General features: G+C 46.1%; 4 protein-coding genes and 1 long non-coding RNA gene across 6 annotated transcripts; 1 reads left to right on the top strand and 4 right to left on the bottom strand.

Annotated features, from left to right (window-relative positions):
• Positions 1-24,174: 24,174 nt before the first annotated feature.
• LOC117853510 (oleosin 16.4 kDa) lies at positions 24,175-25,056 on the bottom strand. Its single transcript, XM_034735849.2, has one exon. It carries the CDS (start codon positions 24,931-24,933, stop codon positions 24,322-24,324), a length of 612 nt encoding a protein of 203 aa, XP_034591740.1. The 5' UTR covers positions 24,934-25,056; the 3' UTR covers positions 24,175-24,321.
• Positions 25,057-32,583: 7,527 nt separating this feature from the next.
• LOC117853508 (uncharacterized) lies at positions 32,584-33,756 on the bottom strand. The gene is made up of 2 exons (XM_034735848.1): positions 33,253-33,756; positions 32,584-33,132 (listed from the first exon to the last, which is right to left on the bottom strand). Exons 1-2 carry the CDS (start codon positions 33,754-33,756, stop codon positions 32,584-32,586), a joined length of 1,053 nt encoding a protein of 350 aa, XP_034591739.1.
• Positions 33,757-65,019: 31,263 nt separating this feature from the next.
• Positions 65,020-65,983, bottom strand: LOC140222498 (uncharacterized). Its single transcript, XR_011898029.1, has 3 exons — positions 65,774-65,983; positions 65,629-65,684; positions 65,020-65,190 (listed from the first exon to the last, which is right to left on the bottom strand). It is a non-coding gene; the product is annotated as an uncharacterized lncRNA (long non-coding RNA).
• Positions 65,984-66,149: 166 nt separating this feature from the next.
• LOC117851742 (peroxidase 5) lies at positions 66,150-68,362 on the top strand. The gene is made up of 2 exons (XM_034733629.2): positions 66,150-67,070; positions 67,166-68,362. Exons 1-2 carry the CDS (start codon positions 66,855-66,857, stop codon positions 68,093-68,095), a joined length of 1,146 nt encoding a protein of 381 aa, XP_034589520.1. The 5' UTR covers positions 66,150-66,854; the 3' UTR covers positions 68,096-68,362.
• Positions 68,363-69,084: 722 nt separating this feature from the next.
• On the bottom strand, positions 69,085-73,526 carry LOC117851741 (protein POOR HOMOLOGOUS SYNAPSIS 1). 2 transcript variants are annotated; one of them, XM_034733622.2, is made up of 10 exons: positions 73,156-73,526; positions 71,667-71,783; positions 71,417-71,476; positions 70,413-70,516; positions 70,146-70,339; positions 69,999-70,048; positions 69,893-69,920; positions 69,711-69,826; positions 69,596-69,623; positions 69,085-69,415 (listed from the first exon to the last, which is right to left on the bottom strand). In XM_034733622.2, the coding sequence occupies exons 1-10, from the start codon at positions 73,459-73,461 to the stop codon at positions 69,357-69,359; spliced, it is 1,062 nt and encodes a 353-aa protein (XP_034589513.1). In that variant the 5' UTR covers positions 73,462-73,526; the 3' UTR covers positions 69,085-69,356. The 2 variants fall into 2 exon arrangements, with proteins under 2 accessions (XP_034589513.1, XP_034589516.1); XM_034733625.1 differs by having other exon boundaries at positions 69,711-69,805.
• Positions 73,527-144,179: the final 70,653 nt, after the last annotated feature.

Raw genomic sequence — 144,179 nt, 5'->3', positions numbered from 1 at the left:
TAATGAGGGGAGACATATGCTATGTTGTGGATCGTAGCAGTCTCTAACCGTGAAGTGTATCTGTCAGGAAGACTGACGCTTCGCCAATTACTGGCCATAACCATCTCCATTCCTGGAGTAAAAACAGTCCACAGGTAATTGTTCATACAGCCATCCCATATATTGGGCTAAGTGAAACGCCGCACACCGTTTTAATCTGATGTATGCTCGCTCGTCACACGAAGTGGTAACAGGTAGAAGTCAATGATCTCAAACGTGCTCACCATAGGACGTGGTGGCAGGGTGATTAGCAAATTGAAGGCCAATGTTTACTTGATTGCACGACAACGGTGCGTCTAGCAAAAGGGAGGCATGTTTGCTTTGCGGTCAGGTATACGTACCCGTGTGTCTCATTGATCAATGCTGGGCCTCTTGTATGCGAGTTAATTACTCGTGTTATCGAGAAGGTATTTGCATCTCGTGTAATCCTGTCTTAAGAATTTGATGATAATTTCCACTATACATGGAAATATGAATTACACTAGAATTGTTATTTTTTTCAGTATTGTTGAATGAGAAGCTGAGCTTACCTTCAGAGGTTGATTGCCTAGCGCAGTTCGCAGTACAAAGGCTATCGTGATTCTAAAAGGCAATGCTGATCGGTGCATGAACGATTGGAGTATTCATCATCAAAGCAATGTCAGGCAGCCAAGGAATCCGATGAATAAGAGGGTGTTCAATCAGTACATGAATGGTTGAGTTATCAACCAAGACACAAGCTTGTCGTCATCAAGTTCGATGAGGAGCACATTAGCCGACAGGAGAAGATGGTTCCTGGAGAGTGTTGGTGTCCGGAAGGGTTAACCAAGATTCAAAGGAGAAGGGTCCAATGCCTGCACTTCAAGGAGCAGAACCAAGAGTGGCACATCAAACGAGCCAATAAAGGCAAAGAGGTATCTACATAAATTCATATGGTTTTCATTTTGCCTGTTGATTTTGGAATCTGCCACAACGATAAAGAAGAGATTGCCCAGTTGATCCTATAGGCTCAGCAAGCTATGTTCGAGAAGCCGGAAGAGGAGAAGCATCGTCACCTTAAGCCTTTGTACATGAAGGGGCATGTTGATGATCGGCCGATGTCTAAGATGCTAGTTGATGGTGGTGCTGTTGTGAACATAATGCCTTATGCTACCTACTGCAAGATTGGAAAGACTCCGGACGAACTTATCAAAACTAACATGATTTTGAAAGACTTTGAAGGGAAGAGATCGGAAGCTAAAGGGATCCTGAACGTCGAATTGACGATTGGTAGCAAGAACTTACCTACAACTTTTTTCATCGTCGATGGGAAAGGATCGTACAGTCTACTCCTTGGTCGTGACTGGATTCATGCTAACTGTTGCATCCCTTCTACTATGCATCAATTACTTATTCAATGGGATGGAGATCTAGTGGAGATCATGCCAGCTGATCAAACCGCCAATGTCGCTACAGCCGATGTACCCCTCTGGGAATCCGATGAAGTGCGCTGCTTATCTGGCAGAGCCTAGGAAGAGGATGAGTTCATAGATGCTACAAAATACCTGCTCCAGCTGATTCAAGCAACCAACGTGTCAAAAGAGTTCTGAAGCTGGATAAGCATCGGCTGACCTATTTAGAGAGATGAATAAATTTAAGGAGTAGGTCAGAGCCGACGAGTTGTAAAAGCTGAATATTTACTCACTGCCTTTAGATAGCTAATATCTGTTGATATCGCATTGAGAATAAATATATATAAAAAATAAAGATTAATAAAGTTCTTATTTGGAGAAAAGTATTGCCTATGAGGTTTAAGCATCACAGAAAGGCTTTATTGTTGGATTACAAAAGGCCGATGGTTGCATCCATCGTCTCTAGATAGCTAATATCTGTCGATATCGCCTTTAGAATAAAACATAAAAGGAAAATACAAGAGGAAGTGCAAGATTGATGAGAGGGAGAGTCTTTCTATCACGGCATCTTCGAGGAGCTCGCTGGAGATGGCAATGGAGGTACGTCACGAGGATTCTTCTTGCATCGTGACCTCCATGTTTTACCGATGATGCTATGAAGGGAAGGAGCATCCTATTCTATTTCATGAGAATTCTTCTAGCATCTAGGGAGTGAGGATCTTCTATAAGCATCAAATACTACAAGCTTCCAATCTATGAGTTCTATTCTTTGGGCCATAATCTTTAGCAATGGGGATTGCTAGCGTCTGATGTCCTATTTATAGCAAGATTAGGAGAATACAACTAAGGCAAGGAGCAGAGGGCTTGTGAGACGTAATAATAGGAATCTTTCAGGCTTTGCAACTCACTAAAAGGAATAGTATTCTTGTGATGCTTGGTTTGGCCTGAAGTAGTAAAGAGGATTTGTTTGGTCAGGTCAAGAAAAGTAAAGACAACATTGAAGGGTCATTTTCAAGAGTAGAATGGGTGTTCGCGAGTTATAAACAAATTAAAGGGATTAGTTGTTCTTTACAAGGCTCTGTCAATGGCCTGCACCGCACGCAGATGGGTCTGATCGACATTGGCTATTAGTTGAAGGTCTTCTTCATTGGACCCCTGGGACCTTGCTAGTTTTCTGGTGCTGACGGCGCACTTGGTTGATTAAAGCAGCCAGTTCTTCTTCTTATCTTGGATTGCAGTGTGATACTTGTTACCTTGACTTTTCACAACTAGAATATCCTAGTTGACCTGGTCCAATTCTTGCATCGGCCAATCCCGCCTAGCTTCCAATTTTTTTAGACTATGCTCTGTGGCAAGGCAAGAGGCAACCAACTCATCAACTTGTTGTTTGAGTTCTTTAGAATTTAGCTGAACGGTTTCCAATTGGGTTGTAGCCTGTTGATTAGTTTGCCGATCGGCTATGCGCTTTCTTGCTTCATGGACCTAGAGGCAATATGACTCGATAAAAGCTGTAGGAGTCAGTGCTGCTGCCAAGTCTTCAGACAATTGGGTCCTAATTTGCTTGTACAACTTATGGATCAGCTCGGCATCTTCTAGCAGGATTTTTTATCTTGATGAAGTAATTGCAGGATAGCCAATAGCTGGTCCTTTATATCTGGTTGATCTTGTGGTGGATGGCTTGAGCTGATTTCTTCCTCATTGCGTATTCTTCGATGTTGAATGAGAAGAGAGCTGATGCTGATGGATTGATAGCCTGCACAAAGGATTGGTTGAATCACAAGTTTATTGTATTATCAACAAAGTACAAAGGATTGCGTACATGGACATGAGCCTTTTGCTGCTGGATTTCAGCTTGGGGGTGTCCCTCATCGGCTGTGGTCCTTGGATGTGGTGTCTCCGTGGCCGATGAGGTTATCTCGAGCTTAGTTGGTTCTTCTTCAGCCGATGGTTCTCCCCACATAATGTTATAAATTGGTATATATTGATTCCAAGGCCCAATTTTTCTTAATTAAAGCGGATGTTACTAGAGTGTTTTCTTGGCACGGCAACAGTTGTTGGTTTGGTGTGGGGATGTCTTTTAAGCCTTCTGTGTTCAAGGGTGGAGCTGATGTTGATGTTAATGCCGATGCCAACACTGGTGCTCCCAATTCCAACTGAACAAGTTGCAATAGTAAATATAATGCGAGCATGGTAATTGGATTAAGTCAGTGGAGTTGTACCTCTGTGACCAATCTCTTCAGCAGGATATGCGTTTCCTCTTGAGTTCGCGCTGTTACTGGTTGTTATTCTCCTGATGCTTCATTGGCCAATGGTACTTGAGTTTGTGAGATTGGGGAACTTCTCTGCATCGTCCAATCAGGTGAAAATGTTAATAAAAAGAAAGTACATAAATAATAGAAAGTTGGGGGTTATCAATGTATTACTAAAGCCGATAGAGACCCAGTCTATGGAGGTGTGCTCGATCAGGCAAAGGTCTTTCTTTTCTTCTTGCCTAGTTGCTTGGATGGTGGTTTACCCTTATCCATTGAGTGACCTTTAAGCAAATCAGAGACTTGGGAGGCATCGGATCCCGGGTCTAGATGTGGAGTAGGAGGGCTATAAGCAATCGGCTGGCCACTCAAACTTATGAGAGGAACTTCAGAGTCACCCTCCTATTGAAATATAAAATGTTATAATAAGGTGAGCAATAAATGGGATGGTGTGTGAAGTGATTATCTCTTTGTCGGATGGTACGTAGTCTGGAAAAAAACCTTTTGCAATAATGTGCTACTACTCAGTTTGCCAAGTGTTTTTTCCATTCATTCCACCATCGGTCAAAACATTCAGATGACACCTCAGTACCAGTCCAATTTTGCAGTTCAAAGGGAGGAAGTAATGAGGTTACAGTAGTTAAACGATCATATTCTGAGTTGGTGGTGACTATATCTCTTGCCTTCACTTTATCAACAAAGAATAAGGCAATTGGGACTTGGCCGAACCCAAGTTAATGGGCAAAGATTGAAGGATGGTAAAACTCATAAGAAGGTTTGTGGGATCAGCCGTTAGCAAAACCAACTGGGAGAATATGGGGAATAGCTGCTAATTCGAAAATTGATTTACTTGGCTCTTCTATATCAACCTTTGAAAAATTGAAATCCTTTGGAACTCAAACTGATACACATCGGCATAGGCACACCAAGTGGTGATGTTCTCTACAAAGCCATAATAAAAGCTCTTAAATAGATGTGATGTTTTTGATGCTGATGAGGAGCAGCCAACAACACCTGATGATGCTTCTCCATAAGATGTACAGCGATGTCAGGATGCTTCTTCTTCCTCTGCATAGTCGTCAGGGAAGGTGCTTGATAGGAGATTTATCCCTTGAATGAACCACCATGGACCTCCTGTGCTGATTGTTTCACCAGCTCATAATTTGATTCATGTCTGGTGCATCAAATGGTATACTGATCCTAGTAGAAATTTTCCAAGGGGATGTTTATGACCCTAGGATAATTGTTCCACAAAGACCAACATATTTGCTGTAGGGCGTGTAGTGGATTCACAGAATACAAATCGCTCCAGCCACATATTTAGGAAGAGGGCGTGCTTTTCATCCGTGATTGTACCAGTTGCTTTGCCATATGAGGTGATATATCCAGACCAACCACTTTGACTCTTTGAACTTATCTTATGAGAAGGCTTGCTCTTCAAAGTAAAAGGGTCCATTGAAGTGGTGATGTCCAAGCTTGTCAGCATAAATACGTCCAGCAGGCTTGGAGACATTGGCCCGTGGCCAAACAAGAACGCATTAAGAGCGTTGGACTAGAAATAGGAAGCGGCTACCAACAAGGGCTCATTCTTCTCCATCTCGGCCAGAGAGAGTTTGATGTAGTGGCTGATTCTAGTGCTTTCCCACTCAACTCCTTTATCGGCCAATACGCAGAGGTACCAGGATCTCCAACCAGAGATTTTGCTGGGTCGTGAACAAAAGGCACCCTTCCAATCATGCAGGTTCATTGTGTCATGCTTGTAGGGGATTCCCTGGGTCTCAGCGTTTATGAACTCTATGGGATCTTCACTACCCATGGGCCCTAGAAAGTACTCTGCTTGCAAATCAGCTATGGGGATCAGAAGATTGTTTCTAAGTTCCTACAAGGGGGGCAAGGATTGCTTAGAGCAAGGCCTCGACATGCAATTACTAGATTGGATTTGAGTTAAAAGAGGAATGGTAAGAACATATGGTGCCTGCTGGATGGAGGACAGGGTCGCCATTGATGGTGGATGATAAAGCCTTGACAAACGAAAACTGACAGCGGCGGCAGTTGTCGGATGATCACCGAACACATAAAGGAAATGTTTGACTTTTGACCATGGCGGCGGGGACTTCTGTTGGCTTAGCAAAGATGATGAAAGGGACGAAGCAGATATATAGTAATTTTCGCTTGGTAAATTCCAAAAATCGAGGAAGGCTATCGAGAAACCTGGGGAAAGGGATCATGATTGTAGAAACAACTCTTTTTGCTATGAGAGCGCATCGGCTTGAGATGTGTGAAGATGCTGAACAGAAAAGAGAATTTTGGAACATAATATTATTTTCCAAAATTGGGGGGCATGTGTTGACACTAGTTTTTGACCAGAGTCAACCAATGAAGATAAGGTCCTAATAGCCAACGAAGTTACGGAGAAGAGTCTAGAGAGTTGACCACATACGACCAAGTTCTAGAGCTGATGGAGGGCCATACAGAGTCTGATCCAAGTCAGAATTGACTCCACCAAATAAGGGAAAGCGTGGGTATTTTATCTTTAGTAGTCTTTAGATTTATTGTAATGGTTCATATCGGAACTGATTAGAACTTTTAGCTTGCTCCAGGGTATAAATATGAGCCTAGGACGTTGTAATCGAATAATCATCAATCGATCCACACAACCTTTAGTTTTTCGATGCCGCATCGCCAAACCCTAGGAGGAGTATAGTAGAAACCGGCGAGCTTCTTCTTGCGCGCAGGGCTGCATCGGTTTCGATCTCAGGTGAGCTTATAAGTACCGCCACCCAGTCCTTATGTTATTTATCTTAGAACTTTCTAGGATTTGTCCAATATTCTAATCTTTTAGCGTAAGGCTAGTTATCGAGTTGCTTAGATTCAAATAGGGTTGCATCATTGTTGGCGGTCCTTAAGTACCACTTTTGACCATCAAATCCTGCATAAAAGCTATCAAGATCAATCACCAAACCTAGTGGTAGGGATTTATTACTAATCATTTTCACAAGTGTTGGTGAGTATTTGTATTTAGGTAACTTATCCTTAGAAAGGAGGAGAAAACACACCCAAGAGGCAAAGAAACATAACTCTAGCCAATCAGGGAAGAGCACACGGACCCATGGGCCCACATTAGGGGGTAAACCGCTTTAACTTGGCGTGTGGCACCTCGAACTGACTTGAGGGTGGCGCAAGAGGCCATGCTCGGGGTTCAGCCAAACCACCTTTGACTCCGCTCGCGCCTAGCTTCCACGTGTCGACTCTTGGAGGCTTCCAAAAGGCGGTTGTGACCGTTTCACCAGGAGTTACCGCCTCGGGGCCTCAGATCCTACAAGGTGGTACAAGGAGACGAGTTTGAGGAGAATAATCCCATGGGATGATAGTAGTATCTCCACTCTCCCAAGGCACCTCCACACTATAAATAGGACCCCCTACTCCCTCTCTCATAACATCACATAAGAGTAGAATTAGTCTCCATTCCAAAGGTGAAGCCCTGCCTAGCTTTTGCTTAGAAAAAGGAGAGAGTGAGGGGTGTTCAGGAGGAGTGTAGGGGTGCGGCACTCTCCTCCTAGCTTGTACCTCTACGGATGTTGGCTTCCTTCGGAGTAAAGTAAGCTAGTATCCGTGATTCCTTCTTATAGTGTTATACTTGGTTCTTATGTGCATGAGGAGTCTTATACCTTTGCTAGGTTGATATTCTTGGCTTATATGCTCGTATGCTAGTCATATACCCTTACTATCATAGTATAGGCTTGTATGCTCTCATGTATGCCTTTAGACCTTGATACAATATACACTAGTAGTACTTACATCTAAGTAAGATCAGTTTTCTCTGCTTGCGGGTTTGTCGCTCTATATTTATATAGAGTGTTGTAGTTTGCTACGTGGATCCAGACATAGTTAGACTACAGTAGTAATCAATAGTGTCCCCGCTAGTTGCTAGAGGTAGGCCATAGGTGGTGACAGCCGTATTGGTCTTTTGTAATCCTCCATGTTCGGATATAGCATAGAGCTTCTAGCCAGAGTCGCCTGGCAGATTAGGAGTAAGCCGGTACTTGAAGCAAGTATCCATAATTGAGGGATGGACCTTCAACTTACCTCAAGTGCTACCTTTAGGAATCCTCTCTACCCTCGCCACGTATCTTGGTGTGTCCTTGGACCGAATAGAAGATAGTACACACGCGTTCCCTTGGATTTGATACCCTTGGAATACTCTAACGTGAAAGCTACAACGGTATTCGTGCGCTTGCGGATTTATTTGCAATTCGATAAAATACCCAACAAGCTTTCTGGAGCCGTTGCCAGGGAGCGGTTGTTGTATCTTTCTTCGTACTTAGTCATCCTTGTATCTTTTGCTCTTCTTCCCTTCTACCTTTACCCCCGCTACCCATGGAGAAGCCTTCCTTCCAAAGCCTCTCTACCCCAAAGGGCGAGTTCTCTGAGCCACCACCATCTTATTCACCTGGATATGAACTCCGCCCTAGCTTTATAGCCTTGGTTCGGAGTCGAATCTTCTCTGGATCAATTAATGAAGACCCCATGATTATTTGCTAGAGTTCAAGGAACTGCGTTCGTGCCTTGTTCCCATGTATGACACAGGAAACCTTGAGGTGTAAGTTGTTTCCTTTCTCTATCAAGGAGAGGGCGGAGCAATGGTACACTCACACCATAGGGAGTGTGAATGATTGGGAAGAACTTCGAGTTGACTTTTGTTACTCATTCTCCCTTTTAAAATGCATAGCCTTCCGTTCGAGTGATTTCCTCAATTTTGAGCAATTAGAGAAGGAGTCCATAGGTGCAGCATGGGCTAGGTTCTTACACCTTTTGGCATCTAGCCCAGACTTGTCTATACCTGATGATGTATCATTGTATATTTTCTGCTCGGATTTAGACATGAAATCTGCCCTAGATCTCAACATCGCTGCCAGAGGCACATTTGCACACAAAACTACGACGTAAAGAAGAGAAATCCTAGATTGCCTCTTAGAAAACTCTTCCTTCCCTACTGCTCATAACGAACCTCACCGTGAGGAATTCGAGTCGAGTCATGACAGTCCCTCAATAGTCAAATCCGAGCCTTTACCTTCCACATCCCAAGATTTCTCTGTTGAGCCCTCTACCGAACTCGAACACCGAAGAAAGAAGAAATTCAACCTACGGAGTTCTTTTCCTGATTTGAGGATAACCCTTCTGAAAATATTAGAAACACCTCGAATCATCTTAGGCACGAGAAGCCTACATCATCATTGTGTTCTTATGAGGCTCTCAATGAAGTTTTCTTCCATGCGACCATGGTGGATTGGTCAAAAAAGGTAAAACGCACTTCCAAAGCAATTCGGATTAGCTCACCTTCCACGACCATCCCTTGTTCGATGAGGGGAATTGCCATAGAAGCCCTTCAGGACCCCACTGTTGAGGCTTGTATAATATCCGAGTACCTCATGGACACTCTTTTGGGTAACAAGCTTTAGCCCCGATCGACAAACTCTTTGAAAGTCCTTCGGGACTCTTCTTTGAGTGTCGGGGGATCACGAGGGATGTGCTGATCATCATAGAAAAAATTGAGGTGCGCTTAGATTTATCCTATCATCAATTTTGATCTTCTCCTAGGCTACCCGCTAGAAAAACTTCTCAGGCAAGGTGCGTCTCAGGTGAGCCTAGATGAAAAGCTTAGTGAAACCGCTTCTGCCACCTCTTGCTTAGAAAATCCAATGGTGAAGCCTCATCCCGAGCTAAACCCACTTGAGCAGGTGGTGCGTGTATCTCTGTTCATATCATCCGAGCCGACTTTATTTGAGGGTGTAGAACCTTCTACCCCCAAAGAGTATGACTCGGAAGAGACCCTTCACCTTTGTGAAGACGGACGATCATTACTCTCGATTGAGTTTGAGCCTCTTCCTGCAGGCCCGTATTATGTTGTTTTCGTTCATGATCGAGAATCAACATTGAGCTTCCACGAAGAATCTCTTGAGATGGAGAATCCATGGGCCATGGAATTGTGAGGTGCCGACTCTAGAGTTTGAAGGAAAGGATTGCATAGACGAGCTTGGAAGTTTCATTCTTGAAACACCACAAGAACCATGCTTGCATTATGCCTTCTCCAGAGTCAAAAATGCTTTGTGCCCCGAGCACGTACGAGGACTACAACCACCTTAAGATCCTCTCTTCCAAAAAGTTTAGAAGGTTGGTTGTAGATGCATATGTTTATCATAAACATTGCAAATTTTGTGGGTGCACTATGGCACTAACTGTGCAGCTAAAGCTTCAATGACACATCAACACTTGGTGGTGAAAAGAGAACACATCACAAATGATAGCTGCAAGAGGAAGTTCCCATGGTCGAGCTTTTGACCATAAACAAAGCATTGCCGGGAGATAGCCCAGATTATCATAGATTTCCCTTTCGAATAAAAGCAAGAGCCTGTTTCTAGGATAAGTTTTCCTTTGGGTATATTTGGTCGCTAACCATTTTAGGTGGAGATTAAAAAGAACGATGGATAGATAATGCCTAAGAACATGGGAGCTACATTGACTATAACACCTTGGTAAGTTTTGAGGAGGGAACAATTTCGCAGGGAAGCTCCAACACCACACATTTGAGTTGTGTTGCCCAGCAATCCAAACTCCAAGTGTGGGGAAGGTATGTGAGTATCCGAGTAAGTTCCTTCTGTTCCAAATCTTATCTTGGTTTAGAGATGGTGTTAGTTCTTGCATCTTGCTCTACTGAAACAATAAAAAATAGTAATAATAAAAATGAAAAAAGGGGGGAGTTACCATAGAGGCAATCCAGAATTCTTCATCATCCAAATGCCATGGTAAGTACCTTCAGGTATATCCTACTTTTGACTTTAAACAAAGACCTTCCGGGAGGTCACTCGAAGATCACCAGTCTTTTACTCATGGTTCTCTCTCCTCTTGAATATAGCTTGATCATGCTTTCATGCTTCCTTTATCCATGCTCGTATGCTCTAGTTTGAAAGAATGTTTGATCGGCGTACGTTCATAGGCTATTTTAGATTAAGCATGGTGCTTAGGTCAAAATGTCTTCTTCAATCAAACAAAACATGGTATCGAGCTTGATTGATGAACCTTAGAATTAATACTTTCGTAGATCTTGGTTGTATATGTGGACTAACCCCCGCAGGAAAATCTTCAAATCCAAATGGGTAAGTCGTTGAGCTTGATTCAAATAGGAAGATAAACCACGGCATAAGATTCATGTTGCACAACATACAAAGAAGGTACATATCACCCTTCAGGGTCCACCGTAAGTATACCCTCTTTCGCTTATGTTGATGCAATTTTAATTCAGCCTTGTTTGAGTTAGTCTCATGGTAAAAATAAAATAAAATAATACCAAAAATATTTGAGTTCAAATAAAGTAAGGCTCCCTAGTTCTCGAACCAACAGAGTCCCCCTTTTGTTTCTAGCTTTTTGTTTGAATAAAGTTGTTTGAATAAAGCACATGGTACAAGCACAAGTGTGGGGGAGATCTCTCAAACCCATTGACATAGACACACTCAAGATCTCCCACAAAGGTCTTGCACAACATCGACTGCACCAATACGACAAGGGACAAGGCGAGGGCACCAGAAGGAGTCAGCCGCCCCCGTGGCCGAATCACCACTAGTCAACCTCAATCCCCATCTTCTTCAAGAGTGATGGTATGTGCACTCTACCTCTCTACTCCTTGGTTCATGAGTCTAAATGAATCTCATCTCTTATCATTAAAAATTAAACTCAGAATTAAAATAAACCTTGGCTGAAAACATGCTCCTTATGGTTGGCATACATGTTCTATATTCCTTGCTTGCACCTGTTTGCTTGAGAATTTATACCTTTATGAAAGCATGCTACCTAGGTTGTTGATGTTTGGGATATGGCATGATATGAACCTTGCGTTTCATAAAAAAATGAACCTTGTTCTGTTCTATCCAAAGTTCTTGGGAAATTTATCTTGAAAATCAATGACCTAGTTAACTCCTCAATGATATGCCTCCATCCTACCAAAGTCATATGATGCTCTTATTGAAAAACCTATACACATATGCTGCTTGCTATCATGTTGAGCTTTGCCAAATTGTTGTGACCCTTGTGGAATATGCTTCATACTTTCATGATCAACATCGCGTCCATCCATCAATCCACCAAATAAAACTCCACATGTAGCGTGACATCTCTCTCCAAATGTATCCTTGCAAAAGAGACATGGGCTATGCAAAAATAAATAAAGCCATGCTCAAGGCATGATGAAAAAAAAGAAAAAAAGAGAGAAAGAGAAAAGGATAGCCCATATCCAAAAGAAAGAAAAAAAGGAGAGAGATGGAATCATACAAAAGGAGTCCATACATCTTTCCACCAAATTCCATCCACACATTAGCACATCTTGATTAGATTGTATGATTTGTATTCTACTTGGATCCGGTCTTTGGCTTTGCAGCATATGTGATGCAGGTATGCCTCATCTTTGTCCCTACATTGAGCTCCACATAAGCCTTATTAGAAGTAGGGTGAATAAAGACAAGTTAATGCCTTGGTGAGGATCATACACATTGAGCGATCTGAGAGAATCATCTGAGGAGTTCGGTAAGATTCTCTTTTGAAAAACATTGCCAAACACCAATCTTACTGAGATAGAAGGAGTGAAGGGGATTTGAATCAAGACCGTTCCAGCCATCTACCGCTCAAGGTAATATGATAACTTCATCAAAAGTTCACAAGTACATGTATGGCTTTGAATATCTTACATGTTTGATCCTTACCATAAGAAGTTATGTTCCACCTCAGACTTTGCCCTTCACTCGAGGACGAGCAAAGGCTAAGTGTGGGGGTGTTGTTGACGGTCATTAAGTATCACTTTTGACCATCAAATCATGCATAAAAGCTATTAAGATCAATCACCAAACCTAGTGGTAGGGGTTTATTACTAATCATTTCCACAAGTGTTGATGAGTAATTGTATTTAGGTGACTTATCCTTAAAAAAGAGGAGAAAACACATCGAAGAAGCAGAAACACAACTCTAGCCAATCAAGGAAGAGCACACGGATCCATGGGCCCATATTAGGGGGTAAACTGCCTTAACATGGCGCATGGCACCCCGAATCGACTTAAGGGCCCACCAAGGAGCATCCCAGACGAAGGGTGATGCGAGAGGCGGTGCACGGGGTTCGGCCAAACTCCTGGTTCGGCCAAACTCCTGGTTCGGCCAAACCACCTTTGACTCCAGTCGCACCTAGCTTCCACGTGTTGACTCCTGGAGGCTTCCTAAAGGCGGTTGTGACCGTATCGCCCAGAGTTACTACCTTGGGGCCTTGGATCCTACTAGGTGGCACAAGGAATGGAGTTGGAGGAGAATATTCCCTTGGGATGCTAGGAGCATCTCCACTCTCCTAAGGAACCTCCACACTATAAATAGGACCCCCTACCCCGTCTCTCAAAACACCACATAAGAATAGAATTAGTGCTCTATTCCAATGGTGAAGCCCTACCTAGCTTTTGCTTAGATAGGAAGAGAGTGAGCGGTGTTCGGGAGGAGTGCCGAGGTGCAACACTCTCCTCCCAGCTTGTACCTCTACAGATGCTGACTTCCTTTGGAGTAAAGTAAGTTAGTATTTGTGATTCCTTATAATAGTGTTATACTTGGTTCTTATATGCATAAGAAGTCTTATACCTTTGCTATGTTGATATGATTGGCTTATATGCTCGTATGCTATCATATACCCTTACTATCATAGTATAGGCTTGTATGCTCTCATGTATGCCTTTAGACCTTGATACATTATACACTAGTAGTACTTACGTTTAAGTGAGATCAGTTCTCTCTGCTTGCGGGTTCGTCTCTCTATATTTATATATAGTGTTGCAGTTTGCTACGGGGATCGAGACGTAGTTAGACTGCAGTAGTAATTAATAGCGTAGACATGGTGTCTAGGCTAGGGGTTATCCTTCATTTTCCTTATATCCCACGGGTTGCTCGAGGTAGGTTGTATGTGGTGACAGCCCTATCAGTCCTTTGTAATCCTCCACGTTCGGATATAGCGTAGAGTTGCTAGCCGGAGTCACCTTGTAAACCAGGAGTAAGATGGTGCTTATCCAGAATTGAGAGATCGACCTTGAACTTACCTCAAGTGCTACCTTTTGGAATCCTCTCTACCCTCGCCATCTATCTTTGTGTGTCCTTGGACCGACTAGAATAGAAGATAGTACACACACGTTCCCTTGGATTCGATACCTTTGGAATACTCTGAGGTGAAAGCTACAACGGTATTCGTGCGCTTGCAGATTTATTCGCACTTTGCTAAAATACCCAACAAGCTTTTTGGCGCCGTTGCTGGGGAACGATTGCTGTATGTTTCTTCGTACCTAGTCGTCCTCGTATCTTTTGCTTTTCTTCCCTTCTACCTTTACCCCCACTACCCATGGAGAAGCCTTCCTTTCAAAGCCTCTCTACTCCAAAGGGCGAGTTCTCTGAATCAATTAATGAAGAACCCCATGATCATTTGCTAGAGTTCGAGGAATTGTGTGTGTGCCTGGTTATCCCAGGCATGATCAATTAATGAAGACCCCCATGATCATTTGCTAGAGTTCGAGGAATTGTGTTCATGCCTGGTTATCCTAGGCATGACATAGGAAACCTTGAGGTGAAATTTGTTTCCTTTCTCTCGTACCTTGACCAGTTATCTGATTGTATCGGCTAGTTTAACCTTGCATGCTTTAATCGTTGTATCTTTGCTAGGTCTGATAGATCTTTACCCCTACCCCTCGTACCGCTAGCCTTTGGATCTTTAACATCAGACTGCTACTGTTGAGCTGATGTTGTCTCGGTTGGGTCCGATCCATCCCTTAGGATGACGTCATTAAGTCAATGGCTATGCGTGCGAGGCCTTGTTGCCACATCTTACTCTTTTAGGTTACCAGATTGAAGTTAATACCATGCGCCATACTGTCTCAATTAAGTCTGATCCATCCACTCATGACATTAATTAGATTTGTTAGTTTAATTAATATGCACGTGGTAGACAAGTCATCTTTTAATGGTTGCTGCTTTAATCTTGTGTTATCTTAGCCCATCGGCTCATATAGCCGATGGCAAATACCATTAATGCTTCCGCTTATTACACCATATGATTACATTGAAAACATGATTTTAATGGTGTTTATTCAAAGTAACGCCACTGATGAGCTCAAAGGCTTTACAGCCGATCGACTTAGGAATTTAACATTTCTCTTATCAATTACAAGCCAAATTGACTGGCACGCCACACACCTTTGCGAGATGATTTGAAGCCTTTACTGGAGTTAGGCAGATCTTCCAGGTCCTCACGTGTTGTCAACACAGAAGTCCGAAGTCCAGATGTTGTGTCAACAGTTTAGTCTTCTAGGGCGTAAGAAATATTAAATCTATTTCCAGTGTGGCAATAGATTCAGATGCTTCAACGTTTCTAGAAGAAATAGCCTCAGTTTCATACATTTTCTAATACTAATTTTTATATGCTATCCTCTTGAAAAGCAGAGGCTGCTGAGGGACTAGGTCCACCATTGAACAGGTCACTCCATCTGGTTTACAATAGTCAGGAAGCTTAAGTCTTAACCTTTCCTCATGTTCACCACTTTCAAGAGTTGACCATCACTACCTTGATGATAAATGGACTTGCGAAATTACTGGGAGTCCTCAAGACTTTCTTTCATTTCTTGTGTTCTTTTGTGACACTTATGTCCTCTCAAAGTTCTATGTGCCAAGTCCATGCCACCTTGCTCTATTGATGATAACTAGTCAGATTGGCGCGTGATGTATACAAAAGATGTAAACCTCAAATAATGATGAAATGCGAATTTATTATCTTACTATGCTCAAATAAAATATATAAAACATAATCTAAAATCAAATTGACCTCATCCATATTAAATTAAAATATTTAATGATCATTTGAGCACACTTTATAATTCTTTTTCTTAAGAATTCACTAACTTTGGGCGTTAAGAATTCACTAACTTTGGGCGTTAGTTGATATAGCTGGCGGAACAAAGAGACTTTTGCTTAGGAATTCACGCGTTAGTTGATATAGCCGGCGGAAAAAAGAGATGGGCCGAGAGGGATGCTCCTACGTTGGGCCGTGGGCCGACCAAACTCCTTTCTTGACACAAGAATCTTTCTTTTTTGAATTTTTTTTTTATTTTTTTTGTTTTTGCAGAAATATATAGTCGGATGGAAAAATTGCAGAATTGGTCTATCGCCACCGGCCCAGGCAGCGGAAGGCCGTTACCGTCGCCTCCGCCGGCGGTAAAGGCCCGACCCGCCGGCCCATGACGTTACTGCCGGCCCAGTCGGCGGTAACGCCCTTCCGCCGCCTGGGACGGCGGTAAGGACCCTTCGCCCTTCTTCGCCACGATACGGGCCAGTCAGAGTTGTTACGCTGCCTGGGCCGGCGGTAACGACCCCTACCACCGCCTGGGCCGGCGGGGGTTCCCCCTATTTAACCCCCCGCAGCTAGGCCTCCAAGGCACCCACCTCTCCTCGTTCAGATGTTTTTGAGGGAAGAAACAGGGAGGGAGAGAAAGAATGGAAGGAGGAAAGAGGAGAGGAAAGAAGGGGAAGAAATCTCCTAGGATTTAGGTAAGTTTTTCAATATCGTAGTATAGTAAATCTAAAAATACATTGTGCTTTTAGATGGTAAAAATCTAGCTTAGTATGTATAGTAGATTCGGTATTTATTTTGTAGTTTAGTATTTAGATCTACGGATATGTTGTGTGTTTTTAGATGTTGAAAATGCAGCTTCATTAGTATAGTATTACATTCGGTTTTTAGTTCATAGTTTAGTATTTAGATCTAGAAGTATTTACTAGTATAGTTTCATGAATTTTGTAATATTTTTATTATACAACCGTAGGATGCCAAGGTATGGAAAAACTGGTAAAGCAAGGTAATCTCAGTGCACGTTATTCAACCGTACGTTAACCGGTAGTCGTATGATTTAATCTTAGTTGCTTCTTGTTCTTACAACGAAAATGGTAAAGGTGGAGTGGTGTTCCGTTGACCGAAAATGCCTTCGACCGTTTGCCTCTGCCTAGTGGTGTTCCAGTGCCCATGTGCTTTTGCGGCGATCCTTGCAAGGTAGCCAAGTCCGATGAAGTGGACACGTATAGGCAGAGGTATTGGATGTGTTCCAACTTTGCGTTTTAGCCTACACTTCGTCAGCGCCGCATTAACAAGATGGTGAGGAATTGATGTTGTGCAACAACTATTTTGTGCCATATGACATCTTGCATGCTTTTTTTGTTATGTAATAAATACATTTTTTGCAGACTCCTCCACCGCTCTGTGATTTTGAGCAGTGGATTGACACTGAGATCAAGCCTGAGGACAAGGAGCACATGCAGTACATGTTGCAGTGGGCAGCAGAGAGCAAGGAGAGGATGGAGAAGAGGCTCAGAGAGGAGGCTGCAGAGAAAGAGCACAAGGAAGAGGAGGAAAGGAGGCGACTTGCTGCGCAGAGGGAGGAGAGGGAGAGGAAGCTTGAGCGTGCACGCCAAGCCAAAGCAGCGATGGAGGAGAACCCCGATGCCCTGAGGAAGGGAAAGTGGCCTCATTGTACTCAGTAGGCTCCGTTATTCGCTAATACTCCGTTGTGTGCGGTTGTGTCCATGTTTTATTCATGGATAATGTCGTGTACCATTGGACCTTTGATTGTGTTGTGCTTAGGTAATGTACTATGTTATTTGCCGCATGATTTTCATTCGTAGTTATCGATTATTTCAATTGTGTGCTTCTAATTATTAATTGGGAAATGTTTAGACTTGGCAGGGAAAACGCACGCGAACAATGAAAGCCATTTAACTTATTATGTAGATAGAGCAGTCATCGCACATAAAGATAATCGTAAACATCGTAATTGTACAATGAAGTAGCCCTACGCACTAAATGCATCCTCGCTTGAAACGAGGCTCACCGGCACCACGACCACGCCTAGCTACCCGCTGCGCTACTCTGGTCTGCTGCCGGTCGTACGTCCAGGGCTCCGGCGGGTGAACATCGCGAGTCGGACGTCCTCCCACTACCTCCGCAGGAGGTGTCGCGAGGTACTGCGACGACGCGCCCTGTGTGGGACCCTGTGGTGTCCCGAGGAACTGGGTTGCACCCTGTGTAGGACCCGGGGCGTCTGGCAACTGGGAGGGACCGAGCAGGTCGGCGTCCACTCTGAAAAGGTCATCGATCCAAGCACTGCTGCCGGCCCTTCCTACCTCATCGTGCGAGTCCTCCGAATGCCATCCCTGGTCTACGTAGCCTGTTACAATCACAAAGGAAACGGTTTTGTTAGTTTCATTGCGTTCTTAAAATGGAGTTACAATAAGTACACATCACATACCTGTTGGTTGTAGCTCCGGTGCAGCTGAAGAAGGATAAGATGACCATGTGTATTGCATCTGAGGCACGGTGGACGGACCTGCTGTGGCATGCCAAGACGGTGGTGGTGGTGGTGGTGGTGGTACGACGTAGGAGGTGCCGGCTGCTGCCGGACGAATGGGCTGCTGAGAGGACGTACCAGCCTACTGAGTAGGAGCTCGAGTGGACGCATGGGGGTACGAAGGTCGTGGTGGATGGATGACGTCCCCGTGCCTGCCACGGTAGGTAACGCCACTGAGGAACCTCCTGCAGCCATCTCTGACCCGCGTAAGCAGCGATCGCTGCTGAACCAAATTCATCACGGGGAAGTTATCGATGCCGTACGTCAGCTGCCTATCCATATCCACTATAAGGTCGATCTGTTGGGGAGTGAAAAATTTCAAGTTAGTCACACCAGATGATGCAAGTTTAGTACAAGAAAATTCAAGTAGCCTACCGCGCGGTCGTAGTTGACGTCTCTCGCGCGAGGGTACGTCTGGGTGACTGGAGCGGTCTCCGTCGGTGGCTCCACCGAAACGTGCTAGATCCACATCCTGGTCCTCGGTAAGAATCAGCTAAGGTACGCTATGATAGCGTTGGCGTCGTGTGGCAAGGCCTCCTGGACCACCTCGTCTAGTGCGGTGGCCCACAGGGCGACCCAGTGAACCATCCTCGGAACCCATAGGACTCCAGGCCCACTACCACCACCCTGACGGGTAGCCCTAATGGAACCATCGTTACACGAGTTACATAAACAAAATATTGTTAATGCAAGGAGAATGAAAATGTTGGACTGTACATGTGAACGGAAGCCGGAACAGCTGACGTTGCTGGAAGTGGGGAGTCCTGGTACAGGCCGAACTGCCTCATGACACGGTGAACCGCGTAGTCCTCGACGTGGATGTCGAAGACCAGTGGCCTCCTCGTCATCCAGTATGCCATGTCCCGATGGCATAGCGAAGACATGCCATGTGGGGCACGAGCCTCCACCTCCTCCAAGCTGTAGGCTCTCCACCTCACATCAGTGTCGACCAGAGCATCGAACATACCGACGAAGTCCGGGTAAGACTTCTTTGTCTGAAGCCCCGTCCAAACCGCTTGCAAGAAATGTAATCACAATTTCTCAGTTAGGACCTCGAAAATTCTAAATTGTAATAAGAATCAAAAAATAGTAGTGGAAGAACCGTACCCTCCTCAGGCACCACAACGACCCCATCGTGGGTCTGTCGACGTTGTCCTCGTCAAAACCCCCAGGGTAGAGGGACATGTCCACATGAGGTTGCCCTATCAAGAACCGCTCGTAGGCCCAAAGCTGAAGCAGCAGCGGGCAGCCAAGGAAGATAGGCTCCGTCGAAGTTACCTTCACGCAACCCATGCAAAGACCCCTGTACGTGGCCGCCAGCACAGCTGAACCCCAGCTGTACTGTGGAACCTCGTCGAGCGGGGCCTCCCCAATGGCCCTCGCGTAAGGAAGAAGGTGCTTAGGCACCGAGTTCCCCTACGACGTGCAGAAGAGTGTCCAGCTGAAGAGCCACAGCAGGTACGCCTCCAACTGATGCGCTACTGTGGCGTCGTTTGCGTCCTCTCTCATGTACTCAGCCTGCAAAACAATTTCATACTTGTGTCAACAATTTCAAAAAAAATGGCCAAAAAATATTTATAGTTGTTGCTAATTAGAAACTCACACTGAACTGCTAGAGCCAAGCATTCGTCGGGCCATGGGAGCTGCTGAAAGTGGTGTACTGGGGGGCACCGTCTATGTGGGCAACGTCCGCGAAGCGACCCAGCAGCTCCTCACGCCCGGAGGGGGGCATGTCCATCGCGGCTACGGCGACCCCTGCACAAGGAAGGCCCAGTAGCATGGAGACGTCCTCTAGTGTGGGCGTCAACTCACCGATCAGGAGGTGGAAGGTGTGCATCTCCGGCCGCCACCGGTCCAGCAAAGCTGCTAGCAGTAACATGTCGAACTGCAACCGTGTGGGTCTCTCGCGGCCACGTCGCGCTGAACGGTCGACCATGTCGCCCTCCATAAGCCTAGCCACAGGAAGAAGGCCCGCCACATGCAACTTGTACCATGGAACAAATGAATTAGTTTACACAAATTATTCGTTCAACTTAACACAGAAGTATTACTAATTATTTGTACCTTGGGATCCAACATCAGTCGATCGGCATGGTCGCAAGCGAAATACGAGCCCGAAACGTGCCTAGGTTGGTACCAAGTACGGCCGAGTGGAACGACCTGTGCTGGCCGTCCATGGTAGGGTCCAGCAACTCAGGGGTCTCAACCCCCTGTGGACCTGGGTGCGATGCCATACCTGCAACACAAGTATGGAAAGAAATAAGCACTGAACATCTAAAGAAAATATAGTATTACATTACGTTACATACGAGTCAACACAAATATAAGGGTCCACGACAAATATTACAATACTTGATGTCCTTGTCCACAGCATCAAATAAAAATTATATTACACTACCTAAGGACGACAATTGAAGTTACAATAACACAACTGAAGGTATACAGTACATTACATTAGTAGTTATTAGATGCAGATTGGGTGCTAGTACTTGCATACGTCGTTGCCGGGTAGTTCTTGTAGGTGTGACCGGCTTTGTGGCACTTGGAGCATAGACGAACATCAGAACCAGCTTCAGATTCATCCATGTCATTACGGATACGCCTGCTCCCACGTCGCCCCACTCCTTGGAACATTTCTGGATCAGCATCAGGAATGTAGCGGGCGGCATTACCTGGATTATTGACAAAGTCTCCCAGCAAACGATATCCATAAACCTCATTCCTCCAAGTTTGCCATATGGTTTCTTTGACGAAATAGTGCAGTACGAAACAACGGGGTTGGAGGCCCCCCGCCTCGAAGCATGCAGCAATGATATGGGTGCAAGGCTTGTGCAGCAACCTTGGCTTGTGGCAAGAGCAAACACAACCTTCATTGCTGATGATGCACTCATGTGTGTGTCTCTCACGCCTCCCGCCCATTCGAACTTTGTCCCTGCACACAACTTTGAACCGGCATTCCACGGCTCCCACTTCTTTCACACGATGCAAATGAGCTTTCTTAATTGCTTCCTCCATGTACTCTGTCATCTTGTACCCAAATATTACGTGGTTGTTGCGCATGGAGTTATCAGCCAATTGGTACCTTTCCCTGAAATACTTCATGGTGCGGTAAAGATAAAATTCAACAATACTAACAAGGGGCAGGCCCCGAACACCGCGCAGGACCCAGTTGTAAACCTTGTCGTCATTATACCCCACCGTGCACCTCCTTCATCAAAGAGTAACGCCCACTTTTCCTTCGGTTCATTCTCAATCCACTGTGAGAAGGTCTTGATGGATCTTCCCCGTCTTCGCCTGACATTTGGATCGTCGAGCCCGATGTCCTCCAGAGACACAGGTTTGTCAGCCTCACTATTGACCGGCCTCTTCGCTAGTTCCTTGCATTGCTTCTTTGTGAGGTCCTCAAGTTTCTTCCACAGCAGGTTGAACTTCCTCTCCTGATTCTGGTTACACAGGCGCTTGAACAATTTTGTAAGGGTCTTGTTCTTGAATTGGCTATGAAAGTTTGCACCCATATGCCTCATGCACCACCGACTCTTCAAGTCCGGCCATATCGGGGCCCTAAAACGCTCTTGACTTCCATTCTGTAGGTCCTCGATTGCTTGTATAATGCCTTTGTGCCGATCATGAATGAGACAGACACCCTCGACGTCCAACACAATCATGTTCTTCACCTTCTCGAGAAACCAATACCAGCTATCTCCAGACTCCTCCACAAAAGCGATCGCAAGAGGCAACACCTGATTATTGCCATCCGTTCCGATAGCTGTTAATATTTTCCATTTGTACCTTCCAGTTAGAAATATGCCATCAATGCAAATGACTGGTTGACAACGCCGGAAAGCCTGAATGCAAGGACACAACGCAAGGAATGACCGCTGAAGGACCTATTTGCCTGGAAACTGAAGAACTGGATATGATTTCAAGTCGTAGAAGCTTCCAGAATTTCTCTGGCAAATGGTGTGCAACAAGGCAGGGAGGTTGTCGTAGGATGCTTCGAACGTACCCCACTTCATCTCAAGCACCTTCTGCTTAGCACGGTAAGCTTTGTTGTAGCTGATCTTGTACTTGAACTTCTCCTCTATGGCACAGATAATGGACTTGGGCTCGAAGCTTGGATTCTCCACTATCTGAGGGTACATATATTGAGAAACAAATTCAGCAGTGAGGTTGCGGTGTGTCCCTTCCAATTCAGCCAGCAAGCATTGGTGCTCAACCACTTTAGTCACCTCCCAGTAATCCTTCCATTTTCCCTTGTATGCATGCACACTGAATGGGCAACCATTTCGCACACAACAAACATCATACACCTTCAGGCTACTCTTTTCCACCTTGAACTGACGCTGCAAACACAAAGTGGACCACCTCTTAATAGCCACCTTTACTTCATCCCCACTTTGGTACACAGCCACCACGCATACCTCATTCTCCATGTACTCCCAAGCAATATTTTCCCCCACATTTACGTGTAGGGCGGAATGGTCGTAATTTGACCAATTTCGCGGTACAGGATATTCATTTTCCTCATCATCCGACGAGTCCTCCTCCGTGGCACCATTGGCCTCCCCTCCTTCCATCTCCATCTGCTCTACTAACTCAGGAAATTCTTCCCCTCATCAGCCTCTGCATTTGGTTCCCGAGGTGCTACTTCATGTTCTGCATCTCCACCTCCTTTTTCTTCATCATCAATTTCTTCGTTTCCACCCGCAGTAATCTGCACATCTTCTTCCGCTTCAACTTCATCTCCTCCAACTTGATCTTCAATATGAGTGCTAGGTCCACCCTTAATGAAAAATTGGACATACCATATTATTAGTAAACCTCTTCTCGTGAAACCATCTATGTAAGCTCGATACTTCGGAGTTCCTTCAAGCGGAACCAACTCCCAAAAGTTTATGTCCGGTCGTCTTTGCACTACAAACCTCATTGACACATTTGTTTGATCTCTGTCAACACCTAAGTCCCTATAGAGCCACTTGCATATGCCTCCCCAAGTTCTCTCTCTTGCTCTTGGAACATACTTGGTAAAACAAGGGAATCCACTCAAATCTACCCCTTCTGGACCATATCTAATCTCCCCCGGCCCATAGTACACTTGAATATTGACACTATCCGATATGCCTGGCAACATACATGAAACGGGCAGTCCAAATTATTCTCAGCACTATACATAAATTAACTACAATAACGACCTCAATTGAATAAACAAACAACTCTGTAACACTAAACCAAGCTTACAATCTCAGATCCACTAATATTTCTAAATATAGATCTAAACTAAACTAAACTACGAGATTAAAAAAAATTACCTGCGATAGACGGAAGAAATTTCTTCCCTCTTCCACCTCCTCCTCCTTTCTTTCTTTCTTTTCCTCCCTCCTCCTCCTCCTCCTCTCTTTTTTTTCCTTCCCTTCTTTCCTCTTTCTCTTCCCTCTCCCTTCTCTTCCCTCCTCCTCCTCCTCTCTTTTTTTTCCTTCCCTTCTTTCCTCTTTCTCTTCCCTCTCCCTTCTCTGGCTTCTTCGGGCGCGCACTGGTGCGGGGGAGGGGTGGGGCACAAGCGGGTTATAAAGGGGCTTCTTCGGGCGCGCACTGGTGCGGGGGAGGGGTGGGGCCACGAGCGGGTTATAAAGGGGCGACTGTCGCCGGCCCAGGCGGCGGAAGCCCGTTACCGAAGCCTTCCGCTGGCTGTTACCGCCGCCTCAGATGGCGGTAAAGGCGTTACCGCCACTCCAGACGGCGGTAACGCCTCGACTCACGCGCCAGCAGTTACGCCGGTTGATGAACATTGGCGGGGGCCTTTACCGCCGGCTAAGGCGGCGGTAACGGGCTTTCGCCGGCTGGGCCGGCAGCGATAGCCCAATTCTGCAATTTTTCCATCAAAATATAAAAATAAAAAAAATTCTTCTTTTTTGCCTGTTGGCGATACATTTTGCAGGATGCACATTTTGCAGGATGCCTTGTTATGTTGGCGTTTGGTACTGTACAAGACTGCGCACTTGTCATGGATTATATTAGTGCTGCATAAATGGCCTCTTTTGTTTTCTTTCGTTTTCCCGTGAACTTGCTTATTTCAAGTAGCACAAATCCGTTTTATTGCAGCTGTACATCAAAACAATATTTACATCATAATATGATCCGAGCTAGAATCTACAAGACTGAGTCATGGATCACGCATATCCAAATCAGACCAACTAACGTGCACAGGCGCGCCTAATCGACGACGTCGATGTCGCGGGGCCGGTGACCGACGAACGCCGCGGGGCCTTCCGCGCCGCGCCGCTTCTCCCCGTGGTCCAGCGGCTGCGCCACCATGCCGGTCAGCCCTCCGCCGCTGCCGCCGCCGCCCCGCAGAACGTACCCGGCGGCCCACGCGAGCGCCGAGACGCCCGCGACGCCGAACGCACCGGAGGCCAGAAGCCCCGTCGCGGCAAGCGCCGCGGCCAGCGCGGCCGGCACGATCACCGGGCTGAAGAGCACGAGGAGCGGCGCAGCGAGCGCGAGCCCCGTCAGTGTCGCCGCCAGGGCGAGCCCCGAGGCGCCCAGCAGCGCGGCAGCGAGTGGGACCAGGAGCGCGGCCGTGGCCGCCGTGGACGCACTCGGGCTGGCCCGGAGCGCCGTCTTCAGGTCCAGGCCCTGCATGCGGCGCAGCGGCTCGTATCGCAGCCCGTACGGCGGCTGCTGGTGCTGGTGGGCGTGCGTCCGCGTCGACGTCGTGGCCATGGCGTGGTCACGGGTACGAGGATGAGGAAGCTGATCTGTTTCTGTTATAGCGACGAGCTGGATGCCTGGATCAGCGTGGTGCGACGCGTGGGATGGGTGCATGTAGAGGCACCTGACACGTACTTGCACGTATGAGCTGTGCTCGGTGGCGTGGTGTCATCGACCTGTACTCAAAAGGTTCTCGTGACTAGGCCAGCTAATTGGATCCAACTCTAACCAACAAATTTATTTTTTCAACCAAACTCACCTTATATTTATATTATCTAAATCTAAACCAATCCACCCTACTGATTGATAAAATCTATAGGTTTGTTATAAAAAATTATGGTTTGCTATATAAACCTATGGACTCATATAAAAATTCACATATATTTGAAATAAATGTGAGTCCGACATGTGGATCCTACATCAAGAGCCGGACTCTAAAACTAAAATATTGTATTCACACCTTCAAATTTTAGCAAAATTGATCGAAATTTGTTGAAGAGGATAGAGTTTGACTGCTCGCTACTTTATGCTAATTAGTATGTGTCGTTGTCAAGATTAGCGGATCAAGACTACGGCTAGTAAATTTTTTTTATGCGCGTAAGGCTTCGGATGGTGGCGTAGGAAGACATGGGGTTAGGCTGGTTCGGGCAAGGAAAACCCTACGTCCAGTATGAGGAGCTGCTCGTGTTGCTCACGCGGGATTTGTAGTAGGGGATACAAACAAGAGAGAGAGGGAGCCGGTCCCAAGTCTCTTGGGTGTGCACTGATGCTCTAATGGTGATTGTGTGTGTTCTGTTGGCTTGAGAGTCCTCCTGTCTCAGGGCCCCCGGCTCTCCTTTTATAGCGCAAGGAGAGCTCGGGGTTACAGATGAGTCAGGTGTGAGGAGAAGTGAAAGAGATAAGTTAAGTAAAATAAAATACAAGAAGAGGGACCAAGTCCCTAGGTCGCTGCCTCCTGCTCCGGCCTTCGGCCCCTGCCAGCACGTCCACCGGAGGAGGGCGGCTGCCTTCGGATCCTGTCGACGATCCTCCTCGCGACCGCTGCCGCCAAGCATGATGATGGTGTTCGGTTATGGCAACTGTTGGCGTCGGGGAAGACGGCCGGCCCCTGTTGTCTTGCTTGCGACCCGTGGAACACGGACATCGCGTCCCTGTCGCCAGATACACGAAGCGCGAGAGCAGGCGGAACTCCCTCCTGTGCTAGGAGGCGCAGGACATGAGTGCCTCTTGATGAATTAGGGGGAGCCGCGGCCACTGTAGCCTGTGCGGTTGTGGCTACAGTGCCCCGCGCGGGTACTTGTGACGATCACATCGAGGGGCGCGGGCGCCTTTTTGCGCGTCAGAGCCGCGGCGCATTTATGGCAAGATCGGTGAGGGACCCACGAGATCCGCGCCCTCATCTGGCGGTCTGCGCCCGAGGCGGATACGCATCTTGTGGGCCCGGATGAGTCCGGCCCCCTACGCCCGGGGTCGGGCAAGGTAGAGTCGTGCGACGAGGGGTCGGGCGTTCCTGACCCTGAGACCGCGGGTCGGGCGAGGCGGAGTTCTGTCATCGAGGGGTCGGGAGTGTCCGACCCCGGGGCCCTGGGTCGGGCGAGACGGAGTAGGATGCTCTCTGCCTCTGCTGGGTCAGCGGTAATCGTTATTACCGCAGGTGGTGCTGGCCCTTCATGTTTGTTGCTTTTAAGGGGCATTAGGAGGTCGTTAATATTTCCCCCCAACAGTATGGCTAAACATACATTTGGGCCCTTCATTAAGACCCAGGTCTTAGAATTAAAACCTCGCGTTCATACCTTAAAATTTTAGCGAAACTTACCAAAATTTGTTGGAGATGACTCAATTTGACTATCGGATTTATAAGTCCGGCAGTCCACCAAGGGGTTACCCAAGTGGTTGATTTGTAGGTGAGGACGATTGCGAAACCAAAACTTGAAGGTGATCGCGAGAACACGAAGGGGACACGAGGATTTTAGACAGGTTCGAACCTCGGGAGAGTAATACCCTACATCTTGTATCTTGGTGCATATATTGCTCAATGGTTCGATGTTGGGATACCCTCGGCGGTGCCCTTGGCCGCCTTATAGGTTGATGACCCAGAGTTACAAGTCGGTTTGAATATAATCTACTTGGTAATTACATGGAAAGTAATATGAGTCGAACTGCAATACGCATAGATTTATACTGTCTTGTTATCTTGATGTGTACTCCAAGTAACTTCATATCCTTGGCCCGCATGCCCTGGTCAAGTGGGCCCACTTGCCAGGCCCGACTAGTATCCTGGTTGGTAGGGACCCATGGGATACCCATATCCCTCAAGCCCCCGAGTGATGTATAGGTGAACAGGAACTTGAGGTCATCACAGCGAAGCTTGAAATGAAGTCGGTTGAAGCTGCGATGGCGTCATGGTGACGAAGAGGCTGCGCAGTGCTCAAAATAGAAGAAAATCCGAGCGAATGTAGAGCCAACGCGCAGAGCGAAGACGAGTGCCGAGCTAATGGATGCGGGGATCCAACAGGTCGAAGCAAAGGTTACGGAGAGCATCGCAAGGCGCACTCTTTAGGAGTAGCCCCCGAGCATTGAAGCGATTAAAATAATCAGTCCAATGGTCAAAAAACAAAAAGTCATGGAGATAGGTGCAGCTACGAAGGCCCGCTAACCAAAAGAACACGCCCAAATCTCTGGCAATAAGGTCTTGTGCAATGATAAATAAGCGACAAAGATGCCTGCTCACGGGAGTACTGCACCGTCGGAGTGACTTCATGGTTCTCGTTAGTACTTGAAGATCAGATCGTGTATCACGTGAACACTATAGACCCATATCGGTATGGGAAAGTCTTGTCATGAACCCTCACGAGCCCACTGTAGCACTTTGAATGTTTATGAGCGGACAGGCTATAAATAGACCTATCGTTTAGCACCAAGAGCCATGGCTTGAGTAATAGCACTTGTAGGCTTGAAGCTTATATTTTTTGATAGGAGTAGCACCCACCCAGATGCTTGATGCTAGAAGAATTCTTGTGAGGAAAACCAGGATGCTCCTTCCCTTCTTAGTTTCTGTGGTAAAGTTGGGAGGTAACGATGCTAGAAGAATCCTCATAAGGAGGTTGTATCGTGAACTCCGCCACTTTGTCCAGAACACCGCTAGGGGAAGTGTGTCATGCAGCTTTCTTGTATTGTGTTTTTTTTCTTTTTCTGCGTTGTAGCTTCTTATCCTGGGATTTCAGCTATCTCAGAGCTGTTCACAGGCATTTATAATATGTATTGACAATAATCTTTCCAGGGAATATGATTGTAACTGAATAAAAATATGCCCCTCATCCAGATGTGGAGATTTATAGTGCCACAGGGGCACACCGGCGAAAGTTAGGTGCCCAGCCCCAGAGGATGGAGGCTGGCAGAGCCATGGATGCACGCCGACTAGAATTAGGTGCCTAGCCCCCAAGGACGAGGACTGGCAGAGCCTTGGAGGCACGCCGACTAGAGTTAGGTGCCCAGCCCCCGAGAAGGAGGACTGGCAGATCCACGGAGGCACACCGACAAGAATTAGGCGCCCAGCCCCCGAGGACGAGGACTAGCAGAGCCATCGGAGGCACGCCGACTAGAATTAGGTGCCCAGCCCCCGAGGATGAGGACTTGTGGAGCCATGGGAGGCACGCCGACTAGAATTAGGCGCCCAGCCCTCAAGGACGAGGACTGGCAGAGCCACAGAGGCATGCCGACCATAATTACGCGCCCAACCCCCAAGGATGAGGATTGGCGGAGTCGTGGAGGCACGTTGTTAAAACCGCAATGGAAAACCTACAGATTTCGTCCTACACACACTGTGCTAACTAGAAAATCCCGTAGAATTCGCTCGGCATGTTGTGCCGCAATAATGGGAGGTCCGCACTTTCTGTCCATAGGTTACGTTGTCACTTCTATCTTTGGATGCTCACAGCGCCGTTGCCACAGTCCACTGAGCACTTCATCACCGCGCTCGCAAACCCTAGGCCGCGTTGTCGCAATCCCTAGTCTGCTCACGCATACTCCACCGCCCAAGCCGCCACGCCGCCGTATGCGCAGCAAAACCCTAGTCACCATTAGATCTAAATCTCAAGGTGTGGAGCTCGAAGAAATGGCACAAGCAAACATCCCGAAGCCATCTTCCATCTGGATGAAGTCTGTGATGACCCAAGATTGCCCAGGGCCTTGTTGACCGCAGCCTCCTCGAGTCGCAAGCACTGCTACATTGGAAGCCCACTGCTGGCCAGGATTTCCCGTTGGAGGATACGGTGGAGACGGTGGCCTTCTCACCATTCTTTGAGCGCGGGTTCGGGATCCCTTGTGGAGATTTCTTCCGGGGCCTGCTGCACTACTACCAAATCGAGCTGGTACATCTCAATCCCTACTTGATTTTAGACATTACGGTCTTCATTCACCTGTGCGAGGCATATTTGGGTATTCCCCCACATTTTGATCTTTGGAGGTATCTGTATCACCTAAAACCCGTGATCAGTAAGGGCAAACAAGTTCAGGTTGTTGGGGTTGTGGATTCTCGCTGTGGCCCAAGAAAGTGCAAGAATATTTTGATCTGTAGCTGAAGGAGTCCAACAAGGGTTGGCATAGTGAATGGTTCATCATCCCCAATCAGCAGCCTGAGCTGTTGCCACGCACATGGTACGGTCCAATAGCAATGCCCAAGTGGTTGAACTTGCCGACCTTGGAGGAACAGGTCCAGGTGAATGAACTACTGGCAAAGATCGCCGACTTAAAAGCACTGCTGATAGCTGGGGCCATCTGTATCAACTTCTGTAAGAGGCTGATGCAACCGATCAAACACCGAGTGCACCCGGTGTATGAATACTCAGGGATAGAAGATCCGACCCGAGAGGTGCAGTGCAAGGTGCCCAAGGCAGAGATCACCAACAGGGTGCTCGAGTTCTTCAAGGGCCAGATCAATAACAGGAATTGCCCTAAAACTTACTCGTTGAAGAGGCCACAATCCAACTTGGTAAGATTGTCATCAGCATTGATTTGGCATACTGCATATCTATTTGTGATGTTTCTAAATGATGTGATGAATTAACCAGGACAATGTATTTATATATTTCTCCCCAGCGCTACTACTTGGTGGGGTCGATCAACAACAACCCAAGATCCACCCAACCAACGAGCCCAGCGTGCCGGCCGCCGACCTTCAGTGGGATTCAGACTCTTCCTTTGTGTCAGATGTGCGTGTGACGAAAGAGGGAGTCAGCCAGGCCTCAAATGCTACACCAGTGGGGCATTGGACATGGCAAGCCATGCATAAGCGGCCTGCCTCCAAAGCGTAGAAGCTGAACTTCACCAAGAGGAAGATGGCTGGCAAGAAGAGGAAAGAGGAGGCTACCCCTGCCAAGTCGGCTAGCGACGTAGATGAGGAATCCGACATGCCGAGCCCAGTTGCCAAGAAGAAGAAGTCGGAGCTCAAGGAGACCACCACGGCTGACGTGGTACGCGTCCAGGAGGCACTGAAGGCAAAGATCCATGGCAGGCCCAGCGAAGATACATCATTGGCACCTCCACCATTGCGCTCGAAGTACCGAGTGAAGAAGAATAGCACCCTGTAAGTACCATATGCTTATGCTATCTGTGTTGTAGTTATGTTTGCCGACTAACTTGTGAATTTTTTGTTGTGCTGGCGATGCAGTGGCTCCTGCTATCTGACGATGGTGGTGTGTAGCTAACCAGCTGCTCAGCCTAGACCGAGGCGACCAACGATCGCACCGTGGAAACGTCTCCACCCCCATAGGCTGCAGTTGATAAGGGGGTGTGCACCGAGGAAGTCGTGCTGACTCCGACGTCGCAACGTGATGAAGCCAACTCCGGAGTTGTAAATATTGCCCTAGTCGACCCTGGAGTCGAGAAGGTGGCTGATGAGGAGGCAACAGCTGAGCCTCAACAAGGGGAGCTACCTAGGGATGACCCATTGCTAGAGAGGTTTGCCGAGGAGGTTGACCTTGGTGTGATTCATGAAGAGTCTGAACCCGAGGACTTCTCCGACGAGGATCTTGCGGAGGACATAGTGCGGGATAAGGAAGAGCTTTACAAGCTGTGAAAGATGTCCTTGGACACCGACGTGCTAGTGTTTGTAAGTACATCGTTTGACTTGCATTTGAATTTAAGTTTCCTTGTAGAACTCCTAATATTGAAGTGTAAACTGAACCTGGCTGCCCACGCGCGAAAGAGGGTGATAGGAACTTGGAGGGCCAAGCATTATCGCCTAAAGGCAGAGCACCTGGAGGCCGAGCTCAAGAAGGTGAAGGAGGACGCCGCTAACCAGCTCCTGCAGCGGAACCTGGAGAAGGATGTGCTGGCTGCGCACATGAAAGGTAGGGTGTGCCAACCTATTTTAGTCAGTTTTGTCCTTGCAACCTTGATGCTGATGCGAGCTTGTTTGGTTACGCAGATGCCATGATGAGGGAGCAGAGACTCCAGCAGTACCTCAAGGAGTAGAGGACTCCAATGCACTCCTTTAGCAGGAGCATGACACAACGGTCAAGTGTGAGTATGCAGTATCGCAGAAGCTGGCCTGCGAAGTCAATGTGCACAAGCAAACCAAGCGCTGCTTAGAAGCTGTTGTAAGTGATCTCCAGAATGACCAACGTGTAATTGCAGGGCTGGAGGTAGAGCTGGAGGAGCTGCAGAAGGCAGCTGGCTATGTGATGGACATGGTCCATCCGAAGGCCAACCCAATTGCATCAACACCATTGCTGGATCGCCTCAAGGCTGTACCCAGTCAGCTCAAGGCATTGCTGAAGGACACTGCAGTAGAATGTGTCAAGAACGCCTTCGCTTTGGTGGCATCACACTTCCCAAGCTAGCCTTGGAATGCGCTACGACAGGAGTCGCGGCTAAGTTCAACATGGAATGGATTCCAGAGCTGGCTGAGTACTATCATGATGTGGCGGAAATGATTGTAAATGACTTGGACCTGTAGGAAAAAACTTTAAGATGTATCAAGCTGTGTGATGAAATGTCTAATGTAATGTTCTTAGTCGTATGCGGTGAAAATAAGCTTCATCCCTCCCTTGGTGCATACCACAGGACAGCGTGTAGCTGAGGCCTGTAGCTGCTAAGCACCTAGCCTCTCTTGACCAGCATCATACCGAGACCAAATCTCGAGCTTGTAGGAGGGGTGAATGCAAGGTTGTCTAGGTTTCGCGAGCTAGGACGCCAACTAGACGAGTTAGTCATATAGCCTTGAGAGGGGGAGGAGAGAGATGCGGGACCCAGAGGTTGGCGCTTGGGGGAAGCCCCCGAACTTGTGAGGGAGCGGGCTGCTGAACAGGTCGGACAACCCCCGAGTGTCAGGGACAGCTCGAGAAAGAGAATAGTAAGGCAGTAGGTACGCAAAAGAGCCATAGATGTTTTATTTATTCAATATAGAGGGAAAACATGATACATAGCTTTTTAGATCTAAGGGTAGAAGCACTGTAAATGGTCGATCTTCCATGGATTGGGGATGCCGGAGCCGTCTACCTATTGGAGTCGGTAAGTGCCTGGCTGGATGGCAATGAAGGGGCCCTCCCAGGGAGCAGCCAACTTGTGCATGTCCTTGGTGGACTGGACCCGGCGAAGCACCAAATCACCAACGTTGAAGGACTATTCCCTGACACTCCGATCCTGGTAATGCCGAATCTGCTGGTTGTGGCATGCATGCTGGATGAGGACGACCACACAATGCTCTTTGAGGCTATCGATGTCAACCTGTCGACTTTTTTTCACCTCGCCTTCCTTGTAGTACTAGATACGTGAGGCGCCAAAGGCCATGTCGGATGGAAGGCCGGCCTCTGAGCCGTACACCATGAAGAAAGGGGTGTAGCCGGTAGCCCGACTCTTTTGTGTTCGTAGGAACCAGATGACATAAGGTAGCTTGCATAGCCACTTGGTGGCGTACTTGGATGCCTTGTCGAAGATGCGCGACTTGAGGTACTGAAGGACCATCCCAGTTGCATGTTCGACCTGACCGTTGCAACACGGGTGCGCTACTGAGGAGTAGTATACATCGATGAGGTTGTCTTGGTAGAAATCCCAGAACTCGAAGCCTGTGAATTGTGCGCCAAGGTCGATTATGATCCTATTTGGCACTCCGAAGCGGTGCATAATTTCCTCCACGAACTGAGCGAATTTAGCTGACTCGATGCTGGCAATAGCCTTGACCTCAATCCACTTGGTGAATTTGTCAACTGCCATGAAGATGTGTGTGTAGCCGCCCGGGGTGGTCTTGAAAGGTTCGGCCTTGTCCAGCCCCCAACGTGCGGAAGGCCAGGATAGTGGGATGGTGCACAGGGCCTGAGCCGGAAGGTGTTGTTGCTTGGAGAAGAATCGACACCCTTTGCACCTTTGGATGAGCTTCTTTGCATTGGCTATCGCTGTTGGCTAGTAGAAACTAGAGAGGAAGGCTTTACCGACCAAATTACCCAAGGCAGCGTGGTTGCCACATGTTCCCGAGTGGATTTCATGTAGAAGTTCAATGCCCTCACTACATAGAAAGCACTTCATCAGGATCCCTGTAGATGCAACTTTCTTGTAGAGCTCCTTGCCAATGACGACGTAGTTTGCACTGGGCTGACCTAATTTTTCATGCTCTATCTTGTCCTCTAGCACCATCTGATCAATGATCAAGGCTATGAATGGAGCGTGCCAGTCTTCTTCTTCTTCAATCATCATGACATCAGTAGCTTTTGGGTTAGCTGGAGCCTGAGCGCTACCGTCGTTGACCTGGTCTGGGTCCAGGATTTTGATGGAAGGTTTCCAGAGATCTTGTACGAATATGCTGGCCGGAACCTGCGCGCATTTGGAGCCAAGCTTGGACATGACATCAACAGTGACATTGTGGTCCCTAGGGACATGATGGAACTCAAGACCGTCAAAGTGGGCCTCAAGCTTGCGGATTTCCGCGTAGTAAGCGTCCATGGATTCCTTGGTTCAATCCCAGTTTTTATTGACTTGCTCGATGACAACCTTTGAGTCACCATAAGCAAGGATGCGTTTGATTCCTAGAGAAACAATGATGCGTAGGCCATGGATGAGAGCTTCGTACTCAGCGCCATTATTGCTGGCCTTGTAGTGGATCTGGAGCGCATACTTGAGCTGCTCACCTTTGGGAGATATGAATAGGACCCCACGCCGGCTCCTTCGAGGTTGAGGGGGCCTTCAAAGTACATGGTCCAGTGTTCTGGCCTCTCCAGGGAAGGTGGCTTCTAAATCTCCGTCCACTCGGCCACGAAGTCGGCTAGAATCTGTGACTTGATTGCATGATGCGGGCAAAAATCAAGGTCAAACTCACTGAGCTCCATGGACCACTTGACAACTCGATCGTTGACGTCCCTGTTGTGGAGGATTTCACCGATGGGGTATGATGACACTACCCAAATTTTGTGCCCTTGAAAGTAGTAGCGTAGCTTTATTGATGAGATTGGAACTGCGTAGAGCAGTTTCTGAACCTATGAATAGCAGATCTTTGAGTCGTTGAGGACCTCACTGATGTAATACACCGGTCGTTGTACCATGTATGTCTAGCCAGATTCTTGGTGCTCCACTACTAGGATGGTGCTGACAACATGCGTCGTTGTGGAGATGTAGAGGTACAATGTTTCTTGGTCGGCCGGGGTCATCATGACAGGAGGAGTGGTGAGGAAAGCCCTTAGCTCTTCGAGTGCCTTGCGGCCTCGTCATCCCACTTGAATTTGTCCGTCTTTTTAGGAGCTTGAAGAACGGCGGACCTTTTTCTCCAAGTTTGCTGATGAAGCAGCTAAGGGCTGCCATCATGCCAGTAAGCTTCATGACATCCTTCTTGTTAGACGGTTTCGCCATGTTTCTGATTGCGTCCACCTTAACGGGGTTGGCCTTGATGCCTCGCTGGCTGACCATGAAGCCTATGAGCTTTCCAGACAAGACACCAAAGATGCACTTGCCGGGGTTAAGCTTCCAACGGTAAGCTGGAGGCTCTTGAAAGTCTCCTCGAGGTTGGCTATGAAACTTTCCTTGTCCTTTGTCTTGACAACCACATCATGGACGTAAGCCTCAACATTTCAATGTAGTTGTTTTGTGAGGCAACCCTGGATTGCCTTCTAGTAGGTGGCACCGGCGTTTTTCAACCTGACAGTCATGGTGTTGTAGCAGTAGATGCCGAAGGGCGTTATAAATGCTGTCTTGTCTTGCTCGATAGGATAAAGGGCGATCTGGTGATAGCCTGAGTAACAATCGAGGAAGCAGAGCAAGATGCTCCCTACCGTAGAGTCAATGACTTGATCAATGCGCGGAAAAGGGAAGGGGTCCTTAGGGCAGTGCTTGTTCAAGTTAGTGTAATCAATGCACATTCTCCATTCACACGTTTTCTTTTTTACAAGGATTGGGTTTGCTTACCAGTTGGGATGCTTAATAGATGAATCCGGCAGCTAGGAGCTTAATGAATTCTACCCTAGTGGTCTCCTTGCAATCTTGGGCGAAGTGATGGAGTTTTTGCTTGACCGGCCGTGCAATCTTGCTCAAGTCCAAGGAGTGCTCAGCCAGCTCCCTAGGGACACTAGGCATATCGATGGCTTCCACGTGAATATGTTCGAGTTTTCCCGGAGGAAACTAGTGACCGCAAGTTCCTATTTCTTCGAGAGGTCAGCCCCTATGAGGGCCGTCTTTGTTGGGTCTTCTAGGTCGAGGTAGATTTTCTTCACCCTGGGGTCGGTTGCAGTGTCATGGGCGTGGGCTCCATCTCAGGGATCACGAGCTTGTCCTTGATCATCCTCTAGGCCTCGGCTACCATGGTGGTGGCCTTAGCTGTTAACTCCAGGGCTTCTGCAAATTGCACTGCTTCGGTGTCGCATTTGTATGATGTCTCCACATCACCGTAGATGGAGAGGACTCCGTTTGGGGCCGGCATCTTGAGGATGAGGTAGGTGTGGTGCAGGATTGTCATAAACTTTGCTAGCATGGGCCTACCAAGGATGGCATGGTAGAAAGTCTTGAAGTTCACCACCTCAAATGCGAGGTGCTCCGTGCGGTAATTGGCTTGTGTGCCAAAGGTGACCGGCAAGATAACTTGGCCAATCGGGTAGGACCATTTAACGGGGATGATGTCATAGAAGGGATCTTCATAGGGCTAGAGCCGCTCGAAGTCAAAGTCCATGCACTTCAAGGTATCGGTGAAGATGATGTTGAGGCCGCTGCCATCGTCAATTAGCACCTTGGGGAGTAGCGCCCGGTCTATGGTTGGGCAAATCACCAGCGGATAGGACCCAGGATCTGGGATGTGGACCCAGTGATGTTTCCTAGAGAAGGTTATGGATTGCTCTGACCAGCGCAGATACTGGACTGGCTGTATGGAGGCAAAGTGCACCTCTCGCTGACATAACTTCTGCTGGCGGTTGCTGCAAAAAGCATTGCGACCGCCCACAATAATGTTGACTTGGCGCTCTAGTCATTGGAAATCCCCATTCTGGTCAGCACCGGGCCATTGGGCATCTTGATGTGGCTGGTCACGATGCTCCTCTCGGTTTTGGTCATTGCGATCATCACGCACGCAGTTGTCGCGGTCGTTGCAGCGGCGGTCGCGGTCGTCGTTGTATCGATTGTCTCGGCGTCGGTCATCGCGGATGTTGCGATCATCACGGCATTGGTAGTCGTGCCTGTTGTCATCCCGACGGTAGTCGGTGTGGCTGGGCTGCTTGTATTCCACCGGGGCGCCGAGTTCTTTCTTCAGGTCTATGCAATCTCAAAGGGTGTGATTTTCCCTTTTAGTGAAGGGGCACGCAACGCTGAGGGTTTCGTCGGATTCTTCCCGGTTGAACGTGGTCGGCCTAGCGGGATCAGCTTCGGTGACGAGGACCTCGGGGGCCCTTTTTTGAAGTCGAGGCTCGTATCGTGCTTGTGAGTCATCATGAATCGGCTGGTCGTATTCATCGGTCGGACGGTGCTTGATGTTCTGGAATAGAACTTTCACCGCCTCTTTGATGTTTGCTTGCTTGTTGATAACTTCCATCATCTGCCCAACCATCTTGGGGGCAGCATCATACATTTTGTAGAACATGGTGTGGTTCATCAGGCCGGAACGGAAATACATGATGACGTCACAATCCTCAACGTTGGCCAGCCTGTTGTGGTTCTCGAAGAAGTGGTTGGCATACTCTCGGATGGTTTCACCTATCCTCTGATGAACTTGGCCGGGTTTCTCTGTGTTGCCAGGTCAGTTGTAGGTAGCCTGGTAATTTTGCGTAAAAGCTTTAGCGAGCTGACCCCAACTGTCGATGCTATTTGGAGGAAGGTTCTCCAACCACAGGAGCGGGGCAGGACCCATCACCACCGGGAAGTAGGCAGCCATCTGGTCGTAGGTGTCATTGGCGGCTTTCACCACGGTACTATACATCTTGAACCAGATGGTGGGGTCAGAGCGATCATCATACTTTCATTAATGGCCAGCTTGAATGTGGCCATCCAAGCAACAGCTCGAAGGCGTGCAGTGAAGGTGGTGAAGCCATCGATCGCCATGTCATCATTGTCATCAAGGTAGTACTCAACGGGTGGGGCCCTGGGGCGTTTGCTGTTGTTGTGTCTAGGCGGATCATAAGCGTCTTCAGGGGCGCCGTACATGTAGTCGTAGTTGGCGCATCGGCGCATCTCATCTTCCTGGCGACGGCGATCCTATCATTCAACATTGTGGTTGAGTCTAGGAGTGCCGTAGTCGTGGTCGTACTCGGTGCGGCGTCGAAGCTCTTACTCATTACACTTGTTGTGGCAGTTGTTTAGGTCAGGGCGGAGGTCGCGCAACACATCATAGAGGTCATGTTGCTGATCTGGTTGATCGTGGTCCTCATCATCGCCTCTCCTGCCGTGGGGGCGGTTGTCATTATTACCGCATTGAGGGTCATTGTTGTCGTTGAATGGTGGGTTAACATTCCGCTCCATCACTTCTTTAGGGATTGGCTCCATCCAACCTCCTGCGCGGTCGCCTCACCAGTGGTCGGATCTGCTATGCCCGGATCAGCTCTGAGAAAGCTAAGTAGCTGTGCACCGAGAGTGTGCCGGCCGGTTGTTGGCCTGCTCTTCAATATGGGCGTTGGCAACTTGGAGTCGCGCCCAGATTCGTCGAACTTGGTCCGAGTTTGGGAGATTTTCCAGGTCAGCGTACACAGCCCCTAGGTTAGCCTGGGGTGTAGCGAAGACATTGTGGCCGGCCTGCTCGAGGTCAGCTAATAGATTGCGGGTGCGTACAGGGCGCATGCGTCTGTTCCGAGCGCCGCCTTGGTCGGCATTGTTGCAATTGTTGCGGGGTGGTTGGCGCTGGTCGCCTGCTCCGTCCATGTTAGCAAAGGGTTGCTTTTGGGCATTGCTTGCTCCGGTTGGCGCCGTGTTGCACGGTTCTGGTGATGTGCACATGCCTAGGGATTACGTGTGATGAGTAGTTGTGGCCCGATCTTCTCAAAGGATCCGCGAACTTGATAACTATTGCTGCGCGAACTGATGATGAGGCAGTGCACCACGAGTTCTACACACGCAACAAAGTGCCAAGACAATCGCCCTTCCCCACACCAAAGAAGCCAGCCCATGCAATCATGCCGTAAAGACGTGAAGGCACAAACTAGGTGAACGTGGTTTGGTGTTATAGAACTCCCTCAGGAATTGAAAGAACAAGTTTTGCAAGCCTCTCGAGACTCATGAGTGGTTGTTCTTGATAGAACACAAGTGTCACATGAATTTTTGATAGCCTAGAAGTACTCCTCACGTCCTAATACAGTTATACTTATAGTTCAAGTGGGTAACTTCAGTTTCCATTAAAGCTTAATTGATATCAGCTAGTGGGGAAAACAAAACAACATGGATGTTGGTTTTGTGAAGTGTTTGGTCTTCCTGTGCTTGTAGAGTGACATGAACAGTAGCACATGGTGTCTTTCCATCTCCTTGGACCTGATTAATAGGTGGCATTGACATCCTTGACTTGCACTTGAGCATAATTTGCCGCTATTTGTCCTCTTTTAGCTTCTTTGTCTTGGTTGAATGTAGTTGCAGATTTTTCTCAATACTTGTAGCAGCCTTGCACATCCATGAATTAAGTGGAATCTAAAATAAAAGTGAAAACACAATATAACAATTCAAGATGTAAATTGTAATGTGTATTTAGAGATAGCTTTCATCTTTTTAGCCATGAGTTTTTGCACTTGAAGAATTCATTTGAACAACACTTGTGGACTAAAATTATCATCATTCCATGCACTTTCATATACTCCATCATTCCTAAGAATAATAAAGCAATGACCTGAATGCATCGATGAATCTTCAACATCATTTGTAACAAATGCAAGGTTAGCGTTTACCTGAGCATTTATTTCCTTCTCTAACTGTTTTGCCCGTTGTCTTGTAATTGATCCAATAATGTTAATAGCATTTTGTTTAGGTATGGGAGAAGTGTCAATGTTAGGGATATCCTCATCATCTGGTTCCTGGTGTTACAGCCTTCTTCTTGAGATTCCGTTTTGCCATCCTGGGGTGGCTCATCAGCAGAAACCACAAAAGCTTTGCGATCATGTGTGGAGGAGTTGCTCTCATCGTCACTTCCATATGGGTTTGGTGTCAGGATGATGTGGGGCACCTGGAATTCGCCACAATCCGGAAACTGGACGGGTGTGAGTGGGTCTCTAGATTAGATCTGGAAAACCTAATCGAGCTTGGTGGAGTACTCGGCGGCCGAGTTCCACAGACCAAAGGGGACGCAGGACGGACCTTGTGCCGACCTTGTTGAACATAGCGTCACCTCAGACAAATCTATGCACTCAGCAATAGTGCTGTTGATGCAATCTAGCCGCGGGATCAAATCAGAGGGCATGGGTGGGCGGGCGACAGCAAGTAGATCTGGAACCCTCTCAGAGAGAGAGAGAGAGAGAGAGAGAGAGAGAGATTGCCGACTTGCCGGGCGAGCGGTGAGACGGTGCTTAGGTGAAGAATTTGTCCTGCCAGAGTAGATTCGACATAAGACGAGCTGACGATGGATGCCAAGTTGACGAAAGAAGCGACCAGATCGGAATCCGCCGGTATGGTCCCGAAACAAATCTGGTTCGGGTTGGCGAGCAAGTCCTTCATGCTCTTGGAAAAACAATGCCAAGACGGGATGCCATCGAGGTCGCTAGGAGGATCTCGCAACCACCCCTACCTAGCACACCAACTGTCGGATTTATAAGTCCGGTGGTCCACCTGGGGTTACCCAAGTGGTTGGTTTGTAGGAGGGAAAGTAATCTGAGTTGTCAAACTATAATACGCGTTCCATGATATCCCGGTAGATTTGGACTGTCTTGTTATCTTGACATGTTGTTGACGCCGGATTTTGATACGTGTTTGAATCAGCGTCAGAGAAGGGAAAAGACGTGCTGATGCGACGAGTTAAAAGCTACAGTTGAGAATTGGCCGATTGAAGCTACAGTATTTCGGCCGATTGACAAAGGGGTCGGTAAGGGTTGGCCGATTTGGAGCTAGAGCGGCTCGGCCAGTATGGGCCTAAGGTGGGCCGGAGAAAAGATTAGCTAAAAAAGGAGATTGGCCCATGAAATATGATAACCAACTCCGATACGAGTTGTGTTTGTAAATATTTGTTATCATTTAAAATTAGAGATAGATCCTAGTTAGTTAGGAAATCAGTTATAACAGGTTATAAATAGCCATCTCTAGAGGTTTGTAAAAAACAACACATCAATCAATACAACCAATCTACTTTTTCCTCGTACTTTACTTTCAAGTCGGCGACTTCGCCAAAATACTTTTTCTTTCACGAGTTCGTACGGGTTAGCAGGGCTGCATCGACATGATCTCCGACCGATTCTGTAAGTTCCGTTTATCGAGTAATATCTAAGCTTTAACTTCAGGCGCATCGCTGTTGTTTCGTTTAGATTTATTCACCAGTTATCGATATTAACTAGAATCGTAGGTTCTACCTGTTATTTTAGTTTCTATCACCAGTTATTCAGCTTGAGATACGAACTGTCGGCTTTTATTGCTTTCTTTCTTTATTATCATATAGTCGATTGGATCTATCGCGAGTGTTGTTTTTCTAGCGTTGTTTAGTTTCCTCTAGTAGCGTTTCTTTACGATCGCTACGCGGTATCGGCAGTTTTATAGCTGGTTACCTCTACAGTGAATCGGCCGATTCACCAACACACTGTTGAAGACAGATCAGAACTCTAGCCGATCGGAACTCCTGGAATTTAATACTTTTATTTCCTTGTCAATCAACAGGTCAAATTGACTAGCACGCTGCGAACTACACCAAGGCGATAACCTGAACAGGAGTTAAGCAGATTCTCCCGGGTCGTGTGTCCGACGCTGAGGGTCATCAGTCGATTTTCAGCGCCAACACACTTTTGGCACGTTCGGTGGGACCAAGCACCACTCAACATGTCGAAGGCTGCTGAGGTTTCCGAAGACAACGTCATTGAAATCATTGAAGCATATCTCAAAGATGACCAGAAGGAAGAAGTGGCAAGACATCTAGAAGAATACAGGAAGACATGCTTGCAATCCTTTAGTCGTACTAGAAGCGGGGAGACCATCAAGAAAGCTCCTCTTCCAACTCCCCGCCACATCACCATCGCTGAGGACTCTGGGAAGATGTCTGACATGATTCAACAGTCTGTTTACCAGGCTATGATCGACCAGTCCACAGTAATGACCAACACGGTATACAACACCGTCATCAGTTCCTCGGTCAGTGGCGTGGCTCAGGGGTATCAGGGACAAGTTTACGCCCCGCCCATCGTAGCTCCAATCAGAGGCTTCTTAGCGGCACCGAGCGTGTCTCACTCGGCTCCTCAGCCGATACCGATGCAACACGGAGGGTACAATGCTTCAATACCCCTGGGATACAGTGGCGCGCCATTCTGCCAATTGCAAACGCCGCCTCAGCCTGCTCAAATTTCCTCTGTGCAACCGCTGCCCTCAAACTCGGTACTGTGGGGAACACTAGCAATGACGGTCGGGCTACATCCATTGACTAGTTATGGGAACTCTCCAACCCAGGCATCATTCCAATCGGCCATCCGGCCGACGGTCCCACAATATTAGCTGGCCATGCTAGAAATTGGCAGGGGGGGCAGACATTGCAGAAACTCTCAGGGGCGCAACACCAATGATACTATACGATGAAGCGGTAGATTCCCTACGTCATCAACCATCGGCTACTCAGCCGATTGCCCAACTAGACAGCACACTCTGATCCACTACCCAGCCATGGCACCACCAGTCCAACAACATGCACCGATTCCTCAACCAGTCATGCATCAGCAACAGGTGGATTGGACCACAAGGATAGCAGAAGTAATTCAAGACCAGTTTGGGTTGAAGCCAAAGGTACAAACCTACACGTACAAAATGCCATACCCACCCGCCTACGACCTGTTGCCGTTTCCCCATCGGTATAAGGTTCCCGTTTCACCAAATTCTCGGGACTAGATGATACGTCAACGGTGGAGCACGTGAATAGATTTATTATCCAGTGCAGGAAAGCTGCCACGCAAGATGCTCTGCGAGTACGATTATTCTCGTCATCCCTATCCGAATCGGCCTTCCAGTGGTGCACTATGCTGCCGCCTAATTCCATCATTACTTGGGCCGATTTGGAGAAGCAGTTCCATAAGTATTTCTTCACGGGAATCCACAAGATGAAGCTCTCGGATTTGACCAGCTTCAAGCAGAGGAGTGACAAACCAGTGACCAGTTACATACAGAGGTTCAGAGAGATCAGGAACAAGTGCTACACCCTGGTCTTGACTGACGCTCAGCTGGCCGATATCTCCTTCCAAGGTCTCCTGCCACACATCAAAGAGAAGTACGCCTCCTAGGAGTTCGAAAGCTTAAGTCCAATCGTCCACTGTTTGTCTAGCCAAGAGGTGCGCCCTTTCGACCAATGAAGAATTTTTCAGAAAAAGGTGGCATACGTGGAGGGGTCTGAATCGAAGGAAGAGGCCGAAATCGGCCTAGCAGAGTGGGTAAAAGGAAAAAAGCTGATATCGTGCCCGTTTGGAAAGAAAGAACCAGAAGCATTCGGCTTTGACACGTCAAAGGCTGATAAAATCTTCGATTTGCTTCTCCAAGAAGGGCAGATCAAGCTTTTGCCTTATCACACAATTCCATCGGCCGAACAGCTCAAAAAGATGAAATATTGCAGATGGCATAATGCCACATCCCAAGACACGAACGAATGCAAGATCTTCCAACAGCAGATACAATCAGCCATCGAACAAGGAAGACTCAAATTTGAAATTCCGACAAAGCCAGTAAAACCAATGAAGATCGATCAGCATCCTTTCCCTGCCAACATGGTCGATGCAGGAGGAAACACACTCAAAATGAAGGTGCTGACGTCAGAATCGGCCAGGAGAAGTGGCACTGTGGACTCTAGAAATCAGGCCACGGTCGAGGATGTCAAGGAAAAGGACGGACCGAAGATGAGGGTGGAAGATCAAAGAAGTCACGTAGGCCTGTCACCTCCTAAGACCTACTCAGCAAGTATAAGCGACAACAAGAAAGCTTGAGACGCCGTGAGGAGATGATGCGCCGACACGAAGATCATTGGCGGTGCCCGTTCTTCATCCACTGCTGGGAGAACAACCTTAGATTACCGTCGGCCGATAGCTGCCCCGAGTGCAATGGTCAATATCGCAGCGGTCACCCATTCAAGAGGTCACGGTCCATGGATCGCGGACTAGAGCCGATCAGCAGATACAGGCGCGAACAAGAGGATCAGCGTGTTTCAGTGCGTGATCAGCTGGGGGGTAGAGTTGACCAGCATGATTGACTAGGGGGCAGGACCAACACACATGATCGGCTAGAGAGGAGGGCCAATGCCAAAGTCTCAGACGAAAACCCCCTAGGACGAGAGCCAGACTGGGAGTGTGCAAAACCACTGGGTAAACCAATGAACCTCAGATGGTGCCCAGACGGTTTGACTAAATCCCAGAAATGAAGAGTCCAGCATCTGCGCCAATGGGAACAACAGGAAGAAGAACAGAGGTAGACGATGGATAAGAAAGAGGGCAGGTCTCGAGTCTGGCGCCCCAGAAGAAAAACTGGCGAAGAAGATGACAATCAGGGGCCGGCAGCTGACGTCAGCATGGTGTTCATCTTGCCGATGGAGTTCATGGTTCCCGCCAATTGGGGTGACGCAACAGAAATAGAGGAGCAAATGGCACAATTGGCTTTGGAACCAATGACAACCACTTTTGAGAAACCCGAGGATGAAAAACGCCAACATCTTAAGGCTCTGTTCCTCAAAGGACATGTCAACGGACGGCCGGTCACTAGACTACGGGCGGACGGAGGCGTTGCGGTCAACATCATGCCGTATGCTATAGGCAAAATTGATGAGGATCTGACCAAGACGGACATGATGCTCAAGGATTTCAAAGGCAATGTGTCCCCGGCCCGCGGAGCACTCTGCGTCAACCTCACCATCGGCAGTAAGACCCTACCCACTACTTTCTTTATCATTAATGGCAAAGGGTCCTACAACATGTTGCTCGGGCGAGATTGGATACACGCGAATTGCTGCATCCCATCTACAATGCACCAATGCCTCGTCCAGTGGGTCGGCGACAACATCGATATAGTCACCGCCGATTCCGCCTACAGTGTTGCCGCGGCCGACGTGCAACAGTGGAGCTGCGAACACGTCAGGTGCATATCTAGCAGGACCTTGGACACCGATTTCCTGAAAGTGTCCGATTTTGGCCTACAGCTGATCTAAGCAGTCGGCTCTGAAGAATCAGACTAGATGGATCAGTTCGTCCGAGAAGACGGGAAGCTTGGGCACGGATTTACGTTGGCTGATTCATTAGAAATGGTGGACTTAGGAGATGGCAGCAAGCCAAGGCCGACGTATATTAGTGCTAGTCTAGACAGCAGGTATAAGCGTGAATTGACGAGTTTGTTAAAAGAATTTAAAGATTGTTTTGCTTGGGAATACCATGAGATTCCTGGTCTAGACCACTCCATTGTTGAACATCAGTTGCCTATAAAACCAGGGTATCGGCCGTATCAGCAGCCCGCACGACGCTACAGCCCTAAAATTCTACCTGATATAAAGGCCGAGATTACACGATTGATTGAAGCAGGATTTATTCGGCAGTGCCGTTATGCCGAGTGATTTCCAACATCGTGCCCGTATACAAGAAAAATGGGAAGTTGCGTGTGTGCATTGACTTCAGGAATCTTAATCAGGCTACGTCGATGGATGGGTATCCAATGCCGACAGCTGATGTTTTGATAGATGCCGCCGCAGGACACAAAGTCATCAGCTTCATGGACGGTAATGCTAGGTATAATCAGATATTAATGGCCGAAGAAGACATTTCAAAAACAGCTTTCAGATGCCCAGGCCACCTCGGTTTGTTCGAGTGGGTAGTGATGACCATCGGTTTAAAAAATGCCGGAGCTACGTATCTACGGGCTATGAATTATATTTTCCACAAGCTTATTGGTGTCCTGGTGGAGATTTACATCGACGACGTCGTGGTCAAGTCAAAGAGGCATCAGGAGCATCTGGCCGATTTGCGAGAGGTATTGGAATGCACAAGAAAGCATGGATTGAAAATGAACCTAAACAAATGTGCCTTTGCCGTGTCGGCTGGACAATTTCTAGGATTCATGGTCCACGAGCGCGGTATAGAAATCAACCAAAAGATTATAGCTGCCATCAATAAAGTTGTAGCCCTGCAGAACAAAACTGAGCTACAGTCCCTAATCGGCAAAGTTAACTTTATCAGGAGGTTCATATCCAACTTGTCCGGGCGTATTCAAGCCTTCAATCCTTTGTTGAAGTTAAAACCCGACCAGAAATTTGTGTGGGGACAGGAACAACAAAAAGCGTTGGAGGACATCAAGCAGTACCTGATCTCACCGCCGGTGTTGGTTCCGCCACAGGCTGACAAGCCATTCAGACTATACTTATCGGTCGATGAACAAGCTATTGGATCGGCGCTGGTACAACAATTCGAAGGAAAAGAAAGAATAATCTATTATGTCAGTAGAAGACTCTTGAACGTTGAGACTAGATATTCCCCAGTAGAACGGTTGTGTCTTTGTCTATATTTTTCATGTACTAAACTCAGGCACTACCTGTTATCAGCAGAATGCATAGTTGTGTGCAAAGATGACGTGGTCAAGTACATGTTGTCATTGCCAATTTTGAAAGGAAGGATTGGAAAGTGGATTCTAGCTCTATCAGAGTTTGACCTGAGGTACGAATTGGCCAAAGCTGTCAAGGGCCAAGTAATGGCCGATTTCGTGGCCCAACATTGTGGACCAGGAATCGCTGTCGTTGAGCCAGCTCCATGGACACTGTACTTCGACGGTTCCTCATGTGGGGCCGAATCAGGAATCGGCATCATCCTCATATTGCCTCGAGGGGCAAGTTATGATTTCTCTCTGCCGATAGAGGCATCCGCCACCAATAATCAGGCGGAATACCAGGCTGTCCTAAAGGGTATCCAATTATTGAGAGAAATCAAGGCCGATACGGTGGAGATTTTTGGGAATTCCATGCTCATTGTCGATCAATTAACTGGGAAATCTGAATGCAAAGATGATATCTTAAGGATTTACTATGAAGATTGCCTCCAATTATTGAAGGAATTCAAGTCTGCAATTATTGAGCACATTCCCAGAAGTTATAACGAGGAAGCTAATAAGCTCGCCCAACACGCCTCCGGGTATCGGCCGATTCAAGGGGTCATGTCTCTGGAGCTTGCAGCCGATGACTGTGTTGGGATACGAGGTAGGCTACGCTAGCGCAAATCAAAATTTCTACCGCGTATAACCAGGAAGAACTGCCGTATAAGGATCACGGGATTACCACTCGACGCACTACTGGTGCGGAAGATGTAGATATGCGTCGGTGCAGTGAAGACGATCACGTAGTCGTACGTAGTCGATCAACGTAGTCGTACGTAGTCGATCACGTCCAGCAGCTCCTCAGCAGCTCGTCCACGTTCACAGCAAGATCGCCTCCGGTGCCGCGGCTCGTCGTCGGCTCGTCGTGGCTCGTCGGCGGCTCGTCGATGGCTCGTCCAAGTGCTGCAGGTGCAACACCTCCAAGGTATCCACACGTGCAGGGAGGAAGCGTCGCAAGCCGGATTGCTAGATCCGCGAGTTGCAACAGGCGAGGGCGTGGGGGGGGGGCGGCAAGAGTGTTCAGCCAAAAAGGTGTTTTTAACCCTAGGGCGCCCCCACCCCTCTATTTATAGGGGTTCCTGATGGGCCTCTGGATCCGAGGCCCATTAGTACTCCTAAACCTAATCCAACTCGGATCAGATCCGAATTGGGCTTCCAGCCTCTTAAGTGTGTGACCCTATGGGTTTGGATACGTATAGACATGGCCCGAGTACTCCTACTCGGCCCAATAGTCGGTAGCGGCCTCTAGCAAGACGTGCCAACTCCTATACGCATACGAAGATCATATCAGACGAACCATCACAACATAATATACATGCTATTCCCTTTGCCTCACGATATTTGGTCTAGCTTCAAGCCGACCGCTCTTTCTCGATCCTGTGATTCGGAATCCCTTTGTAGGTTAACTCTTAACCGTACGTAGCATGGCCATGCATTTTCGGATCCGATCACTCGAGGGGCCCAGAGATATCACTCTCAATCAGAGAGGGGCAAATCCCATCTTGATTGACCATGTCTCATAGCATGCTTCTTGACAAACCCGAAAGCTACCTTTATAACTACCCTGTTACGGCGTAGCGTTTGATAGCCCCTAAGTAGGTCAATCCACATCTAGAATACATGCGACAATCTCAGGTCTAAGGACAAAGCGTATATGTTGTTTAAAGAGAGAACTACTTCTCGTGTTGGGTCAGTCCTAACACATGTCTCCACATGTGTCCACATTATTAGTTCAACATCTCCATGTCCATGACTTGTGAAACATAGTCATCAACTAATACATGTGCTAGTCTAATATTCATGTGTGTCCTCACATGAACTCCGACTAGGGACAACTTTAGAATAACCATACAAGTAAAGAGTTTCACATACAATTCACATAATTGCAAATCAATTCAAGTAGCCTTCAATGGATATTCAATGAACACAACATACAAATCATGGATACAAATGGAATATCATCATCTCTATGATTGCCTCTAGGGCATACCTCCAACAGTCTCCCACTTGCACTAGAGTCAATCTAGAAGGTACCTAATACCCATAGCTCTTACATGCGCATCATGCTTAGCCTGCGGGAGTGGTTTTGTCAACGGATCAGAAATGTTCAGATCCGTGTGTATTTTGCATATCTTGATCTCACCCCGGTTAACGAAGTCTCGAATGAGATGAAATCGCCGCATTACGTGTTTGTTCTTCTGGTGGTTCCTTGGCTCCTTTGCTTGCGCAATTGCCCCATTGTTATCACAGTAGAGATTCAATGGGCTGGACGCATTCGGGAACACACCAAGCTCAATGAGGAAATTCCTTATCCAAACACCTTCCTTCGCGGCTTCCGAAGCCGCGATGTACTCGGCTTCTGTCGTAGAATCGGCCACCGTCTCCTGCTTGGAACTCTTCCAACTAACAGCACCACCATTCAGCGTGAACACAAATCCTGATTGTGACTTTGAATCATCTCTGTCGGTTTGGAAACTAGCATCGGTGTAACCTGTTACAACGAGCTCCTCCTGACCTCCATAGACGAGGAACATATCTTTAGTCCTTCTCAAGTACTTAAGAATGTTTTTCACCGCTGTCCAGTGACTCTCACCTGGATCAGATTGGTGTCTGCTTGTCATACTTAGCGCATATGAAACATCTGGGCGAGTACTTATCATTGCATACATGATAGATCCAATAGCCGAGGCATATGGCACTCTACTCATGCGATCCCGCTCATCAGCAGTCGAAGGACACTGAGTCTTGCTGAGATGTATGCCATGTGACATAGGCAAGAACCCTTTCTTTGCCTCTTCCATGTTGAACCTCTTCAACACTTTGTCAATATAAGTATCTTGGCTCAAACCTATAAGCCTTCTCGATCTATCTCTATAGATCTTAATGCCCAGAATATATGCCGCTTCCCCTAAGTCCTTCATCGAAAAACTATTTTTCAGTGAAGTCTTTACGGACTCAAGCATAGGAATGTTATTTCCAATCAGTAATATGTCATCCACATATAAGATTAGAAATACTACAGAGCTCCCACTAACCTTCTTGTAAACACAAGACTCTTCTTCGTTCTTGGTGAAGTCAAACCCTTTGACTACTTCATCAAAACGAATGTTCCAACTCCTAGATGCTTGCTTCAATCCATAAATGGATCTCTGAAGCTTGCATACCTTTCCAGCATTTTTCGGATCGACAAAACCCTCGGGCTGTATCATATACACGTCCTCAGCTAGGTTTCCATTCAGGAAAGCTGTCTTGACATCCATCTGCCATATCTCATAATCGAAATATGCAGCTATAGCTAGAATAATCCGAATGGACTTAAGCATCACTACGGGCGAGAAGGTCTCGTCGTAGTCAACTCCTTGAACTTGTCGAAAACCTTTTGCGACAAGTCGTGCTTTGTAGATGTGAACATTTCCATCCATGTCCTTTTTCTTCTTATAGATCCACTTGCACTCTATGGCTTTAACACCATCAGGCGGGTCAACCAAGTTCCAAACTTGATTGTCTCCCATGGACTCTATTTCGGATTGCATGGCACTCTGCCATTTTTCGGAGTCTGGGTCCATCATTGCTTCTGCATATGTCGCAGGCTCATCATTGTCCAACAATAATATTTCTCGCATTTCGCGGAGCCTTGCCGACCTTCGTGGTTGTGGCGGTGCTTCTCTTGCCATGGGTATCTCAACTTGTTCTGCTACGTTAGCATCACTCATTGATTCTTGCCCGATTGGCTCATCTTGAACTTCTTCAAGATGCACTGTCTTTCCACTCTTTTCTCCTTTGAGAAACTCTTTCTCTAGGAAAACCCCGTTCCGAGCGACAAACACTTTGCCTTCTGATCGGTTGTAGAAATAATATCCCAAAGTTTCCTTTGGATATCCCACGAAAATGCACTTATCCGACTTGGGTGTGATCTTGTCCGACTGAAGTCGCTTGACAAACACTTCACATCCCCAAATCTTTAGAAAAGACAAACTAGGAACCTTTCCAGTCCATATCTCATATGGTGTCTTAACTACGGATTTAGATGGTACCCTATTAAGTGTGAAAGCTGCTGTTTCTAGAGCGTATCCCCAAAATGACAACGGTAGGTCCGACTGGCTCATCATTGATCGAACCATGTCTAACAAAGTTCGATTACGTCGCTCGGACACACCGTTTCTCTGAGGTGTTCCAGGCGGCGTAAGTTGTGGAACAATTCCGCAACTCTTTAGATGATTGCTAAACTCATGGCTCAAATACTCGCCTCCACGATCAGATCGCAAGGCCTTAATTTTCTTGCCACGCTGATTTTCAACTTCATTCTGAAATTCCTTGAACTTTTCAAAGGTTTCAGACTTGTGCCTCATCAAGTAGACATAGCCATATCTACTAAAATCATCAGTGAAAGTTATGAAGTATTGGAATCCTCCTCTAGCCGTCGTGCTCATTGGTCCGCATACATCACTGTGTACGAGTTCCAACAAGTCTACTGCTCTCTCAGGAAATCCTGTGAAAGGCGTCTTGGTCATCTTGCCTAGCAAGCAAGCCTCACATGTCTCGTATGATTCAAAATCAAACGAAGTTAGAAGTCCATCAGAATGGAGCTTCTTCATGCGCTTATCACTTATATGACCCAAACGACAATGCCACAAGTAGGTAGGACTCAAATCATTAGGCCGAGGCCTTTTAGCACTTACATTACAGACAGGTGAACCATCAAGATTTAAAACAAACAATCCATTCACAATGGGTGCAAAAGCTATAAACATATTATTCTTAGAGATCACACAACCATTGTTTTCACTCGCAAATGAATAACCATCCTTCATCAAACATGAAGGAGATAAAATGTTTCGACTTAAACTAGGAACAAAATAACAATTATTCAATTCCATAATAAATCCTGACGGGAGGTGGAGTTGCATCGTCCCGACGGTCAAAGCAGCAACTCTTGCATTATTGCCCACGCGGAAATCAACTTCTCCTCTTTCCACGCTTCTACTTCTTATCATTCCCTGCATCGAATTGCAAATATGAGCAACCGATCCGGTATCAAATACCCAAGAATTAATAACTGTATCAGCGAGAAATATGTTGTCTATAACATAAACAACAAGCGTACCTGAGGTAGAAGTACTCTTACTTCCGCCGTTCTTCAACGAAGCTAGGTACTGCTTGCAGTTTCTCTTCCAGTGACCAAGTTCATGACAGTAAAAGCACTCTTTATCTGGAGCAGGTCCAGCTTTAGCCTTGGGCGGTGGGTTTGGCTTGGACGTTCCAGCCTTGCCCTTCTTCTTCCAAGAATTGCCCTTCTTCTTAAAAGTAGGCTTGTTCTGTACAGCCATCACATGGCTGGTACTAGCGCTTTTCTTAATGTCTACCTCTGCTGTCTTGAGCATACCACACAGCTCATTCAGACCCTTCTCCGTCCCATGCATATGGTAGTTCGAGATGAAGTTCCCATAGCTAGGCGGAAGAGATGAGAGAATGAAGTCAGTGGCCAACTCTTTGCCCATTGGGAAGCCCAGCTTCTCCAATCGCTGAGTGTAACCAACCATCTTGATTACATGTGGTCCTACTGCTGCGCCTTCTGCTAACTTGCACTCCAGAAAAGCTTTGGACACATTGAACCTTTCGGTCCTAGCCTGTGTCTGGAACATGTCCTTGAGCGCCACGATCATATCGTAAGCCTCATGATTTGTTTCGAACTGCATCTGCAGCTCGGGTTCCATGCAAGCAAGCATAAGGCAGCTTACCTCAAGATTAGCATCAAATGCCTTCTTGTAAGCAGCCTTAACGGCAGCAGATGCATCATCAGCAGGTACTGGTGGTAGTGGGGTGTCTAGAACATCTTCCTTTTTCTCAGCCCTGAGAACAATTCTCAGGTTACGGATCCAATCCGAGTAGTTTGTTCCATTCAACTTGTCCTTCTCAAGGACCGAACGCAAAGCAAACGATGCGGTGGTGTTGCTAGGTGCCATTTAATCTACAACAAAAGTAATGCAAAATACACTAAGACAAACGTATCCATGATAGAGCAAATTACTTTAAACTATTTTAACAGAATCTACTCCCACTAAAATCAATATCCCTCTATTGAAACTTAGTGATTCAGGATCCACAACTAACAAGTTCACTAGTGAGCTTTAGCATCACCGCTAGCAAACGAGGTAGATCGGTAAGCAACTTTTGCTAATCATATCAGCATATGACTCCTGTTGTTGGGTGACATCTATATGTCTCGGCGCCCAACCTTTATGCCCCAAGGTCCTTAACCGTTAAGATGACCTTGTTAAGCTAACCAACCCTTATGCGTGTAAGTGTCCGACACAAACCCGTCTAGTCAAGGAAAACTAGTGGCACCCTAATTTCATAGACCCACCACTAATTGTACAAGACATGGGACGGTGCAAGTTTTAGTTGGGAGGGCATAATAACTTAAACTTTGCGAGGGATCGTTCTACTTCTAACATCACAGCATGCAGAAAGTAAAACATAAATAGAATAGCATTCACACAGCTTGTGACACAGTATGGCCCGTTTTCATATGGTGATCTCCATCTCCATAGAACCTGTTCACCATGGTGATCTCCATCTCCATGTTCCATGTGCGCCATCCTTCTAGTGATGAGTCCTCCAAGAACTAGAGCATGCTATTACGCCTAATAGCTAGTAAAGAATCTAGTAATGAAGATTACACAGTTGCTTGGATCATCACAGATTGGTACGCAGACCATTAAATACATTAAAGTGACAACACATATGGCTCCTGCCGTGTTGCCGTACGCGTGACACGCAGGTCACGAATGAGTTACACACATGCATCACATCCACAAGGGGGCCATACTGATCACAAGATATATACATACATCCTGCAAAAGAGAGTTAGGCGTCCTAACGTTCCAAACTTCCGAGGCCCGAAACTCCATCTTCCAAGCCGAATTTGGCAAATCTAATGTCGCCGAAAACGGCAAAGCCGTTGAAATTCATGTGTAACTTTTTCTGTAGATCAATTTTCGTATAGAAATCGCCCCGATCCGAGATCGTACCGAAAAGTTACGGCTGATTTACCGAAGCATACGCATACGGCAAAATCCCGACCCCGGCAGTAGATCCCATCTACTATAGCACATCTAATGCGCCTGGCGTATGACCCTGGATCTCGATTCGACCAATCATATTGATCTTCCCTCACTGCAACTGGGTTTACGTGTATCACTTAACTCCGATGGCGGAAACCGACCGGTAGGAGTATGTCGTTACACTACCATTGCAGCAAGGGCACGAAACCAGGACATAGATCAAACAGAAAACTCGCATATCTCCATATGCACACATCCCGAATCCAAAACTAAGCAGCTAAGGCTCTGATACCACTGTTGGGATACGAGGTAGGCTACGCTAGCGCAAATCAAAATTTCTACCGCGTATAACCAGGAAGAACTGCCGTATAAGGATCACGGGATTACCACTCGACGCACTACTGGTGCGGAAGATGTAGATATGCGTCGGTGCAGTGAAGACGATCACGTAGTCGTACGTAGTCGATCAACGTAGTCGTACGTAGTCGATCACGTCCAGCAGCTCCTCAGCAGCTCGTCCACGTTCACAGCAAGATCGCCTCCGGTGCCGCGGCTCGTCGTCGGCTCGTCGTGGCTCGTCGGCGGCTCATCGATGGCTCGTCCAAGTGCTGCAGGTGCAACACCTCCAAGGTATCCACACGTGCAGGGAGGAAGCGTCGCAAGCCGGATTGCTAGATCCGCGAGTTGCAACAGGCGAGGGCGTGGGGGGGGCGGCAAGAGTGTTCAGCCAAAAAGGTGTTTTTAACCCTAGGGCACCCCCACCCCTCTATTTATAGGGGTTCCTGATGGGCCTCTGGATCCGAGGCCCATTAGTACTCCTAAACCTAATCCAACTCGGATCAGATCCGAATTGGGCTTCCAGCCTCTTAAGTGTGTGACCCTATGGGTTTGGATACGTATAGACATGGCCCGAGTACTCCTACTCGGCCCAATAGTCGGTAGCGGCCTCTAGCAAGACGTGCCAACTCCTATACGCATACGAAGATCATATCAGACGAACCATCACAACATAATATACATGCTATTCCCTTTGCCTCACGATATTTGGTCTAGCTTCAAGCCGACCGCTCTTTCTCGATCCTGTGATTCGGAATCCCTTTGTAGGTTAACTCTTAACCGTACGTAGCATGGCCATGCATTTTCGGATCCGATCACTCGAGGGGCCCAGAGATATCACTCTCAATCAGAGAGGGGCAAATCCCATCTTGATTGACCATGTCTCATAGCATGCTTCTTGACAAACCCGAAAGCTACCTTTATAACTACCCTGTTACGGCGTAGCGTTTGATAGCCCCTAAGTAGGTCAATCCACATCTAGAATACATGCGACAATCTCAGGTCTAAGGACAAAGCGTATATGTTGTTTAAAGAGAGAACTACTTCTCGTGTTGGGTCAGTCCTAACACATGTCTCCACATGTGTCCACATTATTAGTTCAACATCTCCATGTCCATGACTTGTGAAACATAGTCATCAACTAATACATGTGCTAGTCTAATATTCATGTGTGTCCTCACATGAACTCCGACTAGGGACAACTTTAGAATAACCATACAAGTAAAGAGTTTCACATACAATTCACATAATTGCAAATCAATTCAAGTAGCCTTCAATGGATATTCAATGAACACAACATACAAATCATGGATACAAATGGAATATCATCATCTCTATGATTGCCTCTAGGGCATACCTCCAACAGACTGGAGACAGGAGATCACTGATTACTTAAAAGATCCATCTAGGAAAGTGGATTGGCGAGTGCGTTTTCAGGCCACGAAATACGTGCTACTTGAAGACGATTTATTCTACCGGAAGATTGATGGAGTACTACTTAAATGCCTTGGGATAGAAGAAGCAAAGGTTCTGATGGGAGAAATTCACAAAGGCGTATGTGGGGCTCATTAGTCAGCTCACAAAATGAAGTGGATGATTAGGAACAATGGTTATTACTGACCGACGATACTCGAAGATTGCTTTAGATATTATAAGGCGTGTCAGGATTGCTAGAAGTTCGGTAATGTACAACGTGCACCAGCCTCGGCTATGAACCCAATAATTAAGCCATGGCCGTTTAGGGGTTGGGGAATAGACCTCATCGGACAGATTTATCCTCCATCAAGCAAGGGACACGAGTTCATATTAGTTGCTACTGACTACTTTACCAAGTGGGTGGAGGCAGTTCCCCTAAAAATCGTGACATCAGCCGCTATGATCGACTTTTCGAGAAACCACATTATTTATCGGTTTGGTATCCCTTAAACCATCACAACCGATTAGGGCACAATGTTTACTTCAGGAGAGTTTGAAGAGTTCACCGTTGATATGGGAATTAAATTGTTGAATTCTTCTCCATATTATGCTCAAGCTAATGGTCAGGCCGAATCATCCAATAAGGGGATAATCAAGTTGATCAAGAGAAAGATAGAGGAGCAGCCCGAGAGGTGGCACGCATCCTTGACTGAATCTTTATGGGCCTACAGGATGGCCTGCCATGGAGCTACTAAAATATCTCCTTGTCAATTGGTATACGGTCACGAGGCAGTATTGCCTTGGGAATTAAGGATGGGGTCTAGATGCACGTCACTCCAAGATCAGTTGACAGCCGATGATTATTCCCTCCTCATGAAGGGGGAGCTCGACGATTTGGCGGGTCAGCGATTGAGGGCCTTGATCAGCATCAAAGAAAATAAGAAAAGACTGGCCAGGTGGTACGACAAGAAGGTCAAGGTCAAGCAGTTCTCCCAAGGAGACTTGGTATGGAAGCTGGTGCTACCGATAGGATCTAAAGATCCCAAATTCGGTAAATGGTCGCCTACTTGGGAAGGGCCGTATAGAATCGGCCGATGTGCTCCGGAAAATGCGTACATATTAGAGACCATCGAAGGAGAAGAATTTAGAAGAGCTTTAAATGGAAGGTATTTGAAGAGATATTATCCTAGCATATGGGTGGACGCGTAGCCGATGATATGGCGTGTCGAGTCATTGTGGCCGACTCCTATTGACTCGTGTTCATATAGTTGATGCAAGGAGACATCACCTTAAGGGATACATGGCCAACACGGTACAAGTCGCCCTTAGACCAATGTGCCAATACATTTATTAACCACGTTTCAGCTGAGCTTTGTTCTTATTAATCTCTCTTTGGACCCGGCCTAGTTCTATTAAGAGACGGGTGCTCTTTTCCTCCAAATCCTCCATGGCGGCTTCAATGGCAACTTGACGAGGAAGTTGGTGGCTTCTCTCGAGAGGCGGTTGGGAAGTTCCTGCCATACTGTCCTCAAGAACGATTTGACGAGGTAGTTGGTGGCTTTTCTCGATCGGCAGCCACCTGGAACAGTTGGCTTCAATATGATCCAAGATCTTCTGTATATGGGCAGGGATGTGATCTTTGAGTTCTTCGCGATGGGCCTCTATCAGATCTTTGTCCACCTGCGTCAGCGGTTCCTCGGAGTGCATAATCTTAATAGCCCGTTCCAGGCCAGGGTTAAGGCGTCTCGACTGGGAAGATAACAAACAATCACCCGTCATAAGATCAATGGGCGTCGGGCAGAGGAACGAAGGGGGATTTCATATCTAATTGATGGAGGAAGAGGAAGACATCTCGGCACCTGACTTAAGGGTATGGAAATAAGACAACTTAAGAATGGAAGGCTGGGCAAGGTGCGAATGCCCCTAGAAGAATTACGGGGGTCTCATACTTATAGAAGAAGAAGATGAAGGGTAACAATTGGTAAAATGTGTCCCATCGGAGTAAAGGACTATTAAATGAAAAGCTGCAAGAGAAGACCGTCCAAGTTTGAATTCGCACGGCAATAGCAAAAGAGCATTAAGTGTTTGTACAAAAGCATTCAGTGTCTGTTACGTTAACCCGAGGAGAGTATTAATGGCCACGATCGCTCGCTACCGGATCTGATCGGCCGAATCTAAAACCCTTTGGTCGTCGTCAGCCGATCCAGGAACTTCTGGCATATTGCGGTGAAGTCGGATGGCTTCATGGGCAAGGTTCTGCCTCTCCTGCTTTAGATCAGCAATGATGGATGGAAGATCATGAAGTTTCTTCTCTTCAGCGGCTATAGCTTTTGTCACCTGCTCCATCTCCTTGGCAAGTTTTGCCCTGCGCCATTTAAGGCGGTCTATGGTGCCAACGATGTCCGGGCGAGAATTTTCAAGTACGCCGATTCGGTGATGTACTTCTTGAGCTCGGTGTTTGTAGGAATCCTACTCTTCATTTGCCTTTGCTAGTTTGGCACGATCGGCCATGTGCCGTAAAGCTCTGAACACTGGGATTTGCATTGACTCGATGTATGCTGTGGGTGCTAGAGCTTCTTCTGCGTCCTCCGGGACTCGGCCTCTTATCTCATTGAAGATCTGTCGAATCGGCGAGGCGTCTTCCACCAATCGGCCGACGTCTTCCTGAAGAAGGACTCAAATGCTCTGGAGCTTGGCACGAATCTCGTTGGGAATTGAGCTTAGAGCCACTTGTTGGGAGGCTACCTCTTCGTCATCGGAGACTGCGACCGCGAAAGAGAAGAGGCTGTTATTGGGAGTGTCTTGCTCCTGGTAAAACAAAGGAATGGATTAGCTGACGGTAGTGGAAAATCAGCTGATTTGAGCATCAAAATTCTTACTTCTTTAAAGCGGATTTCATCTGCTTGTGCTGGTGGGAGCGCTGCCCCCGTCTCAGGAACCGGCACGATTGGCTCATCAGACGAGGAGGATTCAACGATGATTGGCGTCATGCTTGGGCCAGCCTCCTGGGAAGTAATAAGAAGAAGGCCTCTATGAGGATGAAAGAATAATTAAGTCTAGGGTTTGATACCGTTTACATTACCTCTGCGGATCGTCCAGCTGATGGCAGCTGAAAAGGGATTGCTGAAGGAGTGGTTTCTGCCTGAGGAGCGGCCGATTGTTGCAGGGTTTGCCCGGGAAGAATTTGTGCAGCCTAGCAAAATGGAAATTAATACTGATAAAATACTTGAAGAAATGTGAGGCACATGTGGTTACCTGTATAGCTTCCACCAATAAGGATGCAGCTGCCAATCTGGCTTCTATAGCAACCTGGGGGTCAACCTCTTGGACAATCGGTAGAGTCGATGTGGCTGGAGACTCAGCTGATACCACCGCCGATTGATCGGTTGGTTCTGTACGGGCGCGCACCCGACGGCTCGTTTTCTTTGAAGAAGATATCTTCAGCTTCTACTTCAATCGGCCGGTGGAGATGTCTTCGATGGACGGAGGCTGGAAACCAATAATTGGGAATGAAGTATAAGGATGGCGATTCTCTATCGGCCTTCCGCTACGGCTGCGCGTTGGGGGAAGCTGGTTTCTAGACTGCGAGAGAAAAGGAAAATTAGTGATAATCTCACAAAACAAAAGGAATGATGTTGAAATCAGCCAAAGGGGGTAGTACCGCTGCATTTGGATCAATGTTGGTGGGATCCAGGTCGTTGCAGTATGTTGCGGGGGATACGCAGAAGAGATGCTATTTCCATTCGCCCCACCATAGCTTGAATTGTTGAATGGCAAAGGGGGCCACCACCTAATTAGCCAAGTCAACGGTACTCGAGTCTGGTGCCAAACTGCATAGCCGATTATATTCAAGTCCTGTGGTGAGCTCATCCCGAAACTTCACATGGCCGGCAAAATAAATCCTAATCAACAACTGTCTAAGGCCGAGTTGCCGTGCTGCCACTGATGAATTATAGAATTCATAAGTCGGGGAGTCCTTCCCTAAAAAGAAGTTCGCTGGTGAAATTCCAGGCTTGATCAATACGTTCGTAAGCTCATTGTCAAAGGAACTGGTGGTTGAATTAAAGCAGAAGGGTTCCTCAAAGAGCGGCTCAGTTCTCTGATATGGGTACCAGCTGGTAGTTTGTTCACTAAAGCCAGCATAGAAGTATCTGAAATATTCGACTGTTTTGGTGGGAGTGAACTTACTACCAGAGAAGGCTGATGCTGCTTCACTGAAAGAAGTGCAGCGTTGTCGTATTGATGGATTTTCCACCGATTCAATGTTGGGGAACGTCTTTGTCTCAACTCGTTCCCGGGACACTTTGCTCATGTATAAATTAAGCCAGAGAGTAATAAACCACCAGGGGCCACTAGGATTCCCAATCGGCTCTCCGGTTGATAGCTTGACCGCGATCTGATGCATCATGTGGTAAGCTGATCCTAGCAAGTGTTTTCCTAGAGGGACAGTGGATCCTCTTGCCAGGGCCTCGGCTAAAGCCTGTGTACTAGAAGAAGGGTCGACTGCTCTGCCACAGAAAAAATGTTTCTCCAGCCATATCATCAGGAAGGCTGTATACTCTCTATCGCCGATGGTTTCGGTTTTCATATTCTTCTCGATATAACCTTTCCATCCGCCGATTCCTTTCGTCTCTAGGTGATGAGTTGGCTTGATCTGGAAGTCGAAGGGCTTATCAGGCGAAGAAATGTCTAGGCCGGTTAGCATCAGGACATCGGCCAGAGTAGGGGTCATGGGCCCGTGGCCAAAGAGGAATGCATTGAGGGCGTCAGACCAGAAGTAGGATGCTGCGATGACCAGGGGCTCATTCTTTTCCATTTGAGATAAAGACAAGTTTATGCAATGTCCAATTTTCTGTTCGTCCCATAGGACTCTCTTAGAATCGGCCATCCTTTGGAACCATTCCTTCCAACCAGGAGTCTCGTTCGGCCAAGATCTAAATGTGCCCGTCCACTGATTTAAGTCCATGGGAGATTGCTTGAAAGGGATTCTGTGGGTTTCTAAGTTGATAAACTCGGTTGGACCTGGATTTCCCATCGGACAAGACCAATGAGGCCGGGGGCGTCAGAAATAGGGATGGTGATCCTATGCCTAAGCTCCTGAGAAAGGAATAGAAGAAAGTCTAAGAATGGATCTTGCAAAAGCACGAAATGGTAAAAAAGTAAAAGGGAAAGGCTTTGTGGTATTTACCTCCGGGATAAAAGCCATGGTCGCTAATGGTGTCGCCATTGGGGTAAATGGAGTAGGAAGATTGGAAGACGGATCACCGGAGGAACGCGGTTGGAAGATTAAAGGGCGCCGGACTGTGATGGAAGATGATTCGCTGGGGAAAGAAGAATTTCTAAGGTCGTGGAAAAGAAGCGGTGGTGGATGCGAGTATTTAAAGACGGTTCGAAAGAAAGGGTAAATGCGGTATTTTTACCGCGCCATCCACACAATTTTCGGGAAGAGTGGTTGCCTCGGGCGCCCAGTTCGAAAAGGGTGTAATCATCAGAGAAAGGACTGCGGAACAGAAAGGAGTCTTTGCCGCGCTTGCCTCGGAGAGGGAGTTAAAAATAAAAACAATTTCGAAGCAAAAGTTGCGTTTTGCTCCGAAATGGGGGGGCATGTGTTGACGCCGGATTTTGACACGTGTTTGAATCGGTGTCAGATAAGGGAAAAGACGTGCCAATGCGACGAGTTAAAAGCTACAGTTGGGAATCGGCTAATTGAAGCTATAGTGTTTCGGCCGATTGACAAAGGGGTCGGTAAGGGTTGGCCGATTGGGAGCTAGAGCGGCTTGGTCAGTATGGGCCTAAGATGGGCCGGAGAAAAGATTAGCTAAAAAAGGAGATTGGCCCATGAAATATGATAACCAACTCCGATACGAGTTGTGTTTGTAAATATTTGTTATCATTTAAAATTAGAGATAGATCCTAATCGGTTAGGAAATCAGTTCTAACATGTTATAAATAGCCATCTCTAGAGATTTGTAAAAAATAACACATCAATCAATACAACCAATCTACTTTTTCCTCGTACTTTACTTTCAAGTCAGCGACTTCGCCAAAACACTTTTTCCTTCACGAGTTCGTACGGGTTGGCAGGACTGCATCGACACGATCTCCAGCCAATTCTATAAGTTCCGTTTACCGAGTAATATCTAAGCTTTAACTTCGAGCGCATCACTATTGTTTCATTTAGATTTATTCACCAGTTATTTTAGTTTCTATCACCAGTTATCCAGCTTGAGATACGAACTGTCGGCTTTTATTGCTTTTTTCTTTGTTATCATACAGCCGATTAGATCTATCCCGAGTGTTGTTTTTCTAGCGTTGTTTAGTTTGCTCTAGCAGCTTTTCTTTAGGATGGCTACGCGGTATCTGCTATTTTATAACTGGTTACCTCTACAGTGAATCGGCCGATTCGCCGGCACGCTGTTGAAGACATATCGGAACTCTAGCCGATCCGAACCCCTGGAATTTAATACTTTTATTTCCTTATCAATCAATAGGTCAGATTGACTGGCACGCTGCGCGAACTGGACCAAGGCAATAACCCAAACAGGAGTTAAGCAGATTCTCCTGGGTCGTGTGTCTGACACTGAGGGTCATCAGCCGATTTTCAGCGCCAACACGTGTACTCCAAATAACTTCATGTTCTTAGCCCGCACGCACTGGTCGGGCGGGCCCACTTGCTAGGCCCGACCAGTATCCTGGTCTGTAGGGACCCATGGGGTACCCATATCCCTCATTTACTGTCCACTACTTTGTGTAAAATAGTATGGCTAAATATACATGTGGATCCCACATCAAGAGCTGGACCCTAGAATTAAAACCTCGCGTTCACCCTTTAAAATTTTAGTGAAATTGATCGAAATTTGTTAATTTTAGTGAAATTGATCGAAATTTGTTGGAGATGACTCAGTTTAAGTGTCCGCTACTTTGTGCAAAATAGTATAGCTGGACATATGTACGGGCCCCATGTCATGAGTCGGACCCTCGAATTAAAACCTTCCTTTCACACTTTAAAATTTTAACGAAATTGATTGAAATTTGTTGGAGATGATTTAGTTTAATAATTAGCTACTTCATGCGAAAAAAATATAGTTGGACTTGTACGTGGGACTACATCAAGAATCGGATCCTTAAATTGTTTTGTGAATCAAACCAATGCAATCTACTCTAAACCACTCCCAAACTATTTCCTCCTAAGAGGAATTCAAACCAAACCAAACTATTTGACGAATTAGACTATTAGTAACCAATCTAAACAATTTTCAAGAGAAAACCAACCCATTAAAATCATTAAACCAAATCCATTTAGTTACTTGAGCGTAGGCCGTCACACTGCGGTTTACATGCACGCTACATATGTTGTGTGTTATGTGCTACAGGATTTCATTTCTCGGTGGAATTTTGCCGTCGTTATCGACCCTATTTCTGTTGTTTCAGCAACACTGCGGGAGCCTCTGCTCGCCACCGCATGGCCACATCTCTACCACTACCATGGCTGCCTTGCTGGCGGCTTGATACTGCCTCTAGGTTTGGCTGATTTCAGTAATTGTGTGCCATCCTCACCAACGCCGTGGACCTGTGTCTATACCTGACAATGGATCAAGATCTGACCCCAACCCTGCTTCGGCCCTGTTTAATTAATTAGTCAGCTCGATCATTATCCAATCCTCAAATGATTATTACTATCCGATCCGATCCAACCCTTCAGGTAACATTCTCCTAATCCAACCCTTATCCTATTTCTGCCCACGGGCCAATCAAGTTGCACTGAAGGAGCACGATCCATGAGCCAAGCAGGAGCACGATTGAGCTAGTAACGGACCACTCTTGCTTTCTTATTTGTATGTTCCTGTGCTACAGGCCTACAGCCGCTCAGATACAGGCTGAGGAACGGGTGAATATACAGGCTGATAAAAATCACCTTGATTTTGCCACAACGTCTAGCTAGAAAGCAAACAGTTGTTCCAGAATTGTTCCAGAAAGGTGTCCAAAGGAAATGTCATTCATATTACACGGTCAAAAGTATACTGAATATAAGGGATAAGAAAATGAAGATTTTTTTTTTGGCAAAATGCAAATCAGTTGCACACGCAGGCTTGAGGAGCCACCTCCCTGTTCTTCTTGTGCATTGTTGCCCTCAAGAAGTGAAAGTGGGCAGCAAGATGGTTCAACATATCGGCTTCACGAGCTTTCAGTATCTGTAAAACAAAAGAAAGTGTCAGTTAGTCAGGAACAAAGTCAAGACAGAACAAACATTGTCAAGCATTTGTCAAAGACAAGCAGCATGCATGAATGAAACTAGATGCAGAACAAAGACAAGCAGAAACATTTTATGATCGGTCAAAGATTCATTTACCTTTATTCATCATCTTCATCTTCCTCGTCTGAATCAAACATTCTATGACCGTCATTGGTTCACCTTCTTCTTCTTCATCAAACCCGATTAGCCAATCTTTTGCACAGATCAATGCTTCAAGCGTTTCAGGTGAGAGAGATGTCCTATTATTCCCAAGAATCCTTCCAGCTGCACTAAAGGCTGATTTTGAGGATACTGTGCTAACAGGAATAGCAAGAAAGTCTCTAGCCATCAAGGATAAGATTGGATAAGCATCACAATTCTTCTTCCACCATGCAAGAACATTCAATTGCTCATCTGACCTCACAAGGACTCTAGGGTCCTCCAGGTAAGTATCTAGCTCTGACCGTTCTTGACGGGCCTGCGAGCTTTGGGATGCAAACTGAGTGAATGCAAGCTCTATCCGCCTTTTACCAGAAACTTGTCTTAAAGAAGTGCTACCAGACTCGCCAGACTCATTTGTGCTCTGCTCATCATTTGATATATCGAACACAAGTACATTGTTGCTCCTAACAATCTTTTCATACTCTAGGTAATATTTGTTCAAATACCTATTCAGCTCCCTCATTTTCACTTTAACATTTTCACCAATAGTATAGAAATAGAACTTGATGAAGTCAGTTTTCATACTTGGATCAAGAACGACAGCTATTAGAAGAGCAAGATCAGGTTTTGTCCAGTGCTTTTCAAACTTTGCATGCATGGCATTAACTATTTCATTAAGGAGCTCATTTGAATTCCACGCCTCCTCGAGCAAAACATCTCGGATTGCTAGCAACATCTTCAAGAAAAGGTGGGCTGTAGGATGCCTGTCTGCGAAGAATGCTTTAGTTGCCTCACTAAACTGTTGCAAAAAACCATGAAGGGCTTTAACTTTTGCCCATTCATCTTGACTTGGAACTTGGTGATGTTGCTCTACCGCGTATCTGTTGAGAGCCACCTTATATTTCAAAGCATCATGCAACATATCATACGTAGCATTCCAACGGTGCGGAACATCCAGAATCAGTCCTGACTTTGCTTTGAGGCCTAAATTCTGCACAATTGTGTTGAAAATCTGCATGCGGGATGGTGTGGATGTAATAACTTTTACAATGTCCCTCACTCTCCCAATTGCATTTGAAATTACCTTCACACCAGCCTGAACCATGATGTTGAGCACATGGACAGCACACTTGACATGAAGGTGTTCACCTTTGAAGAACATCCCAACACCTAAAGCATCACGAATGTCCTTTACTGCTTTGTTATTCACATTGGCATTGTCTAATGTCAAGGTAAACAGTTGTTCAGTCAACTCCCACTCCATCAGGCATGAGGTAATTCCATCTTGTACCGCATATGATGTATGTGGGAAAGAAATCTTCTTGAATGCTATGATTTTCTTATGCAGTTCAAACTCCGCATCAATGAGATGTGCTGTAACACCTAGATAGCCTAGGTTCTGGTTAGAAGACCATAGATTGGCTGTAAGACTAACATGGGACTTGACCTTTCGACTGTAAGACTAACATGGGACTTGACCTTTCTGAACTTGTCCATCAACTGCAACTTCTCCTCTTCATAAAACAAAACACAATTTGTGCGTACACTTTGACGACCAACAACTCTAAAAGATGGCTGACAATAATTTATCAAGTTTGTCCAATGAGGATCATGAGCTTTACGGAAAGCAATCTCTCCACTAATAAAATATTTGGCAATCAAAACATGAAATACTTCTGGATCAAGGACACCCTTTTCCTCGTTCAGAGACTTTGGCTTCAATGTTGCAATGAATCTGTCCCTATCCTCTTGCGGAATGGAATGACAGTGAATTGCAATATGTCTGTTGAGGTGCGTTGTACCTTTTCCAGGTTCAGAGGACAATTGAAACTTACAATATCTGCATATTGCCTTCTCCTTGCCATCAACCACTTCGGTATCCACAAATTCCCAAACTTTAGCTCTCTTCCTAGATGATCGACTTGACTGGTCAGTTACCAGACTATCACGACTTTCAACCTCAACAAACAACTTCCTGTCCTAGATCCATATCACCTAGATGACACAAATGCAATTTCAATATAAGATAATAAAATGAATCACAATTGTTGCAAAAAAAAATAAAACTACTGAACATATATCACCAAAATATGAGCCTATGACTATGACTAAAGCATATAAGCTATACTTACAATTGTTGTTTATATAGAGTTATATCTTCATGGTAGTTTATTTACAATTTTAACTTGGTCAATCTATCGGTACATTTCTAAATACAAGCACTGCATACTGTCGAAACTCAAAAGTGCAACATTCATTCAAACAGGCACATGCCATCCTAACCTAGGGATGTGATTGACATACGTGTCGTTGAAACAGCACACAGAAGAGATGAACTAGCATGGCAACCACGACGACATCAAAATACAGCAACTAAAAGTATGCTTTCGATGCTAGCAGCAATACAACGTAGGGTAAAGGTAAGAGCATTACCGCTCATAGCAAGCCACACCAGCAAACCTGCAGATTGAGAAAAGGAATCGGCTAACCTGCAGATTGGAAAGAATCGGCTAGATTAGAGACCTGCAAATACCAGGGGAGGAATAGGCTAACCTGCGAATACAAGGCTGTGCAATACCAGGCGGCGCTGGACTGGTGCGGCCGCACGGAGGAGGCCCCTCCTTACTGGATCTTGGAGTCGGCACCTCGGTGAGGATCTTGGAGTCGCAGGCCACCGCCCCGCAACGCCGCCGCCGGCCTCTCGCAGCGCCGCTGCCGGCCCCTCACAACGCCGCCGCCGCCGCTCGCGAGCCATCTCGCGTAGGCGCTTGTGCGCTACGTTTAAGGCCCTCTCTGTATTTCTGCGAGCCTGTACGTTAAGGCCCTTATCTGATCCGCGGGCCACGATCCACACGTTGAGCTCGAGCCACAGCTACAATTCAGCCCTCTTAACAAGCAGTCCGATTCGATTCGATCCTTCTCTACAGGAGCCCATATAGGATCTGTAAATCACAGCCCATGCGTTTGGAGGCCCTTATGGCCCTTGGATATACAAGGCCCAATACCAGGAGTACCTGTGTCCGAGCCCATTCCAACAAACCAGTTTGGCTCCTCTCTGGTCCGGCCCAACGTAGAACTAGAAGCAGCAGGGCATCACCATTCTGATTATCCCCCTGTCTGCTCCTCTCTGCCATGATTAGTTGGCTGCTTTGTTTTCAGATTTATCGGTCCCTGGCTCCCTGCAGTATTTTGGTTGATGCTATCCTTCTACAAGTGGTTGATTGACTGCTAACAGATGCCCGTGATTTCTTTTTTTCTCTCTTGAATTTCTAACACCCATGTTGTTGAAAGCCATTTGCCAAGAACACCTTTTTCCCTGATGATGCCAAGGTGGACGGCGAGCCCCTGCATGTAAACTAGTACATGTATTGATGGCAAGGAGTGGAAAAAGGGAGAAAGCACGTCGTGCAAAGATTTTAAGATGCACATTGGACCTTTCGCGCCTATTGTTAGCACGGTCTGTTCAAAAAGGTAGCGGCTAAACAATGTGAGGCCATTGTTGTTCCTCCCCTGCAATCAAGCTCGTCGTTAAGCTTGCCTGCCTCTGCAGCAATTTCAGCTTTGGCCAACTTTGTCTCCTCGCTCGCTCGGGAAGTCGTGCGAGTTAATAAGCACGCCGTTAGCTCGTTGCCGAAGGTGGGATCCCGGCCAGACAAGACATGCTGTCGCTGTTCCTTTTCGCCCTGCTCGCGTCGGCGGCCAAGCGGGGCGCCGTCGACGCGTTGATCGTCGACGGCCTGCAGGTGGGGTTCTATGGCCAGTCGTGCCCAGAGGCCGAGGCAACCATCAGCGACATCGTCAACAACGAGATCGCCATGGACCGCGGCATCTCCCCCGGCCTCATCCGGCTATTCTTCCACGATTGCTTCATCACGGTAACAGGCATTTCCTGATCATGTGTTGGCTGACGTGCACACAACACCCTGTCGTGACCGTTCGTGTACCGCCGGCGGCCGGTCTGCGCGTGCAGGGCTGCGACGCTTCCATCCTCCTGGACGAGTCGCCGGCAGGCGACGTCCCGGAGAAGGAGTCGTCGGCCAACGGGTTCACCCTCGTCGGCCTCCGGACCATCGACATCGCCAAGTCGACCCTCGAGTCCATGTGCCCGCGCACGGTCTCCTGCGCGGACATCCTCGCCTTCGCGGCGCGGGACGCCGCCGTGGCTGCGGGCCTCCCCAGCTACGACGTCGCGGCGGGGCGGCGCGACGGCATGCGCTCCAACATGGACGACCTCCCGGGCAACTTCCCCGTGCCGGGCCACCACGTCCCGCGCCTCACGGAGCTCTTCAGCCAGCGGGGGCTCTCCCAGGAGGACATGGTGGTGCTCTCCGGCGCGCACTCCATCGGCGGCGCCCACTGCTTCATGTTCTCCAACCGCATCTACGGCTTCTCCGAGGAGGCCGATGTGGACCCTTCGCTGGACCCGGAGTTCGCGGCGCGGCTCCGGCAGGTGTGCCCGCCGCGGAACCCCGACGACGACCCGCAGCAGGCGCCCAAGGTGAAGTTCGACTCGCAGACGGGGGAGAAGCTCGACAGCGCCTACTACTCGGAGCTGCTCGCCAGGCGCGGCCTGCTGACCTCGGACAACGCACTCATCGAGGACCCGCAGACGAGGGCGATGGTGGAGGCCTTCGCCGGGGACGACGCCATGTGGCAGCAGAAATTTGCGGAGGCGATGCAGAGGGTCGGCATGCTCGACGTGCTCATCGGCGAGGGCAAGGGCCAGGTGAGGAAGCAGTGCCGCCTGGTGAACGGGCAGGAGCAGCAGCAGCAGCCGCAGCTTCCCTGGTTCCGGCACCAGCAGCGGCTGCCGTGGTCCCGTCAGCGGCGGCCGCGTCGACCGTTCCCGCACCACCCGGTGGCCGATCTGATCAACGGGTTCTTCCGCGGGTTCCACTGAGGCCAGCATTCTTGCCGTGTCGGGGTTGCAGCGGCGGTCGGGGGTGTTACTACTACGTACATTTGCTCTAGAGGTCCGTTGCTTAGCTAGGTGCTCAGGAATGCAGGCCTCGAAAATGAGTTATGCATGCACCACCCCCTAATTAGTACATATACGCTTGCTTTGCTTAGTCTTGTTTTTCTTCAAAGAAAATAATGTATTTTCCATACAACATGCTACATGTATTTACTTATATTGGCAAGGTATAGTCTCTCACATTTGAATCTCCCATAAGGAATCCAGTTGAAATCAATAAATGTGTTGAATGTTCGTAGCAATTCTGCAAAAATAATAAAAAAAAAGATGCTGCAAGGACAGGTTCAGCCCCTGTTACCAACCAAAAAGACACCACCAACGAAAGCCATCATATCATTAATGAGAGCCCTTTCAAGAAGAAATCTTTCTGTCCCCGTCCGGCAGTTCCCCCGCCCAGAGAAGAATGCACGGCCAGATGGGAGAAGCAACAGCCCTCCGACGGCGGGCCGTACAGTCACCGGCGCGAGCGGGCACTGCGGCACGCTTCGCTCTGCCGTGGCCACCCCGGCGACCAAGAAAGGGCAAGGTGAAGTTCAGATTTTCCCCGCACCCCAGGAGGCCTTCCAGGCGGTTGAGCACTTGGGTTCTCTTCCCTAGTTTGAGGGCCATCCGGCCATGTTGACCAACATCCCAATTCCCAGGTTCCTCCCACAGCACCAGCCGCAGCACCATAGCACGGACTTGGGCTGATGGACGAAATTACGCCAGACATACCAAGAAACAGATGCACGGGCATAAGATTTCGAGGGCCATGAGGTTATCCTTGCCTTGAAGCTGAACACATGAATAAGCATGGACACAGATGTTCCTCGCACAGTTTGCACATGATAGGCAACAGAAGCTATGCATAAACACCCACACGTGACACGCCGCTCAGAAAAAGCATGAGCATACCAAAAACGTCAAGGCCCAGATAAACAAATTCATGCATATATGTGGTAGAGACTAGAGAGTGCGTATATAACCATGATTTAGATAATGTATACAAACACAGCGGCTAGGGAAAATGTAGGTAGTCAGAGAAGGTATACTTTGTCTTCCTTACTAATCCCCTGAACAAACAAGCACGTTTTTGGTAGGGGCAGCAGTTGCAATGGGACACTAGCTTAGGTGAACTATTACTACATAGTATATATGACCACAGACAAATTAAGGCCTTCCTCCAGCACAGAAGAGGTTTTGCTATCTACAGCGACATGTCACCGCCAAGTTCATCAATGACTTTCTCAAGCTTGAACAACATATCTAGAGAAAGGAAAGCACCAAATCAATAACAGCGCACAAAATGAGGACCGCATGCACAGGTAACAACTACAAAAATGCTGGATTCCTGATTAGTAAGTATGAGTAACAGAAATGACGAGAAACCACTGTATGGTTCATTTTCTTATGAAGGGGTACGTCACCAGGGAAGAGAGAACATACCATTAAAGGAGTCATCAGCCATATATGTCTGCAGACGCATAACACATGATGTTAGTCGATACAAATATTTGACAACAGGAAAAACCAACCAAAAGATTGTTAACGAGAATGGTACCTTTACCCGTGTCATTATGTCACCTGTTAATATACTGGTATCAATTCCCTCACCAACATCCATTCCTTTATCAGCAGTTGTTTCTTCAGGGGCAACTGCGACCCCAGAAACATTGTCTACATATCAAGGGAGGAAATAATCAATACGAATAAGCCCACAAATGAAGTTGAGGCTATACTTACCATCATGAGAAGTATCCAGTGCATACACCTGAAATATTTACAAATATCAACAACATTCTTAGTAGCAACTGTCTGTAGGATTTTCAAAAATAGTCACAAAAGTTACCTCTTGAGAAGCATGGTTTGTTGTACCCACTGGATAGGATTCCTCTGCATCTGATTTACATTTGTGTTATCAGCCGGGGTAGACCAATGAAATAAAAAATATAGATACTGTTCTGTCAATGTAAATCTTCATGGAGAAATAGTTTACCTTGCTCATTCTCCGTTGAAAAATTTGTCAGCATTTGACTGAAACTAGGAGGGAAACCAGAGTAGCTGTTATTAGTGTTGTTAGCACTGAGAGGTTCAAGAACAGGCAGGTCCCATTCCTCATGGTAGCTCATTGTTGGTGCCTCTATCATGTGATCAGAAGCTTGCTCCTCAAAGCTTGAAGCATCATCAGGCCTAGGCACAACATATTATGTTAGAAAACAAACACATCTTGCAACTTACAAATCTGAAACAGTTCTACTCTTACCTGTGGTGAAGTCCATTAGAAGCAATATATTCAGATGCTGATGAATCTTCACACACATAATCACTTCCAGATGGTATGATGTCCATGGTTTCGCATGGGCATTCCTTTATATCAAATATAAATACATTAAGTTAGTACTTCAAAAACCTTTTACACAGCAAAAAGGAAACCTAGTCTAGTGCTTAACCTTCCTTGAATGATATGTCCAAGAACATACGAAAATAGCACAGGTATTATCACAAATGTATCTAGCATTGCTGCGTTCCATGTCAAGTAAGCTTTCAATGAGAGGCACAGTATGTAAACAGCATCCTAAATGCTTTAATCTGGCAACAATTCTGACAGTCATTTGAAATATTCAGCTGGCATGTATTGTCTAATAAAATGAAATTTATAAATCCTTCAAGGTTTTAATGTAAGAAAAACTTCAGAAAAACATACTTATGTTGAATACTCGAGAGAAAAAACATTGTAAGTTTTTTTATCTACAAATGCAAGTATTATTAGTATGTGATGTGTATTGTCGATCTACAACAGCTGGGGATCCTTCAGTACATAAATAAACTTCATTGTTCCAAAAATATTTTCGTATGATGAATATGTTTCTTTCACATTGAATGAAATTTATGCTTTCAACAAAATAATGGTATATTACATTTTTCACCTGCATTTTTAAACAGGCATGCAAGATGAGCCATTAACAGCTATCATAATAGAATTACAAAATGTATCATGGAATTCATACATGTCTCCATCTATCAGTTTTGAACATAACAGTGCATGATACTACATTAGCATGCACTTTAATTGCTACATATAACAGGCTACAGTATCCTAGTGAACATGAAAAGAGAACATAAAGAAACATAAGGCATCCATGGTAAATGGAATGCGCATAGGGGCACACAGAGACAAAGGATTAGAAAAATGGCATTTGAATATATCTGTAAAATAACAAGCTCCATCTTCACACAATTTGAGAAAGGCCACGCACCGAAACTCACCTTCACACAATTTAGGAACGACTCTGCATCACAGAGCTGTGGGAAACGTACAGCAAACTTCTGGAACCACAGAGACGTCATAAAAATTTCCGCCGTTAGAAAAGTGACCACCAAGCTGTATATGTATAAATATCTCATAGACACTCAAATGGTTTAGACAATTCAAAACTCGCAAGTGCAATGGTGATCTATCATTTGTTTCAACTCTCCAGTTGGTAGAATAACATCTTATTCTTATGGTACGCCATACCTGTTTAGACTTATCACAAAAGCTCATGAACACCACCCTGCTACCTCTGATAGGGCACTGCGTCACACACATAACCTGAGGCCATGAAAAGTTGAGAATCGACACAAAGTGCTCCTCCTGTGCCATGGGAAAGTAGATCAGTAAGAAAAGGAATACTATGACGACACAAAACGAAGGAACCATATATGAGTAATAGATACAGAAATGGAGTAATTTTAAGCATCCACATATGTGAACTTATACAAGATACATGACTAGTTACAACACGAAAATGGCAGAGTATTCATGAAAAAGGCCTAATTTTACCCAAGTGGCAAAACAATAAATAAATCCCAGTAGCACAGAGTTCACCTGTCAGTAATGGAACGAAACTCACACTGAACTTTTGCGAGGGAATCTGATCATGCAAGTATGCAACAATGAGATCAGTCAACCACCCAATTCTGGAAGTTCAGTTAGAAAAGTCATCCCCTCTTATAAATCAAAGACACAAATATAAGAAATATTAACTTTCATAAGCCGAAAGGCCTCAAATGTGCCAAAGTAGCTTATGCATTCAATAGCTAGTACCAATCTGTTGAGAAAAAGAAATTTGGAAAGCACAATGAATGGGGAAATACATATAGAATATATAGGAGAAATCATTTGTATGTAGGATTGAACATCAGAAACAGATATACCACTGATCCAACCATGCATGATAATTACAAAAATCAGTGATACTTTTTATTATAATAAAAACTATGCAAACTCAGAAAATGGAGCATCAACACAGGTTACAGCAAATAAACAAAGATAGACAACGATGATTAAGGATAACAACATAGCAACACAGGCTAACATTGCACAACAGCGTACCTACCTGAACCAAATTGGTCAATAATCAGGCACATCACATGTCCAAAAATTGAATTGACTCATTTCATCTGTTGAGAAATCACAATTGGACCAGGGTCACGCAACTTGCTTTGGCGCGAAATTGGGATGTTAATTGCTAGCATGTAAGCAACCACAAGATCCTGGTAAAACCCACACAACAATTGAACACGATGCATACAGGTAATGCAAGTTATCCAAAACCTTGGGATAAATCCAAAAATCGGGGGAACAACACATCCAAGAGCATAATTCTGGCAACATTAACAAATTGCTCGGTTAGGCACGAACGAGCTCAAGCTTAATGCTTGGGAACCTGCTGAGGTGAAATTTATCAAGAGCAAACCTGAAAAAACATCATGCTTTAACAGGGATCAAGCGGCACACTAGAATCAACATCCTCAGTTACGTGTTCTCGAACAAAATTAACCGGAGCGCACGCCCATTTTTTTCCAACAAAAAACCTAAACCCCAAACCAGGATAAGCTTTTTTCAAATCCACCCAAATAACGCGGACACCTAAAAAAATCTACCAATCACACACAAAACACACACACATGACGTAAGTATAAATAAAGAAGGAACAGATAAAGGGAGGGGTTTCGGTACGGACGAAGACGACGTCGCCGATGGAGACGGTTAGGACGGGGACCGCCGAGGAGAGGGTGGGCCGGGAGACGCAGAGAGCGGCGGGGGAGGAGGCGGGGAGCCAGGTGCCCTGGTGGCGGTGGATGCCCCGGGTAATGTGGCGGAGCCCGGGTGGCGGCGGCGCGGAGGGGTCGCGCCGCGGCGTGCCGAAGTAGCGAGCGTACTCCACATCCCACTTCTGCCTTCGCGTCCGCGTCCGCGGCGTCTCCACAGCGGAGGAGTCCGGGCGTGCGGGCACCAGCGCCATGCTGTCGTCGCCGGCGTCCGCCATGGCCACGGCGATGGTGACGAGGGAGGGGAGGAGAAATGTGGTTTTGCCTTTTGGGGAAGTTGGGGTTTTTATAGCGATGTTGTGTGGAACAGCGATGTGGCTGTAGTGAAATTGGTCGGCGCCGGCTCGAGTTGGAGTGTTGGACGGCCGCCGCATCGGCGATCGGAGTACTTGGTTCATTTATCAGACCAACCTGAGAATTGCCGGTCTAAAACGGTTCAAATATTGTTAGCACGGGGCTATTTGAATCATCACCTAATAGATGATTGGAATTTTGGATAGTTGATGCAACTATTAGCAGCGATTAGTACTCCCTCCGTTCCAAATTGTAGCTCATTTTAGTTTTTCAGTTTATAGATATTATTATGCATCTAGATAGTTCCAAATTGTAGGTCGTTTTAATTTTTTAGTTATCATGCATCTAGATAGTTCCAAATTGTAGGTTATTTTAGCTTTTTAGGATTACGCATAATAATATCTATGAACCTAAAAAGCTAAAACGACCTACAATTTGAAACGGAGGGAGTACTTAGTAGCATGGGTAGCTAATGGTTACTGTCTTATTTTTTTATAACCACCTCCTAAATTTAGCTTCTAATTATTAGCACTTATCGATCCCAACATGGCTTAAGTTTTGAAGTCTAACACAAAGTGATTCCATGTGTCACGACCGACCCCAAATCTTTCGAGTTAATCAACTCCGAGTCCCTAATCCCCCTCTCAGTTTCCCCGAGTTGAGTGCTCACCCTCAGTTCTGGTCCCGACCCCCGAGATCCGACCCCTCTCCGCTGGTTCCCCGTTCCGACCCTGCCGACCCCAAACCCATACCGCCGGATCCTTCTAAGTCTTCCCACAGTATCTCTTTTCAATCTGAGCAGTGGACCAACCGAGACTGACCGGTGGGCCCACAAAATCTTTTCCCCAGATCTTCCGAGACAGACGTACTCGAGTAGCATGCCCGCCTCAGAGCTTCTCCGCCGCGTGGCTCAACTTCTCCGACACCCGCCGCTCCGCCTCGTCGCCGGCCACGACCGAATGGATTCTCGTGCCCCTTCCCCAATCGCAGCGGAAGCTCCTCTGCTACCCTTCCTACAGTACCTCGCGGCTTGCACCAATCATCACCCCGCCGGACCCCAGCTGCAGAGCCCGATGCCTCCCGTCTTTTCCGCCGCTTCTCCACCGTCGCGCCGCCCCAGATGCGCTACGCGACGATTCCTCCTCCGCCAGCCCCGACCCCGGTCGCGACAGCTCCTTTTCCGCCCTGTCAGAGCTGCGCCCCCGACAATCTGTTGCTTCGCGTTCGCCCGCGCAACCGTAGCCGCCTGTCTTCTCACCTGTGCGCCCTTGCTTCTAGCGTCGTTCCCCCGATCACTTCCATCAGATCCACCGCACGACGACGCCCGCCTCCGCCAAATCTCAACCACCGGCAAAACTGCGCCTGCGCCGCCCTGTCTTCGGTGCCCAATGACCGCCGGTGTCATCCCTGAAGTCCTGCTCCGCCGCACCGCTGCTCAATCGCCACCCCGGCAGTGCACTCCATCGTTTCTTCCCGATCTTCGTGCCGCTCCAACTCTCTCCCTCTTCCCGCGCAGCTATAAAAGGGAATGCCATAGTCCCGCCGGAGCCCCCTTCGCCATTCGCTGCCCTCCCGCCTTGCTCTCTGTTTGTGCTCAGAGCGCTACCGCCTAAGTCCCTGAGGAGCTCTCCTCTCTGCTCCACGCCGCTCTCCCCAATTCACCCAGCCGCTTGCTCCTCCACGCTGCGCAAAAGCTTGCTTGTTCCCACAAGAAGCGCCGCCGCCGCCGCCGGAGCACCGCCGGGCATCGCCGTTGCCTAAGTCCTTGTGCTTCCATCCTTCCGCCCAAGTCTGCTCTTTCCCGACCCCAAGCTTCACCTGTAAGACGAAGGTAAGCTGCCGACCCCTTGTCCGCCTCGTCCGACCCTGTCTATCCGCCCGACCCCTTTCTCCGTCTCGCCCGACCCTATCTGTTTCGCCGACCTTTCTCCGCCTCACCCGAGGGCTCAGCTGTATCTTTTTCCTTGACCTGAGGGTATATGTGTAAAAGTTGGGGACTCCTCTGCGTTAAGTCTGAGGACCCCAACACATCTATTCCTCTAGTTTAAGGGTCACATCATAAGTTCCTTCCCATCCGACCCTTATATCTTGATCTCCACCAACCCAAGTATACTTCCCCACCTTTTTTCGTAGCTTTGCTACAAAGTTTCTGGGCTAAAACTCGCAAGTGTTGCTATTGAAATAATCGTCTAAATGCTAACCCCCCTGCATTGCATTTCGTGTAGAGTTGCATCTCGCCGACGGCTTCTACGAGCTGCACCCGGTGCCAGAAGACGAAGCTGCAACCGAGCTCCCGCTTCCAGAAGCCGAAGCCGCCCAAGCAGAAGAGCAGCTTCCCTCCTCCTTGTTTGAAGGCAAGCCCCGGAGCATGAACCCTAGTTTTTCCCAAACTTGTGCATGCCTTCTCCATCTTGTTTTGTGCGTTTACGTATAGGTGTTGTTTGAAACCGTAGATGCATGTCTTAGTTCCCTGATCTGAACACTAGCTGTTGGACCGAGCAGATGCTTTGCTTCAATAGGAAGCGGTAAAAGTCGAGTGATTTCCTGTCACTCGCGAGTTGTAGGAGTTGGTTGTTCTCCTTCTGTCACAACTATAAGGATGATGGACGGGGCAGGATTTGGTTAACTTTTTGTGGTCGGCTGATCGCCTCGTCTGTCTATGGAACTTGTTAAGGCCCGACAGTGGTGGTGTTCATGATCAAGTGTTCGAAAGTACTAACCTCATACTTATTATGGGATGAGGAAGCCGAGTACCGGATTGAACCTAGACGTGAGCGGTCGCCCCATTGTCCTTGGAACGGAGTTTCCCCTGCGGCCGCGCGTGGTGGCAAGTGTGGTCACAGAACGGCAGAGGCCGGGTCTGTGGAACATTGCACCAAAGGAAATGGGCCCGACACGGGTTAGGGAATTGATGGGGAAGGCCGATACAGGAAGCGACCCTTGGTGGTGCGCGGATGTCGTGAGGTTAGATTCACCATGCATGGTTAAAGAACTCGAATCGATTCGTCTGCCTCTCACAGTTTGAGACTACTTGATCGCTATGCTACCCTGAGTAATAAAGGAATCTGATGATGACATGGCCTTGATGATGATATATATACCTTTTGGTTGGTTCTATGTTTGCTTAGAGTAAGCTGCTAACTTAGACCGGATAATGAACTTAGAACCTGAGCTAAAACTTGAAAATAGGGATCTACATAGTGCTTTTGGCAAACAAACCCCTCAGCCAAAGAGCCTTACATGTCTAGAAGTGGTGGAGTAGTTACTCCCGGTCGGTTAAGTCTTGTTGAGCTTAGTAGCTCAGCCTTGTTGTGGCTCTTCTTTTTCAGGTGAAGTTGTTGCTCCCGAGTCCTCCCCTGTTGGCACTTGGCCGCCCCAACTCCCTCTGGGTTGGATGGTCGAGTGGGATCCCTCTTCGGACGGCGAGGAGAGGGATCACTGACGTCTTGGCAGGCCTCACCAAGGACGTCCGACCCCAGCGTTTAGCTTCCGCTCATTTTTGCCTTCTGTCGGGTTCGTTTGAACCTTGTAAAAACTCTTTTTTCGTTTTGTTGTCGAACTAAATGGTCAATTTGTTTAACTCAGTGGACTTGTTGTATTCTCTGGAACTGCTCACCTTCGTGTGAGTTTGCTAACTTGGTCCTGTTCAAGTGGTTAAATCGGATGAAATCCGACGGCACTTCGTGTTAACTTGGCTAAGGCATGAGTGTCGCGTGTTAGGTAACTTAACCATGTTTAATCAAGCTAATCCAAAGTGGATCCGCCACACCATGGTGAATCGTCAGTTGAAAACCATGGAACTAGGGTTTGAACCCTATAGGAGACGTACATAGGAATGAAGTGACGAGTTACATCCACCTTCAAATTTCCAATGATCCTTAAGAAGGCAGTGAGAGTTAATGGCTAAGCTCCACCTGTGGGTTGGCGTCGAAATGGATAGAGTTGCAGACGGAGTTGGGACTCCATTACTCTACGTCCATACCAATGCTTGATGCACCACCGCTTTTCGCACTGGCTTATCCCGATCCTTAGGGGGCGTTTTCTTCCACTGACTTATTTTTAGCACGTGTCACATCGAATGTTTAGATACTAATTAGGAGTATTAAATGTAGACTATTTACAAAACCCATTACATAAGACGAATCTAAACGGCGAGACGAATCTATTAAGCCTAATTATGCCTAATTAATCTATCATTAGCAAATGTTTACTGTAGCAACACATTGTCAAATCATGGACTAATTAGGCTTAATAGATTCGTCTCGCCATTTAGATTCATCTTATATAATGGGTTTTGTAAATAGTCTACGTTTAATACTCCTAATTAGTATCTAAATATTCAATGTGACGGGTGCTAAAAATAAGTCAGTGGAAGAAAATGGGGCCTTAGCAGTAGCAGACATCACGATTACTGACTGCACAACCTGGTCAAGCTCACCTTCTCGTCTTGGCCCACCCGCTCACCCACACGAGCATTGAACGTGCAACGCGTAGGGGACTCTTCTTGCATCTCCTTAGTGAAATATGGACCTTCCAGTTTTGTGGGTAGATCTATTAAATGCTCATATTGTGCCATAAACTTAGCAGGCTAGCTAGCATCCCCTCGTGCTATTTTGATGAGAAAAGATCATCCAATGGGGTTGGAAAAAATATTAGGATAGAGAAAAAAGATAAAATGTGCATGTGCAAAGGTATCTCTCGTATGTTTGCTAGAACATATTTAGTCCCTTTTCAATGCTTCGCTCGTAGAACTTCGCATCCCCTTGATATTGGTGGACCTATACTCAATTTTAATAAATTAATGAAAGCACAGATATTCATGAAGGTGTCTACATTCCGCATTTCATTCTTTTTTTAAGGAGGCATCAGTCATCATTTATCCCTCATTGTATCTAACACATGCCCATCAACTTTATGCACATATTAGTTCCTCAAGTGTTTGTCATTAATACACAACAACCCACTTGAAGCGTCTAGATGCACTTTGAATGGTATATCATTTAAACCATTGCTCTTTTGCAAATCACAACTATGATTAATATGTATTAGATGGGAACCAATGATTATACCAAAACCCTAGGTTATGATTAAATATACATGAATATGCATTCTATGACACATGTATTAATGGAATAAATGATAAAGGCCAATGAGATAACTATCAATGAAGTTGATGCTTCTTTGTCCTTGATGACAAATAATTCCTCATTTGGTTCCATTCAAGATTATTCCTTTGCTTTTGCATGACTATCTTTTGATATAATTATGAGTTATTTAAAGTCGGTTTCTTTCCCACCACCTTATTCCTTGATCTGAATTTTCAATATTATCATAATTTTTGGTAAAATTGGATGTTCCCCTTTCAAATCAAATAGTTCAGTTTTCTCAAAAACTGGCCAAACTAGACTATTGTGTAGGTATATTATTTGAAACATGCTCGCCATTAGGGACAATTTGATCAACATATCTAGCTAATATATCCTCAATAGTTGGATTTGCATCATCTAATGACAATAAGCTTCAAAACTTCCCATAGCATAGGTACAGATGATCCATATGATGGAAACAATACAGATGTATGAGAACTATTCCATTTTGGTACTGATCTTGGAAATGTTGTCGCAGACGTGATCTTGGTTGTTAGGAATTCTCATTTTGGTACTGATCTTGGAAATGTTGTCTTAGACGTGATCTTGGTTGTTAGGAATTCTTAGACAACTAACATCTTTGATATTCCTTTGTTTTGAGGACGTAGCTAGAAGCTCTCCAGGCTTCAGCCTTGTCTTTTGATGCTTGCCTAGGCCTTTACCTTCAACGATTTTTCAAATACCAATCTCAGGATTGTTAGGGTTCAATATCTTTGTCTTGGATTTACATTTAGCATCTCTCACAAAACTGGATATTTTGGTGTTTGCTGAACCATTGCCCTCATTTTGTGTTGTCACCTTGAAGTGTAGAAATACTAAATGTCTTTTTTATGCTCTTGTCAAAGGTTTTGGACCAACCATTTTAGCTTTAGGTATCCAAATTAGATTTCTATTTTCTTGGCCAACAACATCAGCAGCCAACTTATCTTTGCAAGCTAGCCTATCTTTGCAAAGGATTGCCAATTAGCTCGTCATTATTACTAACTTTACCAGCTCTGCTATTTGTCTACTTCCTTATATATAGCGGGCTTTTGAATAACAGGAACATGATCTACACTATTCTCTACATCAGTCAAAGACTTGACATAAGCATTCACAAAGTCAAATAACACAAGCATTCAGAAAGTCGGTGAAATGATCTAGGATGTCGACTAGAGGGGGGGTGAATAGTCGAACTTAAAAAAATTTCACAACTTCAAATAAGTTTATCGAAAACTTCAGGAGTTTCTGGAGATTGTTCCAAAAATTCCGCAACTTGTGGAATTTTTGAAGAAATCTACGGATCTCTAGAGAAATACGACTTTGAACTACAACCTTATGTAAGCCTTGCTCAAATGTAAATCGCCGAATATAGGTTAAGCAACAGGATATTTTAGGCCTTTGGAACAAGATAGAACAACTGGAAACTTTCTAGAAAAGTAGATCGAGCACAACCCTAGAAATATGTTCTATGCTTGAATATGAACAATATTAAGAAGAACAAGCACAAGAGACATAAGAATTTGTTTACCAGAGTTCAGCTTCACACCTTGAAGACTACATCTCCGTTGAGGAACCCACAAAGGGTGGGTTTTCACACCTAAGCCACTTCCTCACTCTAGCGACCACAAAGATTAAGCTAGAGACACTTACTCAATCATCGGGGTAATACAAACTTCCCATAGGCAGCCACAACCTTGGATGCTCCACGAGCAATGCCTAGCCAGCTAGGAGCTTGAAGCTCCAAGAGTAACAAATGTGAAATCACCAGCTTGACGAAGAACAAGGTGCTCAGGAGATGGCAAATCAGCTCACTAGCACTCTTTCATGCCCTTCCCTTGAATCCCTCCTTAAATCCCCACCAAATCTCACCAAGAATGCCAAAGGGGAGTAAAGAGGGGGACTTGAATGCCTTTCTGTAGTTCATCATGAAGTTAGGTCAAGAGAGTGACTATGGGAGGGGATGACGGGGTATTTATACCCCTTCACCCTGAAACTAGCCGTTGGGGTTAAGTTGTGTAGTTTTCCAGAACTTTCTCTGAAAACTTTGGAACCTCCAATATCTTCCGGAATACTTTCCAGAAACTCTGGACCTCTAGAATCTTTCGAAATATTTTTCGAAAACTCTGGAACCTCCTGAATATTTTGGAACTATCGCTGGAATACTCCGGAGCTCCCAAGTTGGCACCATTCTAAGTATCTAGATGTGATGTGCAGGTGTAAAGGTGTCTCTCATAGGTTGGTTAGATCATCTTGAGCACCTTTTTCAATGTAAAGGCCAAAGATTATGCATCCCTCTTGATTCTATACTCAAATTCAAACCAAAAATAAATTTAGCCTTCAAGGTATGCTTCATATTCATTCATTTCCTTTTTTAGGATCATCTACAAGTGTTACATGTCCACCAATCACTTTAAACCTAGTCATGCGCTTGAAAGTTCATTAGACACTTAAACTTGTGTAATTAATTCACCAAAAGGGGGCCAAGATACTCTTCAATCCAACCGTTTTTGGTGATTGATGAAAACATGCTTAAGTCTTACAAATGAGAGTATAATGTATCAAAAACATAAAAGATAAAGCAAGAGCATGTGCAACTCCCCCTTCATGTGTGCCATAAGGATTTGAATTCCAAAAAGATCTTTAAATATCACTTGGGACATTATAAGTGAAACATGAGAGATGCACATGTTCCTGGCAGCAGTGGGGTGCAAAGAGTGTGTGAAACATGTTCTTGTGATGCATACGATAGATATACACTTCAACAAAAACAATAAAGAGAAAGATGATAGAATGTTCAGAGAATTTGTAGAAATCTCCGGAATTCTCCGTAAGCTACGGAATTTCCGGAAAAGTATCCGGAATCTCCGTACATTTTGTCATACTCAAATAACAACCATCACAGAAAATTTTTCACACAAACACACAATCATCCTTAGATAAATAAAAGTAATTCTAAGCATTCAAAGCACACCCATTACAAGTTCTCATTTTCACATAGTCTTACACACCATAGAGGATAAAGACATAGTTCGAAATACATAAATCTATCCAAATATTAACTCCCTATTTGGCATCAAGCACCAAAAAGGAAATGAACTCCAGCACACCGGTAGTAGCTACTCATCGTCATTGTAGTCGTTGTCCTCCTCCTCGTCTTCAACCTCATCCTCTTCCTTGTTCTCCTCATCTTCTTCCTCAACATAGGTAGCGCGTGTGGAGCAGCGAGGGCAAGAAGAGGCAGCAGGTGCAGCTGGGGTAGGAGAAGGGGCAGCAGCAATAGCTTTGGTGGTATCCATGGCGTCCCACTCAGCATATAGATCATCAAAGTCGGGCAGCTCATGATAAGTATCAACAAGAAGTCCTTGGGAGGCCTTGAGCTCTATGGTGTCACATCTATTTTCATTGATATCACGGGCCATATGCTTGCACATGTAGAACATGCTCTTAAGCACTCTCTTGATCTAGAGCCTCTTGGCTTGCGGGACTGCCTAGGAGGAGAGGAAGCATAAGGTTTATCATCATGACGTGGAGCTTGGCTAGATGATCCGGTAAAGCGACGAGAAGTGATAGTAGGATGGGGACCATCACCATCACGAGAACGAATGTGAAGTGGCTCATGAGCACAATCCTTGGGAAAAGTGATATTGGTGACCCTCTCAATCATATATATAATATATGGAGCATAGGGAAGATTCTTCCTAAAATCTATCATAGCACGGTGAAGCTCATTCCATATATAGTCAAAGATGCAAAAGGGCCTTCCTTTAGGAGCCACATGGTTCAAGAGGTTTCCCGCATAGAAGTGAAGAGCGGTGGCATCTCCTCCCTTAGGATCAACTGTGTTCCTAAAGAATTGATTGAACATATAGTAGTAAGGCACCAAATTGTTTGTCTTCCCCTCAAGAGGCAACACAGGATTGTAGAACATGAAAGGGACATCCTTGGACCAAACTTTGAACTCAACATGTATAGTATCACGCTTATCCCTTGTTCCAAGCCCCAAAAGATGAGAGAAGGTCATATAGTCAATGCAATAGTGCTCGCCCATAGTAGTCCAATGTATAGAGTTGGTGCTTGCTTGGAAGTAATAGGAGCTATGAAATTGACCAAGAATCTCAGCATTCCAATTATATCTAAAACTCATGAGCTCATAAAGTCCAAACTCCTTACACTTTGCAACCACCTTGAGTGTGGCATCATCATCCTTCGCATAGTAGGGCCAATCCACATACCTCATAGAAACAATGGAGGGCTTGTTCTTCTTACTCAGCACCATGAAACCATAGAAATCCATGTGAAACTCATTCCAAAAGCGTGGGTCAATCCCCTCCATCTTATCCCATCTAAAAGGATCATGCCTCCTTTCTTCTTTGAGGACCAAGGACATCTTGTAATAGTCCTTTCCCAACCTAGGAGTGTATCCCATAGGACATGTAGGAGTGCGAAGAGTTGGGCAAATGGATTCTATCCTTTGATCTTGGTCAAAGGTGGGAGTGAGATGCTCCGGAGTTTGAGGACAAATGTGATATGCTATGCCCCGATTTCTCTTGATTGGAGTAGGCTGCGGAGCTGCATAGGATGGCATGACACTTGGAGCTTTGGTACAAGAGGATCTACGGGATGTTTCAGCTACCTTCTCTTTCCCTTTCCTCCTCTGAGCAACCACAAACCGTTCTTCTTCAGAGTCTTCCTGCTCATACACCTCTTCTTCTTCTTCTTGTTCACTCTCAACTCTAGGAGGATTTGGATCATGCCTTGCCTTAGTTCTCCTTTGCATTGCATTAGCACGGGTGTCCCTTTCCCTTCCCATCTGAATAAAGCAGAGAACACGACCAAAAAAGGGAAAGGGTCATGAAAAAATTTAGAGAGTAATCAATATAAGAGGTTTGAGCTGCGAGTTACGGAGATTCCGGAAAAATGTTCGGAGTTTCCGCAAGTTGCGGAGATTTCAGAACTCTTTTTGAGAATATTTCGGAACTCGCAGTGCAAAACACTAACATCTCATACACAATGAATTTGTCATGGGATTGATATGAAATTGAAGATCCTAGGCCTACACATGCTAGAGAAGAGTTCTATCCAAAGGAAACTCTAAAGAACAACCTACATTGATAGATCAGGTGAGATGAACTTTAGATACCTTTGGAGAGAAGAGAGGAAAGCCTTCAAACTTCAGTTCCAACACCACCACGTGATTCCCCTTCTTGAGTTGAGCCTTTCATAACGATTTTATGGGATTTTGGTGGTGGGATCTCCGAATCGCCCGAGGGGAGGGGAGGAGAAAGGAGAGGGAGGATGTGGCGGAACCGCCCAAATTAACCCGATTAAAGTGTACTTCAGTCGCCTAACACGCGATTAGCCACTATAATCGAGTCAATTCGGTCGTCCGTCGGATTTTATCCGATAAACCACTTCACAAGGATAGAACCGGCAACTTCACAAGGATAGAACCAATTCTTAATCCCTTTGTTGATTCTTTGATTTAGTTTCTTAATTACCTGGGCTGTTACAGAGGAGGGGGAAGCTAGTGGTAACAAATGTCGAGTGAACCGGCAACTTCTCATGGGTAGAAAGGTAAATACCCGTTAAGTTACGGAATTTTTCGAAAAAAATTCCGAAGATTCCGCAACTTCCGAAATTTTCGGAAAAAGTTCCGGAGATTCCGCTCCCCCTGGCTGACATCCACTAGATTTGAGTGGAATTTGATTTGGGATAAATTTGGAGGAATATGGTAGTAATATATATATGATCATGAGTAGTTCTATCACTTGAAATCAGCCAACACACAATCAATGAGAACAATGATCCAAGTGATAGAGCTAAATTAACTCCAAATATTTTTTTAAAGTAAAACCACACTTCAATTTTGAAAAAAGAACTTTCTTTTGAAAGCAATCTATCATAAGTCACTCAAACATGCACATGATTTCAAAACAAGTTATGAGAATCCAAGATATTTAGTTCACTCCTCAAAGAACAAAACCTTTGCTCACCAAGGGGCTTTGTGAAGATATCAGCTAGTTGCATTTCGATGCTCACATGGCTAAGAGCGATATCTCCTTTGGCTTCATGGTCTCTTAGGAAATGGTATCTTATGTCTATGTGCTTTGTCCTAGAGTGGTCCACGGGGTTGTTTTCTAGCTTAATAACACTCTCATTGTCACACAAGAGAGGTATCTTGCTAAACTCACAACCAAAGTCTCTCAATGTGAGCCTCATCCATAGTAGTTGAACACAACAAGCATTGGCTGCAACATACTCGGCCTTGGTGGTGGATAGGGCAACGAAATTTCGTTTCTTGGAACTCCAAGATAGCAAGGACCTACCACGGAATTGACAAGTCCCAGATGTACTCTTTCTATTGTGGCGGAACCACCTCGGATTAGCTTGATTAAACCACGGCTAAGTCACCTAACACGCGACACTCATGCCTTAGTCAAGTTAACTCGAAGTGCCGTCGGAGTTCAACCGATTTAACCACTTAACAGGACCGAGTTAGCATAACCCACACGAAGGTGAGTGGTTTCAGAGAATACAACAGATCCACCGAGTTAAACAAGTTTGACAATTTATTTCAACATCAATTCGAAAGTCAGGGTTTTACAAGATTCAAAAAGCAGCGGAAAGATAAAATAGTGGAAGCTATCGGCGGGGTTGGATGTCCCTGATGAGGCCGATCAGGACATCAGTGATCCCTTTCCTCGCCATCCGAGGAGGGATCCCACTTGATCGTCCACCTAGGAGGAAGCTGGGGCGGCCAAGTGCCAACAGGAGCAAACTCAGGAGCTTCAACTTCACCTGAAAAAGATGCCACAAGCAAGGCTGAGCTGCTAAGCTCAACAAGACTTAACCGACTGGTGGAGAACTACTCCACCAACATCTAGACATGCAAGGATCTTTGGTTGAGGGGTTTGTGTTGCCAAAAGCGACTACAGTGGGTCCTTACTTTCAATATTTTAGCTCAGATTCTAAGTTCATTAACCAGTCTAAATTGGCGACTTATGCTAAACAACCATAGTTTCCAACAACAAAGTGTAGAACAAGCATCGGGTTCATATCATCATCATGTTCCATCTTTACTCAGTGTAGCATAGCGATCAAGCAGTCTCAAACTGTGAGAGGCAGACGAACTGATTCGAGTTTCTTAACCATGCATGGCGAACCTAATCTCACGACATCCGCGCACCACAAAGGGTCGCTTCCTGTGTCGGCCGTCCCCATCAATTCCCAGGCACGTGTCAGGTCCAAACTTCCCTTGGCATGCAATGCTCCACAGTCCCGGTCTCTACCGTACTGTGACCGCACTTGCACCCACATGATGCACCATGGGAACCTCGTTCCAGGGACAGCAGGGGTATCAGCCACGCCCTAGTTCAATCAGGTACTAGGCTTCCCCATCCCATACTAGGTATGAGATTAGTACTTTCAAACACTTGATCACGAACACCAACACTTTTCAACCTTAAGCAACTTCATATAGACAGATAGGGCAATCCACCGACCACCAAAAGAGTTCACCAGGCCCTGCCCCGTCCATCGTCCTTATAGTTGTAACCAGAAGGAGAACAACCAACTCCTATAACTCGCGAGTGACAGGAAATCACTCCACTTTTACCGAGTCCTATTAAGCAATGCAACTACTCGGACTCAACAGACTAGTGTTCAGATCAAGGGAACTAAGTCATGCATCTATGGTTTCAAACAACTCCTATACTTAAATGCACATACAGTGAAGGAAGACATGTGTAAGTTTAGAAAGTTGGGTTCATGCTCCGGGGCTTGCCTTCAAGCGGAGGGGAGGGAAACTAGTCCTCTAAGGGATCTGCTTCAGCTCCTGCGGGCGGCGGCTCAGCTACTGCTCCGTCTTCTGGCACTGGATGCAGCTCGTATTTGCCGTCGGCGAGATTTAGTTCTACACGAATGCAAATGTAGGAATTAGCACTTAGACGGTTATTTCAACAACAACACTCGCAAGTTTTAGCCCAGAAACTTGTAGCAAAGCTACGAAAAAAGTGTGGAGGTTCAAGCTTCAGTTGATAGAGAACAAGACAAAGGGTCAGATTGGGAGAAACTTATGATCTGACCCTCCGGCCTAAGGAATACTGTACTGGGGTCCTCAGACTTATCATAGAAAAGTCCCTGAAATTTTACACAGATACCCTCGGGTCAAGGAAAAGGATACAGCCGAGTCCTCGGGCGAGGCGGATAAGGGTCGGCGAAACAGACAGGGTCGGGCGAGACGGAAAAAGGGGTCGGGCGAACCAGACAAGGTCGGGCGAAACAGACAGGATCGGGCGAGACGGAAAAAGGGGTTGGGCGAACTGGGAAGGGGGTCGGCAGTTTACCTTTAGGCCTACTGGTGAAGTCTTGGGGTCGGAAAGAACAGGCTCAGGCGGAGCGATGAAAGGTGCTAAGGCTTGGGCGGCGGCGATGTCCGGCGGTGGCAGTGCTTCTTGTTGACACAAGGAAGCTCTAGCACAACGCGGAGAAGACAAGCGGGCGGTGGGTTGGGAAAGGCAGGTGTTGAGCGGAGAGGAGAGTTCCTCAAGAACTTAGGTGGCAGCGCTTGAGCACGAAACAAAGGAAAAGGCGGCAAGGCAACGATGGCGAAGGGAACTCCGGTAGGACTCTGGCATTCCTTTTTATAGCTACGCGGGAGAGAAAGTGTTGGAGAAGCACGAAGACCGGGAAGAAAAGGATGGAGTGCGCTGCCATGGCGGTGATTGAGCGGCGATGGGCGGCGGAACAGAGCTTCGGAGATAGCGTCTTCAGCCATTGGGCACTGGAGACAAGGCGGCGCAGGCGCGGTTTTGCCGGAATTTAGATTTGGCAGAGGCGGGCGTCGTCGAGCGGCGTATTTGATTGGTGTGACAGGGAGAAAGGCGCTACAAGAGAGGTTGCAACAGGTGAGAAGACAGGGTGAGTGGTGGCGCGGGCAAGCGCGGAACGGCGGCATTGCCGGAGCACGTCACTGGTGGGGTGAGAAAAGGAGCTGTCGCTGCTGAAGTCGGGGTTGGCGAGGGAGGAATCATCGCGTAGCGAGTTCGTGGGCGGCGCGACTGTGGAGAGGCGGAAAAGCCGGAGGTCATCGGGGCTTGCAGCCGGGGATCCTGCGAGATGATGATGGGCGCGCGTTGCGAGGCGGTCTGACGCAGCAGCGGCAAAACTTCTGCCACGGCGGTGACGGGGCACCTTGGCATGACCGGCGAGGGCGCGAGCGAGACGAGGCGTGGCAGAAAGGGTTGCAGAGGGGCTTCCGCGGCGATTGGGGAGGAGGGCGCGGGAATCCATGTTGTCGCGGCCGGCGACTGGGCGAAGCAACGGGCGTCGAAGAGATCAAGCCACGCGGCGGGGAAGCTCTGAAGCGGGCACATGCTGCTCGGGTGCGTCTGCCTCGGGAGATCCAGGGAAGAGATTTGTGGGTCCACCAGTCAGTCTTGGTTTCTCCTCTGCTCCAAGACGGGAAAGAACACTGCCTTTGGACTTAGAAAGAACCGGCGGTTTTGGGTTGGTGTTTTAGGGGTCGGAAAAGGGAACTGGAGGTTGAGCGCTTAACCTCAGGGGAGCTGAGTCAGCAGGATTAGGGACTCAGATTAGGATCAACTCGGCTGATGAACCTGAGTCATTACAGCCTAGCCCCCTTAAAAAGAATCTCGTCCCGAGATTCGGGTGTAAGGACAACCAGTGGGGGTGCGGTTCTTACCTCCTTGGCTGAAAAGAAAGCCTCTAAAGTGCTTGTTCAGATACTCCTCTATTTCCCATGTTGCTTCATCCTCCGTGTGGTTATTTCATAGGATCTTGTACATTTTCACCACTTGTCGTTGGGTGTGCCTCTCCTTATGGTCAAGAACTTTGGCCGGGTACTCAGCATACGTCAGGTCGGGCTCGATTTGAAGTTGCTCCTGTCCCAAGATCTCAGTTGGGACTTCATTTCTTCAGTTGGGAGACATGGAAAACATCATGAATGGCCGAGAGCTGCCCGGGTAGTTGGATCCGGTAAGCAACGGGTCCGCAAATTTCCACAATCTCATAAGGGCCAATATAACGGGGAGCCAATTTTCCTTTTACTCCAAACCGTTGCACTCCTTTGGTCGGGGAGACTCGAAGATATACGTGATCACCAATGTCAAACTGCAGGGTTCTCCTCCTCCTATCGGAGTAACTCTTCTGTCGAGATTGGGCTGCCTTGAGATTTGCTTGAATTATCTTAACTTGCTCTTCGGCTTCTACTACTAGATCAGGACCATAGGTTTATCTTTCTCCAGCTTGTGACCAATTCAAAGGTGTCCGACACCTCCGACTATATAAGGCTTCAAACGGTGCCATCTTCAAACTGGTCTGGTAGCTATTGTTGTAGGAGAACTCTGCCAATGGTATGCACTTATCCCAATTCCAGTCATAGTGGATGACACAAGCTCGTAGCATGTCTTCAAGGATCTGATTTATTCTTTCGGTCTGACCATCGGTTTGAGGATGATAGGTCGAGCTACGAATGAGCTTAGTGCCAAGTGATGCTTGTAGCTGTTTCCAAAAACTCGCTACAAACTGAACACCTCGATCAGATATGATCGTCCTAGGCACACCGTGCAGGGAAACAATACGGTCAAGATATAGGTCTGCATATTTCTTGGCCGTGTAGGTGGTGTGGACAGGGAGAAAGTGGGCAGACTTGGTAAGACGATCCACAATCACCCAAATGGAATCATGTCGCTGCGATGTAAGGGGCAGTCCAACAATGAAGTCCATGCTAATGTCTTCCCATTTCCAAGAGGGAATAGGTAGGGGCTGCAGGGTACCTGCTACCTTTAAATGGCTGGCTTTGACACGTTGACAAGTGTCACATTCTGAAACATAGCATGCAATTTCTGGTTTTATTCCACTCCACCAGAAGATCTGACGGAGATCATGATACATTTTATTGCTGCCAGGATGGATTGAGAACTTGGAGAGATGAGCTTCACCTAGGATCTGCTTTCTCAGATTGGGGTCGGATGGTACAACAAGTCAATTTCCATAATACACTCTCCCATTCTCATCCTGTCGGAAATGCTTATACCCTTCATCCTTCCATGAAATCTTCCTTTTAATTCGCTTTATTTCCTCGTCCTCCAACTGTGCCGTCCCAATTTGGTCCTCCAAAGCAGACTCAAGGGAGATGTGCCCGAGGGTTCCCTGGGAAACAAATTCCGAATTAAGTTTTCCCATCTCATGACACAGAGTCTCTGTGAAGTTGGTTGCCGACAAGCAATTGCAATGGGTCTTGCGGCTAAGAGCATCTGCCACTACGTTGGCTTTGCCGGGGTGATAATGTACTTCCAAATCATAATCCTTAATCAGCTCTAAGCATCTTCTTTGTCGCATGTTTAGGTTAGCTTGAGTGAAGATGTATTTGAGGCTCTTGTGGTCAGTGTAGATGTTGCAGTGGGTGCCCATTAGATAGTGTCTCCATATTTTTAGGGCGTGAATCACTGCTGCTAACTCAAGATCATGGGTCGGGTAGTTCAGCTCATGAGGTCGTAACGCCCGTGAGGCATAGGCAATGACTCGATTGTCTTGCATAAGAACACACCCAAGTCCAGTGCCAGAGGCGTCACAATATACGTCAAATGGCCTAGAAGGGTCGAGGTGAGCTAAAACGGGGGCAGAAGTCAACAAGTGTTTCAAGGTGTTGAAGGCTTCTTCACATTTGTTGCTCCACACAAACTTGACTTCGTTCTTCAGCAGCTCAGTCATCGGCTTAGCTATCTTGGAGAAATCCGGAATGAAGCGTCGATAGTAGCCTGCCAGTCTAAGAAAACTTCGAATCTGGTGAACTGGAGTGGGTGGCTTCCAGTCCATGACTTCCTGTACCTTGCTGGGGTCAATGGCTATGCCATTCCGAGAGATAGTGTGTCCCAAGAACTTGACACTATCTAACCAAAATTCACACTTGGAGAACTTGGCATAAAGCTGATGATCCCTCAACCGTTGAAGAACCACATGAAGATGATTGGCATGTTCTTCTTTGTTCTTCGAGTACACTAGGATATCATCAATGAACACCACCACGAACTTGTCCAACTTGGGCATGAACACCGAATTCATGAGATACATGAAGTAAGCGGGTGCATTGGTGAGTCCAAAAGACATAACCAGGTACTCGTAGAGTCCATATCTTGTGGAGAAGGCAGTTTTGGGAATGTCACAGGGTCTGATCTTGATTTGGTGATAACCGAAACAAAGATCAATCTTGGAGAATACTCTTGCTCCAGCTAACTGATCAAATAGATCATCAATGCGGGGAAGGGGATACTTGTTCTTGATAGTCACCGGATTGAGGGGTCGGTAGTCCACACACATGCGTAGACTCTCATCCTTCTTCTTCACAAACAGGGCTGGGCAACCCCAAGGTGAAGTGCTGGGTCGGATAAAGCCTTTCTCCAACAACTCATGTAGTTAGGTTTTTAACTCAGCCAACTCGGCGGGTGGCATCCGATAAGGTCTTTTGGAGATAGGGGCAGTGCCGGGGATCAACTCTATGGAAAACTCTACATCTCTATCGGGCGGCATGCCTGGTAAAACATCGGGAAACACGTCGGGGTACTCACAGACTACAGGGATGTCCTTCAGTCGGGTCTCAACTGTGGGATACGTACAAGAATTCACATCTTCTCGGCGAGGCAATTGGACAACAGAGGGGCCTTGGTAGGGTGAGTTGACATGGATGGCTTAGGCTGGGATATCTAGCACAACCTGGTGCCTAGTCATCCAATCCATTCCTAGGATGACATCAATCCCCTCTAGATCGAGAATAAAAAGATTCTCCTTAAAAAGGGTTCGGCATAGCTGGATAGGCACATTGACACTCATCCTATCAGATGTGATTACTCCACCCGGGGTGGATATCCTAAAAGACCCTCTTGTTTGGCATTCCTTTAACCCATATTTGTCACTAGTCTTTCTTCCAATAAACTTATGTGAGGCTCCTGAGTCAAACAAAATCAAAGCTGAACGACTGTGGATAAGAAAGGTACCCATCATTATCGATGCACCTTCAGGAAGCTCTGCTGCATTGGTGAAGTTCAGCCGACCTTGGCGAACTTGCATGTTGAGCTTCTTCCCTTTATTGAGCATTGCATTGCTCTGCCCTGTGCGCTGATTCTGATTCCCGGGGCAGTCCTTGGCGAAATGCCCCACATTGCCACAGGTGAAGCAACGGTTACCATTTGCAGGGCGCGGTGGCGGCGGTAGGGTCGGCCGCGGTGCCTGAGGTTGAGATCCCGGGAAACGAAGTGCTACCGTCGGTGGGGGTCAGGCAACCCATCTTCCCGACTGCTGGGGTCGGCTGGGCGCCTGTGGGGGAACCATTCTGAATCGCTGTGTAAGTGGGCTGGGCGTTGGCAGTGGAGCCTTCCTCTTCCTCTCGGCTGCCAGAGCCTTCATGCAGTCCTCTTGTGAGATGGCCAAGTTGACCAACTCGTTGTACGTATTCGCCCTTATCGGGTTTAATCTCTCTCTGAGCTCCAGGCTTAGCCCTCTGCAGAACCTATCCCGCTTCTTCTCATCTGTGTCTGCATGGTATCCAGCATATCGGCACAGATCATTGAAAGCCTGCGCATAGTGCAGGACATCATGATTTCCCTAGGTAAGGGCCAAAAACTTGTTCAGCTTACGCTCTAGGAGACCTTCAGGGATATGATGGCCCCTGAACGCCATCTTAAACTCCTCCCAGCTGACGACGTGGTCGGCCGGCTGCATGGCGTGGTAGTGATCCCACCAAAGGAGGGCAGAACCACGCAGTTGCTGCGCGGCAAACCGAGCCTTGTTCTCCTCCGGACAATGGGCGGTGAGGAGGGAGAACTTAGATTCGATGGCACGAATCTAGGCGTCCGCGTCGAGTGGGTCTTGTGTCTTCAGGAACAAAGGGGGTTGCGTCCCCAAGAAATCCTCATAGCGAGCAACATGAGGCTGCTGCTGAGCCCTTCCCCCATGGGGCTGCTGCTGTTGGCCCTGGGCAATATGCCTCAGCAGCTCGGTTTTAGCCGCTAAGATCGCCTCCAGCGAAGGTAGGGGCGGGGGCGGGGGAAGATCCTGCCTCTGCTCGCTGCCGCTGGGCACAGAGCCAGATCGGGTGTGATGCGCCATCTGCAAGAGTCAACGTTCCATTAATTCCACAACCTCAGAAGTATTCCAATTATGCGGGAACGTATAGGTTAAATCCTCAAATGCGACTCAGCCTTGGGAGATCCGGAGAAGAGATTTGCGGGTCCACCAGTCAGTCTCGGTTTCTCTTTTGCTCCGAGATGGGAAAGAACACTGCCTTTGGACTTAGAAAGAACCGGCGGTTTTGGGTCGGTTTTTTAGGGGTCGGAGCTGGGAACTGGAGGTTGAGCACTTAACCTCAGGGGAGCTGAGTCAGCAGGATTAGGGACTCGGATTAGGATCAACTCGGCTAATGAACCTGAGTCGTTACATCTACTTTGCAATTGGCATAATTCAAATCGGAATAGCCAAGTAGATTGAAAGTGGAGCCTTTGGGATACTACAAGCCAAGGTTAGGAGTGTATACTAAATATCTCAAGATTCTCTTAACAGCCATTAAATGACATTCCTTAGGATTAGTTTGAAACCTTGCACACATGCACACACTAAGTATAATATTGGGTCTAGATGCATGAAGGTAAAGCAAGGAGGCAATCATAGACCAATATACCTTTTGATCCACACTCTTACCATCCTCATTTAGATCAAGATGTCCATTTGATGGCATTGGAGTCTTGATGGGCTTGGCACTCTCCATGTCAAACTTCTTGAGCATATCTTTAGTGTACTTGGTTTGACTAATGAACGTTCCATCCTTGAGTTGCTTGATTTGGAAACCAAGAAAGAATTTCAACTCTCCCATCATGGATATCTCAAATCTCTTAGTCATGATCCTACTAAACTCATCACACCACACTTGGTTAGTAAAACCAAATATTATGTCATCGACATATATTTGGCATACAAATAGATCATTATCCCTTTTGCGAGTGAAGCGTGTACAATTAGCTTTGTCTATTTTGAAGCCTTTCCTTAGAAGAAAATCCTTAAGGCATTCATATCATGCTCTTGGAGCTTGCTTGAGCCCATAGAGCGCCTTATGGAGCTTATAGACGTGGTTAGATAATTTTGGATCTTCAAAGCTCGGTGGTTGCTCAACATATACCACTTCGGAGATTGGTCCATTCAAGAATGCACTCTTGACATCCATTTGATATAGCTTGAAGTCATGGTGAGCGGCAAATGCTAGTAATATTCGGATAGCTTCAAGTCTTGCCATCGGTGCATATGTTTCTCCAAAATCCAATCTCTCGATCTGAGTGAACCCTTGAGCAACCAATGTTGCCTTGTTTCTGGTCACCACGCCATGCTCATCTTGCTTGTTGCAAAATACCCATTTTGTTCCAATGACATTTTGCTTGGGACGTTCCACTAAGGACTATACTTCATTCCAAGTGAAGTTGTTCAATTCTTCTTACATGGCTAACAGCCAATCTGGATCATCCAATGCCTCATCTATCTTTAGAGGTTACAAAGTGGAAACAAATGAGTAATGTTCACAAAAATTTGCCAATCTAGTACTAGTTACCCCTCTTTGGATGCTTCCCAAAATGTTGTCAACGGGATGATCACGTTGAACACTTTGATGAACTCTTGGATGTGGGTTAGGAGCTTAATGTTGTATAAAATCCTCATTCTCAGCTTGATGTTGTGCTCTTTCATCACTATCTCCGAAATTTTCGGAGGTTTGTCCGAAGTTTCCAAAACTTGTAGAATTTCTGCAAGATTCTCTAAAATTTCCGAAACTTGCGAAATTTCCGCAAGATTCTCTGGAGTTTCCGTAACTCACAGCGGTTTCTTGATTTGTAGGCCCATGACTTGTGACACAATCATCTTTCTTATCTTGAGGCTTTATTTCTCCTGTGACCATCTTCTCAATAGCTTGTGATGGAGGTTCTTCATCATCTACATCATGTGAGGCAACTTGCTCTACTGGAGAGCCGTTAGATTCATCAAATGTCACGTCACACGCAACTTCAACACAACCAATGGTTTTGTTGAAGACATGATAGCCATGATAATTTGAGGCAAAACCAAGAAGAAAACCTTCATCAACTTTAGGTGCAAACTTAGAGCTTTTGGGCTTCTTGTTGAGAATGAAGCGCTTACTTCCAAAATCCCTAAAGTAAGACACGTTAGGATTTTTACCGGTTAAAAGTTCATAGGCGGTTTTGTGCAACATCTTGTGAAGATATAGACGATTGATAGCATGACATGCTGTGTTGACCGCTTCCACCCAAAATTGATTCGAGGTCTTGTATTCATCCAGCATTGTCCTTGCAGCTTCAATAAGAGTTCTATTCTTTCTCTCCACAATCCTATTTTGTTATGATGTGTATGGGATGGAGAATTCATGACCAATGCCTTCCTTGTCAAGATACTCTTCAATGTTGGTGTCCTTGAACTCGGTGCCATTGTTGCTTCTTACTTCCTTGATCTTCACTTCAAACTCATTTTGTGCTGTAGTTGCAAATTTCTTGAATATTCCTTGAACTTCACTCTTGTCATGCAAAAAGAACACCCATGTATACCTAGAGTAATCATCAACAATGACAAAGCCATATTTGTTTCCCTCAATGCTAACATATGCCATGAGACAAAAAATATCCATATGCAATAATTCCAATGGTCTTGTGGTAGTGAGAATACTCTTGGACGGATGGGGAGCACCAACTTGCTTACCGGCTTGACATGCACTACAAATTCTATCTTTCTCAAAATGCACATTTGTTAGTCCTAGGATGTGTTCCCCCTTAGAAGCTTGTTAAGATTATTCATCCCAATATGAAGCTAGCCGGCAATGCTAGAGCCAACTCAAGCTAGACTTTGTCATTAAGCATGTATCAAGTTGAGCTTTATCTGAGGTAAAATCCACTAGATAAAGCTTTCCCTTGAGCTCACCCTTGTAAGCAACAGAGTCATCGCTTCTTCTAAAGATGGTCACACCCTCATTAGAGAACAAACAATTGTAACCCATCTCACAAAGTTGTGACACGGATAGCAAATTTTAGTCCAAAGATTCAACCAAATAAACAATGGAAATTGAATGATCGGTTGAGATGGCAACTTTACCTAGACCAATAACGGTTCCTTCAGTATTATCACCAAATATGATCTTCTCTTTTGGATTTTTCTTCATTTTACATGAGGAGAACATCTTTTTCTCTCTGTTCATATGATTTGTGCATCCACTATCAATCACCCATTTCGTTCCACCGGTGGAGTACGCCCACTAAACAAATTAGGCTTGTGTTTTAGGTACCCAAAGAAACTTGGGTCCTAGAGAATTAGTCACAAGAATCTTGGGCACCCACACACTCCTTTTGATCAAAGTGTTCTTGGTGCGGTTACCCACATACTTCACTTTACCCTTGTGATCCCAAGTCAACACATAATTGGCATAGAAACTATTTTGTGAAGCATATGGCTTGGGTTTCTTGGTTTGCTTTGGTTGAGTGATCTTGGGCTTGTTTTGAGAGACATAGGGTTTGGCTTGTCTTTCTTGAGAGTTGTAGAACTTGATGGGCTTGTTGTACTCAAGTTGCTTACCATCAACTCTTGCACCTAGTGGCTTCATACCATGTACCACCTTCTTTGACCCCATGCCTGTGGTGTGGTTGTTCTTCGGAAATGGAATGGGATCACGTGAGCCTTACTCATACTTACCTAATCACTTTCCATCCTCAAAATAAAACTTCTTCATGTAGCTTGACCCAAATTCCTTTGTGTGATTCTCAAACTCACCCCTTTTGGAGGTGTTCTTTTCTTCATTAAGAAGTGAGTTTGATAACCTAGAAATCTCTTTCTTCATAGCATTCATTTCGGCAATGTTAGTAGCACAAGCATTTACATCAACTTTATAACATCTTGCACAACCATTGCTTAATTGTAGAGGCACTAGAAGATATGGATGCATCATTAGAGTTGGATGATGTACTCTTCCTAAGAGTGTTGAGTTGGGCTTCAAGTGCCATGTGATTGGATTCCAAACTTGTGAGGTTCTCTTGAAGCACAACCTTATCATTCTTAAGACTAGCACTAGTATCCTTAGCTAAGGATAGTTCCTTAGTTAATTCTTCCACTTTCATCTTCTCTTTAGCAAGAGATTTCTTAAGGCTAAGAATTGTGTCAATTTTAGTCTTAAGCAAGTCCTCTTGCATCTTGAAACCCTTCTTTTCATTTTCATGGGAATTCTCTAGAGCAATGATTTTCTATCGCTCAATTCTAAATAACTCTTCTTGCACCACAAGAGTCTCATCCCTATCCTCTATTTCCATCATTAGTTTCATTATTCTTTTAGAAGAACATTTGCCTAAACCTTTTAGCATCTTTTCATCATCACTATTAACATCATCATCATCATCATCATCAAGAAAAGGTGTTTTGGGATCTACCTTAGGTCCTCTAGCCATGAAGCAAGTATGAGTGAAGTCATCTTCATCATCGGTGAGATCTTCAAACAAAGATGACTTGGAGGTTGGCACTCCAATAGCCATTGTTGCCAAACCCACTTTTTCATTGGAGTCCGAGCTTTCTTCATTTGAATCTCATTCTTGACCCAAGTGAGTTTCACCAACATTCTTCTTGTACTTGCTCTTGTCAAACTTGGATGAGTCATTTTTCTTGATTTTGAGTTCTGGGCAATTGGCAATGAAATGACCTTCCTTGCCACATCCAAAGCATGGTCCCTTTGACTTCTTTTTGGTTTTGTTCTTGTCTTTGTTATTATCAAAGAAACCACCCCTTTTCATCACCTTCTTTATTCTTCTCATGAATAAGGCCATATCTTCCTTATCCATACTCTCACTATCTCTATCATCACTATCCTCCTTGATAGTTTCCTTGGATGATGTGCTTGCTTCCTTCTCTTTGTTCTTGTTGCTTGCCTTGAGAGCTACCCTATTATTCTTTTCTAATTGCTCATGAATCTTGGACATTTCTTGGGATAGCTTGGATTCCTTGACGATGATAAGATGTTCTTCAATTCTTCCAATCACATCCGCCGGAGTGAATTTCTTGAACCCTCTCTTCTCCCTAATCAAGATAGGGAGTTGAAAATCTCTAGCCATGTAGGCCGAGAGAATCTTGTCAACTACCTCTCTTCTTCCCTGCTTGTCACTTCCAAGAGATCTTATCTGGTTAATGATCTTGTTCAACCTATTGTACATCTCTTGTGGTGTCTCATGTTTCCTAATGATGAAGCGGTTGAGTTTACTTTCCAGTGCTCTTATCCTTCTTTCTCTAACCCTTCTTGTTCCTTGATGGTTGATGAAGAGAGTGTCCCATACTTGCCGGATTGCAACCCATCAATCTTATAAAATTCTTCAGCACACAATGAGCTCTTGATGAGATCCAAAGCTTGATAGTTATGTTGAATATCAATTCCTTGGTCTTGTGTAAGAGAAGCATCTCCATGTGGAAAGGTTATACCTACTTCAACAATATCCCAAAGTGCTGGGTTGACCGCTATCAAATAGTCCCTCATCGAGTTTTTCCACTTGGAATAGCTTACCCTAACAAAATGAGGAAGCTTTCCCAAGTTAATAGACCCGGATAAGCTGTTAAGATTTAAGGGACCATAATTGAAAGGGATTTGGTGAAACTCCCTTCGTGAACCACGACGCCCGAAGTGAGTTGATCTTGCATCATCATAGTCAGAGTCGGAGTCAGAGGAATCTTCAATTTCTTAATTTCCCCTTCCCCCTTGCACTTGTGCTTGGTCTACCGGCACCTCCTCCTTGAGGGCTTGTTTGTGCTCCTTGTAGCAGCACAGGTTGTTGAGTGGCATTTAGATTGGTGACATCACCTCCGGGAGGCTCCTCTTGATTACTCGGCATCAACATCTTGATACTCCAAGTGGTTAAGCTTTAATTCGGAGACCAAAGCTCTAATACCCATTGAAAAGATCTAGTGTGTCGACTAGAGGGGGGGTGAATAGTCGAACCTGAAAATTTTTCACAACTTCAAATAAGTTTATCAGAACCTTCTGGAGTTTCCGGAGATTGTTTCAAAAATTTTGCAACTTTCTGGAGATTGTTACGGAAATTCCAAAACTTGCAGAATTTCTGGAGAAATCTATGGATCTTTAGAGAAATACGACTTTGAACTACAACCTTATGTAAGCCTTGCTCAAATGTAAATCGCCGAATATAGGTTAAGCAATAGGATAATCTAGGCCTTTGGCACAAGATAGAACAGTTGGAAACTTTCTACAAAAGTAGATTGAGCACAAACCCTATAAATATGTTCTATGCTTGAATATGAACAATATTAAGAACAACAAGCATAAGAGACAAAAGAATTTGTTTACCGTAGTTCAGCTTCACACCTTGAAGCCTACATCTCTGTTGAGGAATCCACAAAGGGTGGGCTTTTCACACCTAAGCCACTTTCCTCACTCTAGCGACCATAAAGATAAGCTAGAGTCACTTACTCAATCGTCGGGGTAATACAAACTTTCTATATGCAGCCACAACCTTTGATGCTCCATGGGCAACGCCTAGCCGGCTAGGAGCTTGAAGCTTTAAGAGTAACAAATGTGAAATCACTAGCTTGACGAAGAACAAGGTGCTCAAGAGATGGGAAATCAGCTCACTAGCACTCTTTGTTGCCCTTCCCTTAAATCCCCATCAAATCTCACCAAGAATGCCAAAGAGGAGTAAAGAGGGGGACTTGAATGCTTTTTTGTAGCTCATCACGAAGTTAGGTCAAGAGAGTGACTGTAGGAGGGGGTATTTATATCCCTTCACCCTGAAACTAGCCATTGGGGGTTAAGTTCCGGAGTTTTCCGAAACTTTCTCTGAAAACTCCAAAACCTCCAGTATCTTCCAAAACTCTTTCACCAATCATTCTGTAGCAACACTATATGTGGCTTTGCAGACATACTAAGGTTGTGTGGTGCTTGTGTTTCTATTAATCACTAACCATATTATCTATGAAGATAATATCACTTTGTGTTGTTCAGATGGATACGAGTTATGTGAGCCCCAATGTTACTATGCATTTAGCCCCAAGAAATGTTTTATCCTTATCATTGGGCAATTAATATTTTCCATCTAAGTATTGTGATAATCCTACAAACTATTTACATAGTCTCTACCTTAGTCCACATTTTCAAATGTGTTTAAGAGATCGGTATGAGATGCTTACTAATTTGCAGGTATTGGGGGGAGTTTCCTCTTTTGATCCATAACTTGTTTCAACATCATGTTGTGTTTTTTTCTTTGTATGAGTTTTTTCTCTTCTAGGTTTCTCATTTAAGTTTTTAATGAGGCCACATCAACACAAGGTCTTGCGTCGTATCATCTATTTCCCCGTTAGTTTTTTTAAGGATTATATTTTATGACATAACTGTTGTTCTTTTGGACTAGACTAGTGGCATGCTCGCTTGAGCTTTTCAGCAGCTGCAGCCCGGCCATTCAGCTGCCCGCGCAAGCAACTGCTATAGAAGCCTAGCAAAAGCAACTGCTGAGCACAGCTGCTATAGCGGCTGTTGGCTGACTACATGTACGGTGTAGCGGCTGCTATAGTTGCAGCCGTAGCACAAGCTATAGTTAGCTGGCTGAGGAGGCCCTATGAGTTTACCTAACAAGAGTTTAAATGGAGCAACAATATATCATGACTGTTCTCCTTATTTTTCCCATTGGCTTTTTAAGAAGTTCACCCGATATATCTATATATTTCTCAGATTTTCCGACAAGATTATCATGGAGAAATATCAACCTAAGCTATATGTCCCATCATTTAAATTTCCCCACTAGGATTTTTAGAGATGATGGCTACACAATTGCATCATTGTTCTTTGTACTATACTATGAGCTTTCTCATAAAAGGTCTAAATGGAATAATAATGTACCATGGATCTTCTCCTTAGTTTTTCCACTAGGTTTCGAGGAGTTCACCTGGTATATATCTACATAGATATATTCCTCAAATTTTTCCCACAGGGTATTTCTTGAAGGGATTGTTAACATAACCGAAGGATGATCAAATGAAGCTGAAATTGATCAAGGGGGAGTGTTAGAGAACATTTACTACGTGATCTAATTCCAAAGGGTATGAGCAGTTACATGTCCTAATGGACTTGTCCGTTCGTGGTGCCCTTTCACCATGTATATATGTACAAAATTTATGAGATCAATACAACCATACATTCACTCGTCATTTGTGTCCACTTTGTAATAATGGGCACTATTACGAATACAATCACAACCACAGAATCAGGCTTCTCTCCTAGTTTGCAAGACCTTTTCACTCCCGGAAACTGAACTTAGTACACAACCGGAAGTGATACCTTACCCCCTAAGGGTATCATACTGAGTGTAAACTACTAGCTTCACTCCCAACCAGGAATGATGCATTTTTAACAAATAAAAAAACAAGAGAAAAGAAACTAATCTGGATGGTTCCAACTTCTGGCCGGACCCGCTCCAACTTGAACAAGTCCCAACCTACAAAATGGAGCCATTAGTGTTTGTAGCAAAATTTGAGATTGAACAAAAACTTGTGCAATCAGTAACATAAAAGAGAAAGTAGCAAATGTTCGTAGCTGATCGCAACCCGTAAGTAGAAATGCTTATTTCTCCTTTTTATTTCTCATTGCACAAGTTTTTATTGAACCTCAAACTTTATATGATAATAGATGTTTATATGTGTCGACATTTATGAGCGTCAACTAGTGAAGATTTGCCGCGTGAGTCCTCGGATGGGTTAGCTTGCAAGACATAGGGAGTTTATATTGGTTCAGGTAGCTTGCCCTATGTCTAGTTCGTGGCTTGATTCTTTATTCCTGAGCTTGAGAGCTCAAGTTTGCACTAGGGGATTACAAATGATGTGTGCGTGTCTTCGTTATCGAACCCTGCTCCTACACGTATCTGAAGACGGCGCTTGGCCCGGTTACATCACATGACGCCGTCATGATGGCGAATGGAGAATGGGCATGCCGGACCAGGTACGGTCCGAGACAGTGCTACAGCACCATTCCCGACTGGGGACCTTTGTCCGTACGCAGTTGTCCTGCCTTTCTAGGCACAGAAAATGGCACGCCTGACTGGTCGACCCCTACTTCCTTGCCTCAGCCCACACGTGCTTGGCTGCGGCCATCCCATCGGGTAGGCCTAGCTATGTCTTAGGGTCATGATAGGCTAGCCTATCATTACGCCTCGGCCCTTGCCCGACATCTTGGGCCAGCTTAGTGGCCTGCTCTTTTTGATTCCTAGGCCTCAGCCTCAGGTACTGCTGGCCAGTCGAGCGAAGATGGTAGCAGACCCTTGTCTGGCCCAATTGGCTTTGTTGCCTGATCCCTCCTTTGCTTAGGTTTATCGATTGTGTAGGGTATCTCTAATCTAGATACTCTTCAGTAGCACCCGAGTCCTTCTTCGTCTCAAAGTTGGGGAGGGACTACGCTTTGACAATGTTCTCCTTGGTGCCTCCGCCATTCATCTGATACACGTCACCTCGGGCTCATTATTGACGCTTGTTATCTACACACTAGTGCCATTTGAATAGTGTTTTCATGCATATTTCGCCACTTGGCACCTGAAAGAACCCCATATTCGCATGTGTTGTGTTTTGGACCAGATTGCAAAATCATAGGAAATACAACACAAATGAAGGGTTTTTCTACAAGTTGAATTTGGACTTGAACTTTGGACAACACAAGAACTCTACACGAGAAGGACGAGGACCAGCGGAGACCAAAAGAGGGTAGGCCGATCAGCTCGGGACCCATAGGCCGATTGGCCTGGACAAATTCACCATCCAAATGCATCCACATTCGATGAATCATCATTCCTAATGATTTAGAGGCGAATTATGTGGTGATTTGGCAAGTCAATCTCGTGGTCAAGGTAACAGAAACCCAAGATTCGAAGGTCAAAAGGCTCGCAGAAACAACAGATCTTCCATGAAGCATATCTCCCTCATTCGGACTCCGATTGGTGCAAATTTGGTGTCTAAATTCCATGTCTGAAAAATATATACAAACTTTTGTATAGAAAGTTTGTGCGTTTGAGGCCGGGAAGGTGGCAAAATGGCCTAGGCTGACGGTCCTGCGGGACTAGGCTGATCTGCCCGGCCCGTTTCTGGCCCCGATCGACGTGCCGTTCACCCCACGGCACCTCTGGACTATAAATATGCCCAATTTTCATCGGCACATGGGATCCATCCACCAGAACTCAATGAAACCAAGGGCATTCACCAGAGGGAGCTAGGGGTCGCCGCAAGTCTTTGGAGTTGTCTAGAAGATGGCTTAGGCCAAACCCTAGCCGCCATGGTCGTCCCTGCATGGCAAAGCCATGGTGGAGTTCAGGAGCCAAGACTTGTATTCATCAGGGCCTATGTACACATGACGGTGATATCAATCTAATCTTGTGCTTTGATCTACTATGATGCATGCTTATTCTCATATGTCTAGCTAGCATATGTTCTTAGTAGGAATAAATGTAATCATGGTGATTAGTCTATATCTTGCGGATACATCTTAGTAGTGCGTAGGAAGTTGGTGTGATTACCCTTGCGTGGTGACAACATATGAGAGGGAAAAGGTTGAAAGATTGCCTAATGTTGAGTAGGATTGATGGCGAGTATTGTGGGAGTCAATTGAGGTAAAGCTTTGGGAAACTAGAGGCATCAACATGCACCTCGAAGTAGCAACCATGAGAAAGTTGGCTGCTTGTGAGTCGCCGTTCTGAGAGATGACTCTTTGTCAAGGTGCTACATAGGTTGGTTACCGCTTTGGCTGGACTACAATAAAAAGATGATAGGCTCTTGCTATCCTTTGTGGTGTTATATCATATATATCTATGGATGTGATCTACCCTTATTCATGATATCAATCTTTACATCAATGTTACCCTTCATATGCGATCTATGCTTCATGTTAGGATTAGATCCATTAAATTAGATGGAAAACCCCAGTCAGTTTGCTACCGATCCACAGATTGATAAACATTGGATGGAATACTTTGAGGGGAAAGCTACGATGATCCGTGCGCTTGCGGTTCACAAATTGGCGCACTAACTGCCGTCAACAAGCTTTTCTAGCGCCGTTGTCGGGGATCGGCAACTCTGACCCTGGGGTGATCTGTCTAATTTTTCAAACTAACCCTAATTTTTTTCTATTGCATATAGCCTATTTTTCTTATCTGCGTCCTTGAAAGCAGGTAAATACTAGATGCCAGATGCGAACATGGGCTTTCAAGTCTCAATTCACTACGATAAGATGATAACATCGAGCTCAACTCTTTAGCAGTACATGCTAACTTTGTTAGTGGTCCAGCATATGCTATTGAGTCCAAATGAGTGAAGACGATAGAAATGATAATAAACAAGGTATGCCGCTGTTTCAATTAATTTTTGAGGACTAATGTTTCTTATAGATTTATTTGTTCAAGTAACAGGTGTTGGAAGCAACCATGTCAAGCAAAGAGGGATGATTGGAGGGTCTCTCTGCACATAAGGTGACGATTTGGAGTTTATCAAGACTGGAGACAACAAGATTAGAAGTACCATGGCACTACCAATCTTCTCTAGTGTGATACTAAAGAGCTTCTAATTGAGTGATGCGATCATGGAAGAAACTGCTCAGATCATCGACACGAAGTGCAGGAGCCTCCTCTGATCTGGCAGTTTGGCTAAGCAAGAATTATGGAGAAGACACATCATTGCTGCCATCCTACTCGCTGGTGCAGCAATGGTGATGACCTTGAAGCCAAAATATGTACGACATAATGCCCCAATGACCACAAGATCAAGATCATCAACATCTCTGGATTAATTTGCATGAAGCTACACCTGTCTTAAGATTTTGCGCGACCTCAGAAGAAAATAATAGAATATTTTTGGATATTCAGAAATCCGATGAAGTCTACATTCCAAGGAATCAAGAAACAATGCAATCTGAGATTCCTTCAAGTAGTTATGCTAAATCATAAAAGGTCGCGCGTGCCGAAATTAGTTATGGACAGTGTGCAGTGCTGAAATAAAACGGGCATAACTCTCTCATTTGAAATCCATTTTAGATAAATGACCACTCGTTGGAAAGGTAATTTCATAAAATTTTGAATAAATCTATATTTTGGTATATGCTTTGATATGAACCCGCTAGGGTTGTCTCCTGATCTTTCGATGAGAGGATGGGATAACTTAATTGGCCGATGGAGATGATGTTCATAGCCCAATTATAGTCTTCCAAGCTGCGCCTTAGCAACCGATACACCACCTCCAATGGCTGCCGTGATCTTGTGGAGCGCGTCACCCGGCCACTAGGGCACTTGTCCTGCAAGCAATCGAAGAACTAGCAAGAACAAGTTTAACAAGTACTGAATTTACTAGATGAAGGTGAAGTTTTCAAACTCAATCTCAATAAGGTGGGGTTCTAAAGATAGAAAGACGGGTGGCTGATCCAGCACGCGCACTTACAAGCAAGTAGCGAGAGCTAAACTTGATCTAAACAAAATCCAATCTGTTTGTGGTGGTTCTAATCCTTATTAATACCTAGGAGAAGGATCAGGGGCGGTGTTGGGGTCACGCTCCAACCCTAGGACGTGTCCCTAATGGACCTAACTTGATACACGGCCCATCGGGCCAAAATAAGGCGACGCAACACCTTTGATAGGAAAACCTCTTAGTAGTAATTTGATCATTGCGACTGCCTCAGAAAATATATGGATATAAGTCTAGATCCATATGAACATAGACTTCATAAGGATTCCAAGGAGTACTTGAACGTCCAAAACGGAGTCCGGATGAGGTCGTGGCAGCCGTTGCAAGTTGACACAGAGCTGCTGTCCGAATCCAGCCCCAAAACGTGTTGGATTGGATCTCTTTCTTTCCTTGGGCCAAAAGTGACGTGGTGGCCTAGTGAAGAATATTGGGAATACTTAGACTTGGCCCCAAATCTACTTCTTTGGTTCTCCATACCTTCCATGTGTGTTTAACACTATTTTGATCCACGTATGTATTTCTGAAATTGACAACGAACACACATCATGGTGCAACATCAATTCATCAAATGTATCAAATATAATCATGGTAAAGAATTGTTTCACCTGTGAATCAAAAGTTACTAATGTGGTTGTATCCGAGTAGGTGATATCCTCATCATTCTCCCCTTCCTGGCTGCAAGTCATCCTCGACTTGCTCCAGTGGCATTCTATGGTGCTTGCTTTGATGTTGGAGCACAGAGCGACGACAATGTTGCATGGCCACAACCAGTAATGCTCCCCTTCTTTAGCCTTACCCTATTGCATATGGGAAAAACTAGAAAAACTTTGCAAGATATTATTAGTGTTAGTGCAGCCCTCTATTTGATCATGGTATTGTAGCCCAAAAGGATATTTCAAATTAGAGCAAATATAAACTTTATGCACCAAATATTCTCCTTTGCTGTCGTATTTACCAATTGGATGAAGCAAACAATGATTAAAACTTGGCAATTTAGAATCAAATTTAAGTTTCTCTTATAGACTATTTAGATTACACAGAATATCAAATTCAATATAACCCAAAGTATTTAAAGAGGATAGTAGATTCAGTTCATCTTGTGCACTAGTAATAGGATGAAAAAGCTTATCATTAGCACATTTATATGGTTCCAAACCAAAAGTATCACACTTATTCACTACTTGTGGCATAGGATCAACAGAATCATTAGCACACAGGTCCTCTTTATCATAAGGAACAACAACTAAATCATTTTGGAAAATCAGCAGTGGGTTCCACTATTAGTTGCTCTTCGTTAGCATGCAGAGCGGATAAATTTTTGACATAATGGTCATATCATTGTTGCAAGTATTCACAGATACTAGAATCTCCTTTTTAGCATTGAGAGCAATACAAAACAATTGACCAATATGGCTATAAGAATTGCTAATTAACAATGTTCGAATTTCAGAATTGAGCCCTCTCATGAACCTACTCATAACATCTTCCATGCATTCATCTAATCCACCATACATGATACAAAATTTAAAATCATGGAAGTATTCTTTCACAATCCTTCTACCTTGCCTCAAGTTCTCTAATTTTGCAAGCAAATAATTAGCATAATATTCAGGAATGAAAGCATCTCTAAAAAGAAATTTGAAGTCTTCCCAAGATTCTAGAACTTTGTTGTGCCTACAAATGTGTTTCCATTCTAGCAAAGCATATCCTATCAAAATATTAGAGGAAATATAAATCTTTTGTTTCTCGGATAGGTCATGTTCATCAAATTCATTATCTACTTTTAGCTCCCAATCAATGTAAGCTTTAGGACCAAACTTACCATCATATAACAGCAAGTGTTGAATGACATCTTGAATATGAGGGTCTAGTTTTAATAGCTCAAAAATCTCTGTATCACCTGCCATGATTAGTAGAAAATAAGAAACACAAAAATAATATGTATCCTCCTGTCAATTACTAGGATGTGTCGGTTGTAATTCTTTCAAACTCAACTTGTTAAAATAAGCCCTTACAAGTTCTTACCAAGCCAAATAGGAGGTGATGACAACCAACAAGTCTGCAACCGCGAAAAAAAGTGTATCGGTGCCAAAGCCAAACAGGAGGACATCACCTGCTCGGATACAACCACATTAGTAACTTTTGATTCACAGGTGATATAATTCTTTACCATGATTGTATTTGATACATTTGATGAATTGATATTGCACCATGATGTGTGTTCGTTGTCAATTTCAGAAATACATACGTGGATCAAAAATAGTGTTAAACACACATGGAAGGCATGGAGGACCAAAGAACTATATTGGAGGCCAAGTTATTCCCACATTCTCCACTAGGCCACCACGTCACTTTTGGCCCAAGGAAAGAAAGAGATCCAATCCAACACGTTCTGGGGATAGATTCGGACTGCAGCTCTGTGCCAACTTGCAATGGCTGCCACGACCTCATCCGGACTCCGTTCAAGTACTCCTTAGAATCCCTATGAAGTCTAGTTTCATATGGATCTGGACTCATGTCCATATCTTTCCTAAGGCGGTCGCAATGATCAAATTACTACCGAGAGGTTTTTCTGTCAAAGGTGTTGCGTCGCCTTATTTTGGCCCGATGGGCCGTGTATCAAGTTGGGTCCATTAGAGATATGTCCTAGGGTTGGAGCATGACCCCAATACCCCCTGCTCATTCTCCTAGGTATTAATAAGGATTAGAGCCACCACAAACAGACTGGGTTTTATTTAGATCAAGTTTAGCTCTCGCTACTTGCTTGTAAGCGCGCATGCTGGATCAGCTGCCCGTCTTCCTATCTTCGGAACCCCACCTTATTGGGATTGAGTTTGAAAACTTCACCTTCATCTAGTAAATTCAGTACTTGTTAAACTTGTACTTGCTAGTTCTTCGATTGCTTGCAGGACAAGTGCCCTTGTGGCCGGGTGACGCGCTCCACAAGATTGCGGCAGCCATTGGAGGTGGTGTATCAGTTGCTAAGGCGCAGCTTGGAAGGATCAGGAAACATCGTCTCCATCGACCAATCGAGTTATCCCATGCTTCTCATCGAAAGATCAGGAAACAACCCTAGCGAGTTCATATCAGTTGGTAATCAGAGCAAGGTTTATCGGTGAGAGACTTCTAGTTCTTTGCTGTTTTTAATTTTCTATAGTCCAGAAAAAAGCCCACCAAAAATTAGTAGATTAGTTTCCCATAACCCAAAAACCCTTTGAGCCTTTTACTATTATTGCTTAGTTAGGGCTTATTGAATTAAGGGCTGCATCATCGTGTCAAGTTGCTGGTCTTAGCGTCTATTCATTTAGAGTTTCGAGTTCTTATCACGTTTGTGTCACTATCACAGATTTGAGTTTATTTGTTTCTCTCCACAAATCAGAGTAGTTTTCCAAATTCCTTTGTTTTATTTACCACTATTAACCTAACCTTACCTTGGAGGTTTCATCCATGTCCATACTTCCATCTCCAAAAAGGAAATCCAACAAGTTTAAAATAGAATTCGATTCGGAGTCCTGTTTCATCCTGAAAAGAAAAGCACCATATTTCCTTCGTCAGGAGTCCGAATAAGGAGTTTAAATACAGCCTGGAAACGTCAACTTGTGCTCTTTCCAATAGATCTAACCTTGGTCCCAAATTCATTCTGAGCCCTTCACAATCACCTTGGAGATTTGCGCATCTGCTGGTTTTGCAAAATAGCCACTTGTTTGACTTTGCTGTTGAATCACCCTTCCAAAGGAAATATTTCATTGCTGTAACTAGCTTGTTCTCTCTTGTTGCAAAATTTCAGTGTTGTGCTACTTAAAAAAAAAGAAAAGAAAAAAAAGAAAGATAGAAAGAAAGAAAGAAAGAAATGGACGATAAAGAAGAAGAGAAGGGTTTTTCTTTTGTTGTTATTCATCCCCTTGTGATCCTTCTTTGCTACAGCTCAGTGACTTCGTTTGTGTCCAGGCTCGCGTATCTAGCACGTACTAGCCTAGGACCAGCACAATAACGTCGTTGAGCGTTTGTTCAATTTGCTTACAACTAACGTGGTTTTAGTACTTCCTTGTAAATTACTTTCAGCCCACCTACAGCTCCACATATTCGACTACAGCTTGACAGAGATTTTTGCTAAGGCGCAGCTTGGAAGGCTGTAGTCATGCCGTGAACGTCGTCTCTATCGACCAATCGAGTTATCCCACGCCTCTCATCAAAAGATCGGGAAACAACCCTAGCGGGTTCATATCATGCTTTGTTTTGGATACATGGAAAAATCCACGAAGAAGATGCAGCAGCAAGATGATGAGAATAAGATAGAGGAGATGAGGATGACAACAATGAAGAGGAGCTTGGGCAATACTTTCATCAAGTGTACATGATCAAATTCAGAAACTTAGAACAAAACAAAAACCTCCGGAGCATTAGCACATGAAGACACAAGTTGGATACATTCAATACATGGAGATGTTAGAAGCGAACCACGAAGGATTACAAAAGATAACATCAAGCTGCATGGATACTTTGGGTTCTCTCACAAAGGACCATGGCTTCATATGAACATGATCGAGGTGAGGAGTCTAGCTATATGACTATAACTAAAGCGATTTGCGGGAGGCAACCCGTCTTTTTATTTATTTCTTTATTAAGATGATGGTCTATATTGTGCTCTTTAATCGAAACCATCAAGTAACATTGTACCATTGCTCTAACAATTTCCTCAACAACATGTTATATGCTTTAAATAATAATAACAGAGCACTTTGTTATTTGATTTTGGAAAACTTATAGACCCTTTTTGTGTGCTTTTAGTGCTTAGAGTCTTTTTCTTTGTGTCTTTTTAGGGAGAAATATGAAGTATGGCATCACCCTTTGATTCTAAACTTATGGCTAGTTAATTTAGGCTAACTTTTGTTTTGTTTTAGACCACCTCCATTTCATGTCATGTCATTTTGTTCTTCCACCTAATGTTGCATTGCTTTTTCATTTTGCGTTTTTTTATCAAAATCAGTGAGCGGAGGGGCATGATGAAGGTGTGTAGAGGTTGCGGTGCGGCCAGTGCCAGGTCAGCTTCCTCGCTATCCATGGTACTGTTAGCTATCTCATCAGTGCTATTGGCTATCTCATCAGAGATATGGCTTGTTGTGATGATGTTAGTAGCCGATCGATGGTCGTGCAATCAACTGTGGGCGTCGTAGTCGCGAGTGTTGGTGCTCATTTGGGTACTGTCTGAGATGGCTCCCCATCTTCATTCGACGCTTCCCACCGGGAGCCTGGTTGAGCGATAGGGGTCTTTCCAAGATCTTCTTCCAGCCTTCGATCACCCCATCTGCAGTGGTCGGGGTAAATGCTTTCTTTCGAGTCTGTTCAAAAGAAGATTCCCCGGCCTTTCCAAGCGGGTTGCTGATGCTACCAGAAGGTCAGCGAGGAGCTTTGCTGCCTTGTTCCACTATAGTTGTAGCACTAGCACCCATTTTCTTGCCTCGTCGGCCTGATGGGCGGCAGCTGCCTTGCTTGTATATGTAAATGGCTCTAGCCCCTTGTTGAATGAATGCATCTTTGAGATTCCTTCTTCCTTTCTTTATTTTTGTTGTGTAAATGATTGTACTTTACCCTTAGCTTGTTTCTAATCGACCCGCACTTCCCTCGGTGGAGGAGGGTTTTTTCGAGCTCGAACGGCAAATTCCTTGATGGTTGCATACTGCGCTCGTTTGAGCCTCAACCTGTTGGTTCGCACTCGCTTTGAACCAATTTTCCTTCCGTGGGAACCCTAGATTGGCTCATCCTAGAGCATCTCACGCTGCCTTAGTCTGTCCTCCATTTCGGCTCCCGAGACGTTCGACCGACTCGAGGGACTTCATTGTCCACCCCTCATGGGGCCAGCCCACGGGTGGGGTCATAACCGTGGCTTTCAAACACAATAGGGGATTTCCTTTAGTCAGGGGTTGTTCCCGACTCCTTTGGGCCGCTTTGGGGCCTATCTCTCACTGCCCCTCACTCGCTTGGTGTGCGGCTGCCTCGGAGCCCCTTGTGAGCTCAGCCTTCAAACCGCACACCTATTCTGTGGGCCGGTGGTTTTCGTCTCTCCTCTGGCCCATTGGGCCAATGGCCTAGCGACTGGGTTGGGCATGCCGTGAGATGCTCTAGCACTGCCCATGTTAATCTTTCATGGGAAGTCGAAGGGACACCTCGTGGCTCCCTGCTGCTGGGGCCTATCCTGCTCTTGCCGCTGGCGGTTCCGCTTCCCACGCCCCGGCGTGCCCACGCCCCGGCGTGGGTAGTAGTGGGCCCTGCCGCACCTACGCGCGTCTCGTCAGTTCCTCTCTCCCCCTTTATTAACTGTCCGGGGGGTGGTAGGATTTTCCCTTTCTCCTCTTCTTCCTCGCTACGCATCTGTCTGCTCGCTTCCTCTCACCGCTACACACGTTTAGGTTTTCTGCTTCGTCGTCTGCGTCATCCTCAATGTCACTGCCGCTACCGTGTCATGGGGTCCTAGCATCGCTCGAAGATCACCTCTGCCCATATCCGTGGGCTCATGAACAAGGGATTCCTCCCTCCGCAGGAGGAGTCCGGTTGGCACCTGCCACAGGGGGAGCCCTTCCCTGAGCCTCAGCCAGATGAGACGGTGGTTTTCACTCCATTCTATAAGTGGGGATTCGGGTTGCTGGCACATTTTTTCTTCTGAGCGCTCTTGTATTACTATCAACTAGAGTTGCAGCATCTTAACCCCAACGGGCTTCTCCACAGCACAACCTTCATTACCTTCTGCGAGCTCTTCCTCAGCGTGCAGGCAAACTCCATATTGTGGACTATTGGGTATTTTAGCGATAGCGAATAAATTGGCAAGTGCACGAATACCGTTGTAGCTTTCACCTCAAAGTATTCCAAGGGTATTGAATCCAAGGGAACGTGTGTGCACTAACATTGTACTGTTGGAGGTATGCCCTAGAGGCAATCATAGAGATGATGATATCTGATTCTATCCATGATTTGTATATCGTGTTCATTGAATATCCATTAAAGGCTACTTGAATTGATTTGCAATTATGTGAATTGTATGTGAAACTCTTTACTTGTATGGTTATTCTAAAGTTGTCCCTAGTCGAAGTTCATGTGAGGGAACACATGAATATTAGACTAGTACATGTATTAGTTGATGACTATGTTTCACAAGTCATGGACATGGAGATGTTAAACTAATAATGTAGGCATATGTAGAGACATGTGCTAGGACTGACCCAACATGAGAAGTAGTTCTCTCTTTACACAACATGTACGCTTTGTCCTTAGACCTGAGATTGTCGCATGTACTCAAGATGTGGATCAACTTACTTAGGGGCTATCGAACGCTACATCGTAACAGGGTAGTTAAAAAGGTAGCTTTCGGGTTTGTCAGGAAGCATGTTGTGAGGCATGGTCAATCAAGATGGGATTTGCCCCTCTCTGATTGAGAGTGATATCTCTGGACCCCTCGAGTGATCGGATCTGGAAATGCATGGCCATGCTACGTACGGTTAAGAGTTAACCTACAAAGAGATTGTGAATCACAGGATCAAGAAAGAGCGGTCCGCTTGAAGCTAGACCAAATATCGTGATGCAAAGGGAATAGCATATACATGATGTTGTGACGGTTCATCTGATATGATCTTCGTGTGCGTATAGGAGTTGGCACGTCTTGCTAGAGGCCGCTACCAACTATTGGGCTGAGTAGGAGTACTCGGGCCATGTCTATACGTATCTGAACCCATAGGGTCACACACTTAAGGGACTGGAAGCCCAATTCGGATATGATCTGAGTTGGATCAGGTTTAGAAGTACTAATGGGCCTCGAACCCAGAGGCCCATCAGGAACCTCTATAAATAGATGGGTGGGGCGCCCTAGGGTTTTATCCCTTTGGCCAAAAACACATGTGCCACGCCTCCCACGCCCTTGCCCTATTGCAACCCACGGACCTAGCAGTCCGGCTTGCGATGCTTCCTTCCTGCACGTGTGGATACTTTGGAGGTGTTGCACTTGAACAACTTGGACGAGCCACCGACGAGCCACGACGAGCCGACGACGAGCCGCGGCACGAGGACGACCTTGGTGCACGTGGACGAGCTGCTGAGGAGCTGCTCAACGTCGACGTGATCGTCTACGTGTTCGACTATGCTGATCGACTTCGCTACCCCGACGCGATTCTACATTTCCGCACTAGTGCGTCGAGTGGTAATCCCGTGATCCATCTACAGCAGTTTTCGTGGTTTACGCGGTAGAAAAATTTTGTTTTGCGCTAGCATAGCCTACCTCATATCCCTACATGTACTAGTCAGTCCAAGGACACCATGATATGTGGTGAGGGTAGAGAGGATTCCTAAGGTAGCACTTGAGGTAAGTTAAAGGTCGATCTCTCGATTAAGGATACTTGCTTCAGGCACCGGCTTACCCTAAATAAGTCAGATGCCTCCAGCTAACAGCTCTACGCTATATCCGAACTTGGAGGATTACAAAGGACCAATAGGGATGTCACCAGCTATGGCCTACCTCTAGCAATCCGTGGGATATAAGGCAAATGAAGGATAACCCCTAGCCTAGACACCACATCTACGCTATTGATTACTACTGCAATCTAACTACGTTTGGCGCCCCGTAGCAGACTACAGCACTTTGTATGAATACAGAGCGATGAACCCACAAGTAAAGAAATCTAACCTCACTTAGATATAAGTACTACTAGTGTATACTGTATCAAGGCCTCAAGGCATACATAAGAGCATACAAGCCTAAACTATGATAGCAAAGGTATATGACTAACACACGAGCATATAAGCCAAGCACATAAACATAGCAAGGATCATAGATTACTCATGCATATAAGAACCAAGCATAACACTACGGAAGGAAGCATGAATACTAACTCTATACTCCGAAGGAAGGCAACATCTATAGAGGCATAAGCCAGGAGGAGAGTGTCGACACGCCGGCACTCCTCCGGAACTGTCCCTTACTCTCTCCCTATTCTAAGCACTAGCTAGGCAGTGCTCCGCCTTTGCAATGAGGCTCTAACTCTTGAGTAGTGCATCTCCAAGTAGTGGTGTTGTGAGTCCTCAAACGAGCCCCCCCTCTACTATTTATAGAGTGGAGGTGCCTTAGGAGAGTGGAGATGCTCCCAGCATCTCAAAGGAATCTTGAGGGAATATTCTCCTCCAACTCTTCGAGGGGTGCCAGAGTTGGAGGTATGCCCTAGAGGCAATCATAGAGATGATGATATCTGATTGTATCCATGATTTGTATATTGTGTTCATTGAATATCCATTAAAGGCTACATGAATTGACTTGCAATTATGTGAATTGTATGTGAAACTCTTTACTTGTATGGTTATTCTAAAGTTGTCCCTAGTCGGAATTCATGTGAGGGCACACATGAATATTAGACTAGTACATGTATTAGTTGATGACTATGTTTCACAAGTCATGGACATGAAGATGTCAAACTAATAATGTAGGCATATGTAGAGACATGTGCTAGGACTGACCCAACACGAGAAGTAGTTCTCTCTTTACACAACATGTACGCTTTGTCCTTAGACCTGAGATTGTCGCATGTACTCAAGATGTGGATCGACTTACTTCGGGGCTATCAAACGCTACACCATAACAGGGTAGTTAAAAAGGTAGCTTTCAGGTTTGTCAAGAAGCATGCTGTGAGATATGGTCAATCAAGATGGGATTTGCCTCTCTCTGATTGAGAGTGATATCTCTGGGCCCCTCGAGTGATCGGATCCCAAAATGCATTGCCATGCTACGTACGGTTAAGATTTAACCTACAAAGGGATTCTGAATCACAGGATCGAGAAAGAGCGGTCGGCTTGAAGCTAGACCATATCGTGAGGCAAAAGGAATAGCATGTACATGATGTTGTGATGGTTTGTCTGATATGATCTTCGTGTTCTTATAGGAGTTGGCACGTCTTGCTAGAGGCCGCTACCGACTATAGGGCCGAGTAGGAGTACTCGGGCCATGTCTATACGTATTCGAACCCATAGGGTCACATACTTAAGGGGCTGGAAGCCCAATTCGCATATGATTCAAGTTGGATCAGGTTTAGAAGTACTAATGGGCCTTGGACCCAGAGGCTCGACAGGAACCTCTATAAATAGAGGGGTGGGGGTGCCCTAGGGTTTACACCTTTTGGCGAAACACATCTGCCGCGCCTCCCACGCCCTCGCTTGTTGCAACTCGCGAACCTAGCAGTCCGGCTTGCGCGCTTCCTCCCTGCACGTGTGGATACCTTGGAGGTGTTGCGCCTGTAGCACTTCGACGAGCCGCCAATGAGCCACGACGAGCTGATGATGAGCCACGGCACGAGGACGATCTTGCTACACGTGGATGAGCTGCTGAGGAGCTGCTGGACGTCGACGTGATCGACTACAAGTTTGACTATGCTGATCGACTTCACTGCCCAGATGCAATTCTACATCTTCCGCACCAGTGCGTCGAGTGGTAATCCCGTGATCCATATACGACAGTTTTCCTGGTTTACGTGGTAGAAAATTTTTGATTTGCACTAGCGTAGCGTATCTCGTATCCCAACAGTGGTATCAGAGCCGTAGCTATTTTGTTTTGGATTCGGGATGCGTGCATATGGAGATATGCGAATTTTCAGTTTGATCTATGTCCTCGTTTCATGTTCTTGCTGCAATGGTTGTGTAACGACATACTCCTACCGGTCGAATTTCCACCATCGGAGTTAAGTGATACACATAATGCCAGTTGCAGCGAGTGAAGATCAATGTGATTGGTCAAATTGAAATCCAGGTTCATACGCTAGCGCATGAGATGTGCAATAGTAGATTGGATCTACTATCGGGTCGGGATTTTGCTGTGTGCGTGTACTTTGGTAAATCAGCCGTAACTTTTTGGTACGATCTCGAATTGGGGCGAATTTTATATGAAAATTGATCTACAGAAAAAGTTACACATGAAATTCAACCGCTTTGCCATTTTTGGTGAAATTAGATTTCCCAAATTCAGTTTGGAAGATGGAGTTTCGGACCTCTGAAGTTTGGAACGTTAGAAACGCCTAACTCTGTTTTTGCAGGATGTATGTATCTTGTGATCAGTATGGCCCTTTGTGTATGTGATGCATGTGTGTAACTCATTCGTGACCTGCGTGCCGCGCGTACGGCAACACGGCTGGAGCCATATGTGTTGTCACTTTAATGTATTTAATGGTCTGCGTACCAATCTGTAATGATCCAAGCAACTATGCAATCTTCATTACTAGCTATTAGGAGCAATAGCATGTTCTAGTTCTTGGAGGACTCATCACCAGGAGGATGGCGCACATGGAACATGGAGATGGAGATCACCATGGTGAACTGGTTCTGTGGAGATGGAGAATCATCATAAGAAAACGGGCCATACTATGTCACAACTGTGTGCATGCTATTCTGTTTATGTTTTACTTCCTGCATGATGTGATGTTAGAAGTAGAACGATCCCTCACAAAGTTTAAGTTAGTATGCCCTCCCAACTAAAACTTGCACCATCCCATGTCTTGTACAATTAGTGGTGGGTATATGAAATTAGGGTGCCACTAGTTTTCCTTGACTAGACGGGTTTGTGTCGGACACTTACACGCATAAGGGTTGGTTTGCTTAACAAGGTTATCTTAACGGTTAAGGACCTTGGAGCATAAAGGTTGGGCACCGAGATATGGAGATGTCACCCAACAACAAGAGTCATATGTGATATGATTAGCAAGAAGTTGCTTACCGATCTACCTTGTTTGCTAGCGGTGACGCTAAAGCTCACTAGTAGACTTGTTAGTTGTGGATCCTGAATCACTAAGTATCAATAGAGGGATATTGATTTTAGTGGGAGTAGATTCTGTTAAATAGTTTAATGTGATTTGCTCTATCATGGATACGTTTGTCTTAGTGTATTTTGCATTACTTTTTGTTGTAGATTAAATGGCACCTAGCAACACCACACCGTTTGCTTTGCGTTCGGTCCTTGAGAAGGACAAGTTGAATGGAAAAAACTACTCGGATTGGATCCGTAACCTGAGATTTGTTCTCAGGGTCAATAAAAAGGAAGATGTTCTAGACACCCCATTACCACAAGTACCTGCTGATGATGCATCTGCTGCCGTTAAGGCTGCTTACAAGAAGGCATTTGATGCTAATCTTGAGGTAAGCTGCCTTATGCTTGCTTGCATGGAACCCGAGCTGCAAATGCAGTTTGAAACAAATCATGAGGTGCACGATATGATCGTGGCACTCAAAGATATGTTACAGACACAGGCTAGGACTGAAAGGTTCAATGTGTCCAAGGCCTTTCTGGAGTGCAAGCTAGCAGAAGGCGCAGCAATAGGACCACACGTAATCAAGATGGTTGGTTACACTCAGTGATTGAAGAAGCTGGGCTTCCCAATGGGCAAAGAGTTGGCCACTAACTTCATTCTTTCATCTCTTCCACCTAGCTATGGGAACTTCATCTCGAACTACCATATGCATGGGATGGAGAAGGATCTGAATGAACTGTGTGGTATGCTCAAGACAGCAGGGGTTGACATTAAGAAAAGCGCTAGTAGCAGCCATGTGATGGCTGTACAGAACAAGCCTAGCTTGAAGAAGAAGGGCAATTCTTGGAAGAAGAAGGGCAAGGCTGGAGTGTCCAAGCCAAACCCAACACCCAAGGCTAAAGCTGGACCTGCTCCAGATAAAGAGTGCTTTTATTATCACGAACCTGGTCACTGGAAGAGAAACTGCAAGCAGTTCCTAGCTTCGTTGAAAAATAGCGGAACTAAGAGTACTTCCACCTCAGGTACGCTTGTTGTTAATATTATAGATAACATATTTCTCGCTAATACAATTATTAATTCTTGGGTATTTGATACCGGATCGGTTGCTCATATTTGCAATTCAATGCAGGGAATGATAAGAAGTAGAAGCGTTGAAAAGGGAGAAGTTGATTTCCGCGTGGGCAATAATGCAAGAGTTGCTGCGTTGACCATCGAGACGATGCAACTCCACCTCCCGTCAGGATTTATTATGGAATTGAATAATTGTTATTTTGTTCCTAGTTTAAGTCGAAACATTATGTCTCCTTCATGGTTGATGAAGGATGGTTATTCATTTGCGAGTGAAAACAATGGTTGGTGATCTCTAAGAATGAAATGTTTGTGGCTTTTGCACCCGTTGTGAATGGATTGTTTGTCTTAAATCTTGATGGTTCACCTGTCTGTAACATAAGTGCGAAAAGGTCTCGGCCTAATGATTTGAGTACAACCTACATATGGCATTGTCGTTTGGGTCATATAAGTGAGAAAAGCATGAAGAAGCTCCATACTGATGGAATTTTAACTTCGTTTGATTTTGAATCATACGATACATGTGAGGCTTGCTTACTAGGTAGGATGACCAAGGCACCTTTCACAGGTTTTCCTGAGAGAGCATTAGACTTGTTGGAACTTGTACATACCGATGTATGCGGACCAATGAGCACGACAGCCAGAGGAGGGTACCAATACTTCATAACTTTTACTGATGATTTTAGTAGATATGGATATGTCTACTTGATGAGGCACAAGTCTGAAACCTTTGAAAAGTTCAAGGAATTTCAGAATGAAGTTGAAAATCAGCGTGGTAAAAAGATTAAGGCCTTATGATCTGATTGTGGAGGCAAATATTTGAGCCACGAGTTTAACAATCGTCTAAAGAGTTGTGGAATTGTTCCACAGCTTACGCCGCCTGGAACACCTCAGAGAAACGGTGTATCCGAGCAACGTAATCGAACTTTGTTAGACATGGTTCAATCAATGATGAGCCAGTCGGACCTACCGTTGTCATTTTGGGGATACGCTCTAGAAACAGCAGCTTTCACACTTAATAGGGTACCATCTAAATCCGTAGTTAAGACACCATATGAGATGTGGACTGGAAAAGTTCCTAGTTTGTCTTTTCTAAAGATTTGGGGATGTAAAGTGTTTGTCAAGTACCTTCAGTCGGACAAGATCACACCCAAGTCGGATAAGTGCATTTTTGTGGGATATCCAAAGGAAACTTTAGGATATTATTTCTACCCGATCAGAGGGCAAAGTGTTTGTCGCTCAGAACGGGGTTTTCCTAGAGAAAGAGTTTCTCAAAGGAGAAAAGAGTGGAAAGACAGTGCATCTTGAAGAAGTTCAAGATGAGCCAATCGGGCAAGAATCAATGAGTGATGCTAACGTAGCAGAACAAGTTGAGATACCCATGGCAAGAGAAGCACCGCCACAACCACGAAGGTCGGCAAGGCTTCGCGAAATGCGGGAAATATTATTGTTGGACAATGATGAGCCTGCGACATATGCAGAAGCAATGATGGACCCAGACTCCGAAAAATGGCAGAGTGCCATGCAATCCGAAATAGAGTCCATGGGAGACAATCAAGTTTGGAACTTGGTTGACCCGCCTAATGGTGTTAAAGCCATAGAGTGCAAGTGGATCTATAAGAAGAAAAAGGACATGGATGGAAATGTTCACATCTATAAAGCACGACTTGTTGCAAAAGGTTTTCGACAAGTTCAAGGAGTTGATTACGACAAGACCTTCTCGCCCGTAGTGATGCTTAAGTCCATTCGGATTATTCTAGCTATAGCTGCATATTTCGATTATGAGATATGGCAGGTGGATGTCAAGACAGCTTTCCTAAATGAAAATCTATCTGAGGACGTGTATATGATACAACCCGAAGGTTTTGTCGATCCGAAAAATGCTAGAAAAGTATGCAAGCTTTAGAGATCCATTTATGGATTGAAGCAAGCATCTAGGAGTTGGAACATTCGTTTTGATGAAGTGGTCAAAGGGTTTGACTTCACCAAGAACGAAGAAGAGTCTTGTGTTTACAAGAAGGTTAGTGGAAGCTCTGTAGTATTTCTAATCTTATATGTGGATGGCATATTGTCGATTGGAAATAACATTCCTATGCTTGAGTCCGTAAAGACTTCACTAAAAAATAGTTTTTCGATGAAGGACTTAGGGGAAGCGGCATATATTCTGGGCATTAAGATCTATAGAGATAGATCGAGAAGGCTTATAGGATTAAGCCAAGATACTTACATTGACAAAGTGTTGAAACGGTTCAGCATGAAAGAGGCAAAGAAAGGGTTCTTGCCTATGTCACATGGCATACATCTCAGCAAGACTCAGTGTCCTTCGACTGCTGATGAGCGGGATTGCATGAGTAGAGTGCCATATGCCTCGGCTATTGGATCTATCATGTATGCAATAATAAGTACTCGCCCAGATGTTTCATATGCGCTAGGTATGACAAGCAGACACCAGTCTGATCTGGGTGAGAGTCACTAGACAGCGGTGAAAAGCATTCTTAAGTACTTAAGAAGGACTAAAGATATGTTCCTCGTTTGTTGAGGTGAGGAGGAGCTTGTTGTAAGAGGTTACACCGATGCTAGTGTCTAAATCGACAGAGATGATTGAAAGTCACAATCAGGATTTGTGTTCACGCTAAACGGTGGTGCTGTTAGTTGGAAGAGTTCCAAGCAAGAGACGGTGGCCGATTCTACGACAGAAGCTGAGTACATCGCGGTTTCGGAAGCCGCGAAGGAGGGTGTTTGGATAAGGAATTTCCTTATTGAGCTTGGTGTGTTCCCGAATGCGTCCAGCACATTGAATCTCTACTGTGATAATAATGGGGCAATTGCGCAAGCAAAGGAGCCAAGGAATCACCAGAAGAACAAACACAGAATGCGGTGATTTCATCTCATTCGAGACTTCGTTAACTGGGGTGAGATCAAGATATGCAAAATACACACGGATTTGAACATTTCTGATCCGTTGACAAAACCACTCCCACAGGCTAAGCATGATGTGGATGTAAGAGCTATGGGTATTAGATATCTTTTAGATTGACTCTAGTGCAAGTGGGAGACTGTTGGACGTATGCCCTAGAGGCAATGATGATATCTGATTGTATCCATGATTTGTATATTGTGTTCATTGAATATCCATTAAAGGCTACTTGAATTGATTTGCAATTATGTGAATTGTATGTGAAACTCTTTACTTGTACGGTTATTCTAAAGTTGTCCCTAGTCGGAGTTCATGTGAGGGAACATATGAATATTAGACTAGTACATGTATTAGTTGATGACTATGTTTCACAAGTCATGGACATGGAGATGTCAAACTAATAATGTAGGCATATGTAGAGACATGTGCTAGGACTAACCCAACACGAGAAGTAGTTCTCTCTTTACACAACATGTACGCTTTGTCCTTAGACCTGAGATTGTTGCATGTACTCAAGATGTGGATCGACTTACTTAGGGGCTATCAAATGCTACACCGTAACAGGGTAGTTAAAAAGATAGCTTTCAGGTTTGTCAAAAAGCATGCTATGAGACATGGTCAAACAAGATGGGATTTGCCCCTCTTTGATTGAGAGTGATATCTCTGGGCCCCTCGAGTGATCGGATCCGAAAATGCATGACCATGCTACGTACGGTTAAGAGTTAACCTACAAAGGAATTCTGAATCACATGATCGAGAAAGAGCGGTCGGCTTGAAGCTAGACCAAATATCGTGAGGCAAAGGGAATAGCATGTACGTGATGTTGTGACAGTTCATCTGATATGATCTTCATGTTCTTATAGGAGTTGGCACGTCTTGCTAGAGGCCGCTACCGACTATTGGGTCTAGTAGGAGTACTCGGGCCATGTCTATACATATTCGAACCCATATGGTCACATACTTAAGGGGCTGAAAGCCCAATTCATATATGATTCGAGTTGGATCAGGTTTAGAAGTACTAATGGGCCTCAGACCCAGAGGCCCATTAGGAACCTCTATAAATAAAGGGGTGGGGGTGCCCTAGGGTTTACACCTTTTGGCGAAACACATCTGCCTCGCCTCCCATGCCCTTGCCTGTTGCAACTCGCGGACCTAGCAGTTCGGCTTGCGACGCTTCCTTCCTGCACGTGTGGATACCTTGGAGGTGTTGCGCCTGCAGCACTTGGATTAGCCACGACGAGCCGCCGACGAGCCACGACGAGCCAATGACGAGCCACGGCACGAGGATGATCTTGCTGCACGTGGACGAGCTATTGAGGAGCTGCTGGACATCGACGTGATCGACTACGTGTTCGACTACGCTGATTGACTTCGCTGCCCCGACGCGATTCTACATCTCGGCACCAGTGCGTCGAGTGGTAATCCCGTGATCCATATACGGCAGTTTTCCTTGGTTACGTGGTAGAAAAATTTTGATTTGTGCTAGCGTAGCCTATCTCGTATCCCAACAGCCAGGGCCAGTTCGACCAAACCATGGGTTCGGCTGAACCCTGTGCATCACCTCTCATACTGCCTTTCATTTGGGACGCTTCCTGGTGGACCCTCAAGTCGGTGTAGGGTGCACGCACCTAATTAAGGTGGTTTACCCCTTGATTAGGGCCCATGGATCCGTTTGCTCTCTCCTGATTGGCTGGAGTTGTTTTTATTTGCCTCTTGGGTCTGTTTCCTCCTCCTTTCTAAGGATAAGTGACCTGCATACAAATATTCACCAACACTTGTGGAATTGGTCAGTTATAAACCCCTACCACTAGGTTGATGTTCATCTTTCTGGTATTTATGCAGGAGTTGACGACCTAGAATTGGTACTTAAGAGCCGTCATCAACACCCCCACACATAGCCTTTGCTCGCCCTTGAGTAAAGGGCGAAGTCTAAAGGTGGAACATGACTTCTTATGGTGAGGATCAAACATGTAAGATATTCAAAGCCATACTGTACTTGTGAACTTTTGAAGTGTCTATCATGTTGACTTGGGCGGTTGATGGCTGGAACAGTCTTGATTCAAATCGCCTCCACTCTTTCCATCTTAGTAACTTGGGTTTTTCATGGTGTTTTCAAAAGAAAACCTTACCTACCTCCTCAAATGATTCTCTCAGATCGCTAAATGTATATAATCCTCACCAAGGCATTCACTTGCCTTTCTTCACCCTACTTCTAATAAGGCTTATGTGGAGGTCAAGGTAGGGATAAAGACGAGTCATACCTGCATCACATATGTTGCAAAGCCAAAGACCGGATCCAAGTAGAATACAAGTCATACAACCTGATCAAGATGTGCAAGTGCATGGATGGAAGATGAAGGAATGGTACATAGACTCCTTTTGTATGATTCCATCTCTCCTTTTCTCTTTCTTTTGGAGATGGGCTATCTTTTTATCTTTTTCTCTCTTTTTTCATCATGCTTTGAGCATGGCTTTATTTCTTTTTGCATAGCTCATGTCTCTTTTGCGAGGATACATTCGGAGAGAGAGTTCACACCATATGTGGAACTTTATTTGGTGGATGGATGGATGGGATGTTACTAGCTTCTAGTGTAGAAGTCTAGTATGTGGAAATGGAGTGTTCGGGATCTTGATCTTCAAAGTATGAAAAATATTCCACAAAGGTCACAACAATTTGGCATAGCTCAACATGATAGCAAGCAACATATATGTATAGGTTTTTCAATAAGATCAACATATGGCTTTGGTAGGATGGAGGCATATCATTGAGGAGCTAGCTAGGTCATTGTTTTTTTAACATAAGTTTCCCAAGTACTATGGACATAGAGAGCAAGGTTCATTTTATCATGCCATATCTCAAACACCAAAAACCTAGGTAGCATGCTTTCCTAAATATATAGGTTCACAAGCAAATAGGTGCAAGCAAGGAATATAGAACATGTATGCCAACCATAAGAAGCATGATTTTAGCCAAGGTTCATTTTAATTCTGAGTTTAATTTTTAATGATCAGAGATTAGATTTATTTAAACTCATGAACCAGGCAGAGTGAGTGATAGAGTGCACATACCATCACTCTTGAAGTATATGGGGATCGAAGTGGACCAATGGTGGTTCGGCCAACCCACGAGGGCGGCCGACTCCTTCTAGTGTCCTCACCTTGTCCCTTGTCATGTTGGCGCAGTCGATGTTGTGCGACACCCTTGTGGGAGATCTCGAGTGCGCATGTCGATCATGAGTTTGAGAGATCTCCCCCACACTTGTGATTGTACGTGGTGCTTTATTCAAACAAAAAGGTAGAAACAAAAGGGAGTTTCTGCTGGTTCGAGAACTAGAGAGCCTTACTTTATTTTAACTCAAATATCTTTTGGTATTTTTTATTTTATTTTCACCATGAGACCTAACTCAAACAAGGCTGAATTAAAATTGCATCATCATAAACAAAAGAGGGTATACATACGGTGGACCCTTGGAGGGTGATTTCTACCTCCTTTGTATGTTGGGCAACATGAATCCAATATCTTGGAATCAAGCTCAACGACTTACCCGATTGGATTTGAAGATTTTCCTACAGGGGTTAGTCCACATATACAACCAAGATCTATGAAGGTATTAACTCTAAGGTTCATCAATCAAACTCGACACCATGTCTGGTTTGACTGAAGAAGACATTTTAACCTAAGGACCATGCTTAATTTAAAAGGCCTATGAATGTATGCTGCAGCATATATTCAAACCAGAGCAGATGAGCACAGATAAAGGAAGCATGATCAAGCTATATTCAAAGGGAGAGATAAACATGAGTATAAGACTGGTGAACATCAGGCTACCTCCCGGAAGGGCTTTGTTTAAAGTCAAAAGCAGGACATACCTGAAGGTACTTACCATGGCATATGGGTGATGAAGGTAACTCCTCTTTTTTTATTTTTTTCATTTTAGTGGGGCAAGATCCATAAACCAACACCATCTCCAAGCCAAGATAGGATTTGGCACAAGAGGAACTTTACTCAGGATACTCACATACCTCCCCCACACTTGGAGTTTGCATTGCTGGGAAACATAACTCAAGTGTGAGGAGTTCAAACTTCCTTTTGTAATTGTTCCCTCACCAAGATTTACCAAGGTGTTGTAGTCAGTGTAGCTCCTATGTTCTTTAGGCATCACCTGTCCGTCATTCTTTTTAATCTATACCTGAAATGGTTAGCGACTAAAAATAACTGAAGGACAACTTATCCTCAAAACATGTTCTTGCTTTTATTTGAAAGGGAAATCTTTGATAATCTGGGCTATCTCCCGGAAGTGCTTTGTTTATGGTCAAAAGCTCAACCATGGGAACTTCCTGTTGCAGCTATCATTGGCGATGTCATTACCCTCTCATCACCAATTGTTGATGTGTTATTGAAGCTTTAGCTGCAAGGTTAGTGCCACAGAGCATCCACGAAATTTGCAATGTTTATGATAAACATATGCATCTACAACCAACCTTCTAAAAATTTTGCAAGAGAGGACCTTAGTGTAGTTTTAGTCCTCGTACGTGCTCGGGGCACAAAGTGTAGCTGACTCTAGAGAGGCTTTAAACCAACATGGTTCTTGTGGTATTTTAAGAATGAAGCTACCATGCTCATCTATGGAATCCTTTCCTTTGAACTCCAGAGTCGGCGTCACAAAATTCCATGGCCCATGGGTTCTCCATCTCAAGAGATTAATCATGGAGGATCAATGTTGATTCTCGATCATGGTCGAAAACAACATGATACGGGCTAGCGGGAAGAGGCTCAAACTCGATCGAGGGTGATGGTGATCATTCATCTCCACAAAGGTGAAGAGTATCTTCCAAGTCATACTCTTCAGGAGTGGCAGATTCTGCAACCCCAAAGAGAATGGACTCAGATGATACGAACGTAGATACATGCATCATCTTCTCGAGCGGGTTTTTCTTAGGAAAAGGCTTCGCCATTGGATTTTCTGAGCAAGAAGTGGTAGAAGCGGTTTCCCTAATCTTTTCATCTAGCCTCCCTTGGGATGCATTGATAAGTTTTTCTAGCGGGTAGCCTAGGAGAAGATCAAAATCGAGGATATCAAAGATGTCGAAGTCTAGGTTGACCTCATTTTGTCAATTGTGAGTTGCATGGCACTTGCGACCCCCACAACATTCAAGGATGTGTCCAAAGGGAAAACTTTTGAGAAGCTTGTCAGATGGTCTTAGCGGAACATTGCCCAAAAGAGTGTATGCTAAGCGCCATGCATGATATTGACATCCATGATGGGGTTAAGATGGGCTTCTATGGTAATTCCCCTTATAGAACAAGCAATGATCATAGAGGGTGAACTAATCCAAATCGCTTTGGAAAAGTGTCTCACTCCATCTCACCATTCCTACTTCATGGCCTCCTCGATAAATGCTTCGTTAGGAGGATCGGGAGGAGAAGGAGGTTTTGTAGGCCTGAGGGAAGGTTCTATCAAGGGATTTCTAGATTGGTTGGTGTGGACAGAAGAAGGTTCCTCCCCTAATTGGGCATCAAAGAGATTCGAGGTGTTTCTATGATTTCTAGATGGATCATCCTCGAATTTGAAAGGGAACTTTGGAGGTTGAATTTCTTCTCCTTCTGATGTTCTTGGTTTGGATGAGGGTTCTATGGTTGAATCTGTTGATGTGGAAGGTGAAGGATCAGATTCGACCGCTAGAAGATCCTCATGGCTTGACTTACGCTCTTCTTGGAGGGGTTCAGACTTGACTACAAAGGAGGTGTTCTCAGTGATACGATATAGGGATTTCCTACCTTCAGCCAGAATCTTATGGAGAAATGACCCTCCAGCGATGATGTTGAGATAATAGGCAAAATTCTTACCGAGACCCTCATAAAAGTTTTGAAGCAATGTGGGATCCGGTATCGATAAGACAGGGCAAGATCCCACTAAGAGTGAAAATCTAAACCACACCACGCCTATTGATTCCTTCTCATTCTGCTGGAAATAGTGGATATCCTCTTGTAGAGCGACAATACGGGATAGGGGGGAGAACTCAAGACAAAACTTGTCTCTAAGATCATCACAGTTGTCGTTCATGCTGCCTTCGGTGTACGTGTACCATTGCTCTAACTTCCCTATAAGATAGTAGGGGAACAACTTCCACTTGAGGGTACCTTGTGTCATGCTTGCAAGGGCAAAGCATGAACACAGCTGCTCAAAATCACGTAGATGGTAGTATGTGTTTTCGCTTTCTAACCCTGAGAATGATGGTTCTCGAACCAAAGCAATAAGGTTGGGTAGGAGCTCACAGCCGGATGTAAGGAATAATTGTGTAGAGGGTGGTGGCTCTAAGAACTCCCCCTTTAGGGTAGAGAGGCTTTGGAAGGATGGCTTCTCCATGGGTAGTGGGGGTAAAGGTAGAAGGAACAAAAAGTAAAAGATACGAGGACGACTAGGTATGAAGAAAGATACAACAATTGTTTGCCAGCAACGGCGCTAGAAAGCTTGTTGGGTATTTTAGCGATAGTGAATAAATCCGCAAGCGTATGGATACTGTTGTACCTTTCACCTAAGAGTATTCCAAGGGTATCGAATCTAAGGGAACGTATGTGCTCTAACTCTGTACTAGTCAGTCCAAGGACACACCACGATATGTGGAGAGGGTAGAGAGAATTCCTAAGGTAGCACTTGAGGTAAGTTAAAGGTCCATCTCTCGATTAAGGATACTTGCTTCAGGCACCAGCTTACCCTAAATGAATCAGGCACCTTGGCTAACACCTCTACACTATATCCAAACATGGAGGATTACAAAGGACCAATATGGTTGTCACCACCTACGGCCTACCTCTAGCAATCCATGGGATGTAAGGCAAAGGAAGGATAACCCATAGCCGAGATACCACGTCTATGCTATTGATTACTACTGCAGTCTAACTACATCTAGCACCCCGTAGCAAACTACAACACTTTGTATAAATACAGAGTGACAAACCCACAAGTAATGAGATCTGATCTCACTTAGATATAAGTACTACTAGTGTATGCTGTATCAAGGCCTCAAGGCATACATAAGAGCATACAAGCCTATACTTGTGGAATTTAGGCGATGTAGGGTGCACATGCCAAATTAAGGCGGTTTACCCCTTGATGTGGGCCCATGGATCCGTTTTCTCTCTCCTGATTGGCTGGAGTTGTGTTTCTTAGCCTCTTGGGTGTTTTTCCTCCTCCTTTCTAAGAATAAGTGACCTGCATACAAATATTCACTAACACTTGTGGAATTGGTTAGTAATAAACCCCTACCACTAGGTTGATGTTCATCTTTCTGGTATTTATGCTGGAGTTGATGGCCTAGAATTGGTACTTAAGAGCTGTCAACACGGATGTACTTCTTCACCTTGCGCATCGAGTCCTGCCCTGGACTGCACAGCGGAGGTTGTGCCCCCATCGATGACGATGGGATCCGGCTGCGGGGCGGGAAGGGGAAGGACTACTTCAATCTTCCTTCCATCACCTCCAACAAAGGGTGGCATGGGGAATGATTTTATGTCAGCATCCTTTCCCCGGCTCTTCACCCATTCATCGGCGACGTCCCCGTCATGCAGGATTCGTGGACTTGGGGCATGGCCACGTCGGACAAGAAGAGGCTGGATCGGATCCTGCCCATCTTTCATGAACGTATCTCGCAAGGTAATACTAGGGCCGGATTGCTGCGGGAATTCTTCAGCTGACGCATCCAACCTGCGAAGCAGCAGGCACATGGCATGTTCTAGTATTCGGGCCCTCAGGACCCAACTAGGGAGAGGCTCGAGGAGCTTCTTGACTCGGAGGTCCATGCTCGTGCCAGATCCTACCTGGGGGAGGGTGCTGACGCCATGCCAAAGGGCCACTCCGTGGCCTTTCGTGCTGACAACCCTCCCAACTTGGTTAGTCTCCCAACTGAGTCTTTTCCTTTTCTGCAATTTTCTTTTCTCCCCCTGCGTTCGTCCCTAGCACTCTCTCACGGCTGATGCTATGTTTCATCTACTACAGGGTTTACTGAACCTTCTGTACGAGTGGCGGTACTCGGAGGACTAGGGGAAGAGGGTTTCTAGGACAGCAGCCACCGCGAAAGTGAAGTGGAAGAAGGACGCAAAGAAGAAGATGTAGAGTAATTTTGAGGCGTTGCACCGGAGGAATCGGAGGAGCCCGACTTCTCTTCTGACAACGAGTCATTTCTACCCCCAGGAGGCACGGCTGACAGCACCCACTTTCCTCTCGAGCACTCCGCCCTGAAGCACGTGCTGGGGATCATGATTGTCGATGATGCCTCCAAGCATGCACGCGTGGAGGGTCCTTTGATGAGTGCTACCCCTAAGACTACTGCTCCCCCTAAAGGTCCCGCGCATGTTCTTGCCTAGGTTCGTCCTTGGTCAAATGTTTTTGGTTCTCGCTAGGGCTTGTACTTGGTACTGTTGTGACAGATTCTTGCTTTACGTGTGATAGGGTCTTGCTTGGCTACTATCCAAGAGAGGTGAGGCCGCTACCTCGACTGCACCTCTTGCATCTTCGCAGGCTTCATCTGCGACCGTTGCTCCTTTTGGCTGAATGACTCCCCACGAAGTCGGTGGCTCCATTCACCGAGGTGAGCATGCCATGGTTCAGTCGGTGCAGGTGGTGGTGCCATTAGGTCCTCAGCATGATGTTGCGGAGAGCGATGACTCCTTAGATGCTGCTGCGTTGGTGATGTCTCCTCAAGTCACTGGATCCCACTACTCAAGGAAGGCCCGAACCCCCCCTCCCATGGAGCGCTAAGTGGTCATAGAGACACCACTGTCCCCTCCTCCAATGGTGATCGAGACGGTTGACATCCCACTTTCCCTGTTGCTTTGTGATGTAGACGGGACATCTTTCTCCTCGGCTGCAACCATTCCACCAGCGGCTGGCTCCTCTCCAGTCGTTGCTCGTCAGGAGACTACCCAACCGCCTTTGGTGGCACCGTAGTTGGGCCCTGTCATCACGGCAGTCAGGGATGGATCATCGTCGGCTCGTTCGAGTGTTACATCGTTTTTGTGGGCTGACTGTCAGTTCCTGGATAGGGAGGTGTTCTCGCTGGACGATGAGGCAGAGCAGCGAGAGTGGGAGTAGTTGAGGTGCGCCGCGTCTTGGGTGGAGCTAGGACTGGAGAGTGTCCTCCATTTGCTACGGAGCGATTTGCTTCCTCGCGGAGAGGTAACTTCCTTCTTGTGTTCTTTGACTGCTTCTTGTTGGTGTCAGCTTCTCAAACTCATCTTCTCTTCAACTGATATTCGCTCGTTCCTAAGGGAAGTCCAACTTCCTTTGTCGCGTGGTCGTTCCTTTGGGAGCCGTCGGGGAGGAGTGTCACCAGCACGAGGAAGTCTAGGCCCAGCTTGTCGTGGTGTGGGAAAAGCTCGAGCGCTTGTCCGTCTAGAACTGGTAGCTTCAAGAGGACATGTCTGGCTCGGAGTCACAGATGTCTGACCTGGTTGAGAACACAAATAAAGACATTGTGGTTTGGTAGACGTCCATGCTCCAAGTGAAATCGGCTCGTGACGAGGCGCTGTCAATGGTCCCGAGCCTCCGGTCGAAGAGGAATGCTGCCCTGGCTGAAGCTGAATGTGTTCAAGGTTAGCTATTTCTTTGACCTTTGGTCGATTGACTTTTGTCGCTCGGCCCTCCTTTTATTATCCTCATTCTCCTTCCTCTTGATCAGGGCTCGTTGCTGCGATGGAGGAGAGGATCGGACTCATGTGGTGGAAGATCAGTGCAGTCGACTGGAGCAGCGCATGAAGGTGTTGGAGGAGGCGCGTGATGATGAGCGGGCCAACTGGGCATTAGTGGAGAGGGCTAAAGAGTGCTCGGAGCAGGATCTTTAGAAGAGGATCGTGGCAGATCACTGTGAGTCACTTGTTTTTGTTATTTCATGGTTGGTTCTTTCCCGATTTTTTCCTTTAGCGTGCCCTCTCCTTTGCTCTTGTAGATGCTCAAATGGTGGTAGCGATGCTCCAGGCGGATAGGGTTTGGGCGCATGAGGGTCTCAAGGCGGCGGCCAGGGAGTTGGAGCAGTTTTGCAACATCACCATGGCGGTGTGCGAGGCACTTCAACCCCTGAGTAGAAGTAGCAACATTTTGGACCGCCTTGCCAACCTTCCCGACCGCATCTAGTCGGCGATTCGCTGCGTGTAATTTCTTGGGGCGCATATGACTCTTTCTGTGGCTGCTTCACACTATAGCGAGTTGGATTTGGCTGCCCTGGAAAGTAGGTTCGCTCCTCTTCCAGAAGCTTAGTTGCTGCGGATCAAGATGGAGGTGAAGAAGAATTAATTATGCTACTTCTGTCTGAATGTTGCCCATTCGTGGGTGTGTATGAACAATTGTGCGTGTTTATTTCTTGTTTTGTATACTTTATATGGTGAACCCCTTTGGTCATTTTTGTTTATCTGTCGCACTCTAGTATCTGCCCTTTTTGAGTTGGTAAAACTTCTTTGTCGCAGCCCTTGAGAACCTGGGTTGTCCCGTTGTGGTTTTTGAGGGTTTGGGCCATTTAATCTTATCAATCCTGAGGGTGAGTCATGGCTTAGTGATAAGTTTCAAACGACTTGAAGGGGTGAAACAAACTTTCGGAGGGTTGAATTGTTACAGGCTTGGTAGCCCTTGAGCGACCCGTGGCGGCCGACTAGTGGGTTAGCACAGGTAGCTTAGTTGGGAACAATACATGATTTTGTTTACATCGAGCGACTTGTTTTATGTCAGGTACATCTTAGGAATAAAAATGAAATAGCTGTTCTATTTTCCATGCTTTGGTGACGGTGTTGCCTGCGGCGTCTTTGAAGGAGCGCGCTTTGATGCATCTGCTGTGGTACCATCACAGGTTTTGTTGGTACTTTGCTGACCAGATCAGGGCAACGTCTCGGGCCTCATCTAGCATGTCGAGGTCATCTTGTCATGCTAGCTATGATTGCTCTTCCCAGTATACGCGGACCCTTGGTGAGCCATAGTCTAGCTCTATTGGGAGCACTAACTCGGCACCGTAGGTCATGAAGAAGGGAGTGAATCCTGTCGACCTGTGAGGCATCGTTCTCAAGCTCCAGAGCACGGAGAAAAGCTCGGCCACCCATCGCCTGCTGAATTTCTTGAGCTTATCGTAGATGCGAGGCTTGAGACCTTTCAGGATCATGCCGTTGGACCATTATACCTGTCAGTTGGTTCGCGGGTAGGCTATAGACACCCAGTCCACCCAGATGCCATAGCTGTTGCAGAACTGTAGGAATTTTTTCCTGGTGAAGTTGCTACCCCGTTGTTGGTGATGATGTGGTTGGGGACCCCGAATCGATGGACGATGTCCAACATGAACTCAACTGCTTGCTTCGACTTGAGTGAGTTATCGTCTTAGGTTCTATCCACTTGGTGAATTTGTCAACTGCGACCAAGAGGTTGTCGTAGCCCCTAGGCACTGTCTAGAGGTTTTCTACCATGTCGAGCCCCCAGACCGCGAAGGGCCACCTGATGGGGATAATTTCTAGTTCCTATGCCGGGAGGTGTGTTTGTCTTGCATAGAACTGGCATCCTTGGCAAGTACGCACCAGGTGTTCGGTATCAGCCATGATAGTCAGCCAGTACAAGCCTTGTCCAAAGGCTTTGCCCACCAGTGTTCTTGGGGCTGCGTGGTGTCCGTAGACCCCTCCGTGGGTGTCATGCAGGATCTGCTTGTTCTGTTCGCAAGGGATGCAACACATGCGGATTCCATATGCTTTGCTTGTAAAGCTCATCTCCGATTATCACAAAAATATTCAATCACCAGGAGAGGCGCCTTGCTTCTGTTTTGTCAAAGGGGAGTATGTCCCGCAACAGGTAGTCGAGAAAAGGGGTTCTCTAGTCAGGTTCCCCAGACTTGGTTTCGCCTGCTACAAACATTGCTTCGGTCACTGTGGGTTGGCTATCATCGCCTGCTTGGGGTCCTATGGGCCTTTGCATCTCATCCCCTTGGGGCTGCGTAGGCGTGGCTTCATCTGCCAGTTCAAGTTGGACCGATGGTTCGTGGAGATCGTTGACGAAGATGATGTTGAGGGCGAGTCCTCTGCTCGTGCGAGGTTGGCCAGATCATCTACCGCCTGATTATCCTTTTGGAGGATGTGGTGGAGGTCAAGCCCCTCAAACTTGTCCTCCAACTTTCTAATCTCTTCATAGTAGGCCTCCATTTTTGGGTTTTGGCAAGTGGCGTCTTTCAACTTGATTGACGACCAACTTGGAATCGCCCAATATGTAGAGTCGTTGTACGCCTAGCCTAGAGGCGATCCGTAGTCTGTTGACCAGCCCCTCATATTATGTGACATTGTTTGAAGCTGTGAAGTGTATTCTGACCGCATATCAGAGCCTATTTTTGTGCGGTGAGATTAACACTACACCAGCCCCCACGCCCTCCTTCATGACCGACCCATCAAAGTACATGGTCCAGCACTCGTGCACTTGGGGTCAGTCCGAATCTGAACTTTGGTCTATTCGGCGATGAAGTCGGCCAGGACCTACAATTTGATTGCGGTCCAGGGAACATATGAGATTTCGCATCCCATGAGCTCGATCACCCATTTCGCAATTCGTCCGGTTGCGTCCTGATTGTGCATGATCTCACCGAGGGGCGTGCTATATACCATCATTATCTGGTGGGATTCAAAGTAGTGCCACAATTTTTGTTTTGTTATAAGCACAGCATACAAGAGCTATTGGACATGGGGGTGTCTAGTTTTAGAGTCAGATAGGACCTTGCTAACGAAGTAGACTAGGAGCTGCACGGCCAGCATGTGGCTTGGCTCCTCTTGTTCGACAGCGCAGCGCTTACGACTTGCGTTGTTGTGGTGATGTATAATAGGATGGGTTCCTTCGCCATTGGGGAGACTAACATTGGCGGTGTGGTCTGGAAGGCCTTTATCTTGTCGAGGGCTGCCTAGGCTTCTTCCGTGTAACGGACTTGGTCAGACTTCTTGAGTAGCTTGTACAATTGCATGCCACGTTCCCCTAGTCGTGAGATGAACCTGCTCAGGGAGGCGAGGCAACCTGTGAGCCTCTGTACCCCTTTAATGTTAGTGATTGGCCCCATGTTTCGGATCGTGGAGATCTTTTCCACGTTGGCTTCGATGCCACATTCAGAAACCATGAAGCCTAGGAGTTTTCCTTTTGGGACACCGAACACGCATTTTTTGGGATTTAGCTTAATGCTATTCGTTCGTGGATTAGCAAAAATAGCCTCAAGGTTGCACACCTTTTTCGATTTCACCATGACATCATCAACATATGCTTTGAGGTTTTTCCCTATGTGGTCGCAAAAGCACTGTTGCATGCATCATTAATAAGTTGTGCGATGTTTTTTAGACCGAATGGCATGGTCACGTAACATATGAGCCGAACGGCATGATGAATGATGTGTTGAGTTCGTCGGGTTTATACATCGCTATCTGGTGGTTGCCGGAATAGGCATTGAGAAAACATAGGATCTCGCACCCTATGGTCGAGTCGATCACTTGGTCGACTCATGGTAACGTGAAGGGATATTTGGGACAAGCCTTGTTCAGGCTGGTATAGTCAACACACATCCTCTATGAGATCTTGCTTACAAGCACAGGATTGGCGAGCCAATCCGGTAGTAGATTTCCTTAATGAACCCTACCTCTTGCAGCTTCGCGATCTCCTCCCCGATCGCCTTCCACCTCTCTTCATCGAAGCGTCGCAGGTGCTACTTGACCAGCTTCGCATCTAGCTTTATACGTAGGTGGTGCTCGGTGACTTTCCTACGGATTCCAGGCATGTCGGATGGTTGCCACGCGAAGACATCCTAATTGTGACGTAGGAAGTCGATGAGCATGGCTTCCTATTTGTCGGAGAGGGTCACCCCAATGCGTGCTTTCTTGGTCAGGTCGTTGTCATCAATCTCAACTTCCTTGGTCTCCTCAACCGACTGGAACACCAATGCGGTGGTGCCCTTATTGTAGTCGGGGGCAGTCAGGACAAGGTATCTCTTGATCTCCACTAGGTCTGCTTTCGTGATGATCTCGGAGGCGAGGTGGTAGCTATCCTGATTGCTCTATCACACATGCGCGAAGCTTGGCCTGATGATGATGATGCTCCTTGGCCCAAGCATCTTCATCTTGAGGTAAACATAATTGGGGACGGCCATGAACTTGGTATAGCAAGGCCTCCCAAGGATGGCGTGGTAGGAACCGCTGAAGTCTACTACCTCGAACGTGAGAGTTTTCATCCAAAACTTTGACCAGTCTCCGAACATCATGGGTAGATCGATCTGCCCGAGGGGCGTGGCCTGCTTCCAGGGGATCACACTGTGGAAGGGCGCTCAAGTCAGCCGAATACGCTCCAGACTGATCTTCATGGAGTCAAGGGTGTCGACGTAAGGGGTCATTGGTTGGCTGGTTTGAGTCCAGCTAGGCTCACTAGATGTAAGGGTCACTTGATTGGATGGCTGAAGCAGTAGCAGGGCCTAGCCTGCGCGTTGCAAAACAAGCGCCACAGCCTGGCTCAGTGGATACGGAAAAATTCCTCATTTCCGATCCACCTGGCTAGCACGAGCGCGTGTGCCATTCTTGCTAGAGAGCAGCGGTTCAGGGAAGTATTTTGAGTAGGCCAACCAATCAATGTCTCTTCAGGTCCTGGTCACACGCAAACGACAACCAATCAATTGCCCATGCATCCACCGAACCTGGTCGACGAGGGCCTAGTTTGCCAGAACAAGCTAGGTCAATCCCAACCACCAAACCAATAAGGCCCGTAGAGGATGTTGAGGCCACTCCTGCCATCCATCAGCATCTTGGAGAGACGCTTAGGCCTAATGATTGGGTCCACCATCAGCAGGAACCTTCCTGGACATTGCACGATACTGGGATGATCCGACCTATCGATGGTGATCGTGGACTCTGACTACTTCAGGTATATTGGGACTGCCAGCTCGATGACGTTCACCTCCCAGTTGGTTAGCTACTATTCTCGTTTCGACTCGTAGGCGTCTAGGCCACCGAAGATCATGAGGTATCCGTCTGGCTCTGGGAAGTCGTCTCCCTCCCCTCCGTGTGTCAGGGTTGAGGCCTCAACTTTTTTCTTCTTCGGGCCTGCCACCTTGAGGTTTCCCTATAGGTACTTCTTCACGAGAGAGCAGTCCTTATAGAGGTGTTTGGCCGGGAACGCGTGGTTGGGGCATGGTCCGTCAAGCATCTTCTCAAAGTAGTCAATTGATGCCTTCTCGCCCTTCTTCTCCGGTGGTTCCGCCACTGCGACGAGCTCACTCTCCTGCACCCGTGAGAGGTTGTGGCTTTGTCCTCCTCCCTCGTTGCCTTTCTCTCGATGCACTCAAACACCACGTCCATAGCCTCCTCCCCTGAGGTGTGATTGGTGGTTATATCCAGTAGCTCCTTGGTTGTTCAGGGCTTTGACCATCTGAGCTTGTGTGCCAGAGATTGGCAGGTCGTGCCATAGATGAAGGCTCCGACTACATCCATGTCAACTATGTCGGAGAGCTCGTTGCACTGCCTCGGGAATCATCAGATGTAATCCCGGAGGGTTTCACTCGACTTCTGTCTACATCTCTTTAAATCCCACGAGTTCCCGGGGTGAGTGTACATGCCTTGGAAGTTGCTAATGAAGATGTCCTTAAGGTTGGCCCAATCTTGAATCCGACCATGCGGCGGATATTCGAGACAGGCCCTAGGGGAGTTAGACAGACAGAGAGGTAGGTACTAAATGATGAAGTCCTGGTCTTCGGCCCCTCCAGCCCGACAGCTCAGTCGGTAATCCTCGAGTCATAGCCCTGGGTTGGTATCCCTAGCGTATTTGGTGACGTGTGTCAGTGGTTGGAACCATGGAGGAAAAGGTGCGTTGCGGATCCTTCGCTCGAAGGCTCGGGACCTAGTCCGTTGGGGCTAGGGCTCCGACCTCTCTAGTCGTTGCGGCATGCCTTCTCCTTCTGGGCAACATCTGGCTCCTTGGCAGCATGCCACCAGGCATTGATTGTGTCGCGCGCATCCCGCTTCTTGCCCATTCAGTCGTGTATCAACGCACCTAGGACGTGATGGCTTATAGCGGAGGCGTGATCGCTCTTTCCCGAGCATCGAGAGGCACCCTATTGAGTGGAGGCCTCATTGTCCTGGAAACTAGCATGGCTTCGTCTGTTTCCCGACGCTTCAAGAGACCTCGTCGGTTGAGATGGATCTGTATAGCCACCGGGTCATTGTTGGTATATTTAACAATCACAAATAAATCCGCAAGCACATGGATATATCATTGTAGCATTTCACCCAAGATTATTCCCAAGGGTATTGTATTTCCCAAAGGAAGGTGGGTAGGTCAAAAGAGTCTACCATGCATATGAGGAGAACATAGTGTTGGGATACGAGGTAGGCTACGCTAGCGCAAAAGAAATTTTTTTACCACGTAAACCAGGAAAACTGCAGTATATGGATCATGGGATTACCACTCGACGCACTGGTGCGGAAGATGTAGAATCGCGTCGGGGCAGCGAAGTCAACTAGCGTACTCGAATACGTAGTCGATCACATCGACATCGAGTAGCTCGTCCAAGTGCTGCAGGTGCAACACCTCCAAGGTATCCACACATGCAGGGAGGAAGCGTCGCAAGCCAGACTGCTAGGTCCACGAGTTGCAATAGGGCGAGGGCGAGGGCGTGGGAAGCGCGGTAGATGTGTTTTTGGCCAAAAGGGATGAAACCCTAGGGCGCCCCACCCCTCTATTTATAGAGGTTCCTGACGGGCCTCTGGGTTCGAGGCCCATTAGTACTTCTAAACCTAATCCAACTCGAATCATATCCGAATTGGGCTTCTAGCCCCTTAAGTGTGTGACCCTATGGGTTCGGATACGTATAGACATGGCCCGAGTACTCCTACTCGACCCAATAGTCGGTAGCGGCCTCTAGGAAGACGTGCCAACTCCTATACGAACATGAAGATCATATCAGACGAACCGTCACAACATCACGTACATGCTATTCCCTTTGCCTCACGATATTTGGTCTAGCTTCAAGCTGACCGCTCTTTCTTGATCCTGTGATTTGGTATCCCTTTGTAGGTTAACTCTTAACCGTACGTAGCATGGTCATGCATTTCTGGATCTGATCACTTGAGGGGCCCAGAGATATCACTCTCAGTCAGAGAGGGGCAAATCCCATCTTGATTGACCATGCCTCACAGCATGCTTCCTGACAAACCCGAAAGCTACCTTTTTAACTACCCTGTTACGGTGTAGCGTTTGATAGCCCCTAAGTAAGTCGATCCACATCTTGAGTACATGCGACAATCTCAGGTCTAAGGACAAAGCATACATGTTGTGTAAAGAGAGAACTACTTCTCGTGTTGGGTCAGTCCTAGCACATGTCTCTACATATGCCTACATTATTAGTTTGACATCTCCATGTCCAAGACTTGTGAAACATAGTCATCAACTAATACATGTACTAGTCTAATATTCATGTGTGTCCACACATGAACACCGACTAAGGACGACTTTTAGAATAACCATACAAGTAAAGAGTTCCACATACAATTCACATAATTGCAGATCAATTCAAGTAGCCTTTGATGGATATTCAATGAACACAATATACAAATCATGGATACAATCAGATATCATCATCTCTATGATTGCCTCTAGGGCATACCTCCAACACATAGATGGATAGAGATAATACTCAAGGCAGGGATAAGATAGATAGATAGATTGTGTGACACGCACATGATTGATTTCAAGATAACTAAGCTAGGGAGAAGGACTAAGAGCTAGCTCTAGGTTCATATGTACTTCCTATATACTGCACAGATCATACAAGCATAACATACAGACACATTGTATAGAACTCAGGCCTATGCACCTAGGCACACATGGGGAGATAGTACCCGTACAGGTTCTGCCTAGTAAAGTTACTACTAATTTAAAAACTCCTATAGCGTACCTAAACGTGGAGGATTACAAAGGACCAACAGGGTTGTTACCACCTACGACCTACCTTTGCGGCTCATGGGGCAAACTCATATCCAATGAAGCTAAGCAATCCAAGCACCATGCTTGCATTGTTAACAACACTCCAGCCGACCCGAGTTATTGTGACAAGGGCTAAAGCCGCCATAGAAATGGCCATTGAAACAATGCCGTAGCATAGATCAACTAAGCTATACAAGGTATATATGCACATAGATGTATTGAAGCATGGTCTCAACGCATACATGGGCGTATATAAGCCTATACATCGATAGCAAGGGATATATCTAACTCATGCATATAAGAACCAAGCACAATACTATATAAAGAAGATGTATACTTTGAATAGAATAAAGTCAACCTAGGAATAAAAGATACAAGAGTCATACCCTAGACTCCAAGGAGACGTGGAACCTGAATTAGAGCTACTCTAGCCTAACTCCACTAACATGGAAACTAAGAGGGAGACAGTGAATCACTAGTTGTGTGTGTGTCCTAGAATGGAGCCACTCCCCTCATATTTATAGGCTCCAAGAGGTGGTTCTGCGAGGAAATCTTCGAGGAATATCCCATAACTGACGTAAGGCATTGGCATGAGGCAGCTGGAAACAAGAGGCGACAATCGGCCGACCCCCTGTGGGCCCCTCTCGCAACTGCCTTTCTCTGAGTGATTGCATGGTGGGTCCCAATGGCGGTTGTGTGCGTTATTTAGTCGATTGAGGCAATTGTCGTAGTTTGTGGGCCCTTCAATCCATGGGATGTACGTGTGGCAACATCCCATTGGTCAAAAGTGTGTTTTTGGATCCATAGAGGGTGCTTTCTCCATCCTTTTGTGCTTTTTCACCTGCAACCAAATATTCACCAAGGACAAGTGGAACTACATTATTCGAAACCAAACATGCCTATAAGAAATGCCAATCTTCCTTTATTCTTGAGTATATTAACGGTCATATTTGGTACTTAACGATCGTCAACAACTCCCCCAAGCTAGCCCTTTGCTCATCTCGAGCAAATGCTAAGACTTGGTTGGTTGATCAGGAGTTGCTACTATGTTGTAATCCTAACTTATGCCAAGCCTACAACAAAATATTCTACCAAGAAGTGAATTAGTTGGCATTAATCTTACCTCTTACCTTACTTCTGTGGGGGCATGTAGCTTCACCTTGTCTTGGGCAGTTGAGAGATAGAACGGTTTTATTAAAAACCATTCACTCATCCTTTGATCAGCTAATCAATCCAGAGGTTTTGCAAAGCTTTAAAAAGAAATCAAAGTTCCTCAAATGATACTCTCAGGTCGCTCAATGTGTATGATTCCTCACCAAGACTTAGGATTGCCTTTCTTTCACAACCTAATCCTAATAGGCTTATATGTGGAGTTGTAGGTAGGGAAGAATGAAGGTATACATATTCCTCATATACTGCTAAGTCAAAGACCAGATCCTTTGGAGAAGCAAGTTATACAACCTGATCAAGATGTGCATGTGTGTGGATGGTGAATATGGTGGATGGTATATGGACTCCTTTTTGTATTATCCTTCTCTCTCCTTGCTTTCTTTCTTTTGAGACATGGGCTATCTTTTCTTGCTCTTTTTTTTCATCATGCTTTTCATGAGCATGTAGTTTATTTCTTTTTGCATAGCCCAAGTCTCTTTCTCAAGGATAACTTTGGAGAGAGAGGTCATAAAACAACATGAAGCTTTATTTTGTGGATGGATGAAATGATGATTGCTAACTTCCGGTGTATAAGTTTAGCATATGGTGGTGGTGTATACGTGTCTTGATTATGGGAGTATGATAAGTTTCTCACTAAGGGTCACAACAATTTGACAAAGCTCAATGAGAGAACAAGTAGCATATGTGGAGGCTATGTAATAGGATCGCATATGGCCTTGGATAGGAATTTCTCATCATTGAGGAATTTATCATTTTAGCATTTTCAAAAATAAAAGTTCGGATATCAAGCATCACATAGAACAAGATCATAGTAACTCTATTCTACCATATCATATCTCATAGCAGCCTAGACATGAATCATGCACTTTGCTAGCCACAAGTTTCAAGCTAAAGTCTGATCATGCAAGCCAACAAACTCAAAAGCATGGGTAGGATACTAAGTTGTAGCAAGACATATGAAAGGAAATAAATAGATTCAACTATTCATTATTTCAACCAGGGAAAATTAAAACATTCTTACCGTGCATAGGGAAGCAATAAATATTTTTAGTCTTTTTAGTTTTTCACAGTTTTATTTTTTTTATCATGCATATTCTAAAAGCTGTAAAGATACAAATTACATCTCTTGTGTGGGTCCTCCCAGAAGCTAGCTTCAAGCTCACTGCTGCTGGTTGGGGTTGTACCCCATCCAACGAAAGTAAGCCTGTAGCTCCTCTTGCTGCTGCCACTGGAACTGCTGCATCTCGTGGATCCTCTCGGCGGTTTGTCGCTGCCAATCCTGAGTGGACTGGATGTGCTAGTTTAGTGACTTCTCCATGTCACTAGTACGCATGTTGAGCTCACTCAAATGCTGAGCGAGATTGGTGTTGTAATGTTCCTAAAAAATAGAAATATTAAATTGAGTGAAATTTCAAAAATTTAAATCTTTTTGTTTCAATTGTATGCTCATTTGAAAATGGAAGACAAATTCTACTTTGATCTAGAAATTTCCTAATAAATTAAATCTCAAATTAATTTCAAAACATGTGTGCTAGTTGATTTGGCTCTTTTTGGATTTTAGATGGCTCTCAAATATGTGTGTGTTCCAATTTTGAATCTAATTCAAAATTCAATCTAAATATAAAATGCAAACCTAAAACTAACCTAACATCTAACTGAACCAGGCCAGCCCGTAGCCAAAATAGCCTAGCCCGCTAACCTACCTCACTCCCGAACCAGCCTAGCTAGCCAGCCCAGCCGGCCCGCCAGACCACCGCACCCACTCCCGTCTCTCCCTCACCGCTTGGCGGGACCCACCTGTCAGCCGGCCGGCCCTGTTACCCTTTCTTTCTCCTCGCGTCGTACACCTCATGCGTGGCATGTGCGGGGATGACGGGATGAGAATGCCACACTGGTGCACGCTACTACAACCGCGTGTGTCTCTGACTTCCTTCCGGAGCCTTCCGCTATGGGGAAATGCCTACCTTGCACTCGCCCCGCGCTGCAAACCCTAGCATTGCATCGATGGATGGCCGCCACACCATCCTCAGGTGCGCCCGCCGAGAATCAACGGCGGGCAGCGCGCGACCCTGCACCCCGTTGCCCTAGCCCCGGCCGCGGGCTATAAATAGCCCCAGCCAGCAGCCTCTCCTCACCCTCCCAATCCATCTGAGGTTCCCCCCTGTCACCGCCACGCTCGCTCGAGAGGAGAGAGGGGAAGGGAAAGAAAGAGGAGGAGATGGGAGGAGAAGAGGTGAAGAGGAAGGGAGGCTGCGCCGGAAGGAAGAGGAGGTCGCCACCGTGGGTAGGAGCCGGACCCGTCGTCAGCTGGAGCAGCCTCCGCCACCATCACCATACCGCGAGTGACCACCGAGCCAGCCACACTCTACTCCTCCATCCCACCGTGAGCACCACCACCGTCTCTTCTTTCTACTTTAGCACCCCTATTCGGCCTTCGTGCTGCCACCATGCCTCGTCTGCCCAGTTGTTGAGCCGCCGCCGCTTGTCATCCACCAGCAGCCGCGGGCCTGGAATGCTGGAGCCCTATGCACTGCTATGGCCGTGCCATAGGCAAGGGAGCTCCTTGCACCGCGCACACATTGCCTTGCCTCGCCGCACCCTGCTCGGCGCTGCTCGCCGTGCCGTACGCCCTTGGGCGCAGAGCCAAGTCTGGTCTGTGACCACGCCACGACCTCCGTGCCACATCGCCACTCTGCGCCCGCATGGCTAGCCGCCGCTTCGCCGTGGCCAAAGGCAAAGCCTTTGGCTAGGCTGCCGCCCACACCATGCCGCGCCACGATGTCGTGGGCGCGGTCATCAGCCCTTCACCGCGACGTCGCGCCGCCGCCGCTCGCCGCACCGCAGCCAATCATGTGCATGCCACACGCGTGGCCACACACATTTGGCACATGGGATCTGGCGGCACACCAGATCCCGGCTAACCCTGTGCAGCCACGTGTGCGCCACATGGGTTCCATGTGGCAGTGCCACATAGACTAGGACGACCACTTGGCTGCCACGTGGAGCCACGTAGCACTAACATGTCCAGGTCAGGCCCATTCGTGGGGCCCACTAACAGACAATGGGGCCCACCGGCTAACCGATGGGGGCCCACATGACTGCTGACCAAGTCAACGCTGATAATTGACCTAGCCAACGCTCACCAAGTAAACGTTCACCGTTGACCAGGTCAACACTAACGTCAGCCGACATGTGGCGCAACCAAAAGCTGACACGTCTCATCCTATTTAATGAATTTTACGAAATTAATTAAATAAATCCTTAAATCTTTAATAATTCATAACTAATTCATTTGAACTTAGAAAAATATGAAACCAGATGCATTAAATTTGTAAAATCAATCTCGTGCTATTTGTAGCTAGTTTGGTGTTTATGGATCTTCTAAATTTGGCTTTCTTGGAGTTTCTGCTTAGATGTATTGCCGATAAATTTATATTGCATCGTATCTCGTTTTGTTCACACCCGAGCTATGACCCAGAAGACTCTCAAGACCCCGACTACATCGATGAGGACCTCAATGACAACAGACAAGGTGTCATGTCACTCGCAATCATATGGATCCTATGCATGCTTAGTTGCTAGTCCTTTATTTATGATGCTTGGATGATGATTGACTGCATAGCCCATGTTTCTAGCCATGTCTTGATAATTGTTTATCCCATTTTCCTTGTTATCTACCTATGGGCTAGCTACAGACCCCTAGCTAGTCCACCTTACTTATATCCATATATATGCTTTTGAGTTATAGATGGACATATGCCTTGGATTTGGGGATGGAATTCCTTATACACTCACGAATGTATTTTGGGTGAGTGTGATCCCTTGATGTTTTTTGGTGGGATCGAGCCGCAGTTGGTACTGAGGAGTTCCTTGCAAGGAGAGAGCATTCTGGTCTCTCTCCAGCCCCCTTGTGCATGTGGCAAGTACCTTGTTTGACACTGAGGAGTAGGTGGCGTAATTGTATGTTGCAGGTACTTCGGCACATACTTTGTGGAGTTAAGTGCTCGCTCTCGGCCCCTAAGGACCGAGTTAATTTAATCATGTTTCTTTGGACTATATACGTACATATTGTTGGCCTTGTTATGGGCAGTGTTTGATCTGAGACTTGTGGTG

The sequence above is a fragment of the Setaria viridis genome, chromosome 4 (genome assembly GCF_005286985.2).
Source record: "Setaria viridis chromosome 4, Setaria_viridis_v4.0, whole genome shotgun sequence".
In the NCBI taxonomy this organism is placed as follows: Eukaryota; Viridiplantae; Streptophyta; class Magnoliopsida; order Poales; family Poaceae; genus Setaria; species Setaria viridis.
Note: the sequence above shows the minus strand (reverse complement) of the source record. Positions and strands in the feature narration are given on the sequence as shown.

What these genes read in the sequence shown, in the direction of transcription:
- LOC117853510 (XM_034735849.2), bottom strand. Translation starts at nt 24,933, where the DNA reads ATGCACCCATCCCACGCGTCGCACCACGCTGATCCAGGCATCCAGCTC.
- LOC117853508 (XM_034735848.1), bottom strand. Translation starts at nt 33,756, where the DNA reads ATGGACGCTTACTACGCGGAAATCCGCAAGCTTGAGGCCCACTTTGAC. An exon ending in ACGCTGCCTTGGGTAATTTG is followed by an intron (nt 33,133 to 33,252) that starts GTCGGTAAAGCC and finishes CTTCCGGCTCAG; the next exon opens with GCCCTGTGCACCATCCCACT.
- LOC117851742 (XM_034733629.2), top strand. Translation starts at nt 66,855, where the DNA reads ATGCTGTCGCTGTTCCTTTTCGCCCTGCTCGCGTCGGCGGCCAAGCGG. An exon ending in TCCACGATTGCTTCATCACG is followed by an intron (nt 67,071 to 67,165) that starts GTAACAGGCATT and finishes CTGCGCGTGCAG; the next exon opens with GGCTGCGACGCTTCCATCCT.
- LOC117851741 (XM_034733622.2), bottom strand. Translation starts at nt 73,461, where the DNA reads ATGGCGGACGCCGGCGACGACAGCATGGCGCTGGTGCCCGCACGCCCG. An exon ending in ACTGGATACTTCTCATGATG is followed by an intron (nt 69,827 to 69,892) that starts GTAAGTATAGCC and finishes CTTGATATGTAG; the next exon opens with ACAATGTTTCTGGGGTCGCA. An exon ending in ACATAATGACACGGGTAAAG is followed by an intron (nt 69,624 to 69,710) that starts GTACCATTCTCG and finishes ATGCGTCTGCAG; the next exon opens with ACATATATGGCTGATGACTC.